The 121,896-nt window shown below is 42.8% G+C and overlaps 5 protein-coding genes across 6 annotated transcripts; 4 read left to right on the top strand and 1 right to left on the bottom strand.

Moving 5' to 3' along the window:
- Positions 1-2,322: 2,322 nt before the first annotated feature.
- Positions 2,323-3,389, top strand: LOC308132048 (immediate early response gene 5-like protein). Its single transcript, XM_080498990.1, has one exon. The coding sequence runs from the start codon at positions 2,438-2,440 to the stop codon at positions 3,314-3,316; it is 879 nt and encodes a 292-aa protein (XP_080355116.1). The 5' UTR covers positions 2,323-2,437; the 3' UTR covers positions 3,317-3,389.
- An 806-nt stretch (positions 3,390-4,195) lies between these two features.
- Positions 4,196-11,381, top strand: LOC308132277 (carnitine O-acetyltransferase). Its single transcript, XM_080499304.1, has 14 exons — positions 4,196-4,345; positions 5,656-5,928; positions 6,199-6,317; positions 7,920-7,973; positions 8,076-8,241; positions 8,343-8,517; positions 8,600-8,778; positions 8,875-8,975; positions 9,064-9,186; positions 9,279-9,401; positions 10,159-10,294; positions 10,379-10,441; positions 10,540-10,677; positions 10,783-11,381. The coding sequence occupies exons 1-14, from the start codon at positions 4,274-4,276 to the stop codon at positions 10,996-10,998; spliced, it is 1,938 nt and encodes a 645-aa protein (XP_080355430.1). The 5' UTR covers positions 4,196-4,273; the 3' UTR covers positions 10,999-11,381.
- Positions 11,382-11,510: 129 nt separating this feature from the next.
- adamts13 (ADAM metallopeptidase with thrombospondin type 1 motif, 13) lies at positions 11,511-22,192 on the bottom strand (the record flags this gene model as incomplete). Its single annotated transcript, XM_080499209.1, has 28 exons — positions 11,511-11,678; positions 11,788-11,963; positions 12,501-12,680; positions 12,755-12,898; positions 12,978-13,317; positions 13,448-13,652; positions 13,937-14,113; positions 14,253-14,382; positions 14,452-14,554; positions 14,631-14,829; positions 14,976-15,155; positions 15,256-15,385; positions 15,697-15,853; positions 15,927-16,108; positions 16,186-16,266; positions 17,226-17,346; positions 17,440-17,588; positions 17,680-17,806; positions 18,131-18,194; positions 18,273-18,424; positions 18,519-18,623; positions 18,744-18,894; positions 19,162-19,296; positions 20,537-20,683; positions 20,784-20,908; positions 21,540-21,623; positions 21,870-22,003; positions 22,186-22,192. The coding sequence occupies 28 exons, from the start codon at positions 22,190-22,192 to the stop codon at positions 11,529-11,531; spliced, it is 4,035 nt and encodes a 1,344-aa protein (XP_080355335.1). The 3' UTR covers positions 11,511-11,528.
- Positions 22,193-30,946: 8,754 nt separating this feature from the next.
- On the top strand, positions 30,947-46,821 carry ncs1b (neuronal calcium sensor 1b). Of its 2 annotated transcripts, none has more exons than XM_080500196.1 (10): positions 30,947-31,076; positions 31,680-31,800; positions 32,802-32,944; positions 35,876-35,900; positions 40,689-40,827; positions 43,230-43,308; positions 43,633-43,721; positions 43,810-43,887; positions 44,487-44,594; positions 45,051-46,821. In XM_080500196.1, exons 3-9 carry the CDS (start codon positions 32,881-32,883, stop codon positions 44,583-44,585), a joined length of 573 nt encoding a protein of 190 aa, XP_080356322.1. In that variant the 5' UTR covers positions 30,947-31,076; positions 31,680-31,800; positions 32,802-32,880; the 3' UTR covers positions 44,586-44,594; positions 45,051-46,821. The 2 variants fall into 2 exon arrangements, with proteins under 2 accessions (XP_080356322.1, XP_080356323.1); XM_080500197.1 differs by having other exon boundaries at positions 32,752-32,944.
- Positions 46,822-48,069: 1,248 nt separating this feature from the next.
- Positions 48,070-94,158, top strand: hmcn2 (hemicentin 2; the record flags this gene model as incomplete). The annotated part of the gene is made up of 81 exons (XM_080499208.1): positions 48,070-48,328; positions 49,886-49,956; positions 50,774-50,932; positions 51,405-51,527; positions 55,356-55,563; positions 55,618-55,724; positions 55,813-55,933; positions 56,029-56,292; positions 56,398-56,542; positions 56,982-57,103; positions 57,333-57,605; positions 57,999-58,140; positions 58,440-58,567; positions 59,136-59,249; positions 59,331-59,489; positions 59,591-59,785; positions 60,746-60,841; positions 60,943-61,070; positions 61,154-61,298; positions 61,744-61,856; positions 63,859-64,018; positions 64,195-64,354; positions 66,619-66,746; positions 68,125-68,376; positions 69,272-69,355; positions 71,296-71,487; positions 71,582-71,712; positions 71,881-72,025; positions 72,135-72,261; positions 72,366-72,523; positions 72,743-73,021; positions 73,120-73,262; positions 73,563-73,713; positions 73,813-74,031; positions 74,118-74,231; positions 74,335-74,522; positions 74,592-74,688; positions 75,207-75,368; positions 75,504-75,617; positions 75,813-76,009; positions 76,641-76,722; positions 76,980-77,111; positions 77,201-77,344; positions 77,437-77,596; positions 78,181-78,305; positions 78,390-78,573; positions 78,668-78,765; positions 78,854-79,132; positions 79,225-79,415; positions 79,643-79,724; positions 80,074-80,210; positions 80,297-80,438; positions 82,298-82,442; positions 83,277-83,404; positions 83,532-83,688; positions 83,784-83,905; positions 83,995-84,159; positions 84,293-84,400; positions 84,480-84,614; positions 84,727-84,861; positions 85,171-85,440; positions 85,523-85,713; positions 85,794-86,007; positions 86,091-86,225; positions 86,316-86,506; positions 87,173-87,254; positions 87,413-87,583; positions 88,179-88,331; positions 88,782-88,919; positions 89,233-89,354; positions 89,502-89,742; positions 89,818-89,877; positions 89,954-90,073; positions 90,190-90,324; positions 90,473-90,592; positions 90,813-90,938; positions 91,174-91,302; positions 91,391-91,684; positions 92,080-92,199; positions 92,514-92,640; positions 92,765-94,158. 81 exons carry the CDS (start codon positions 48,070-48,072, stop codon positions 93,141-93,143), a joined length of 12,642 nt encoding a protein of 4,213 aa, XP_080355334.1. The 3' UTR covers positions 93,144-94,158.
- Between the last annotated feature and the right edge of the window lie 27,738 nt (positions 94,159-121,896).

The following is a 121,896-nucleotide window of genomic DNA, read 5'->3' as shown; positions in this document are numbered from 1 at the left end:
CTTTTTAACCTCAGCTCCATATTTTTTTCTGTCTTTTTGTCATACTAATTTAATAAGCTCTTTTAATTGAATTCCAGTTGATTTCATTTGCATAAAAGTTTGGACAGCAACAATATTTCCAAAGCACCAAATGCAGTTTGTTTAAATGTCTGAGTAGAACACAATACATAATAAAGTGAGAATGAAAAAAAAGGTAAATCATTTGTGTTTGTGTGACTGTATGCATGTGTTTTATGTCTCTTCCATTGCTTTAATGTTGAGACTTGTTGTTATGTATTAAAACAGAAGAGCTGCTCAGTCTTCTTCTCATTGACGTTATCTTGTGATTTTATATTTATACATCTTACTCAGGTGAAAAGTATTATATTGCAACAGGGATATTAGATATGTAGTGAAATAATCACAATTGATTTTAGTTTTCATTCAATCTTCAAATCTCTCAATGAAAAAAAACTGGTTAAAAAACATAGAAAGAATAGATGTGTTCTAATCCTTTGTCATGTTATTATTTATTATATTGTTGTTGCTTATATATCCCTCTATTCTATTCTATTCTATTCTATTCTATTCTATTCTGTTCTGTTCTGTTCTGTTCTGTTCTGTTCTGTTCTGTTCTGTTCTGTTCTGTTCTGTTCTGTTCTGTTCTGTTCTATTCTGTTATTTTATGTTCAGCTAGACTTTTTCTCTTAATCATCATTATACTCTTCTTTTAAATCACACCTTCAAACCACTTCTGGATTACGCTCTTCATACACAATATTTCTTCCATATGTACTTTTATTTTATGATTTTCTCCTGCTCCTGTCATTTCCTATTGCTCGCCTTTAGATTCTTTAGATTTTCTTTTATTATCCTCACTACTCCGCTGTCTTCTGTTCCTTGCAACGCTGAACTGTTTCTTTTTATAACTTTTCCTTGTGCTCTTCGGATTATGGTTTTCTTTAAAGTTCTGTTCCTCACGCTGCTCTATTGTACTCATATTATTCCTCGGAATGTTGATTTCTAAACTATTCTATCGCTGGTATATTTTGCTCTTCTTTCCTCTCTAGTTTCTCATGTTATAGATTTTTTTTCTTGTATTCATCAATATACTACTCTACTCTACTCTACTCTACTCTACTCTACTCTACTCTACTCTACTCTAATCTACTCTATCGGGCATCAGTTCTATCACTATTTCCTCATATTACTTTGCCTCTTCTTCCTTTGAATATTCTCTTCAATTCTATTCTATTCTATTCTATTCTATTCTATTCTATTCTATTCTATTCTATTCTATTCTATTCTATTCTGTTCTGTTCTGTTCTGTTCTATTCTATTCTATTCTATTCTATTCTATTCTATTCTATTGCTGGTATATATTTATTTATATAACTCCCTTTTGCACTTACACATTTGTTCTATTCTACTATGTTCTGTTGTACTTTTCTTTTGTTACTTTGTATTGTATTGTAATGTATTCTATTCTATTCCTTCTCATCTTTCTGCTCTATTGTCTCATGCTGTGTCATATTTTCTCTCTTTCATTCTACTCGTGGTTTGTTGTCAATTCCACTTCTATTCCACTCTAAGCTTTCATGTTCTAGTCTTTTTCGTTTGACCTTCTATTCTATTCTATTCTATTCTAGTCTTGTCTAGTCCGTTTCTCAAATTCTAATTAATTTTTATTTTATTGCTAAGTACGCATCTTCTTACAACTACTGCTCCTTTCAAATACCGTTTTCTTTTGCATGCATTCTATTCTATTCTATTCTATTCTATTCTATTCTATTCTATCGAAAATCCTATCCCTTTTTACCATGACCCATCTTGTGTATGTTAACATGTGCTTTCGGTCCTTTCATGTCCTTATTCTCTATTGTCCTGTTACTTTTTCTTTTTCACTTTACATACTTGTGTGCTTTAGTTTCCTGGGTCTTTTCTGTACTGGTCTAGATCATACCTCATTTTTCTGAGGTACTTTTATTTCCATTATTTGTCATGTTGTTTTAACGGTTAAATGCGTCTCATGTCATATTCTGGCCCGTTGCAGTTGTTTCCCGCTTAGTTCTGTCCCCTGCTCTGTTTCCACTCTGTCCTGTTCCACATGGACAATAAAGTCTGCGTATTTTAGTGTGCACTGAGATTTAAAAGGATCAGAACACAGTTAGTGAAATGCAGCATGCCCGCTCCTACGTGCATTTTGAATGAGGCTCGTAGTGATATTTGCGAATAACAGGAGCACCGCCTCCCTCCCATTGGACGAGGCCGACGTGAGGGCGTGGCAAGGAAAGATGAGAGTTGCAAATCCATGCCCTTACTGGGAAGACATGGAGCGCTATGGACACAGTCCACACGAATCTAGTAGGATTCTCAACTGAAGACTCCAACATTTCTCCAGTCAGGAAACAAACGATTTTGAGAGACTGAGAGGAAAGAAAGGGTGGCCCGGTTGAGGATGGAGTGTGCATTTGACGCACAGAATCTGATCTCCATTTCTTTGAGGAAAATCCAGAGCTCCAGGACGCAGAGAGGAGGCATCAAGCTCCACAAGAACTTACTGGTAACGTACGTACTGAGAAACGCCAGGCAGTTTTACATGAGCAAAAACTTATCGCAGACGCAGAGGACGCACCCGTACGAGGATGTCGTTGCGGTCCGCGAGAGGCAAGAATACCTTGAATTGACGGGGAGCTTCACGGAGTTGGCCGATGACTTCTACTGCAACTTTACTGGGGTTGAGTCGGACACTTGGCACTGCGGAGCGCACCAGCCAAGCGGCCAGCCTGCAGAGGTGGCGCACCAAGACGCATCAGCCTGCGCAATGGTTTCACCAAGTGACTCTGACCTCATGGTTTCGGAAGCCTGTTGGAGCTGTGCGGAGAAATCCTCCTGGGACTTACCCATCCCGAACACACAAGCAAACCAAAAGACTGTCCTGGACTTGGACACTCATGTGGTGACTACTGTCACAAACGGATACTTCCATTCAGACTGTTGCGCGCAGCCCAAACAGCCGCAGGGCGCGCACTGCTACGCTAAAAAGCGAAGGATGGACACAAGTTATTATATTGTTGATCCAGAGTTTTATCTGCCAGACTTTGGGCCAGTGCCGTGTAAAAGGATGAGGACTGATGATGATTCACACGCGGACTCGGAGCAGCTGGACAGCACAAACATTTCCAACCTGATCTCGGTGTTGGGTTCAGGTGGACTATCTGAGTTTGTGAGTTGGCAGCAGACGGACCTTGAGCAAATATTCGCCACTCAAACAATTTCTTTAAAACACACACTGTTAACAGGCAGCGGTTGGACGAGAGCAATCGAAGCATTTTGATGTGTATGGCTGTTTTATCTTTGTATCTTTGTTTTATTTTATTGCTTTCAAATAAACCATGACACGACTGCAACCCTCTCCTTCTCTGTGCTCTGTTACTGAACATATTCCTGAACTGTGACAATAGATAATAATGTTTTCAATTCTTTGCATTGGGACACTTATATCTGTTATGCCCGTTCTCGTCGTTTCCTGACGGAGAATGAATTAACTGTGTTCATTTCAACCTTATTTCCATGAGATGCATTTGAGTGGGGGGACTGGAGTCTGTCTCTGGGTTGTATTTCCTGAAGAAACGAGTTAACACTGTTCCTCTGGAAAGATGTTGGACGAGCACCACCATGTGGCCACAAAATATTTGTGCAGGCTCATGCGCCAGTTTCATGCAGAATAACATTCTGTAAATGTATTATTTATACCAGGGCGTGCTTTGATTAATCAATAAAAGTAAAAAAAAAAAAAGAAAAATAAATCATTTGTATCTTTTTTTAAAAGGTGATGTATTAGATTGATATTGCGGTTTCTGCTGCAGCTAATATCACCAATTTTTGAGAGTGCAAATACGTTTTTAACTCCGGAAAAAACATATATGGTGTTTGATTTATTGTAACATGCATTTATCTCCTAATTGTGGTTATGTTCAACAATATTTTTTTAGTAATTTAGATTATTTAGGAATTGTGTCTCACTGAAATGGGGTCATATATCATTTTATTCCAGTATTTTTGCGATAAAACGGGCAGATTTTGCAATGATGGGGCTTTAACGCCGATATGTGTTGCGTAAATTATCATTAGGAGCACGATTGTCTCGTATACTAATCTCCAGCTATGATAAGAGGAGTTGTGGAGAGACGCGCTCAGTTGTGTTTACCCGGTGGGTCCGAGGGGGGGCGAACAGCTGAGAATAGACGGTGCGCTTGTCCTTGAGACATGACTGCCCCCGGGCTTCCCATCTATGTTCCCGGGACAGTCACTGACCTCAGCGCGTCTATCTGACAAGATGCTGGGTGTTTTGGTCAGAGCCGTGGTGAGTCTGCTGTTTAGGTTTGTTTTGGGTTTTTTTTCTTTTTAAACCTGTATGTTTTCCGTGCGTAACGACGGGAGCGGTGAGCTTTTAAACGCGATGTTAAAAGGGGGTGGGGCGCAATGCCGGACAGCAACAATGTGGAGTTATTATGATCCGATCGAACTCGCATGTTTTCAGTTAATATCTCCTCGATGCGCGCTGATTAAAAAAAAGTACTTGATGTATAGCTAGGTGATTATATTTGAGTGTCACTTCAGCACAATGTGATATCTTGTGATCTTGCATAATGTTAGCACGTTAGCATAACGCAGCAGTGCGCATGGTGCTGAAATGACATTAGACAGCGGTGCACGTGCACGTTTAGTCGGAACAGAGCCTCGATCTAGATATAAGAAGTTTGGTTGTGTAAGATCCTCGCTAATATGTAATGATAAAAAAGGAAATAGCGCAGCAAAGCACCGCGTCCATGTTGGTTTTATTTAGATAAGACCAACCGGAAACGCTCGAACGTGTTCTACCGTGGCTTGACGCACCTGGAACTTTATGTACATTTTAAGAGAATTATATGTACGACGTCCCCCGATCGCCATTCATTCATATGCATTTTCTTTCTTTCTTTTTTTTACTCTGCATATCATATCTGATAATAATCAATAATATAATCTGATAGCATTATCTGATTATCATTAAATCGGAGTGCAGCGTCATACTGATCAGCATGAGTGAAGATGAGGCCACGCACTTATTTCCTCCCTTTATTTCAGCTGCCTTCCCAAATGTTCAACTGTGTCACCTTTCTATTTATAAGCACCCAGAGCCAATACCACTGGGACCAAACAAACACCAGCCTGCCTCATCACTTGTTTTGGTGTCAGTTTCCATGAACCAAGTCATTTTAGACCTTAACATTATTAGATATCTTGTTCACAGTTTTTCAACCCGTCAACACTTTTAATATTTTTCACTTAACATTAGCTAATTCAGGCTTTGGTTAACTGCTTATATCTAAGTACTTGTTGAAACCCGAGCCTTGTATCTACTATCTGTAGGGGAATCAGTGTTGTGGTTTAACTCGTGAGATTGTTTGGAAAACTCGACATCAGTGTTTCAAATATATACACTACTTATTTCCTTTTTTTGCACAATTAGAGGAATAGGAAAAGAAATCTAAAAATCCAAAATAGTATTTAGTTTTAAACAACCAACAAACACAATAATGTGTGATTTGATTTTATTAATTGTAATACTAATAATACTGCTTGGGCAATCTATGACATGGGAGAATATATGTGCTCAACATGTTTTCGTAGCTGCGGCCAGGCTTGGTGAAGCCATGTCGCCTGGTCAGACCAGCAACACAGATCCAAGAGAGGACCCTGGGGCACCATCAAGAGGGTTTACCCAAGCTACCAGTACCCCCCTTGAAGCAAACATGCGAGCAGTACCTGGCTGCTCTGGAGCCCATCGTCAGCGAGGAGGAGCTGGAACACACCCGGGAGCTGGTGCAGGAGTTCCTCAAGGGTGGTGTGGGAGAGCGGCTTCAGAAGGGGCTGGAACGACGGGCACGCAAGACAGAAAACTGGGTATTTATTTGAATCTGACACACGTTCAGCAGGGTAGACATGCTGAGGGTTAAAACTCTTCTTTTGGTAGAGGGTAAATGTTGATTAATCCTGATTAAATAAACATTGGACCACTTGCTGTGCAGTCTGATCAAAGTCCTTTGTACTTTAATGCACCCTGAAATACTTTATGATTTGATTCGAGGCCCGTTAAGCAGTCTGGTCTTTTAAAGAGTGTAAAAGTTGAGATTTTGGTCCAAAACTATATTCAAATCATATTTATCCACACAGCTATCAGAATGGTGGATGCAGTCGGCCTATCTAGACTGTCGCATGCCTGTGGCGGTTTACACCAGCCCGGGGGTTGTCCTGCCCCGGATGCACTTTCAAGATCGCCAAGGACAAATGAGGTGAGAAACTACCAGAAATCCCACCTTTGCTTTCACCCAAAACAAGAGTGAGTGCTTCTGATGTGTGAGGGTAATAAGCCTGGCCCCCAGCCCTGTTACGCTGTTATGAACTTATTACGAGCACAGCCATTAAACTGTTTCCAAAGGTGATTTACTTTGCACTGAAGTACAGTATAAACAAGCTCGTATGAAGCTGGAGCTTCAAGCTGACCTTTGCAGAGGTGTCCCTCCTCATGCTTGCTATTTAAAGCTCTTTGGCTGCTCATACCATTGCTCAGCTGTTTTTGACGACTGTGCTCAAGGGGACATGAACTAAACATGGCGCTCCCAGTGAGACATAATGCATTAATTACAATATATCACTAATTATCTGGATGTTATTTGAATTATAGGGGGAAATAAACTATATAAACAGCCTCAATTCAGATCAGTTTCAATGCAGCTTTGCATAGAACCTACAGAAAGCTCACAATGAGAGACAGACACAACGCTGTTGTTCGTGTTTTGAGGTTAGTGATTGAGTGCTGTTCGAAACAACATAGCTGATTTGCAGTAACCTTTTTTTTCACTATGGACACAAGCAGACACAAATCATGTTAACAAAAGCTGCACAATATGTGGAACAGAGCCTCTGGACTAACTCTGTTGGAGTCGAACATTAGGAATGTCAGGAATACCTTGGAAGATTATTCATCTGACCATGTTGTTCTGTTCTGTCACATCTCTTTAAGTCAGTATCTGTAGTTTTTGAAGTAAAAATAAAAGGGTAGCTTGATACTAATACTCCTTATTTAGGTCGTTTCCAGCAGCCTGTCCTGGTGACACAATTCGATCACATCCTGCTGTGACACTTTGAGTTACCTGAAGAATCAGTGCAATAACACTACTGCACAAATATTTATGTGTCTGAACTGTTTACTAAATCTCTCCTTCTGATCTACAGCTATAAAAGCCAGTGTCACATTGGTCTGTGTATTATTTTAACATCAGTCTGTCCCACACAGTCTGAGGCTTCTTCCACTCATTCCTCTACTTCTATCCATTCAGCCAGTGTCAGAACTATTTTACCAAATTCAGAGTTGTGGTGTGCAGGAGTCAATTTAATCTCAGGATGATGCAGCGTTAACACTGGACAGGTCTCACACGCTCATATTCACACCCAGCGGCATTTCAGAGACAACAATCAGCCTCAAACGCATGTTTCTCGACTCTGGGAATAAACCGTAATACCTGGAAATAAGAATTAGAGCTGCTCATCAACCATAAAACTTTATATTGTCTTTGATATGTTTTGATACAAAATGTGAACCTACAGCATTCCATCAGCAAGTTTTTACATGCTATGCGCATGATCGCTAGACTGTCGCACAGTGTAGTGATGTAAAAACATCGCTACTCATTCTGCTTGAGACATTTGTACATTTATCTTTTAGAACATACAGTACTCTGATTAAGCCAAAGTTGCAGAGGGTTACTGTTTCATAATATGCAACCCTGTTGATGTTTGTATGTTTCCATTCCTTGTTATGTTATTCATGCAAAATGATTAACACAATCATTATGGTGTGATGGGATTGTTTTTGTTGTTGTTGTTTCTTTCAGGTTTGCTGCTAAACTGATTGCAGGTGTCTTGGACTTCAAAAAAATGATTGACACGTGAGTTTCATATGTCGCCTCATTGAAATTTAACGCTTGATGTTACAATTTGGTACAAGTTTCCAGATTATAATCTGAGTAACATATAGTGTTGTGCCACAGTGACACCCTGCCTGTGGAGTATTTGAGCGGGAAGCCACTGTGCATGGACCAGTATTACCAGGTCCTGTCCTCCTGTCGGATCCCCGGGAAGAAGAGGGACACTGTTGTGAATCACACCATCGGGAAGACACCTCCCACCCACATCACCGTGGTCCACAACTTCCAGGTACTCTAGATGGCACTGCTGTCCTTCCATCTGTCTTGCAGCAAACAACTTCATCAAACGGTGAGACTCTGTGTAAAACCAGCCTGGACTTTCCCTCCCAGTTCTTTGTCTTAGACGTGTACAACAGTGACGGCACTCCACTGACCGTGGATCAGATTTACATGCAGCTGGAGAAGATCTGGAATTCATCCTTGCAGACAAACAAGGAACCGATTGGCATCCTCACATCCCAGCACCGCAACACCTGGGGAAAAGCCTACAGTGACCTAATAAAGGGTAAGGGGAGACAACATCCTCAATCTGGTTTTTTCTAAATGTCTATTCCAGAGTTTTTATTTGTCTGTATGTGCCTCTTCAGATAAGACGAATAAGGAGTCGGTCCGTGCAATCCAGAAAAGTATCTTCACGGTGTGTTTGGATGCTCCGATGCCGCGGGTGTCAGACGAGCTGTACCCGAGCCGGGTGGCTGCGCAGGTGCTGCACGGAGGAGGAGCTCGCTGGAACAGCGGCAACCGCTGGTTCGATAAGACATTACAGGTTAGTTTGCTGGAAAATGACTTCACATTTATAATGATAATAATCACAACTCTATGTATGTTTGAGAATTTTAACGTGCCTTTGAACCATCTTCAGTTCATCATCGGTGAGGACGGTACTTGTGGGCTGGTGTATGAACACGCGCCTGCTGAGGGTCCTCCCATTGTCTTTCTCATTGATCACGTTGTTAAATACATGTAAGTGTATTTATTAAGTTTTTGAGTCTGTTTTCACTTGTTTTGTGAGTGTTCTGAAATGTCTCATTCATTTGCATTTGGTCGACAGGCAGTCGAGGACAGAGATCGTTCGTTCTCCGATGGTTCCTTTGTCCATGCCCCTGAAGCTGCGTTTTAACATCACACCCGAGGTCAAGAGGGACATCGAGAAAGCCAAACAAAATATGAACATGTGAGTAAAGTAAAGCAGGTGTGATTGAAATGACGGCTACAATTGTAATATCTGACACTTGGTTTGCCTCCTGCTTCTCCTCGGTTCCTTAGAATGGTACATGACTTGGATGTGAAGGTGCTCATGTTTGCTCACTTCGGGAAAAACGTGCCAAAGCAACATAAGCTGAGTCCGGACGGCTTCGTGCAGATGGCTCTTCAACTGGCCTACTTCAGGTACCAAACTCTTCCTGCACAGACAAACTATACCTAAACTCACGCATTAACTGTATAAATGTGTCTTCATGTCTTCCAATGTAGCAGTGTTCAGGCAATGAAATTAAAATAACACATACATACATTTCCATGCTTCACATTAGGTGGGTATGTGTAGGATTTCTATAATATATTATGTTTCTGCTTTTTTTCTTATCTTTCTTCATTCGGCTTAGAAACTAAAAGATAGAAGTATGATGACTCTATAACCATATGAAATGTCAGGTCTATTTTCAAACATGAGTCTAGTAAGTCACATTTTTCATTTTTGGAATTTTCACTTTCATTTTAGTATTTTAGCCACTTTCATTTCAGGTTAATCTCAAAATTTTTGCTATTTTTTATTAATTTATCTTTTTTAAGAAATACTGTTCCTGGTTGTTTCAGTTGTGTTTATCCTATTCTAAAAAGAATAGTGGTCACCACACAACACTTAACACAGCCATGAAGTGGACTGAGACATTGAGGATGCAGTATTTGAAACAATACTTTGGGAAAGTTTTGACTATAAAACTGGGGGACATGGATTCTACATTGCAAACTGCACTTGCTTGAGCAACCAATGTAAAAATAAATAAATACCGTAATAATAATGCTGTCATTAAAAAGTCACAAAAGTTGTAGCATTCAGTTTCCAGGGACAAAAGTTTAAAGTTAGAAAGGCTACCTTATAATTGGAAATTGTACCAACCTAAATATTGACTTGTTTTAATTGCAGGATGTATAACACTTGCTGTTCTACTTATGAGAGTGCATCGTTAAGAATGTTTCTATACGGGCGAACAGATGCGATTCGCTCAACGACTGTAGACTCATTTCAGTTTGTCAAGGCAATGCAAGACTCAGCTAAACAGGTACGGTCGGTCTACTTCGCTTTCACATCTGAATGAGCAGTGTGCTTCATGTGAGATGTCTGAGTAGTAAATGTTTCTCTACAGAACACGGAGAGGTTGGCGCTGCTGCAGAAAGCTGTACAGACTCATAAGGGAAACATGTACAATGTGAGAGATGGGAGTTTTTCTCTTTTTAAAAAGCATCCCATTTTTTTTCATGAACTCATTTGATCTAATTTATATACATTTATCTTTTATATATTCAGGCAATTCACGGTCAGGCTATAGATCGACACCTCCTGGGGCTGAAGAGGCAGAGTATTGAAGATCTGACTTCTATACCCGAGATATTCATGGACACCTCCTTTGCAGTAGCTCATCATTATAACCTCTCCACCAGCCAGGTGCGTGTTCATCTCGTAAAACCTACAGACTATTCTTCCTGATCAAACGACTATGTGTTGTCATGTTTGTTTATTTGCCCTCACGGCTCGCGCTTCTGCGTCCAGGTTGGCTCCAAAACAGACTGTGTGATGTGCTTTGGTCCAATGGAACCAGATGGCTATGGAGTGTGTTACAATCCCATGGATGAGCACATCAACATCGCCATCACAGCCTTCAACAGCTGCGAGGAGACTAACGCTGCCAAGTTTGCCCGGGCTGTGGAGGAAGCGCTGCTGGACATGAGAGCGCTCCTGGAAGACACAGCAACAGCCAAGCAGTGATCCCACACATGAGCCTGGCGTGGCGCTGGAGTCCCACAGGGCCGCACGGGAGCCGAAAGTGAAACGGAGTCGTTGCCTGAGTGGCTGGCGGAGCGCCACACTGGTGTAGGCGCGCGATGTACTGTGGGGGAGACATGTTACCAAAGTGGTTGTTGGAAGCGTAATGTGTGACTGTTATTGCACTGGCTTTGAAATAAGAAGCTATTCCTCATGAGGGAAATTCTCTATTTTACTATGTTGTGTTATCTACAGTGTATACAGATGCATTTTAAGAGAATATAATTTGCTAAGAGTTCAAACACATTTTTGTTTATACTCGAGCAGTTCCTGGTGCAATATGCAGAATGTCTTTGTTCTTGCTTGACTTAAAGATTTTGAGTGCTTTGGTTTGTAAGGTTTTATTATTTTTGGGTTAAAATAACGAGTACTCTTGTATAACAATCAAATGAAAATGGATCTTGCTTGAGTTGCCTTCATTAGCAAAAAAAAAAAAAAAAATTTCTCCAGGTAGGTAAAAACTAGTATCAAAGTCACATAAAGGAATATTCGGCTCTGAAGCTGCCTTCTGAATGCAGGTAGTCTCCATGAAACTCAATCTCAGCCATATTTCCAGAGGAGTGCCATAGAAACAGCTGCTGGCCTTTAAACACGTTGGTCTTTAAGACATCCATGTCTCGGATCTGAGCAAGAAACACAAGAATACCGCAGTAGTTACTCCCTTTGCATTCCTCTCCCATAATGTATGCAGCACATGGAAACAGCGGAACGTGTTTAAAAGCCTGTTTGCACCATAATGTATGTAGACTGGGAGTTAGTGGCGTTGAATACTAATCCTATGTGCAGCGCTTGGATCCTGATCTTCACTGAAGGAGGGGCATTGATGAGCACTCGACAGGTGTGGTTAGTGTTAGCCGTTATTGCATTCTCAAAGACACCGCTGGGGGAAAACAGCTGCATGTCACAATCTGTGGAGAAGATATCAGATATATTTTTATCATTGCGTGAAAAAAAAACGGCCACATGCAGTCAAATGCAGTTCAGGAATTGTGCACAGCAAAGAGAATTACAGCTGTGGAGCCTAAGATTGTTAAAATAATCTTCTTTCATCCAAAATGCAAATGTTGTGGTATCTTCAGCTGTGATTGTGAAGATAGAATAAGTAAAGAAATATCCAACACAAAAACATGTACTGATGAAAATCTTACTGAAATGAGTTAATCTTTGCATTGGGTTATGCAAATGTTTTTACGCCAATTGTTCCTAAGCTTTTTCCTTTTGAGGCCCTCAGTTGTCTCAAGTAAACGTTGATTCTGATTTGACATTAAATTACAGTGATGGCAAACACTCAGAGTCATTGTCAGCAACTTACAACATCAGAATTTGGCGAATCCAAAAATCCGCATTTGGTCTTTGTGGAGTTTTAGTGACATCCATTGTCATCATAATCTCATTAGTTCACACTTCTATCAGAAACGTATCCATGCCGACACATGCTGCCTCACCGTGATGATGACTCCTCTTGGTGTTTTTCTCTGAAGTGTAGGTGAACACAATCCCGTTGCCAGGACTGAGCAGAGTCTGACGCACCAGCAGGACGTTAGTCCTGGTGGTCAGTTCACTATTTTCCAACTGCACGCACTTTCTCACAAAGGCCAGTCGGTCAAAAAATGCCACATACTCCTCTGTAGGAACACACACATCCGGTTAGACATTAGCCCAAAGCATGAGTGTCATTTATACATTTAATAAAACATACTGTTCCTGCAGTTCAAGGAGCTGGAAACCACTTGGATGTGAATGACCTCATCAAGTGGTCGGCCTATAGACACTGTGCAGCGGCTGCGTACACCTCTCAGGTCAACTGTTCCTGACGCTTCCAAGAGGAGCTTTCCGCATGTAGCTAGGAGCAAAAGAAACACATTCTGTTCAGTGAACCATGCTCTCTCTTTTGCACTTAAAGAGTGTTTATATCTACTAACTGGATGCATTGGTTGGGGTGGTAGAAGTCTGTGGAATAGTTGTGGCTTCTGTCAGATTCGGGGGAAGACGGCCCATGCGGTAATGTCGAATGTCATCGTAGCTTGTGGTTGGAGACATAGGAGGCATCTCTGTGAGGTCGACCTTTGTGTTGGTATGAGTTGCGGTAGCCTTGTCAAAGGTTGGGTCAGAATTGTGGCTGCAGCTGCCCATGAAGCAGCCCTGGATGGTGATTGGTTTGGGCATGTGCATGCAAATCAGTGGACTGAGGGGCTCTGGCTTAGAGGGTCCCATGCAGGACACAGCTCTGGACTGGATACCGTATCCACAGGGTACAGAACACTTTGGTAAAGATGGAACACAGTGTCAGTAAGAACATGCAGAAACATATAATGCAATAAAGAGTGGACACAAATGTAAAGCAGTGGGAAAAAACAGGGTGCATCTTTTTATCAATGGCTGTAAAATGTACCTGGCTCCATGGTTTCACCTCCCATTTAAAGGTGCAGACTTGCACCAGGCAGGGCACTGTGGTGGCTGGTTTAACAGCCGAATGGCAGTTTTCCTCTGGCACCACTCTCTCCTTGCCATTCACAAACTGGACACATGACACAATCCTCTGAGCTACACCCAGGTCACAGGACACAGAGCAGGGCAACGTCTGAAATACCTTCCACCTGGACAAGTGACAGAGGGAGGATTTACCCTTTACAAAACGACAGCCTCAGGATGTGGGCGTGCTTTCATTGCTGTTGTTGGGATTAAAATCTTGCATGCACATGTTGTGGGCTAGTGTTAATAATGTATGGTAAGAACTCAGCAAGTAATAGTTATGGCTGCAAAAATGAATGGATATCAAGACATTGTCTCCACAATGAATGTGTGTGTGTGTGTGTGTGTGTGTGTGCGTGTGTGTGTGTATTCATACATTTATGTATTTGTGTGTATGAGCATGATTTACCTTGCAGGGCAGTTGAGTGTGTTACATGAAACCAGTGCTGTGGGTTTGGTTAAGTCTCTACACTGAGAATCTTCAACAACCTCCTCCTCTCCTTCTGCTCCACTAGCACAGTACAGCACCCTCTTGGCCACCCCTCCTCCACATGTAACACTGCAGACTCCTTGCTTGGAGCGCCACCTGGTGGTTATAAAGTCACACTGCTCTAATTTCCAAATCCTAATTTGCAACTGTGTATTTTCATAGAGCCACAGTACCCCACATAGATCATACAAGGCTAAAAATGTAAGTCATATGCATGGTAAATGCTTTTTCTCACACAGGAGGACAGGGAGAGGTGTTGCACATGTCCGACTTAGGATGGGGTTTAGTAGAAGCGTCACAGTGAAAATCAGGCACCCCCAGTCTGGTCTGGTGGTCCACGCAAGAGAACCACACCTGTAAAGTTCCTACCAAACATGGGGTAATTATTTAACATCCTTAAAGAGGATGTGTTGCTGTCGATTAATTCAACATACCGTTGCCACATGTCTTTGAGCACTGACTGATAACAGGGCTCCATACATACACAGGCTCCTGCCTGGAGCGTGGTAACAAACCCGTCTTTGGTATGGGATTTTCCTGCTCGAGAAGGGGAGAAGTTTAGTCATGATTTACACTGAGATGACTGCGACACTGTAGTCATTTTCCACTTCACCTCTCGTTTGGACTCCCACCCAATGGGACAAACATCCACAACACAGGGCACAGAATCAAGCGGTTGGATATGCCCCGCACAAAAGCTTTGATCCACTTCGACATCCTCTCCATTTTCTGGCCGAACACACGTCACAGCGCGTTTCGCTTCTCCTGGCCCACACACTGCCGAACAGTCCCCTGGCTCTGACACACGCCATCTGTGAACACACCAAAGTGGGTCTTCACATAAAAGCACAGATTTGGGGCAGCACAATGTGCATCCATCACAATCTGTGCAACCTACATAAGTGAAAGATGAATACCTTGACACACTTGTGATTAATTGTGCTGTGTGGTTAATTACCTTGCAGGGCAGTGTTGCAGGTGGCACTTTTCGACAGTGTGTGACGCTTTATCAGTTGGACATTGAGAATCTGGGACCATCACCACATCGGCTGCATCTTGCTGGACACATCTCACAGGACGCACTCTCTCTCCACCGCCACAGGAGGCACTGCAAGGCCCAAACGCCCCTACCTCCCACCTGTCAAATGGTAAATTATTCATGCGTGCTCATTTGTGCAGAGCTGTGTGTGCATGTCAGTGTAAAAGGAGAAAGAAACAGAGTCGGTGATGAGCCTAACCTCGGGGGACATGGTTGGAGCTGACAGGGACTGTGGGATTTTTCAGCCGGACGAGGCATTTTACAACTGTGTTCGTCCAAATGGTTGTTAGTATCTTTGTCAATACATACATATAAATGCGTCTGTGCACCTGGGAATAGGGGAAAAAAAGATGTAAGAATTAAACGCTGTAGCTGAAGGCAGCGTATAACCATTGAGAAATGGCTCAACTCTTCTTTTATGTATAACAGATGTTAAGTATGCGATAAACATTTTATCTGAATGGTCAGTATTGCTGTACACTAATATGCAAATGTCTGTGACTTTGTTATAGCCACTGGGCTTCAAAACAAGAAAGCCAATGTGTGAGTTTTCTAATTACACCGCCCATGAAACACAAAATGTTATGCTGGATGTTCTTTTTGTGACTTCCTTTATGACTAAATAGATTAAGTTACTTACCTGATCCACAAGAGACAGAGCAGGGAGTTGTAAAAACAGCCCATTTGCCTTTAACTTTTACGTCTGTCAAATCACTGTTAACGGTGGGAACATAAAACTGGTAGCTGACGTCTGGATTTGTTTTTTCTCCATATTCTTTCCCATATTTGCGATAGATCTGCAAACAGAAATGTATGATTGTTAAATAAATCTCTTGCTGTGTGTTTTGTTGTATGTCTTCTCGTTCCGACCTGTATATTTATCTCATGTTGCAGTGGCCCTGGAAGCAGCAGCTCCTCCGTCTCAGGCAGGAGGTCGGGGGTGAGGTGGAGACGGTACTCAAGTCGGTTATCATCCAGTGGGGAGGGATGGGTCATGTTCAGTGCAATGCTGCCCATTCCAGACACAATGTACTGATCCCCTACCTTCACGGCTGTGGGAGCAAAGGCCAATGAGAACTTAAGTTTTAAACATGGCGCTGAAATGTACATCTTAGATTGCAATACTCACCCATATGAGTGAAGAGAGGAGCTCGGTTGACAATATGAACCTGTGTAGCATTCACTGGCAGTGAGATAAATGTGGTGTACTCTGAAAATAGAAAGATCCAACTGTAACTCTTGAAGGAAAGTGCAGGGTATGGTAGTGCAGCGGTGGTGTGATCTCATGCTCCACGCCCAAGTTTGATTCTGGAACTCATAATGTTATGGCCGATCAGTATATGTGGAGTTTGCGTGTTTTCCTATTGTGTTCATGGTTTGCTACAGGTAACCTGATATCCTTCCACAATTCAAACTTAAAAGTGTTCAGTTAATCCCCACTGCTGTTAGACTGTACAACAAGACTGTAAAGTAACATGCAATACTATGTGCAATAACCCCTGCATCTATGCCACTTTATCTAAGTCACCTTATCTACGTCACTTAATCGACCACTTGCACTAGGACTGAACCTGCACTGCCAACACTGGTCTTATTTTTTACTATAGTATGTTTATTGTGCTTTTATTCTACACTTTGCCCCCCCCCCCCCATCATTGTTTAATTTCCTTGTATTTCATCTTATTGTATACTTTGCTCCCCTTAGAACTTATTATACTTTATTATAGTTTGTGATTTTTATCTTGGGGTTTTTTTGTCCTATTTTATTTTATTTTACTTATTATTACTTTCTACTGTAAATACTTTTGGCCCTTAGAGTTCTTGATAGTCATTGTATATAAGATACCTCTATTCTTATCTAACTGTTTGCATATTTCTTGTCTTTCCTACTCATGAGTGTCCTTCAGAGCAGAATGTAACAAGTAAAGTTCTCCTTTGTGAGATCAATAAAGGCTTATCTTATCTTATCTTATCTTATCTTATCTTATCTTATCTTATCTTATCTTATCTTATCTTATCTTAAGTAAGTCCGTGACAGTTAACTAAACTTTCCACCCAATGTCTCTAACTTGGTGCCAGTCCGTCGATAAGATTCACAGTAGTAGAGGAGAAAGGGTCATTTTTTTTAATGACCGATAGAATTTCACTGATCCTCCTCTTATTTGTTACCTTTGGCCTGACCACCGCTGTAGGAGCCAGATGTTAAACTACAGGATGATGCATCTCCACCACACACGCCACACACATCCCTCTCTTTCATCGAGTGCAGCACACCATCGCAGCCAAACAGCTGGCCAGAAACAAAAGACTAAGTGTTAAAATTAGGCCATCACAGCATCTTCTTTTCTTTTGCTATTTCCATTTTTTTAAAATCCAACTCTACCTGGCATTTCCCTCTTAGACATGCAGCGGTAATTCCGGGGGAAGGTCGGCTGTGTGACTCACAGCGAGTGCCATCCACGAACTGAGAGCCACGGCTCACAATGAAGTTTTCTCCTTCTGACTGGCACATGTATCTGCACTGCTCATCCCCTGGCGGTGGCAAGAAGACAGAAAGCATAAATGTAAACATTTGTGTCTTTCTAAATATGTGATCAAAGGATAAGAATATCTTCGGGGCTACCTTGTGCAAAGCCGAGGGCAGGGATCCAAGTGTAGAAGGAGGCAGAGTTTGGCAGCAGGTGGAGGGGTCGGGGGTTTGTTTGGGAACACTGCTCTGCCATAAAATCCAGCTGATTGTGCTCACAGGGCTACAATAACAACAGGGTAGTAAATAAAGAATCAGATTTCTTTGGTGAAGTTTGGATTTCATTCAAGCATTACTGCTAGTTTTGTGGTAATTGCCTCAAACTATTTTCCAAAGCTTTGAAGGTTGTTTTTGAAAGATGTTTGAAATACTGCTTTGCCTCTAATCCCAAATAATAATACCTATGTTTGGAGGGTTTGTGATGTGAATACAGTTTGTCAACACTAAATGCAAGATTGCTCAAGGATGGGACGAAATCATCGACTGAATGAGTAATATTGATCTACTGTATGGCGCCCCACTGTAAACACAGCTGATAAGGACTTACATGCTGGTGACAAAGTTCAGCCTCAATATCTGGACCATCACAGTCATTGCCTCCGAAAGCAGGTCTGGAAATCAGACATGAGATGCATGTTTTCTGCAAAAACACATTAGTTGTCGTTGTGTGTTTTTATGACATTAGTTACTTGGGGTTGTTGCATTGCCGTGTGCGGAAAGTGACCCCTCCACCACACGCCCTTGAGCAGGGGGACCGGTCAGACCATCTGGACCAGGAGCCATGCACCACTACTGAGGAGCTGAGATCATCCGGGGAAACGCACCGTCCCTTCAGACACCACTGCAACACAAGAGTGCATCTGATAAACTTTTTATATGTAAATAATGGCTATGTGGGTAAATGATTGCAACAAATTGACTGAGATCAGCAGTACTTGATGAGGCGCACACTCTGTCCCGTCCAGTAATGGGACCAGGAGGCGTTTGCAGGAGCTGTCATCATCAGGATTAATGTGACAGGACAAGACTCGACATGCTGGCTGGTGGAGAAAGACACCAATAAAGTAGACATGTTTTTTGCTTTTTTTTAAATGTCCCACGTTTGTTGTATGTGTTTGATGTGAAACGCCATCTTGTGGCATCAGTGTGATACGACATACCAGATCAGGATTGGTGAAGGAGCAGGCTCTTGCTGTGCTCCCAAAAGCTATTCGACACTGGTCATCAACTCCATAGTAAAGCCCTGGTTTCCAGTCCTGTAGGGAGCCTCCCAATGCAGGCAGATCTTTTACACATTCAGCTTTCCTTTCACTGGAGACAGCAAACAAGTGTCAACCCCCTCCCAATTTACTACTTGTATCACAGCACACTATAAAAACTTGACCTGACATTAGTATTTAAAACTTTTTTCAATGAAAACTTGATTGAAATCCGAAAAGACAATCAGCTCCCGGAGCCTCAGGCAAAGACATTAGTACATAATTAATCGATGAAATGTCCCTTCGACAGTGCCAAATCTGGATGATGAATGAAAGACATTTAATTTCCAGCACAGCTGCTCAGGACATTTTGGCTCACCTGAAGAATGTGAAAAGCTGCTGCCTGCTGCAGGGGGACCAGGTCAAATCCACACTGTTGTAGCCTCCATCAGAAGCCATCATGAACCCGCTTCTCCTGCATGCGTTTCCCACTCCGTCATGGTTGATTCCAAAGCTAAGAAAGTGAAATCAATTACACGTAGGTCTCTTTCCAATATAAACTTGTTCAAATGTCAGTGACCGGGGACTTTTTCTCTGCAGTCGTCGTACATTTCAGAGCTTTACGGTGTTCAAGTAGAATTATGAATGATTAGTTCAGGTCAAATTTGAATTTGTTACTGCAAACAAGGACTAACTGTTTACTCAAGAAAGTAACTTTTTATGCTACTTTTAACTGTATCCTTGCAATAGGCCTGTTTGACTGTGCACAGAGTGTGAAGGAGTAAGCCGACGTTGCATCTCATAGTTGAAGGGAGATGCAGTAAAATATATATGTTATCGGCTCTTGTGACATTTGATTTATCAACTAGTTCCAAAAATGAAGCAGCAACAGAACAGCTGAATCAAACAACATTTACGACACTTAATCACAGTAATGGACACAGGTCAGGTGACTTCCTGTTGGACATCTTCCATGTTGCTGTGCTATTTCAGGATTGATGTTGCTGTGCTATTTCAGGATTGATGAGGCACTGGAGTTCAGTGAAATAGTAACACAGTTGAGTATAAAACTAATGCCAAAGATAATAATTGACTAAGTTAGCCGCAAAGAGGGACAGAAGCTCTTCAATCATTTTGTAAGGTGATGAGCAACAAGCCCATTAAATCTGTAGTGATTGTGACTGTTCCTCATTGTGAATAATTTTACAACAGTAGTCAATTTCTAGCGTATTACTGCCAAAAAGTTACTTTTAAACACAATATTCTGTAGCTGTTATGTAAAAAAGAAAGGTCTTCCGCAAGTATCCAGTATTTTAATTGAGTATTGTGCGCTATATTAAATACCACTGACGTTTGGAAAGACTTTCTGGTCAATGTTTTGAATATTTTCTCAGAAACATGAAACATATGTATAAGTCAGACTCTAGTGATCTTGGTTTGAAAGCAGAGCAAAAGCCCACATATCTATTACAGTAAAACACTAGCACAGTCTATCGACATACACTTAACTGTAGGCCGCGTCATGTCTGCAGACCTGGACTTATTAAAAGGTCTGTCCAGGATACGGAAGCAGATAATTTGCATCAATTAAATCAAAGTGCACCAGTTAATCACCATCTCTGCTAATGGTGTAATTTTAAAATGACATCACCTTTGAAACCATCGAGAAGAAAGTCGACCTATATGAGGAGACGTATACAGGTATAACAATATAGAGGTACTGTGTGTTCGTCGTGTGTTTGTTTCAGTTTCACCTGTGGCCAATTTCATGAGCGATGGTGATCCCCAGGTCAAAGCCTGTATCCTCTGTGATCACGCAGCTCCATTCACTCGAGCAGGCGCCACCCAGCTGTGCCACTCCTCTGACCTGTTTATTCCCATCAGGCAACACCAGGTCATATCTGTTTGTGATGTGAGGCATAAAGTAGCGCATGTTGTTTTCATCCATAAAATATGAGGCACCTCCTTGTAAGGCCGCCACCTAACATGCGAATGACTTGCCTTGTGATGTACAGCAGGAGATCAGCATGCAGCGGGTCTGTGTCATTTGAGGGGTTGATCCTCCTGCCCCAGTCACAGACACTTCTGAGAGAAGACGTGATGTTGTCAGACATTTGGATCTCTGGCTGGAGGAAGGAGCAAATTACCAGGAGAGATGAAACACAAGCTTTTTCTATGACTGCATGCAAACAGCACAACAGCAACAGCTTAAGAAAAATAACAATAATAAACCATTCACAAAAAAAACCTTTTTAAATGAGGACTTATTGGATAAAACCTGACTCTTGACTGAGTATTAGTGGTAACATTAGGATAAGAGATAAGCTAAGATAAGCCTTTATTGATCTCCCAAAGGAGAAATGTACTTGTTACATTCAGCTCTTAAGGACACTCATGAGTAGGAAAGACAAGAGATGTGCAAACAGTTAGATAAGAATAGAGGTATCTTATATACAATGACTATCAAGAACTCTAAGGGCCAAAAGTATTTACAGTAGAAAGTAATAATAAGTAAAATAAAATAAAATAAAATAGGACTAAAAAAAAACAAGATAAAAATCACAAACTATAATAAAGTATAATAAGTTCTAAGGGGAGCAAAGTATACAGTAAGATGAAATACAAGGAAATTAAACTATGATGGGGGGGGGGGCAAAGTGTAGAATAAAAGTACAATAAACATACTATAGTAAAAAATAATACCAGTGTTGGCAGCGCAGGTTCAGTCCTAATTAGAGGTAACAGGGAGTCTTTTACCTCTGGCTCTGACAGGATGATCATGCGGACCAGGTGCACCCTCATGTTGGCACCCAGGGTCATGTCTCTCAACAGCTCTGAGGCCTGGGTGGAAATTAGAATAAGGCAGAAAATTACATTTCATCATGTTCACAGTGCAATGGGACTATAGTGTTACAGTGCACCCCTGAGCTGGTTCTGGAAACATTTCTAGGAAGTTTACACAACATCTGAGCAACTTCCTTTCTCTGACTGTGTGTCTTTTACCATTTAATAATAACAACACATAGCTCTCTATTCAAATCAGCTTTACTTTACCAATTTGCTTTGATGACAGTGTGTCTGACTCACTATGTTAAGGTTAGTGAGGACGTATCTTTCTGTGTCCTGTTTGTGGACCTGCTGGACATCTTGTCCTACCACCACCAGCAGCTCCAAATGGGTGATATCAGGCATCAGAGGGGAACGACGCAGTCGCCCACTGGCTGAAAGCAAAAAAAATGTATAAATACGACGGAGACACACACTAATAACCTGCCGATACACAGAAAAAGATTTGCAACAGTTTGTAATCATAGAAGGTATTTAGCTTCAAATGCTACACTTTATTATAGCATGAGAGGCAGGACATTATAAAGAATTTAATAAAACAAAACAAAAAACACACCTGACATATCAGGAGAGGCATCAGTGTAGGAAATTGTGTCTGCTTGACTGGTGAAGTGATGAAAAGGCTTCTGAAGAGGGCAAATAACAAAAAAGCCACATTTACGTTTCTTTTTTAAATATACAGCTTTAAGCCACTGTGTCCAAATTTAGAAGAAAAAAAAAACAAAAAACAAATACGGACTAAAAATAATAGTTTCAAGCCTTTCAGTGGTGATCATGTAAGCCAGTGACAAAAAAGAATTATTGTGGCTCTTTGCAATTTGTGGATTTTAACCGGATGATAAACAGCTTAAAGTTGAAGAGTTCAATGTACTTTGCAGAAGTGGAATCACTAACCGCAGTGCTCCTGTTCACCCGCAGCTTTCCACCTACCTCGCCCAATGGAGAAGTCATTAGAGCAGTGAAGCCAGGCCACGGGAGCAGCAGAGAAAAGAACAGAGCCATAAAATTCATGTTTTCCCCCTCTTCCTGTGTGTGTGTGTGTGTCTACCTACTCTGCTTTATCACTGGGACACTGTGTGACCCTCCTACTCAGGCCCCGGAGCCTGGGTGACTGTATGAGCAATGTGTGTTTATGTAAACAGTAGGGGCAAAGTTGATGAGTGGCATTTGTTGGCTCATTCTTGCATGTGGGGCCACGAGCTCTGATTGGTTGGTTTTTTTTAGTGTGTATTGTGACAGACCTGTGTAGTTTTTGTGCTTTTTGTCACACAGCCACAGAAACAAGTATGATTCATAAAGAGAGGACTTGAAATGTTTGGATTAGGTGACAAAATCTGTGACGGAAGCTGCAGTGCTTTATTTAGCAATAAAGGTCGACTATCAGAGCCTCACCCATTTATATTTAGACTTTAACAGCAGCATTTATAGCTAAATTAGTCCTGCAAATATCTTGAATATTCTTCCCTGCTGTTTCCTATTGCAGCCAGTAGAGAGCAGTAAAAACATAAAAAAAAACAACAACAACTAACTGGGTTCGAAAAATCAGTTTGCTGAAAGAAAACTAAAAGATTAGGTGTAGAAGTTAATATGATATATGACCTACTTAGAAGGAAAATATTTACAGTGAGAGAAATTAAAGAAAAAAATAAAGGAGTTATAGACAGATTTAAGTGGTTCATGGGCCAAATCTATAAGAGTATATTATTAGGACTTTCCACGGTCCAACACTTGCATTCGTGGCTTATGGGAAAATCCAAGAGTGAATATAAGTGTGTAATTGTGTGTTTGTCCTTTGAGGGATGGAGCCCTGTCCAGGTTTTATCTTTACCTCATTCTTTACCCCCCCCCCCCCAAATCCTGAGTTGGATTAAAGATGGATGGAGTCAGGTTTTAGTAAGACAGATCCAAAATTATAGCAGTTTTTGAATAACTTGGTGTGAGGAGAGTATTTTTAATGTGTGATGAGGTTTTATTACTTTCATTCCTTTGAGTGATGCCATTAAATTAAATAGGGGCCCCTTTATGTTTTAGCCTATAACAATCCCCCTTCTGCTAAGAAAGTGATGCAAATGTCCAGAACTAACCAGACTAGGATCTACAAAATAAATAAATAAATAAATAAATAAAATAAAAAATAAAACAACTAAAATGTTGTTTCACTATATACTGCAGATAAGAGCTAGACCCGTGCTTCCTCTCTTTCGGCTCCTCTTTTGGCTGAGGGGGTGTAGTTTATCTCCATAAAGCTAGGATTCAAGCCCCATCTGCCGTTAGTCTGCCAGATATCTGCCTGTTGTCGGTCTGAATTAACAGCTGGGAGATGCAGGCATTACACCAGCATCGCTGCTCAACTAAAACTTCAGTGCCACACAGGATTTACTGAGCACAACAGCCTCTGAAAAGTCTTCCCGGATCCTCAAACCCTGTTCTCTTGGAGGAGGGCAGACATTGTATATTTATGATCATTTAAATTATACATATCCAGCCATATGGGATACTCAAGTGGGCACAACAGACGATGCCTGGGGAAAGTGTAGTTGGTTGTAACCACTGAAGAAGGGGGGAGTTGTTTGGCAGGCTAAACACAGGAAACCGATCATCTCTGAGAAATACACTCACATATTTGTTCCCTTGTTTCTTCTAATTACATCATCAAAACTACAATTAAATCCCTCTAAATGGACGTCACTCGTTACAACCGCGTGAGTGCCGCCCGACCCCTCGGTGTTTCATTTTGTGATGCATTTAGTTAGAGTGGCTCTGGCTCACACATAAAAAGGATTTTGGTTCATCTGCTGCTCTTTGTCATTCTGTCCATCTGTCACACTGTTGCAGAGATTCATGTGGCCAAACAACCATAAACCTTCACCTGCCTCTTTAGGACAAAATTCAGTGTGGATTTGTTACTCGTATGGAGGACAAGCATTTATGGCAAAACTTTACTGTATTGTTTGGAGGGGGGAAACATATTACTGCACACCGAAGGACCAACTGATTAATAAAAGAACTACCTCTCTTGGCGAGAGAGGACTTTTTTCCTTTTTTTAATCTCGCAAATTATCAATTGTTACTATAACCAGAGGGGATAAATCGAGCACATCTTTCATGTCTCACTCACTGAAGTTGCACTCCCATTCGAAGTTGTGCTCACGGCTATTTATAAAGCTGCCACAGTGATGGAAGCGGATGTCGAATCAAAGCTCCAGCCAACACATAAAAAGCACCACCGAAATGGCCTCGCTTTCAAACATATGGACGCTACTCTCAGTTGCTGTGCTCTTTGTTTATGTCTGGCTGCCTCTCTGGCTTCACTTTGTATGGGAAAGTCTGTAAACACAAGAATATTTCTTCCAGGTGATGCAAGTTTCTACTCCCGCCGTCTCTTCTCCTCGAAATGTTGCGCTCACAATATGTTTTCATCCCTGAAATGTTGACTTTCCTGCGAGTAACGCAACCCCGAGAGTGCTGACACTGAGTGGCACAACAAAATCTAGGGAGAAGCACCAGCTCAGGGCTTCCTCCAGCTGTTTCAGCGTATGTCAGCACATCGCAGCGGTGTGAAGATGCTGCAGAGGCATTTCAATGCCACCCCTGTGTGGATGGTGATGACGATTTAATGATCGTGGTGTGTAGTTCCTGATAAATGGACAATTATCTGCAAGTAATCACGCGGGATTGTTTTCAGGGGAAGTGCTTTTTGTGATGTGTCGAAGATTGAAGAACAAGTAGCCGCGTTGGATGCGCTGCAGCAGAAAACTTGCCTCTTTGAATATGAATGAGTTACAATCAGGATGAGAATAATGGAGAATTAGATTAAGCACAGACATATTCGAGTGTGGATTGGAATCGAGCAGCACTGTTTTGTGATACATCAGTGTGGGATTTACTGAAAGCAGGCTGCATTTCCCCCTTGTGACTTTTGTCAGCTGTAAACAAAAAGGAATATAAATCATACCCCGAAGCCCTGACAATTCGGAAACAGTGATATGAAAGTAAAATACACGAGAAAACGGCTGTGCTGTGTGCTGTAGTTACCCAAATCATGAGTACTCTTTGCATTAGGCAGTTTAAATTTCGCCATCTCTCCTTTTCCAATCAGTCCATACAACTGAAGCTAAACTGGGTTAGAAAATCCAGCTTTTACTCAATTACCGACTGCATAAAAAGATCAGACATCTTCCATTAATTTACCCACTAAAGCCATGGCCTCTTTCTCCTGCACGCAGTCTTGTTCTCTCCGTTCCTGCGAGAATACTGTAACTGCCGTTGACTGCAATAAGAGACTGCAGGGAAGGGCACTGAATACTAAACTGGCCAAGGCAAACAGCCCACATTTTGATCCAGTCCACCCATGAACAGAGAGCAAACTCCTATTGGGCTAGAGAACGAACATGTAGCACTTGTTCATGGAAAAATCCTATACGTGAACATCTGTTTACTGCTGACGCGGGGAGAATTTTAATAAGCTGCGCTTGGAAAAGTCTGACAACAAAGTTTGGACCCGAGCATGAGTAACAAGCACGAGTGACAAATGTGCAAATGAGCCTCCTGGGAAAATGTCTTGTCTTTTACATCATTCATGTGGACTGATAAGCAATCAACACACATGGAGACGGCACAACATTAGTCTTTTCCTTTGAACTGATTTAAATGTCTTTCTTTGTGAAATATAATAAACTATCTTTTAATAAATCAAACTTGGATTTTGCTGGAATTCTTTTAATTTGATGTGACACACTTGAGCTTTTTTTTGTCCTAGCTTGGCAGTTCGGAACTCACATTGATGGCAAAGAGGTTTTGGATGTAGACTGAAGGCTGCAGAAAGCAACACTCCACATATGATTTGAAGCTACAATTTTATCTACATACACACACGGCAGTTGTCTTAAAATCAAAGGAGCTACTTATAAAAAAAATTTTTTTTTTTGAGGAATAACTTGAGCTACAGAGGTATCTAAAATAGAGCTTAAAACTACAAGTTTGATTTAAATATATTGTCTGTCATTCTGTGTTACTAGAATGAACCAACTGTATTTGATACTCCTGTCAGTATACATACAATAAGAATACGATGACTCACAGACGAGGTTCTACTAAAGTTGCATGCTAACCTCTCTGTCTGAACACAGTGTAATTCATGGATAAATCTCACGGTGCACAGTGGGACGACTGGATTGTTTAAATGTCTCACTCTTTATAATGATTGGCCGGCTGTCGATATCCTTCCTCATTGATTTGACTGTTTTAGTAGCGCCTTTAACCCAGTTTAATTGCTATACATGTCTCTGATAGTACTGGTAGTTTTGATCAACTTTCTTTTAATTAAGTTTCATTTAAAGTAAAAGCTACATATGGGATAGAAATATACATTTATCATTGCACATCTTGCTGGTGACAAAGTCCAGGAAGTTTTGCAAACTTATTTTCTGCATTATTTATTGTGATGAAGTAGGAAAAAAAAGGCACAGCACAATTTAACATAATCGCAAATGAATGGTTTATTTCATGTCTGGGGGTTGGGAGTATACGTACACTGGTGAATTACTGATGATTTACTCATGTAATTCTGCTCAGAAATTACTAAACATTCGGCAAAAACATCAACGTAAATAAGGAGGAACAAAAAAAGCAACACATATTTATGTAAGTGAATTAGATGATTGAGTTCAGAAGGTCAGAAAACTATAGGATGTGTACTTATCACAACTGAGTTATTTCTTTAAGTGTGTTCTGGTCAAACGTTCCGAAAAAACAGTTCATCAGCCTAATAGCAAAAACAATCCCTCAGCAAAACCAGTTTGCTACAACCGCCATGCTCACTCACTTACTCGTGTGTCTTTTGTGTTTCTGCTGTAGTGTTTGTGTTTGTGTTATGGCCAGTGCACTGTGGCGACTATGTGCATAGATACTGTACAGAGCAACCCAGATTCACCCACAAAGTCCTGGCCTCGGTTTTGTGGTTTTATGAGCTCCAGTGCAGACAGAAGGAAAATGTTTTCTGACTTACCGTTCGCACTACTATACACATGCTCTCGAGTTGCAACAGCTCAATCTGCAATTTAAAATACTTTTTATGTGTCTCCTATGGTGTGTAGATGATGTACCGTTAATGCGAGGAGCTGCAACCATTGGTAATAAAATAAGAATTTAGCAGAGGGAGGTATATTGGGACAATTTTCACTCCCTCAATATAACTATTTCTATCTTCTAGAATACAATAGCACCCCTGCTATATGATACAAAGGGGAAAATATGTGATTTTCAAGTATAAGAAGTAAAACCGACCACAGGGATTGGCTCCATATGCCCAAGACCCGGGACAGAAGATGAATGGATGTAAGTTTTTGAAAAGACTATTGATTAAAACTGGGAAAAGGGGGACTTATAAGGCTTTATAGAAAGACATATCTCACTAATCACAGTCAAAATCCTCTTGCGGGTTTATTGCAGTCATTTTTATTCTCTATGGATCATAAGAGTCGATAAAAACATCAGCATTCAGCCAAAAATTACTCGTTAATATGAGCTCAGCAAGTATGAGCCGTATGTGAGTCTGGACTGATTTAAGCCAATTTCACTATCGATGCAAGAGATCTGGCAGCCCTGGTTGACTTACATCTTGAAATGCTTATTATTTTTGTTTGTTTTCTTTTTTTAAATCAGGTCAGCTTGAATTACAGGGATGCATGATATATATTTTTTTATTTTACTACATGTAAAATGGTCTTCATTGTGTCTTTTTTGTTGTTGTTTTTAATGCACTATGATGTCCAAAGTCCAGTCCCAGGATCAATCATAGGCCAAGGTTCAATTTTATTTGGCCTCTGGCCCTCTGCGCTAAAAGGTTATATTTATAAATCAATTCAATTCAATTTGGTTTTGTTTATATAGTTCTAATTACAACTGAGCCTTCTGTGTATTTTTAACTACAAAAAAACAAAACAAAACTCTATTCCACATAAGCAAGAATTGGTGATTGTGGAAACAAGACTGAGTTAATCTACAGACTTAATGAAGGCTGTAGACAACTTGAATGATGCCGCCTGGTTGTTAAAACCTTCATAGGTTTCAAGAGAAATTTGGAATTGTATCCTAGATTTCACAGGAAGACACTAAAACTAAACCGTCACGTGAGGGTTTGTGAACCTCTCCTGCGAGTTTCTGCCAGACTTCTCACTGCAGCATTTTGATTCAATCGGAGACTTTTAAAGCAGTTATTCTGACACCCCGATAGTGCATGCATTAGTTTCTCAGCATCACTCTGGGTCAACGTGTTCCTGATTTTAGAGACATTACAGTTGAAAGACAGCAGTCCCGCAGACTTGTTTAATGTGGTAGTCATCTGGTAAACCCTGGTCAATAATATCTCAAGTTCCTCACAGTGGCATCAAAAGTCGAAGTGATCCCATCTGGTGTGATTGCAGATAACACGTCACTAAGATTTTTTTAGGCTAAATATAATATCTTCTGTTTTATCCAAATTCTCGAGCAGAAAAATACAGGTCATCCAAGTTTTATATCATTAAGAAGAACTTCTTGTTTAACCAGCTGATCAGTATCATCTGGTTTATTAGACAAATAGATTTGTATGTCATCTGCATAGGTATTGAATTTAATGGAATGTTTCTAAGTAATATTTCCTACAGGCAGCATGTATAATGTGAAAAAAATGGGTGCTAACACATAACTCCATGGGACGTCTTGGTAACGCCAGTCTAAGCTGAAGAGTCATCTTTAACATGAACAAAGAATAAAATATGAGTGAAACCAGGTTACTGCTGGTCATTTAACCACAATAAAAAAGTTATTTATTTTAGACATGAATTTTAACTTTAAATTTGCTCAGAATACTACAATCTTCTTTGGGTGATAAGTAATAAATGAGAAGAAAATGTTTGCATTTACACGGTAACAGCACATGCTGAAATTGATGTAGATAGTGTACCAGGCCATAGGATTGCGCAGTTGCTTGTTTTTGTAGTTAAGCCACACACACATGAATAAAGAGAACAATACACTAAAGCAGTTAACACAATCGCAGGTACCATGTATTTGTATGGTCAGGTGATGAATTGGATGCTAATATGGGTGAATCTCAACCATAAAACTACCAATACTGACGCTAAAACTAGAAGATGGACTGGGAGTCATGCCACTTCGCTTTGTTTGTTACTCACAGATGAGCAAAAGAGTTATTTACCACGGCGGTGGTGTGCATGCGCAGTAAAGGTCAATTCCTACTTTGCGCGTCCGCCATTGGTCCATGTGACGTAGCGAACAACAATGTTTACCTCCTCTGAGAAGCGCTTGTGAGAAGAGATACATCAACATCCTCATTTGTACAATCCCAGTTTAAAAGAATAAAATGATAGTCAGATGGCTCAGAACCCCTGGCGTGAAATAGAAAACATTTTAGTAAAAGAGGAGAACGACTGCCACCAGAAATGGAAATATAATGTTATGATTACATGATGTTATGCTATGAAACGCATACCAATGTAAACCCTGAAATGTAGAATGAACGGAACCTCTGGCGTATCTACGGTCTGTGTGCAAATCCAAAATGGTTTATGGACGTAATGTGAAAGATATGGAGTCTTAACATTGCTCCCCAGCCTCTGGCTGTCTCTGCAGCGGAGAATCATGAGCGTGGAAGAAAAGTTCTACCTTGGGAGGTGATTTGAAAAAGTGATGGTTGCAGTGGCTCCGTGCACCGTCGTCTTCTAAATGGATACCTTGAATGCAGCCCATTTTTTAAGGTTTCACTCATCCTTGTGTAAACCGGGCCCCAGTGTTGTGTTTTTTTTCTTTTACTCCTTAGAAATTTGCTTTAAAAAATTCTATATTTCCTTAGACATTTGGATTACTTGCTTGGTGGTCTGTTTTGGCCCACAGGCCTTATGTTTAACACTGGTATGAAAGTCTTTAAGTTGATTCTCAAAGGAAAAATGCTCTGCATTAATGTTAATCATGAGTCTTTACATGCCCTGAACCTTTCACTCTTAACTTGCTGTCAAATTAGGGGCTCCCAGTGCCCAGCCTGACTGTGGGCATTAAACAAATGCGAACGAGATTTATTTATTTATTTATTTGTTTATTTATGTATTTAAAGTCAACATTTCAGTGCAAACTGGACGTGTAAAAGAACCGTGAAGGCGAACAAAGAGCCAGTGTGTGACCGACCGACCGGCGGCACCGAGACGTCAGTGTCTGTGGCACGAAGCGGCGGAGCGGGTCGCGGCCGGTAGCGACGTCACAGTGACGGCGGCTCCACAGCAGCGGCGGCGGCAGACTGGCAGGCTTGGCAGGCTGGCAGCAGCAGCGGAAGGAGGCGGCAGCAGCAGCAGCAGCAGCAGCGGAGAGTCGCTCCGGAACTCGGCGGAGGGAAACAGCGAGTCCGACCAAGGAACTGCGTGGACGGTGACTTCTCCGCTCCAGCAGCGTCAGGTAAAAAAAAAAAAAAAAAAAAAAAGATACATATCTAACAAAAACCTTTAAGTGTTTTCACTCTGGGAATTCTTTAATCGTTTTCTTTTTTAAATAAGTCAACTAGCTTGTAGGAGCAGGGTGGCTACTAAAAAGGAAAAAAAAGAAAAAAGAAAAAAAAGCGTTTCGGGTGGAATGACTAGCAAGAAGCGGCTGTTGTCGCCATAAACTGAGTGTTGCTATGGCACTTCAGCCAACATCCCACCTGCTGCTGCTGCACCCCCCTCCCCTCCCCTCCTCCCTCTCCTCCTCCTGTCAAACTCTACATGGACACATGCATTAAAACGGCACTTTTAACTAGTATTAATATTTCTTTCCACCTCTCGGGCTTGACTTGAATCGATTATTTCCCATGACTGGGCCATTTAAAGTAAGTTGAAGCCCACTAATGCGAAGCCTTTCTGCCTGTTGGTTCCACTCAGCAGGCAGGATAAAGGTCGTCTGTTTTGAGTGTTTTTCCACTCGAGTGCACGTGTGTCTGTGGCTTTAGGTGACAACACAGCACCATTTGTATTCCCCTCTCCCTCCCTCTGTTAACAGCTGTCTGTCTATTTCCATCTAAAGTAATTCCAGGGACCACAGAGGAGGTTTGGGCCAGTCTCAGGATGATGATAACCAGCGTGGCATCCCCCAGAAGGACATCGTCGCCAGCCGTGGGCCCAGACGACAGATGTCCGCAGTGAAGGTGCCTATTGCTGTACAGTAGTTTTCTATTCTCCGCCACCAGTGCATGCCAACGCCGGGCCTGTGATACAGAGGAATTCCATTACCCCTATCTCTTGGCTGCTGTGACAGAGAGGAGGAAATCACCATGCCATGCTTCCCAGAAAGGAGCGAGAATTATGAGTCAGTATGGAGCAAAATAAGAAAACTGTCACTCTTCAAGTCCACCTATAAACTTTGTAGATGGCTCATATTCTTATTTTAGGAGCAGGACCAGACCTTTTTTTTTTTTTTTCCCATTTTGTTGGCATCTGAAAACTACGAAGACACCTGGCATCTTTTTGCTTTCCATAAATGATTGCTGAATCCTTTCACATACACTCTGATGTCTGTATAAATTTCAAGGATTCCACTTATGGCTTTAAGTGGGTGCAAAGTGCTGCAGGGTGCATCCAAGTCGAGCGCTGTTCATTGTATTTAAGTTTGTACACCTCCTTATCACAGCTGTCAAGAGGGAGGATTCTTTTCTACAGTAACTAACCCAGAGTCACAGAGATAGCGGTGGGAAAAGGAGGGGTGGGAGGAGTGAGAAGAACAGAGAATGACTGTAAGGGAGAGAGCGCGCTTAACCCAGCCACTGAGTGACTCTTGTATCCAAGGACGAAGGTAGCAACGCATCCAAACGCCACTCCTCGCCCACGGACTGCTGTGAAGAAATGAGGCGGACACATAGGCACTCAGCGGCGTTCATATAGGCTCAACAACCTGCTGGTTCTTCTTCACGGGGCCCTTGGGGATTGACTCGTTCGTCTGGAGTGCCAGGGCTGATGACTGAGACAGATCATGACCACAGATAGTGAAACACATACAATCTAGATTCATTTAGCTTGAATGGGAGTTTCTTGCTTTCTTTTTCTCTATTTTTTTCTCGTCGAGGAAAAACCAAAACAAAAGCGTCTCTTTCTAATTTCAGCGGTGTCCTCGCGCCTAAACCGGCCCACGTTTGTTGTATGTTTTCGGCAGAGGAGCCGACCGGAGAGGACGTAGTAACAGGTGCTGCGTGCCAGTGTGGAATTGGAGGTGTGGAAGAGAGCTGAAGATCATGGGGAAATCCAACAGCAAGCTCAAGCCAGAGGTGGTGGAGGAGCTGACGAGGAAAACCTACTGTGAGTTCCCTTCAGTCGTTTTCTTTGCTCATTTTCACAAAAGAATTTCCTCAACTCCTTTCATGCCTTTTTAAGAAATTCAAGAAAAGAAGCCAATGGGAATAGCGAAGATTGATTTTGTTATTGCTGCAGTCTTCTAATCATGTTTTCCACGCACTGTGCACCACCACTTGCTGCTGAAGGGCTTTTGCCTCCGAGGATGTATTGGGATTCTACATCTTTCTCATTATTGGCAGAACACAGCTACGTCTAAATGTCAGCTGAGAATAAGCTCCCCCGTTTGATTTAAATTTACATTTAAATGTTCTGTGGAAGATTGTGATCAGTTAAGGTCAGGACAAAAAGTTGTAATCAGCATCTTTAAATCAGGCTGTGGCGTGAATTATGAATATGGAGAAGCTTTGTTGGTGTCCACAATCAAGAATAGGCGTTTCTATAGACGGGGACGTGGTTTTCTATTCTATACATGGTACTTGTGTCTTAAAAATTCCACTTTTAACATGTTAGAAGTCAAAATTCTGGTTTTTCATAAGTTCATCGATGAAAGTATTTACATTTTGAATGCAGTATTACCCCTGAAAGTAATCTAGTTTATGTGTATGCCTCAGAATGGAGAGGAACAGTGGGCTGGCAAAGAGTTGAGTTGAAAACTGGAGTGAGATGCAGCTTCTGCTTAAAAACTTCTCCTGAACACAAACTAGATCTCCATTTTGTCCAGTCGAATGTGAGCGGGGATCACACCGAGGACTATGACCGGCGATGTCTCCTCTCATGACATCATTTCAGTGGTATTTCTGGAACTCTGCATTATTGTTATTATTATTATTATTATTATTTGAGCAGTGTAGTGCAGGTGTGGGTGGGAGTTGACATCCACTGGCTGCCTAATGACAGTGTTATTTGTGTGGTGGGTCTCTCCACAGCAGAGCCAAGGAACGCTGCTGTAGCAGGAAATTGCTGTGGAGGAAGATTAGGCTTCACGCTGGGCTGGCCTGCTTGCCGCTGTCCTTTTACTCTCTCTTGCTCTCGTTCCGTCCCACCCTTTCACCCTGCCTCTCTCGCTTCGCCCCTAATTGCCCTCTGTGAGCATAGGATGGAATGGTGTAATTAGGATCCTGTCTGGTTAACATCTCTGAGAGGTGCACCAAGCATTCTTTCCAGCATGATCCTTCTCCCTTCTTCTGTTGTGGCTTGACGGGAGAATCTGTCATTCCCCCTTTCCGTCATGGCACTGCTTCCTTTGCTCGCTCTCCCATGAGAAACTCGTCTGCTTTTGTCTGCCATTTTATTTGCTATTCAAAGCTTTCTTTTGGTTCTTGACAGATTGGGGACTTAGTAAATTTCTCTGTGTCTATGTGTCTTATTGTTTCAGTGGTATAAGAGCCTGGGTGGATTTCTCCGCTAATAATGTGAAATGTGAAAAGGCAGCAGACGAGGCCAGGCTAATAATACATGTTTGTTTTTTCAGGAAATTATTTGTGTAGATTTCTGTTTGAAGATGCAAAATTTGACGTGTACATTCTTCACCAAGACAGTTCAGGCCATCGAAAACAGGCTGGTGCAAAAGCTCGTGATTTTTCTGTTATTTGGCGAAAAATGTGGAGAATGTTATCAGCCTACTTCACAAACGCTTTTGCTGCCAGGGAAGCCTTTCTAAATGGCTTCTCGGGAATCCCATGGAGAGACTCAGGATCCTATTAAGAAGTCCACAGGATGTAGGCAAAGCCCGTGCAATATCATGATGATTTGGTTGGCTGTCAAAAGGGCGATGACACTGAAAGTGACAGAGTCACAAGCAGGATGTGTTCCCGTGGACCCTGCGGGGCTCTGGACTCCCCTGCAATTGAATGATTCCATCGTTGTCTATTGCGTCGGACCAAGTAATGTTTTTTTGGTTTTTTTGCTAACCAAATTGTATCTATGGTAAATTACCTCAGTTTTTAGCTGCATTGGCCATTGACGGCAGTTTGATGGTGGCTGACTGACATGAGATTGGCCGTGACATTTGTTGCCTGGGTTCAGGTCACATGATGAGCTTCTTGGTGAAACACTGAGCTGAACAAATTGAGATTGAAGTGATGTGACCCGTTCAACTGATCAATAACTTCTGTGTAATTATACTGTAACCCAGCGTGTAAAGTGTACATTTCATCTCCAAAAATCCTCTTTTGAGAGGAATGTGGTTTCAAAGATCTTATTTACTTACACTCTCTTGTTTCCTCAGAAATAACTATGGAGGCGCTGCTCAAGGTTAAACATTACAGCAGATTGAATCAGTGATTAACTGACTCGCTGTTTGTTGTGTTTCTAAGCTTCGCCTTAGGCCCAGGAGAAGTGGCAGAGGACACCGTCTTATTCTCAGACTCCAGCAGCAGCAGTAGGAGTTCAGAAGGCCTCTCTCAAAAGACCACCTGGTTAAACTAATGTTATCGATTTCCAGCTTTTGTTTTCATGAGTAACCCCCGAGGCCAAGGGGCCGACGATTGCTTTGGATACTTGAGAATGTAAAGGCACAAGGGAAAGCCGTATGGGATTTGTTGATTAGATACTGGCAGATAACGGTGCTTGTGTGGGCACGATAACACATCCTGCCACATGAACTACTCTCTTTTTTTAAATCTGCGGCTGACCTTCATTCTCTCTGGCTGGTTTTGTCTTTTGGTGGCTCCCTGGGGTTTCCTCCCACGTGTCTACTACAATACTGGCCTGAAGAGCTTACTCTTCCTCTCTTCTGATATTACTGCTCAACTCAAACAAAAAAAAGAACTTTCCTGCAGTTCCACGATGACAATGTGTGAATATTTTCTTTTTTTTCAAAAGAAGTGTGAGTGACAGGATTGAGCCAAAATTATTAAGGCTTAAATGTTGCATATTGTTTTCTGGGACAATCAACATTCTCCTCTCAGTTAATGTTTATTTTTCTCTTTACAGTTACAGAAAAAGAAGTGCAGCAGTGGTAAGTGCGTGCATTATTTTTTAATGATGTGTAGTCATATATTACCAGTCCTGTCCTTTCTGATGAAACTCAGTGAGATTAGAAGGTCTTACCTTGACTCAATTGCAAAGCCTTTCTTGATATTTTCCTGCCAGAATTGGGTTTCTTTAGTCCACGGAGAGTGTATTTACAGTTGGTTTGATGCCTGATTTGAAGCCATCTCCCTCACACTTCCCTCAAATCAGACACGTTCTGAAAATAGAAATGACTTTGAAGCCTTTACTGAGACCGAAGGACTTTGAAGGCTGATAATACTGGTACAAGCGTATCCATCAAGCACAGCTCCACAACCTTTCTGCTCTGTTTGCAAGGGGGATGTCTGATAACAGAAGAATGGTGGGGCCATAAGGTTGTTTCACTGCCAGACCCTCACGGCTGCACAGCCTCCAGAAGGTGGTCGATTAGTAATCCTTCCCTGTCAGACTCTGTTCCTATTAGTCAGTGTGACCTGGACCAGCATCATCCTATTGTTGACTGTGCTATCTGCTTTCACTGTGTTAAGGCACATATGGATATATAAATTCTTGAAATGTGGCTACTTTTGTCCAGGAGGATACGTTTTGAAGGAGAAGGAAAAAAAGAAAACACCTGAAATGAGAGTGAATATTTCTTCAAAGTGTGAATTTCCGGAGGTTTTTCAGCAGGAACAATTTGACAGCTCCTGGCACATGGATAAGAACAAATTCATTCTTCATCAGAGAGATGATTCAAGCGTGAGCATACTCAGTGCTTTTGTTTGCTCCATGCTGCTGCCAGGCTATTGTGTGTGTGAAAATAAAAAAAAAAAGAAAATAAAACAAAGAGCAGTGCATATCAGAGGAGGGAGCGCTGTAATAAAGTGATCACTCTTCCATGTTCACACTTCAGTTGTCCTGCTTTGGTTTTGCGTTTCACGACCTAATTTCACATGCATGAAGAGAGCTCTGTCTCGAGACCTAGCTAGCCGCTTCTCGCGTCCCCTGTTCGAGGTTGTAGAAGGGGGGGGGAAGGAGTCAGGGCACATTGACAGCCACTTAGCCACAGTAGCAGCAGCAGCAGCAGCAGCATTAGATATCACCGGACATTGGCAGGTCCTGATTCTTGGAGCTGGCCCGTCTCCGGGGAGGACCGAGTGCAGCGGGGTGGAATCGCCAGGCACCCCCCTGTAACCTCCTCCCCGCCGGCTGTGCAGCCAGCCAGCTCGCCATCGCGCTCACTGTCTTTCGCAAGGGGAAGTTTGCATGAATCCTCACTTGAAGATCAGTGGCAATCAACACGGCTGAGTGTGAGGGATGAGAGGGAATTTTACCAGGGGAAATGCCAGATGGCGTGTAATTAGAGCACAGGCACAGACACAGAAGAATTAGCAGGGTTAGATACATTCCTGCATTGTCCATTAAATTTGTTCCCCTCTCTGATTCCCCTCTGAGGGAGCATCATTAGTATGCCTGTGGCCTACCTGAAATCAATAAGAAAAATGCTATAGCTCAGTGATGTTAAGGCCAGCGAGTCCGGAGCACAGGAAAGATCCGGCACAGCACTTTAGCGACCCACCATGACGGATGCCAAAAAGAAGGAGACAGTGCCAGTAATAAATACTTTATCTTCATGCAGGCTCCCCAGTGTGGTCTGATGCACAATGTCACGTCTGCTATGTTCCTACAAGACCAAGACATAGTTGCATTATAACACGACTGCAAGAACAGGCTGACTGCGTATGTGTCTTAGCACCAGTGTCATCGAGTTAGATCTCTTCGACATGTGATGTTCTTGGCAAGTAAGAGTGCTTCTGACTATGAGTCTGATAAATGCCACAGTGAGATCATGTTTACGCAGTGCTACTGTATTTACTGTACAGTGTAACTGGAGTGATTTTAGTACCACAAATGAAGCAGGCAGCATCATGCTGCATGTGTTATTGATGCTACTTTTAACTGCCTGTCTCAGTGATACACCGTTTTATTTTGCGTAAAAGTTAACTTAAGGACATTAAACTTAAACAATATTAAACTACAACAAACATCAAATAGAAAAACAGTCGTGTGTTATGAGGGCAAGCCTGTGGAAATAACATTATAAATGTCTTTTTATCTGTATCATTGTTATTGTGGGCATGTATTTATTGATTTCAGGTTTAATCCAGAGTGCATGACAGTGCCTCCGGTTCTGCTGCATCATTTTAGATCTTTTTTTTTTTTTTTTTAACTCTTGCTTTTTTTTTTTTCTTCAAAAATAAACTCTTTTGAAATCTTACTATGTCATACAAGCGAAGCAGAATCAGCACTCATCCTATTCACTGCTCACTCATTTAAAATACAATAAGTCCTTAAGGAGCTCTTAAGATTATTTTTGTTAAAGAAAAGGGACCTTCATGCGGTAAGAACCTAAGACATACTCGAGGGATATAGAGTTGTTCATCCTTAAAACAGAGTGACTCACCAGAAACCGAACTTTAAGAAAAGAATCAGTCAAAGTTAGAGCAACAGGGCTCTTTTTAGATTTTTAGAGCCTACATATCCCGTAATTCCTCACACGCGCTTCCTTTAGACTGCCCTTGGCCCTCAGGCGCATTCTTTGTCATACACCATACCTCACACTGGCTTTGTGAAAGCACTTCAGACAACATCACTTTTATTTATTTATTTTTTTTCTCTTGAGCTTCGTGAAGTTCCTTCAAAGCGTCAGACGTTGTGTTTGGAGAAGCTAAAAAGCACTCTGCACGATGAGTAAACTGAGTTTCAGGTGTACAGTCAGAGGAGTGCCCTTTTAAAAGCTTTTATTTTGTTAGGCACGTTGACTAAAATCCAGACTCCAATCTTATACACCTTTTTTTTTTTTTTTTTTTTAACCTAGATCATATTGTTTCTCTGATTCATCTTCATGAATTAATGCATCCTGTTTTAATGACAAGAAAGAAAACAGAGCCTGGCTATGAATGTTATTCTAGTGGAAAACCTGTGCATTTCCCTTCAAACCCAAAGATCCTAGTGTGGCTTTGGATCTTTTGCTGGTTTGGATAATCAAAATCTGGACAAACAACACATATTGGCAATGTATCAATGGATTGATTCGACACACAGAAGCATCAGTGGGTTGTGGAAGAACGACACACGACCACAACAGCCTGACACCTCCTCCTCACCTTGTTCACGCACTGCGGTGAGAATCATCCCATTCCTTCACCAGCACTTGTTGCCAGTCAGCCAGTTATGCATGTGTTGTTGTGAACAGCGTGTTCAGGCTGATTGTACGCTGGGCTTGAGGTGATGGTGGGTACTGGAGGCTCAAAACACGAGTCAGTAGCAGCAGCAGGATAAGCTGTTTGGCATTGGCAGATCAAATTTAATGGTTCTTTTTTGAGCTCTGACGCTTATCCCAATAAATGTGCATTCCTTACAAATTGGGAATAATTTAAACAGGAATGAAACAGGTTTTCTAACAGTATTAGATTTATTGGCACAAAAAAAAATTATTTTCCAAACACAAATGTCCAAATTCCCCTACATTATGTATTGTATCGTCAAACAAAAACACATTACTGGACTCAAGTAACTTTAAATTAATGGAAAAAAAACATCCAAATGAACATTTCATATTCAGTCAAAGGAAATACGTGTTCTTTTTGTGTTTGCTCTACTGACCAAAGCACTTTTGCTCCAGTGTAGCTGTTGCTTACTATCCTACTGAGTTATGACACAGTTGGATATGAATATTTGTTTTCCCACAGTCGAGCTGTAAAAAGTGACTAAAGAATTCAGGTGGAATGGATTGGCTTTGGATTGCGATATGCATTGTGTTTTCTGTACTTTGAATACCAATTAGGTTACATTCTGTGCAGTAGCGAGCTCGTCTTTCATTTCCCTGCATATCTTCAGATAATTCAAATGTGAGAATTACATGGTTCTGTTCTCGTTTGGCATCTCTTCCTCGCTGAACTTTTTCCCAGCTGTTCTTCAGAGCGTCTCCCCATCTCTTTAACTATACTGTGCAGTGCCTTCATTATCTCCAAGGCAGATTAAAAGTAAAGAGTTTAGAAGGAATAAGCGAGCCGCAGCAAGTGGAAAGAAATCGGTCCTGGCCTTTATTCTTCATCAGAACACTCGAGCTGGCCTTTATTATAGCCTTAACTCAATCAGAGGCGAACACGCGGAGCTCCCTCGTGTGAACTTGCGTCATTTTTTGGTGTTGATCAAGAGAAAAAGCTTTTCACAGTGTCTCTGCTATTTTGGTCTTCTCCATCTATTCGTCGAGCATTTATTTGAGTGAAGGCTAACACTCTTCCTCTTTCCTCCCTGACCGGTGAGCATCTCGTTAGACCCTGCTCCTTGATGAAGATAAACCGACAAACTGCCTACCGTTGAGTGACTGCGCCTGAAATTGCATATGAAATATTTCTATATTTAGGTTTATAGAGATGTTAAGGCGCTCTCCAGATATGTCATTTCCAGGGGCAAGAGGAAGCTCTCACACTTATCTATCAGCTTCGCATATTATCAAAAGAGGAGCCGAGCATAATTTGATTAGAGTTAACCACCACGGGCCTGCTATTGGATTAAGGGGATCGTCTTATCAGTGAATGAGACAAATAGCTTTGCACTTTACCTTTTTGATCCAGCACTCTCTTTAAAAAGGAATCGCTAATGGCTGCTGTCGGAGTGAGGAGGTGGCTTCAATGTGGCGTCATCATCGCCGTCCAACCTTATCTTGATCGTTGCATTATTAATAATTTAGTACCTCTCAGATTATTTCTAACTGAGATTCATCTTTCAGGTACAAAGGCTTCATCAAAGATTGTCCAAGTGGGCAGCTGGATGCGGTGGGCTTCCAGAAGATCTACAAGCAGTTTTTTCCTTTTGGGGACCCCACAAAGTTTGCCTCCTTTGTCTTCAATGTTTTCGATGAAAATAAGGTTTGTCATCAACTTTATGTGGAAAAAAAGATACATAATAATATACCTTGTATATAACAGCCAATAAGGTCTTGCTTCTTTGGAAGAAAAGTTCAGTTAGAAGACACAGTGTCTGAGGACTGAGCTAATCTAAAAGCCTTTATTCAGTTGGAGTCACTTTGTGAGAACCACAGCTCCTTCGCGCCGGCCTGCCAGCAGCTGAACTGTACAAAAGGGCAGCATCGTATGGAAATCATCGTCATCATTATTCCAGTAACTTCTTTTTTTTCTGAGGTAGGCTCTCAGGTTTTATACATATTTATTCAGACTCCATGTGAATCAAGGTAATATAGTTTTGGCCATTGAAATATATTTAATTTCAAAACCACAATGTAATCAAAACATATTTTAAAAGCATTATTTCATCTAGAGTTGGACAGTCAATGTTCCGTGACAGTTTCTCCAAGTGTTATGTGTAGTAATTTTTTTAGATTTCTGCGGGTACTTGAATGTAGTTTCCATTCACTTGAAAAGACTGAGAAGAAAACGTATACAGTACATCCTAAATCATGTGAGGGGATGACGCCCCCCATATCAAACCACATTGCCCCCCTGAACTCCCATGCGACACATGCTTCGCTAATGTTTTTCTACCAGCGATTAGTGTGGACGGCTTATAGTGGATGCTTTTAGTTTGATTTGAAATATCCGGTAGGTCCAGTCTCCACACTGTGGAGCTGTCATCACTTAGTATTTAGCAGGTTATTGTCAAAGCTGTTTCTGATGAGCAATGAATTCAGTTTTTTTCCTGAACCTCAGATCTTTCTTGTTGCCCCCAGGAGCTCTGTGGCACTACACCCCCCAACCCCCCCCCCCCCCCCCCCCCCCCCCCCCACTACCCCCCACTCCCTGCTGGGGAAGCCTTCTCCATTCTTAAAAACTTTCTCATTGGCTGTTATGGTATTGTCTCAGGATTTAAACATCAGGATGCAAAAACATGCACCTTGATTTGACATAAAGATAAGTCATGGCTTCAGCTCTCACATATAATTGTACACCTTAGATTAAAAAAAAATACACCACAAATAGTTTTTGTGACAACCAGGTTTTCTGTGTGTATTTCTTTAATTTCAATTTTTTTCAATGAATCTTCCATCTCTGCTACGTGTTCCGTGTGTCTGCTCAGGATTTAAAGCTAGTTTAAACAGGGCCACGCTGTTCAGGCTCCATTTGTCTGAACAAATCCACATTATTGCAACTACGCTAGGATTATTCAAATCGTGTTTAGGAAGACAAACTGTGGACGAACTGCTCTCGGGATGTTGGTGAGCCCCACGAGGTTTATTGACTGAGTTAAGAGGCTTTGTGTCAGGAAGATCTGAAAACCCCCTCGTCTGATGTTTATCTGTGGCCTTCATTAGCGCCGGGCACCCTGGAGTTCAAGAATGCGTTGATCTTTACAGTTTTTATGACTTACGTAATCACCAATGCATGACTTCAGCGTTTTCTGCCGAGTCAGATGTCTGATGGGGATAAAGTTAGCTGACCCCGAGGGCCAATGCGTGCACCTGGCTTTTTTTTTTTTCTTTTCTTTTCTTTTTTTGTTTTCTCAAAGAAGACCCAGTAGTTAAACCTGTGTTGAGGTCAGAGATAGCAGCTCTCGCAGTATAAACATCTTGTGAAGCAACAAGGTCTTTTCATATCTGTTGATACTGTGGATTAACCAAGTCTTTTAACGCCGCGCTAACAGGCAGTTGATTTATAGGTTCTGCTTGTGTTGTATAAGCTGTTTTCACACAGAATGTCAGTTACATTCCTTTGACTGCACTTCACTTTGATTTGACCCATCACATCTCTTAAGATTGCATGTGAGTAACTCAGCTTTAATTTTTAATTTGATGATCATTCATGTCAGCAGGCATCTCTTTCTGCCTTAAAAGGAATGCTGAAGGTCATCATTTCTGGCGGGTAATTTGACATTCTTGGCTTCATTGGGGAAGATTTGACGTATGAAATTCTACTGAAGCTAAGGGGATAAGAGTCGGAGTGAAGAGAAGACGATTTGTCTGTCACACCCGTTTATGACGTGAAATGATAAAGGGAAAGGCAGAGATGCGGGTTGTTTGTTTGTGTACTGTAACTTTTAGACTACAGACCAGTGGCATCTATCTTCCTAATGACCAGAGGTGACACATTTCTGCCTCCGGAGAGAGCCAGGTGCAGTGCAAAAAATAGCACCTGACTTGGAGCAAATGTCTGGCCCCGTTTTCAGCAGAATACAGCGAAGGACGTCACGAAACGAGAGCGATGAGCTCATGAGAGTACCTCTAAAGCAAATGTGAAGTGAGGCACTGGTATTGTCTCTCCGACACTCCCGCTCACTCTCTCCCACTCTCTCCCACTCTCCGCTTGTCACTCTGCAGGACGGACGCATCGAGTTCTCAGAGTTCATCCAGGCCTTGTCAGTGACTTCCCGAGGGACTCTGGATGAGAAGCTGCGATGTATGAAGATGCTCCCTCCTCCCCTTTGCTTTTACACATTTACATGACTGCCATGCATTGCATATGAAAGAGGCCTGAGAACACTGACTGTAAGATTATTCTAAAGATATGGTCGTCTTTTCAAAGCGGGGTTTGTTCCCACACCTCTTGTTGCCTTTGTTTTGAAATCTGAAACAAAGTGAGATTTTACATTACAATTGGAATTGCATATTCAATTCTAAAAGCTCTTGTTTCAATAGAAAGCTAGAGACCTTTATATTCTCCCGTTATCCTTCAGTATTTGGTATTTTAACAAATGTTTTTATTTTTATTTTTTTTATTTAGGGGCTTTTAAATTATACGACCTGGACAACGATGGCTACATAACCCGTGACGAGATGTTGAACATAGTGGACGCCATATATCAGATGGTGGTGAGTGTTGCCAAATATGAAACACAAACTCCGGGATTGTCTTAAACGATGTATTGTAATGTAAGAGTGTAATGTTTGGATATCTTAGGGAAACACTGTGGAGCTGCCAGAGGAAGAAAACACACCAGAAAAGCGAGTGGATCGCATTTTTGCAATGATGGACAAGGTCAGTATTGAAATACTCAAAGCTTAGAGAATATAATGTTAAAGTCGATGTCCCATTTACTTTCTATGGTTCGACATCAAACTTTGCCTGCCATCGATACAAGTCCTGCAATTGTGATCAGTTTACTCTAAAGGGGGCCGACTCTGCCGTTGTTGCCACCCTCAGGGGTTTGCTATGGACACTGTTAAGTTTAGAGCTGTTAGCTGCAGTCATCACAGCGTCACTAACACTGCCCGCAGTCTATAAACATCCTATATAGTATCCTCCACCTCCAGCCCTCAGTGCTAATGCCCCCTCTACCAGCTCCAAGAACCTCCTCAGCTTTAGTGAAAGACGAGCTGCAGCCTGCAATGGCCGTGTTTTTTCAGCCCGCTGTGGACGAGAGCGGCTCGCAGGACGGGCGGTGCAGCACAGGGCCACTCAATGATTTGTATTGGCAGAAAGTGGCGACTGTCCAAGTGCACTGAACCAAACCATCAGTCCAACCGCAAGGACCATGAGGAACATAATTTAGCCCGAGAAGCTCTTTTGCCCCCTGCTGGCATCTCCGTGCAAAAGCAATGCAAGGCTTCAGTTTCACTCTGTTTCACATTTTGCAGAATGCAGACGGGAAGCTGACTCTGCAGGAGTTTCAGGAAGGTTCAAAGGCAGACCCCTCTATTGTTCAGGCACTGTCTCTCTATGATGGACTCGTGTAGGAATGTAAGGTGAGTGGAGCTTTAATGAGCTCATACCTGCATACATCTCTGCTTGAAGGATTTTTAATCCCAGGTCATGCTTCGGCTCTCCAATAATACTGTGGGGAAGAAAATTCACTCCGTGGGCTGAATCCAAAGTGAAGAAGCCACTTTCTGCTCTCAGTTTGTTCTTATGAATTATTCAAATGGCCCACTTGTTTACTGGCAATCAACTGGTCTCGCAGTGCTGAATGAAGAGCGAGACAGCCCTCTCCTCTCACTGCCTAATGTAATGCACTGACGGCTGCCAATTGTTGCTGACATCCTGCTCTGCGTTTTGTCAACTGTGAAGTGAGCTTGTGAAGACATATTTTAGTGATGTAGCCGCTCTGTCTAGTGAGCCTCCAGCATGCCCTCGACACACCCAGATATCACCACACACTGCTCACCTTTTTCAAATGGTAATCCCTTTTCACAACTTCCCAGATGGACCCGATTCAGCCTCCTCCAGCCCGCCACACACCAACAGCACCATCGCACCTGTAACGAGAGGAAGTCTCATTTAGCACCATTACCCAGAAGCGGACTACAAACTTTTGTTGCACGGCCACATGGCATCTGTATCCAGTCGCTGTCCGTCCACACTTTCAATAAGGATCCTGTCCAATATATCAGATGTAAACGGACCAATCCAACGTGTCAGAAACATTTCCGGCATCCCTACAGCTACATGGTGCCACGTAGACCCCCCCCCCCCCCCCCCCCCCCCCCATGGAGTGTCGTGGACCGTGCATGGACATATCGCCAAGCCTGATTTCGTGGTTTCCCCGTGGATAGTCCGATGAACTGAATCCTCCTTGTTCACATGCTGTAAAGTGCTGGAGGTGCATGAACTGCTCCGAGAGAACTGTCGCTGCTTCACCGCCACATGGAGAGCCTCTTAAGCCGGGAGAATCTGGAAAAAATGTGTTCCTTGGTGATAACTTGAACAGTCAACTTCAAACAAGCAGTATAGTGTATATTATAATGTGTAAATATAATGGTAATTTATTTTCGGCTTTGCTGCATTTATGGGAATTTCCCCATAAATCTGGAATGAAGTTTTAATTTTTTATCGAAGCTGTTGAAATGTGCACTGTACTTTTCATCCTCATTGTTGGGTCATTGCTTTCCTCTCGCATCTCGTCAGGGTTCCCGGTCTGAGCAGACTAGTATTTTTATTTAAACTGGAATGCTGGAAGTAGCACACCAGAGTTTTACAAGGATTATTTTACTATGTTTGCAGTCTGTGCATCCTTTTGTGTTTCCATTTCCCCGTTAGCACGAGTGTCTGGTGTCCGCGCTGCTGCAAAGCCACATCCTGAACGACACGACCGGGCAACGCCGCCACTTCCCACAGCTTACATCTGAATTGAGGCTCAGCATTTCCTTTGAGAGCATCGTCCTCCACCCTCAGCAACACAAAGCCCCGGTCATTGCGAGGCACAAACAGACATCAATTCTGGTTGTAAAGCTTTTTGTGAGCTGTGTGGTTGTAGTTGTCCACTCGGTATTTGTCCTGTGTGAGGCCGGAGCATGTGATGGTGTCTTGCTCCATCCTTAAGGCAATAAGAGGTTTCATCAGCTTCATTCAGTTTATGCGTTATGCAAATTATATTTTACTGAATTATAAATGTCATTTACCTGTTGACTGACTGTATAAGAGCACAGAATAAAAATGCATTTAAGTGGCTACATTTTCTGTTAAGTTGCCGCTCCACTGATGGCTGATGCTCATTTGTCTATTTTCCCAATTTTTCATTTTCCAATCACGTCTCAAGTAAATAATCGCGAATTGCACAGACCCCAATTCATTGTATTACTAATGGAATCAGTATTGCACTGTGCGTACGCCCCTGCTGATTAAGAAATCATCAGTGCCTGTTGTGGTTTGAATAGAAAATCCAACCTGCCAACTTGCTCTGTGCTGTCAGCCTGCATTGTGTGGCTGTGTAATCAACACTGACTTGCATAAAACTGATGTCTGGGCTTTGATTAATGAGGTTCAGTGGTCCTACTCAGACCTACTTTTTTTCCCCTGTTTTCTTCTCATCCGGGACAGGCGCAAGTGTTGTAAACAGAAGTGAGGCTTCGGGACTTTTATTGGTTGCTGTTCTGTGCTTTGGGTACATCTTTGATTCATTTTGTATTCCACAATAACTTTCAAATGTAGCATGTGTAACTAAGTGCAGTAAAACACAAGTGGATTTTGAAGTGAGCTTCTTGTCTCAAAATATTCTGAGTTTCTGCTACTTACGTTGGGGGCGGGGGCATTGAGTTATTTACATTCATAGGGTCAGGGCAGGCTCTGATCTCCTCAGATAAGATGTGTCTCATAGTAGGGGTGTCAAACATACGGCCTGGGGGATGAAAACCGGCGTGTCACAGGATCCAATATGGCCCAAAATTCAAGACTATTCATAATTTGTCCACACTGATGTTGACAAAATGTCTTGTAATTAAGGAAAGTGGATTAAAAATGTAGTTGTACTTCTTTGCACTAAAACAAATGTAAATTTCTTAATGGGTGATGATGATTATTATTATTATTATTATTATTATTATTATTGTTATTATCACATCACTGATTTGGCTCCATTCAAATTAAAGGGTCAATGTGGCTCCTGAACTAATATGAGTTTGACACCCCCGAAATACGCACGGACATAAAAAGTGCATTAAGGTTAAACATTAAACAGCATTTCAACTCATATCAGCACAAAAGCACATTGACATTTTGGAGTGGCACGTCAAGCTATTCCGCCTATTCATATGCCAGGAGGATATTTCTAAGGGTGGGCTGTGTACAAAATTAGATTGGTGTCAGCTGAATATAAACGATGGCTATTTATAAAAAAAAAAAACGAGGCTGTCACCAAGACAATGTTCTCGGCCTGACTAGAAATACAGACCCGGGCCGATAACATTGAAAACCGCGTCTCCAGGGGGACATCCAGCGCATGCTGGATGGGGTTGATACTCCCCAAGTCACGGTGGGGTCGAGTTACACACACACACACACACACGATCGGGGTGGGGGGTGTTGGCGATGGGGAGGTGGGGGGGGGATTGGGGAGTTAAAAAAACAGGTTGGGTCTCGGGAACCTTTTAATACCCATCTCCGCCCCCGTTTGAAGCGTCAGAGCGCCATCTCTCCAGGGGCTCCCCAGCGCGCACAGACCGTCAGTCCACGCGCTCCTTCAAACTTTACGCACGGATGTACTCCTCCTCTGGAAGTATTCAACACTGGATTCTGATGCGTTTCAACTGACACGCGTTGCTCCAATTACTTTGCTTATCTACTGGAGGCTCTCTTGCACTTGTTTGAGTGTCTTTTGAAAAGAAAAAAAAAAATCAAAAATCGAAACTTTTTTTTTTCTTCCCGACTTTCAATTTTCTTTGCATGATTCCGCTCATTCTAACAGACAGATGCAGTTAATGTAAGAAAACAAAAAAGGTGATTAAAATGAGGGATTGCTTAGCTGCGTGCCTGCTCCTGGCGCTCTGTGTGAGCGCGCGCAGGCTGCTGGCAGACCCCCGGGTGGAGGAAGCTGATGAATCCGCTGACAGCGCCTCGACCCTGGCCTTTGTGTTCGATGTTACCGGCTCCATGTACGACGATCTCAAACAGGTGATCGATGGCGCCTCGCGGATCCTGGAGAAGACCCTCAGCCGGAGGATCAGACCCATCAAAAACTTTGCCCTGGTCCCTTTCCACGACCCAGGTACTGTCTGCATGAAACGTGGTCTTGAATTGAGATTTTCAACATAATATAAATTAACCTAAACACTTTAACTTGTGACTTTTAGTGTTGCAAACCTTTCAGTAGAATTAAATATGTCTAGGCTGTGATGTACATAATTTCACTCAACAAAATTATGGAAAAAACACATTTGAACATATCCCAGAGCTTGTAACTTGGTACCACACAAGTTCCACTTCCATAAAGCAGCACTTAAAGCTCAAACAGATGCAAGACATCATGCAGGGTTATGCGAGCTTAGAGACTGAGCAGTGTGTATGATAGGTAAGACTCTTCCCTGCCTGCATCTGTTCTTGTATATAGGAAAACTACAGCTTGAAAATAAGAGTGCCCTAATGGGGGGGAGGGTGTTTGTGCTCTGATGAGAAGCATATGCTGTCTGCTTGTGTGTAATTACCCCAATCACCCCCTCCACCCCACCAACACACAGCACACAGTGAACCCACCTCACTCCTCCTCCTTCATCCAATTCTCCGGAAAAGACCCCAGTTAAGCCTGCCTGGGGTGGGTGGGAGGGGGTTCACTACCACTCATTTTGTCTGTGTTTAATGTGCCCTGCCCTTGGGGACCTTGTAAACTTCCAGGATTGCAAAGAAGCCGCCATGGCTGGCGTGACAGCACTGTCAGTATTATACAGGGCTCTCATGAAGAGCAGACAGGGACTTAAAAGCCTCCACTGTTGGGGAAAAAAAAAAAAAAAAGATTGAAAGTGAGTAAGAAATGTCATCAGCCCGACACATGTCTTGGGGCCTGTATCATTAGTCTCCCGGTTTGTGTCGGTGGGAATAACAAGCACTGACACAGTGAAATGATGAGACTCCTCCCTACCTGATGAGGGTCTTCATTGTAATCACTGTAATGAGCAGCTCAAATTTATGTGTCACGGTGTTCTACTGCCAAAACGATGCATTCTCAGAGAAGTGGTTAATGTTCACCATTCTATTGATTGGCTCCAGCAGGCGTGTGAGGAGGTGTCGGGCCCCGGCAGCACCTTATCCGTCATCCTGGGTTTTGCCACTGTGGACTTGAGGAAATCACCCGGCTGAAAATGCTGAGTGCGGCTGAACAAAACGATTATTCTGTCATCATCTACACTTTGGCCAGATTTCAGCGATTTGTCTAAAACTTTGTAAATTTGTCAGAACACCTCTCTTGTGCTGAGCTTTGATATGTATAACTGATTTGCAGGGAAACTACAAGGCATCATTCTGGTCCTTATGAACTGGGTTGTGATTCAGAAGGGATGTTGATGTGGTCGATGCATTGTCTTTGTTCAGGGAGACAAGGCTGCTGAGTGAGAACAACCAAATCCTTTGTTCTGATTTGTATTTGTTTTTTTTGTTTTTTTCAATTTGAGGAAAAATCCAGACCTGTGTCCTCATTTGGCTGAGATGAGATTTAAGACATACATGCTTGTATAGCAGGGGAACTGGAACTCATTAAGTTGCCTTGATTTGATTTTCCTCCTTGAAACGCTTCATCTGTGACCTTTTGTGATGTACATGTTTAACCTCACAGATATTGGCCCGGTGTCCATTACCACTGACCCAACCAAGTTCCAGCAGGATCTGCAGGAGCTGTTTGTCCAGGTGGGAAGCAGAACACACTCATGTGCGCTCCAACTGCAGTATATGGCCTGCCATTGTTTGGCGTGATTTATTCAGAGCGACAACCACCGTGGCCACGTGAAGAAGCGAAGTCAAAACGGTACATTTTGTAATAGCTCCATGGTAGTGGAATGGTCAGGACGCTCTCTATCGCGAAAACCAAGTAAGCCCCCTTTCTGTGTGGAGTTTGCCAGATCTGGGTTTTCTCTGAGTACTTCAGTTTGGCTGAAAAATCATTGCATCTGAAGCTGATTGGTGTCTCTTTCGGTGGTTTGTCTCTCAGTGTTTGTCCTGTGATGAAGTGTCCAGGTTGTACCTGCTTTACTCGCAGTCAGGTGGGATTGGATGGATGGATGGATGGATGGATGGATGGATGGATGGATGACTTTAGTTGCAGCAACAATCAACGTTAACAATTTAGTAATGCCAGCAAACATTAGTCATTGCCACGGATATTGCCAGAAACAAGGCTGCAAGTAATGTAGTGAAATTATTTATTATGCGTGTGTGTGTGTGTGTGTGTGTGTGTGTGTGTGTGTGTGTGTGTGTGTGTGTGTGTGTGAACTCTGCGTTGTTTTAATTCTTCCTTCTTTCTGAACGTTGGCTAACCTTTCTAAATAAGTATTATTATTGTTTAAATAATGACGTGGAGAAAATAATTTATACCATGTATGTTTTCTTTTGCTACACAATGGCAGAGTTATTCAGGTATGAACTAAAGCTGAATAAAAACAGAAACATTTAGCTCTTTTTCTGTTTCCCTCAGCCAGATTTCATCATGTGAGCTTTTATCTGACAGGGTGGGGGCGACTGCCCTGAAATGAGTATTGGAGCCATAAAGAAAGCCCTGGAGGTTTCCCTGCCTGGATCCTTCATCTATGTCTTTACTGATGCCAGAGCCAAAGACTACCGCCTGAAAAGAGACGTTCTGCAACTGGTGCAACTCCGCCAGTCACAGGTAAAGTTTTGACAGGACTGTACAGGCTCATATACTACACATACAGTCGATGCTTCAGCAGCCTTTTCCTCTCGAGACTTGCCAAATATTGTTGTAATTCATCAGATCTGATTGTGGTCAAATGCAGACTTCAAACAGTACAAAAAACATTTTCATTCAAAATAAGCAAATGTTTTTTTAAGCAGAATTTACCTGGTAACTGATCAAATCTAAAGGTATAAATATGAGCTTAAGCTCACAGAATTTTGACTTTCATGCCTTCACTGTCGGACAAAAACGTACAATAACACACTGTGAAAGCCGTACAACCAGCAGGAGTTCCTGGTGCTTAACTGAGCAGGGAAAAGGTATTCGCTCTTGGCCCCTTCTTGAGGCGTGACAATGAGCGTTAGTGTCACTTTGGAGGCTATTGAAAACGGGTCAGTCGAAAGCAAACACCACAAAGTAGTAATCCTCTTAAACTCTGCTGCAGGTAGTGTTTGTTTTGACCGGGGACTGCGGGGACCGCTCACAGCCGGGTTACAGGGCGTACGAGGAGATCGCTGCCACCTCGTCCGGACAGATTTTTCACCTGGACAAGCAGCAGGTCAATGAGGTGAGAACATGATGGTCTATACCACAAAAACCTGTCAGAACCTTTCTTGATGTTTAATTCATTACATCTCATATTCACAATGAGGAGGACAAAAAAACCCTACAAAACCTGTGTTATTCTCTGATGTAATAATAGCAGTTTCATTAAAGATACAAAATGATACCAACGCTGATAATAAACGTCCTGGTCTTATGATACGGGCGAGTAATTCTTTACTATGGGAAGCAGCATGTAACCGAATCGTCGGCTCAAATGCCAAAGACAGCAGGCCTCACTTCCCTGGCAGACGTAAAAGAAGCCAGAGTTTCCTCCAGAAGAGACACTGGTATCCGGCATGTCAACACAGGAGATGGCTGGGCAGCGCTGAGCTGGAGCCAAGTGCTCTGTGCATTGGTGGCCCACTGAACCTCTGAACTCAAATGTGTTTGTGTGTGTGTGTGGGTCTGTTTCCCATCAAGTCATGCATACATGTAACTAAACATGCATTGCCTGTGTGTGTGGCGTAGCTCGGTTCATTATCACTCCATAATCCTGCCAGCTGTTTTTCGGAGTGTTTGAATGTTATTTTCGTTTTGCAATATTAAAGAAATAGGAGACCAGAACCAGTATAGCTCGCACACTTCAACCCCAGATGGCTTTGGACTATTATGGCCAAATGTGTTTTGACATATTTGTAGTGTGTAGTAGCATATAAACATGTGCACACAAATTTTTAATTTTTTAATTTTTATGGATTTACATTGAATTACTGTCAGTTGGCTTTTTGGACCTGTGCGATTATAGCTCTTGGGTGGCATGCTTTTACTAAATTAATGCAAATCCCCTAATCCTTAAAAACCTCAGAAGTAGTACAAATGCAACCAAAATATTCTCCCTTAATAACAGTTTAATAAAGTGCATCCAAATGAAATATACAAAGTCTTTTTGTGGTCTCCAGGGAGAGAGGGGAGAAAAAAAACAGACTGCTTGTTTTACTCTCTAATCCCAGGATATGATCTGTCATGGCTTCCCTGCTTCCAGCGCAGCTGCCCAGTGAACTTGGCTCCAGGTCCTCAAACAACAGCTCATTGTCAACTCGACGTAACACACTCTTTACACTCCTTAGTCTTGACTGGTTGTTGGTTTACGAGTAAAACTGCTAATAGAGAACATGCACAAGGAAAACCACACTAATGCACTGTCATACTGGGACCACGATCTGTACTCTCTGCGTTAACGCCACCTGTAGAGCCTAAAGCCACGGTTGAGAGTCAGTGTTGTGATAGTCCAGATTTTGACTGGTGTGATGTCAGACGAATACAGGATGTGATGAGTAATTAGATAGCCCAGTATGAGGTAATCCCACAACTAACAATGGTGCCCTGAAGTCAATGATCGGTGGAATCAATATGAAGACTGAAGTCATGCCACTTCAAGCTCAGACTTTAACAGTTAACTATGCTACAACACATTGTGAGATACAGTGGCTTTTGACACTGAATGAATTAAGAGTAAACACATATCTTACTAACTTAAGTGGCTATCTAATAGGGTACACTACATAAACAACTCTAAAGTGGTTTCAGGACTTTTGTTTCCTCTCTGTTGATCATTTTATGTTATTTTTTAATGTCTGTTGAAAAGAAAACACATTTTACCTTTGGCTGAACAGTGAATCAGCTAATCTTCACAGATTTAGAAAGATCTGGCCAGTTGTTTGTGTATTTCTGTCTCGCAAGGTGCAAAATCACTCAACTCAAGTGCCTTGAAGAGTCATTTCCAACAGTGTTGGTATGGTTTTCTCATTATGCGGATACAGTAGTGAGCTAAGGGGGATAGTAATGATTGCCAGACATAAAAAATGAAACCCAGGTAACGTTTATCCTCAGCCGTCCTCATGAGTGGGCTCAACAAAGGCATTGCCTATGGCTAAGCTGCCTCCCCCAAAATACAAGCAACTTAGGGCAGACAGAAAGGGCTCTGTGTCAAAACCCCCACCCAGAGGAAGCAGGGGGCCAGCTATAACTACTTCATTGTAATAATCATGATTTGTAATGGGACTTCTTAATTCAAATGTCAACGGTTACAGTGTTTAATCCTGGTTAAAGAGTGAGCCGACCTTTCCCAATAGGGAGGTCTGGAGTCAAGCTGTTCTACTTAACCATAGCATGATTATGTATTTGGTGTTCAGGTACTGTCTCATGAATGAGTGATGGGAACCCGGCATCACCGTGGCCGGAGCGAGCATTTCCTCTCTGGCTCATCTGTCATGCTTCTATGAATAGCAGGGGGTGGGGGGGGGGGGGGGGGGGTCCTTCCAGTAACAGCCCCTTAAGCTTGTTCAACTGAGACACGCTGGATGAAATTTCACAGGACTTTAGATCCTCCGCATTCCCAGTGGTTTAGCGAGGGAGTGGCAGAAGAGCTCAGCGTGCTCCTCCAGACCTACAGTGCCCCGGACAGCAAGTCATCCCATCTCTACTCCCTACTCGCTTTCATCTCCGGTCTGAGGGCAGGGTAATGCCTACTCCGCTCCCTTGCATAAGAAATGGACACTATCCTGGGGCAGATGTAGGTCACTTATTTGCTGTTTCCTGCTCTGCTGGTGATGGCTGCACATGTGGCAGACATTACAGCTGTTTCCAGTTGTAAAACGGGGAGAGCAACCAGCTGCTGTCAGCACCCAGTGGACCCGATAGACGAAAAAAAAAAAAAAAAAAAGCAGAGGCCTGATAATTAAATTATCAAAGGCCTTCCTTGTTTCGTTCTTAGTAAGCATCTTGAAATATGTTGCCGTTGGCCGCCTCTCCAAAGGACCTGCTGGAGAAATGTTTTCAGTTTGTTTCATTGCGGACAGAGTTTCGCTACAAGGCCTCTTACTTCTGTGGTCAAAACAACAACGAGAGATCAGTTGCTGGCTAAGAATGTGGAAGATGGAGAATATTTAGTCTTCTGTGGCCACCGATACTCTGAATTGCCCATCGTCTTTGCTGCTTCTGTTTTCAATTTGGAGGAAACAGAAATAGAGCACTTCTAATCAATACCATGATAACGATCACACCCAAGTGGTAAAGCACCTGTCAAAACTGAAATTCTATAGTACAGGTCATGTCTACGAGGGGCCGCGCTGAGACATATTCTAAGCTGTGACTGTTTTAACCATTAAAAATATTGAACCTGTTCTTAATGTTATTTTAGTCTCAGCGTAATCTTTGCTCAGAGTGAAACTCCTTCACGTCCGTCACGCTGCCATTCAACCACAACTGGCCTCTCAATCTGATCCCATTGAAACGTGAAGTGGGGAAACAGCCAGACATTTCTGTCCACAAATTACCTTTACTTTTCATTCGGCTGACACTGGTGGTCATACATTTTAGGCTAAATATTTCTTCTTTTTAAACCCTACCACCTCCTCATCCACGAATGGTTTTTGTTCCGAGGAACAAGCTTTATGATTCATGAAAGCTGTGCTGGGGAAGGGGGGGGGGCTTCTGCCTGACACACTTCCACAGTGAGAGACTCTTCTGGGAATACACGCTCGGGAGTGCAGAAAACTGTATGTTATCAGTTTGACAGCCGAGTTGTTTCACTTTTCCTTTGTTTAAGCAAAATCCCTCAGAAGCATACTTTTGTGATGAAAGAACACGCCAGAGACAAAGACCAAGCAAGGGCTTGGTGGGAGTATTCTGGAGAAAGGCCACAGTTGCGGGCTTCCTGTCCCCTTCCTGTCTTTCTGAATGAAGAAGAAACCCCTGACAGTTGGCCTTGTATGCTGACGAATGCGTCTCCACTGGCGCGACATGGTGCTTTGGTTGTGATTATGTAACGCCATTTTGTTCCTCCTGCCAGGTTTTGAAGTGGGTAGAAGAGACAGTTCAGGCCATGAAAGTCCACCTGCTTTCTTCCAACCACGACAGTGCGCAGGAAAACAAATGGGAAGTACCCTTTGACCCCAGCCTCCGAGAGGTCACTGTGTCCCTCAGCGGACCGGCACCACAAATCGAGCTCAGCGACCCGTTCGGTAGAAAACCTTTGTACCCTTTACATTTATACTTATGTATAAGTGATGGAATACTGTACATTTTGATAATGTTTTTTCCTCTCTTTCAAGGTCGGGTCGTGGGGGTCGAGCAGGGCCTCCAAGAGCTGTTAAATATTCCCAATTCTGCTCGTGTCATAAACCTTAAGTTTCCACGACCTGGAGCTTGGAAACTGAAGGTACTTTTCTGGTGCTAAGCCATATCTACGTTTATCATATTGTTTTATTACAGCAAACTAATTCTATACTGTTGCTTCTGTTTTGAAGGTTAGCTGCAGCGGGCGTCATACTCTGAGGGTTACAGGTGTCAGTAATCTGGACTTCCGGGCTGGTTTTTCCCAAGTACCTGTTTTAGAGTTCAACCAAACCAGAGAGAGACCAGTAAAAGGTGCCGGGGATGTTTCTGACAGTTTCTTGAGTCTGTTTTAAATGAGAATATCAGCAGGAGAAGGGCTTCATGATAAATCTTTCTTTGTGTCTCAGGACTTCCATCGCATGTGTTGTTAAAATGTACTGGCCTGAAGCCGCCGGGTCAACTGAGCCATGTGGAGCTCATGTCGGGGTCGGGCCGTTCTTTACGCACAATCCCCATTCCTTTGCCCTCTGACCTCGGCCAACAAGGGCTGTGGAGTCTTCCAGAAATCCGCACCCCTCCCCAGAGCTTCTTCATCAGGGTGACGGGCAAAGACGAGGAGGGCTACCGTTTCCAAAGGCTTTCCAGTGTCTCTTTCACCAACATCATTCCAGGCAAGATACCCCCAACCACTGCCGCACAAAAACCACTCTGCAGTGTCTTTAACACCTCATCAGTCTCTTCGGTGACCTTTGACTCTTGCTTCCTCCCTTGCGTAGATCCCCCGGCTGTAAAGATGGCCGAAGTGGTGAATGGCTACTACATGCAGCCAGCTGCCATAAGCTGTTTGGTGGAGAGTGCAATTCCCTACAGGCTACGCTTCACTAGGAGCGGGATTACGCTCGGAGAAGAGAAGTTATTTCAGTGAGTCTTTCTTCTATTAGCTCATCACTCTGTAAGATTTGGCTCAATTTTATTTTGGATTCCTTCAGATGCCATAGGTTCATGATGTGCTCATTACCTACTCTAAACACGCTAAATGAGTCTCTAACTAATGAGCAGGTCTGTGAAGAATTACTGCTGCCTGACTCCTTCATTTTATTGGGTCATCTGTTAAGAAAGAAGTATACACAGTGAATTTTGGGAACATTACTTATTCAATTGTGTCATGTTGAAAAATTACAAATGCCTGTTTTTCACTCGTGTTGATGTTCTGCTTGGAATTACTTTCATAAATGGAATCTGACTTTTGGTGAAAACTATTCCCAGTGTGTGTGCCTGAGATAATTGAATTTGACTTAAAGTAGGATCTTGTTGCTATTCTTACGTTCTGGCCAACAAACCAAATGAGTCTTTGTTAAAGGAACTCTGCCATCGCGTCTTGGGAGATTGTTGCTGCGTCAGCACAGGATGAAGGCTTGTATGAATGCATAGCACAGAGCAGCGCGGGACAAGGACTGGCCTTAACAAAGTTCACGGTTAGAGGTATGTGAAACACATAATGACACAAGTGCATGCATTTCCTCAGTCATGAATTCAGCACCATTAAGGTCAGTTTTTTTTTTGGTGGTTTTTTTGCTTTAGTTTTAAAAGTCAATGTGATCCAGAAAGTTCCAGCATAAACATTTGCTTTAAAAAGTAAACTGTATATGTACTGTTTGTTCACCGCTGATAACACCAGTTTGATGTTTTGGTTGCGTTTCCTCCAACACAGAGCCTCCTCCGGTCTTGAAGCCCGCGCTGAATGTGACTTCCTCTGTGGGGGGCGTAGCTGTGCTGTCCTGCCAGGTGAAGGGCTCCATGCGCCACAACCTGACCTGGCATCGAGCGGGCCGTGCCATCCGGGCCCGTGCGGGGAGGGTGAGGCTGCTGCCGGACTCCTCGCTGCAGATCAGTGGGGTGCAGGCTCAGGATGCTGGGGAGTACCGCTGCGTGGCCTCCAACACCCAAGGAGACGCCAGAGTCACCGTGTGGCTCCTCGTCCCAGGTATGGTCGGACGGTGCCCCGCGGGTCATCTGCTCAAACACTTAACACGCCGGGGCCTCACGGCTCCTCTCGGGCTCCCGTCATCTGTTTCCCATTATTGCCCCGCCTCCTTGTCATCAGATGAAGCCACTTCCTCAACAGAAAACAATTTGCGTCAGCCCAAATGGATGCACGTTTGAGCAGTGTGGCTGCTATGGTGGGCAAGCACTCACATGTTTGTAATGAAGTAGAAAATGTTTCTACGAGTCATGATGTCAGACGTGGAGCACTTGTTAATTACATTGCAGCCCACAGCTTTTGGTTTACTGTTGTTCAACTTATGATTTGGAAGTTGTAAATGACATCATGCAGCCATGACAGGGCCCTGAGTCATCAGTCTTCTTCCATTTGTAGAGGCTCCTTCTGTGGTCGTTCGCCCTCAGACCCAGGTCTTCTCCCGAGGGGATGAGATCCGCCTGGTCTGTTCAGCGTCCGGCTCCCCCCCTCCCCAACTCTTCTGGAGCCACGGAAACATGTTTCTAACTAATCGGCCGAGGTAAGGAACTCTCAGCCCACTCAGCACCTCCGGCGCAGTGGGCTCATAGTCTCACTACATTCCACTTTAACTGCAAGAACAATTGTCAAATCTTGTTTGGGAATTTACATCCTCTGATGTGAAATCTCTCTCCCCAAACCACAAATATTTTATGTGCCATCATAAAATAAATATTTTTTGAAATACGTCTCTCATGACATCTAGCAATGGCAGAAAGATTTAGAGATGGAAGTTCCGCTTTTCATCTGCACTTGTAATCACAAAGTGTTAACATGAATTCTGCTGATGCTATAATGCAGGTTGAGTCTAAACCACCAAGGAGTCCTGACCATTAGAGGCGCCCTTCCAGAGGATGCTGGGAACTACACATGTCTGGCAACCAATGAAGCTGGGACTGCTTCTCAATCTGCATTACTCACTTATGCTGGTAAGCCAACACTTGGAAAGTCCTTTTAATTTCTGAAATTGAGTTGGAATTTGCTCCAAATGATAGGAGCACAATATCTGTTGGAGCTACATATTTAAGTGCTTTTGTTTTGACTCCATGTTGGGGTTGAAGTGAAGCAAGTCGAGCTCCATACAGCTCCCTCTTACACAATACAATATTTCTTTCATTGTTTTCTGGGTGCTGACAGCTGTAGGCCTGAAGTTTCAGTCGAGTCTGTCAGTTAGTGCTTGACAGACACCTCAACACTAATGGACTGTGGCGGCCTCTTCCTGGGGCGCGTTGGCATTATACACACTTTTGTCTGTGAATGTCATTTTTAACAACACTGATCTGTCAAAGCAGCGAGAGCTGTGCATGAAAGATCATCTCATCCTCTCTGCTCTGCAGTCTGTGAGAAATGTAAGCAGTGTTTTTTCTCCCGTCTGCTGTTTCAAGCCAACGTTAGATTGTTACTGGTTTTTTTTTTTTTTCTTTCTACGTATAGTAGTGCCGCATTAAAAAGTTGTAAAATATAAATCTTCACCAAGCCTTTTCCCTTTTCCACCAGAGGTGCCAAGAATAACAGTGGTGCAGCAGGTTGTACTTGTATCTGTTGGTGGAGATGCAAGTTTAGAGTGCCAAGCCACAGGCATTCCTCCTCCCCTTGTCCACTGGTTCAAAGGTAAGTCGAGGCCAAACGCCGCGCACACACAAAAACATTTGTGGAAATGTATAAACAGACTGATTTGGTTTGTGTTTCCAGGTGAGCTTGAGGTGGGCTCCGCTCCTTTCGTCCAGCAGGATGTACACCGCGGTTCCCTGCACATTCGAGGAGTGCAGGAGGTGGACGCCGGTCAGTACCGCTGTGTGGCGAGCAGCTCGGCTGGAACCTCCGCTGGCTCCGTCAGTCTGGAGGTTGGAGGTGAGACCACACTCCAGAGTTCCTCATAAAACATATTTTCTATCTCAAATTTAAAAGGAGGGGGAGGAAAAAAGCATCTTGTACCACTTTGGCGTCCACAGCGGGGCCATTGTTCTCCGAGGCGCCGGTTGACACGACAGCCAACGTAGGAGAGAACATCACCCTTCCTTGTGTCGTGCGAGGTTTCCCGCAGCCGACGGTGACCTGGCGCAGGCAGGACGGCCGACAGCTTCTCACGAGCGGGGACAGCCAGAGTCGAACAATGCAGCTGGAGAATGGACATCTTATGATCCAGAGTGAGTTATTCATGAAACACTATGAGCGCAGTGAGCCCCCGGGCTGCGGAGCAGGCCAACGCAGCTTCACGGTTTCCTTACACCCGACTGGCACGACTGAAAGCGTGTGTACAGACACGGTTCAGACCTTCATATCAAATTTAGCTAATATTTTCATAAAAGCAGAGTGCAACATGATGTCATTTTCATTGGTAGAGTACCAACACACAGATACCTCTCAATTTAGCACAACTTCTGGTCTGTAAAAGCACTTGAATGCTCTTCGTTGTTCTACAAGTGTGGGTGTTCATGTTTAGGAAACTTCTCATTGGGGCAGAGGAACTTTAAGTTTTGGATTCTTAAGACCTTACAGCCTGAAATATGCCTGATCCTGGCTCCTATGTTGATCTTTTGTGCTCCTGAGACTAAATATTTATAGCACGTAATATAATATCTCACCGCAGTATATTTGCAGTGGCTGCATCTGTCATTTTTTTCCATTTGTGGCTGCCACCTGACCTAATCAGCATTGTCTGTTACTGATGACTTAATTTTTTTTACCTGCCATTGTTTCTCTGCCCAGCTGTCTCTTACCTTTCCCATACTGCCTCTATTTTTTTCTCATGACTTCAATCTTCCGTCATCATTTGAATGCCAGCTCTGCTATGTGAAGTCAGAAATGTAATCATATGTTCATTTAGCAGCTTGTGCTCTTCAGGGAATTTACTGAGTCGGTCATATGTGTCAACAGGCAGGCAGCTGAGCCAAACCCATTTATCCTGTTATTTTCTATTTTTAACTCTTAATAATAGCGCAGTCAAACCAATAATACCACTTGGTATTGAGTGGAGGTCTTAACTGCTATTATCATGGGGTTATCTGAGTAGATAAACTGTTTTCTTTGTCGGTGAATGTGGGGATGCAGCTCATTTCAGATGAAGAGAGTGTGACATGTTTCTGATGATGACTTTTTGACTCTAGGTGTCTGGCTGGATGATGAAGGTCTATACATCTGCGAGGCCAAGAACCAATTTGGAACTATTACAACTGAGGCCAGAGTTAGTGTCACTGGACTGGGTAGGCTTGTGTTTCTATGTGTATATTTGAGAAATATCTCCAAATCCAACAATATTTTGGTATTTTCTGACTCATTCTCTGACATGTATAATCTCCTGCAGAGCCTCCTCTCCTGGCCCATGCTGCTCCAGTCGTCACCACTGGCATTGGTCAGTCCCTCAGTCTTCCCTGCATGCTTCTGGATGGAATACCTCTTCCAGAAAGACACTGGTCTCGAGATGGAAAACCCGTAAGCCTCACTAGCTTTCAACTGAGCCATGACTCTTGCATATATTAAGCCTGTGTTGCCAATTTATTTTTTCGTCTCTAAAGGTTCGGCTCAATGGGAGGATGTTCCTGAGGAGCGATGGAAGTTTGTACATTGAGAGAGCCACCCCAGAAGACACTGGGAGGTATGTCTGCACTGCGATGAATGTGGCCGGCTCCATGAACATCACAGTCAACTTGGAGGTCCAAGGTAGGAGGCCAAAGGCAGAACCGTCTCATAGCTAATCTTTGCTCAGAAAGAATGGATTTAAACCTTATTCAGTGTTATTCATTGTGTAAAATGTTCTGTTAGTTGTTGAACAGTTTCGCAGTGCAGGAGACACCAGCTGGTCTCATGTGCTATGATTTGAACCGTCAGGCCAACAATGTGCTGACTCAGCGTGGAGAACAACAATAAGTCAATGGCTTGACCACCTGCTGTCATCGTAGTGAGAGGGTTCATTTACTGCAAGCTTTGATGAATGGGGTCACTTTGTTTATGGGCTGGTAATGACAGACGGGCCAGATTACGGTTCATCATCAGTTTGTAATGAAGAAATGCCTCGAACGCCGATGCTAAGGCCGGCGATAATTCTGTGGCCCGTTTCTTCACGGTCAGTCGGACAGCTGTGTTTTATGACCTACTTGTTCCACAGTGCCCCCAGAGATCAATGCTGGTCCGTACCACTACATAGCCAATGAGGGCGTTGCGATCGAACTGTCATGTGAGGCCAGTGGAGTTCCCAAGCCAGATGTCGTCTGGTCCAAGGTAGGATAACCAACTCGCCGCCTGGATCGACTTGTCTTAATGATTGCTTTGGCCGCATCTCACAAACGCAGGCATGACTAATAGGCGTGTTCAGAATCCCACAGCAATATCCAGTGAGGGTCACACTTGGTGTTCATTAAACTTGAAAGTAATCATCATTAATACACTGGAAATTGCTGCAGTTTTCAATATATCAATCTGATTACAATCAAACAAAAGGAAGCATCAATATCTAATAGTGATGAGATCTCAATTGTTCTCAGGAAAGCTAAGTGATTATTGTTACGAGCCAATCTTTCCCTCAGAGGGCTTCTCATATAATTCCCATAATATTATTAAGTATTCATGATCTTAATCGCTTAAGATTAGAATTCTTGATTGATTTGCTTTAATCATTCTTTTATTTCTTTGTAATACACTGTGAATTATCTTGTGCCTGAACAGTAGTCTATCAATAAATTTCCCTTGCCTAAAGACAACAGCAAACCATCTATCATCAATACTGATTCATCCAATTTAAACAGGAAAGCTTCATCCCTACATCCCAACAGCAGTTCAAGCAATTATCTTTTTAACACCAAAAAGATATATGCATGCTTTTTAAGCTATATATATATATATATATATATATATATATATATATATATTTGTGTCTTTAGACAGTGGTGTATTGTTGAGCACTTTCACGCAGCTGCAAAGTCCTTGATTTACAGTCTGGTTGAGCACGGGAGCCTTTTTGCGTGGAGTTTGCATGTTATATCTGTTTGAATCTCATTTTGTTCTCCCTGTGATGAGCTGGTGGCCTGACCAGGGACTATCCTGCCTTCTCTTATACTCGGCAGGAGTAACCTGGTATAGAAAATAGATATCTGCAATATTGCAATATATTAATGCAAGTATTGTAAATTACATATATTCATTTCTTTAAGTTGTGTGATCTCCCTTAGAAGAGTCCAATAATGAAAGTGTCTGTAAGAGCCTTAGTAAAGCATAATGAGTTATTCAGGGAAACATTAGATTTTCCATAAAGCTTACATTTTCCTTTAGTTGTTGTGATTACATTTGCATAAACACAATTTTTAATATTCTCCCACTGGAGTATTCACGCGGTCTTCTTCTGGCCTTTTCTTTGATTTCTTACAATACTCTAAAAACACCATCAAAAGCAAACCGTGTGCGCTGCAATTAAGGTTTGATTAAGTATGTCTAGAGAGGATGTAACCATGGCAACATCACCACATTACTGTGTGACGGTGAGAAATTGCTCAGTATTTTCATGTACCTCAGAAATCTATTTAAAACCTTCCCTCCCTCTAATTCCTGTACAATCCTGTATTATATCATGAGAAGGCAACCCAAAAGGCCACATGGATTCATGGTGAGCCGGTGCGATTCCAACACACTGTCCCCTCCCGAATGCAAAGTGTGAACCTAATTATCTGATGCTATCACTGCGTGTGCTTTTCAGTGCTACAGCGCCAACTTTCTGCCTTTGAAATAACCGCCAACCAATTAAATGTTTTGTCTGCAAGGTAATGTTATCCCAAATGGTCATTTGAGGAGAGCAACTCGAACACAATTCATTAAATGCAGTGATTGGATTGAAACATGCAGAAAGAAGTGCTTCACCCTGTAGCATATTGAGCATTTCTGAGTCAGGTCGGTATGCTGTTGCTTCATACATTTTTGTGACCTGAGCCAGAGTTGTATTTCTTTCTTTTTCCTTTCAATGGTACTCCAGAGTCAAATAATTTCATTTTCAGATGAAAGTACTGCTGTAAAAGCAATTTGATTTCAAAGCAAGAGGATGTACCCCCGGATTGTATTTGCGTGTGTATATTGCAGACTGAAGCCTGTTCAAGACGTGGCCTGTAATTACAGCAAAAGCCCAACATCAAAAGTTGGGATGTAAATCTCAAACAAAAACTAAGCATCTGTGAGCTTCTCTTCACTCGGCTTTCGCAGTGTAGTCTGTCCTGTCTTACACGTCTGTTCGTTCCAGGGGAGGCAGCCGGTTCCCAGGGGTCACTCGTCCCTTCATTCCGAACCTGACGGATACCTCCACATCCCCCAGCCCACTGCTGACGACGCAGGGATATACATCTGCACCGCCACCAGTCCTGTGGGCTACGCCAGCCGAGAGATCCAGCTCAGTGTCAACAGTGAGGCAAACAAACGTTTGACAACGGCCAATCAACCATGTGTTTCAAGTGTTTGAAGTAACATCGTCTGATCTCAGTCTGCAGATGATTCTCAGAGTCGGACCGTTTCCTCTCGCATAACAGGGTGAGGACACAGCCCACACGGGCTTCTGATGACTTCTTTCTTTTCACCCCAGCGATGCCAAAGATAATGGGCGTGAGTGGCCACGACAACGCGGTGAAGATGGCGGCAGAGGTGGGGACAGAGGTTGTTCTCCCATGTGAGACCGAGGGAAGTCCTTCCCCACTCGTCACATGGAGCAGAAACGGGCATCCCATCCCCCCCGTCACAGCTGGGTAAGAGGCAGCCTTACCTCGCGCTGGCAATAAAATTAGTTAAACATCTCGTTACTGAAGACAAGAGTTCTCACCCCGCCTTCCTTCTGACTCTGCTAACATCCGACTCGGCTTTTTACAAGCGGCTCGGGTTAAATCTGGCTGCCATTCAAAGCCGCTGCTGGTGCTTGGTGCCCCTTTGGTGCTGCTTTTTGAAAGGCAGCGAGGCGGAGGCAGCGGCCGGCTGCCGCTGCAGAGCTTTGTGCAAGCTTCGCTCGCCAGCGGTACTGAAGACTAACATCTGGTCCCACATGGTTCTTTGACTCCTGGCTTTCATGTGTGGTCACTCTGGGTGCAGACAGGCCGGCTGACTTTAGACGCAGACTGAATGGATGACGGGCAGACTCGCTGCGCCAGACACCACAGACCTTGGTCCAGGGCTGATAGAGGAATGACAGTGGGGGCTGAAACCTGCAGTGACTCAGATACAGTGTGACTTGTGTGGGGCCAAAGAAGAAGGAAGCGGTGGGGGTGGAGTGGGAGGGATGCCAGGAAGAGGGGAGGAAACCGAACTGACAGAGGAAGAGATACAAGCCCTGTCTGCCTGATGTTCAGGTTCCCCGGAGTGCCTGAGCAGTAAAACAACTTGCTGACTCTTTGCTGTTGCCGTCTGATGAGAATAACACAGCTCCGTGAACAACCCCCACATTAGCCAATCCCATGCATAACCAGGACCCGTGGAAACGGGTGTAAAGGGAGATCCATTTTCCCGAGCTTCACTAGGCGGGTCAGAGAAAATGACGAGGTGGCGTTGATTGTTGAAATAACTTAAACCAGTGGGCGGCTAAGATTCCGTCAGTATCCTCGTATTTAGATATTCAACACTGGCTCAGTGTGGATTTCTTCTTTTACACCTAATCCTGATGAGGCCAATTTGTCCCAGTTAGCCTTTTGTGCCAGACTGTGTGCACAGATGCCTTGACACCGAGGTGGGGAGTGATGAACGAGCGAGAGGGTGTGTGTGTGCTTGGAGCCGGTGTCATTCTTCACCGTAGCAGTGCCGAACAGTAGCGCTGCCGTCTGAGCACAGCTCGACCACTGCAGGGGCAGCAGTCATTCGCTTCTCCTGCTGGATGCTGCTTCCTCTCCGGTGGCTGTTTGAGGAGGTGGGGGAGTGACATTACACCATATGTGCGGCAGAAAGAGAGAGCTCTTTGTGCTTCCAGCTCGTTTCAGCTTTCACGAACATGTTATTGTTATAATTCAGTTGCTTAGCATTCACACTTATCAAAGAGAGACCACAGGGTGGTGTTTATATTGCTTTATATTATGCATCTGTACAGCTGAATAGCTTCCGATACAATTCAAGTCACTACACAATCCTTTTAAGATGCTGGCCCACATGTATCTGCTTGAACCTACATTTAACAGCTTTCTTAGTTTCAACAAAGCATATTTTAGGGATTGGGGGATTGTGTGTGCGTGTGATTGCAACAATCTGTAAAAACATTTGTCTGTTAAAAACATCTATGAAGCTAATGATGTGTTGCTTTCCACACTGTTGTTAGAAAGATGAAACATTGATTAGAGAATCCAGCGTGACCTTGTTTAATAGCCCAAGCACTCGCAAATGATCAGTATTCGGTGACCTCCTCATGATAAACACACAGTAGCTGCTGCACATTATTGTTTCCAACAGGAAGAAATGCATTGATCTTTTGAGTCTGTGACCTTTCCCACAGTGATACTGTCAGGTCAAACTCGGCGCGCTCCTTTAAACTGTAATTAGCCGAGACGACTGCAATGAGGAGAGAGAGTCATGGGAGTATCACCAGGTCCTTGGCTTGAGACACGACTTCTTTTAAGACTTTTTTTTTTTTGGTCACATTCTCTTGTGTTTGGTTTCTTTAGATTCCATAAAAATATTGTAAAAGATGCTCTTTTACATCTGCAATTCAAAACCATATGAAGGTTAATATATAAATGTATACCAGGAGCAATAAACTGTGTGATTGCTTTTTCCACTAAAATAAACACCAGAATTCCAAGCTTCTGTTATAAAGACACTGATGGCATTTCCATAATAGTGTCTGCATGTTCCATAAGGTATATACGTATGTCACTGAAGAAAGTTTCCTAACTGGAACTCCTCATGTTGCACGCACGCGCACACACACACACACACACACACACACACACACACACACTGGCCGTAGATCTTCAGTGGCTCATAAAGTGTTGTGTTTTCTCCATCTCTTTACCCTTCACCCCGAACCTCTTCACAGGTTCACTGTTTTGCCCTCAGGCTCTCTGAAGATCACCGATGTGCGTCTGATTGATAGTAAACTGTACACCTGCACCGCGGAAAACCCAGCAGGCAACGTGTCTCTGAGCTACAATTTACACATTCAAGGTAACTCCGTGAGGCTTCCTTAGAAGGTGGAACTTCTTAGAAATCCCAACATCTGAGCAAAGCTTCAGTTCTGTTTTCTGAATGTGTCACTCTACAAAAGTTTGTAGAAGTTGTAGATAAGTACAAAAAACTGATCCTTCACTCAAGTAAAAGTAAAACATTTAAAAAAAAAAATGCACCTTCTGAAATGTAGTCAAGTACAAAAGTAAAAAGCTGAAATTAACCTTTAAGTTTTCCAAAAGAAAAAATCCTTTTTAGAGCATCTTGAATTATAGTTTTGCTGGTAGGGATGTTCTAACGTATGCACTCACATATACACTTATTGTTACTGTTTGTCAGCATGAATACACTAATAATCTAATAATTATTAGCCATGGATAAATGAACTTCTAACTTAGTTCTGAGTCACAACCCTTTTTTCTCATTAAACCAGAAAGGATGCAGTTATAAACCTGGCCAGACTTTACATAAAACACTGGGAATTCAGTTTAAAAAGGTGGTTTTTTTTCTTCTTTTAAATGGAAACAGAAAACCATTATTGAAGGAAGTTGATCACTTTTAATTATCATCAGCTGCTCTGAATCGTCCTTATTGAGATAAAAACAAGGAATGGGCCAATTGGAAGAATCTAAGACGGAGAAAGTACTGATGTTTGTGCTGAAATATAAGGAGGAAACCTAAAACACTCAAGTAGGGATATCGAAAAGCACCTACTTGTTTGCTACATTAAGGGAAACTAGCAACTAAAACTAGATGTCAAACAGTCCTCAGCTATAGTTAGAAGTAACTTGCATTAAGCAGTGGGAACATATTCCTACTTTCTACTTGCTGATTTTGGATTTATTTAATTTCTTTCCACTTTTCTATGAAAATGTTGATGGCTTCAGGTTGAGTGTGATGTGAATAGTACTTTGAAATAAAAAAATTTTTTAAATGGTATTGAATATTGTTAGTAGTTGCAAAAACTATACAGTTGGTAGAGCCACATTTAATATTATCAGCAGAAAACTAGATATTCTTTTGTCTTTTATTAATATAGTTGACAAAACTGGAGGATGTATTGTAATCACGACAGAAACCCTAACACCACTGCAGAGGGGGTATCTGGTAATTACCAACTCTCGACCAACCCTAGAGACTTCTTAATATCTCATAACTTTAATGACATTTGAGGCTCAGTATAGTATCTCTTTTAAGGTTTAGTGTCCTCACTTGTACATCGAGAACCAGAAAAGTCTCTAAATTGGCTTTACTAGACTTTGAAGATTGTGTTTTATAAATATGTTGCACTTCTTTTGTGTGAAAACATTTAAATAAACAAATACTAAGTTGTTAATGTTACTCAAATTCTTTTTTTTTCATTTTATTTTTCATCCAGCTAAGCCCAGAATTCAACCAGCACCCGTGCTCCTCAAAGCCCTGATCGGCCAAACCGTGACTCTGCCCTGTGTGGTCCAGGGTGAGCCGAGCCCTCAGATCAGCTGGTTTCACAACGGACGACCTGTTGGGGTCAAGAACACGACGCCCTTGAGGATCCAGGAGGCCGGCCCGACGGACCAGGGTACCTATCGATGTGTGGCCAAGAACGACGCCGGGGAAGAGACTTTGGAGATCAAGCTGGAGATTCTAGGTGACGATCAACAGATTCATTATTAAGAACTCAATTGTTTACTTTTTTAAGTAGGAGAAATGAACAGTGCACTGTTGATTATGCTTGCTTTCCTTTTAAGTGATAAATTCATTGGCCACAAGAAAATGCAACAGTTTCAAACTTTCCCAAACTTTTGAATTAGACATGAGACATATAAAACTGGGGGGAAAAATGATTCCAACGTTGTCAGAATGTGAGTGTTCGTTAAGTTTGGTTTTTTTAAAGCCACAAATGAAAATAGTGTCTAAAAATGTCTGTTGTAACGTGCTCCCCGAACACGACCGATCCCCAAAGAGCAGCATTCAAACTTTTCTCCTAAACCTCTGGACAGCTGGATAATCACAATGTCAAGATAATGTGCTTTTCAGACTGTTTGCGACTTTTTCCTGTAACTTCCCCAAACAGCCCGTCACACCCAGCTTTGGACGTACAAAGTGAAGACATAACCACCGTTATTTAAGTGAAAATGCTTTGACCGAGATAAATGTTCTTTTAGGTAGTTCTGCCTGTAACAGCTTGTGGATGTTGACAGATGTTTGCAAACAGTTCTGTTGAATTAAGCCTCTTTTACCATTACAGATTAGTAACCATTGGGACCTATTATTTAGTATTAAAGTATATTGCAATTAAAGCATGAATTAGGTTCAAATATAGTTAAAATATCTTACCTGCACGCATAACCTTCAAAGCTGGCAATATCTTAATTTTTGGAAGCTGGCAGAGGTGGAGGCTGCCAGTTGTCCATGTCTGCTGAAAATACTTCTATTTTCTTCTTTGTTTCCTCACTTAAAGCCTTGAATCTCTGTTAATCTTAGATTTACACCAAATCTTTGCACACTAAATCACCACTCTGCACACTGTCCCGTCCACACAGAGGCCCCATCCTTTGCAGAACCTGGAGACGCCATCATGGAGAAAGTAGCAACCAGCAAGGTCACCATCCCCTGCCCAGCCGAAGGTACGAAATAATTTATACGAGTCTGTCCTGAACACATGTCAAGTTCTAACTGTTAAAAGCGAATGTGTCTTATTTCAGGTTTGTGTTTTTTTTGGTGTTTTTTTTTAGATATAACAAGATATCCGTTTGTTTTTTTTTTTGTCAAATATTTTTATTGGTTTTTACATTGGGAGGTACAGACACATGTAAAAACATACCAGATGTACAACAATGGTCATCTCTCAATGTAATTAAACTCGCTACAGTAAAACGTAATATAAAACCAAGGTGCATTAGAGAGCGATTCTCCCTTCCCGAACAAAATAAATCATTCACTCGCAGCATTCACACCACAATACAAGACAAGACAAGGAATCAAGGGTTAAGATATCCGTTTTAAATTTAGATTACAACTGTGTATCTGTGCACCATCAACGTAGTTTTCAAAAATGGGGGGGGGCGGGGGGGATCTGTGCTCTCCTAAACAGTAGCTTTATTTTATGACAGCACTCAGAGACATGCTGCTGTTTTTATAATCCAACATTTCAGTGAGAACAAGATGGGGACGTGAGGACTCGCTTGTTTGTCAAAACACAATAAGTGTACGTCTCTGGACGAACTGATGGATACTTACTCTGTGACCTCCCATGCAAACAAGCATTGTTTGTGTGGAGCTGTGCCATGGTAACCAGCTCGCTGAGAGAAGGTGAGAACTGCTTCTAATGTGGAGCAACAGCTGGAACATCAGTCTGCCTGCTGCCTCAGTGAGCTACATCTGCTTTCCTCTGCGCCGGGGCCTGCTGGGAGAGGAATCCTAATTACAGGCTGCTGCTGGCACATAAAGGACAGAGATGTCTGAGATGCACGGTGGAGCACGGGAAGAGGGTGATGAAGCCACGCTCACCCTCCTTCCATCCAAGTGACAAAGGCGGGCGGCACCATTCCTCAGATTGCTCGTACAGAAATAAATGCCTGACGCTCTTGACACCCTGCAGAAGCAGCCGTCGGCGAAAAACAAGGATCTCCTCATTGTTCTCCTGAGATCAATTTGTATGAGAGAGATAAAGCCGAGCCTCTGCCAGAAGGATATTATTAATTCACCAACGAGCACATTGCTTTTGATAGAGGTAATCATTTGGGAAACACATGGAAGAGCTAATCTCTTGACTTCGTCGGCCCCGGCAAATAAATTCAAAGTCTGCTAATGAGATCTGTTAACATCTAAAACCAAACAGCTGTTTGCATTTCCTCCCAGCAATGAGATAATGAATTTGCCTCAGATCCCCTTAACTGTAAACATGTGTTGAGAGAGGAGACTGACAATAACACTAACTTCGGTTGTATTGCTTCTCCTGGAGTTAATATATTTGGGGTTGGAAAACGGAGCCACACTCGATTTTCTACTTTGTCTGTGGTGTTTATATACATGACACCTCTGTAAAGGCATGAGCGTGTGCCACCCTCACTCTGTGACTCACGGGTCTGTCTTTGCCCAGGAAATCCATCTTTTTTTCTCCAGTCCTCTTTTCCAACCAGTGATCCACAGAAGACATCTGTTTCAGGCTCCTGAGTCAACACACCATTACCTTTGAACTGCTCACTCAACCACTCCTATTTCTGCTGTTCAGTACTCTCATTTCAGTGTTTTGCAATAAATCTTGATGTCTGCATTATATCTTACCCTGTCTGAATACAGTGTTTTACTTTTTATGTGAGCCTGACCTTGAAATCTTAAACCTGCAGGCTACATGGACTCCTAACTATTTTGGCATAGTCTCCCCTGCTGTCCTGCAGATAAATGTAGAGCTTGCTTTTTTTCTTTCTGCTTTGGGCTGCTTGCCCGTCAAGTACTCCTGTAGAGAAGCGAAGAGATGGAAGTAACTTTTCTTTTCTGTCAGACATAATCAATAAAGCTCATTTTATAGTCACTCAGAATTCTTGTCTCGCCGCTGCACCTGCAGGTTCACCGCGTCCAAAGATACGCTGGTTCAAGAATGGCCTGGAGGTATACCCCGAACAATCAGTGTTCTCTGTGGCGAGGGATGGAGCGCTTGTAATTAGCACAGCATCTGCCAGCCACAGTGGGGACTTCAAGTGTGTTGCAACCAATGAGGCGGGCTCTGTTGAGAGGGAGACCAGGTTAAAAGTGAACGGTGAGAATTTCAGTTATATCTGCACTTATCTCCTCTGTTGACTTCATTTATCATGAATAATGATAGAAATCGTGTGTGTCCGGTGCTCATTTAGTTCCCCCAGAGATCCAAGATGATGGTCAGCCCCTGAACCTCACTGTCACCCTGAAGCAGCCTCTCACTCTGGGCTGCGATGCCTTTGGGATCCCCTCTCCAGTCATCACCTGGACAAAAGATGGCCATCATGTGAGTGTGTCATCTTTGGTTTTCTAATCACAGAATAAGCAAAAGCCTAAGTAAATGTGGTTTACAGTATGTTGTGGCCCTGCAGCATTACTGTGCCACCAAGTGGTTATAATACCAATGGCAGTTGAGTGCCAACGATGCGCTGAGACAGTTTATTTGTGTGACCAGGTGGACAGCCATAGGGTGTATCTGCAGAATGGAAACCGGCTGCTGAGAATCTACAGAGTTCAGCCTGAACATGCAGGACAGTTTTCCTGTATGGCTCAAAACTCAGCTGGAGAAGCCAGAAGAGAATACAACATAGTGGTACAAGGTGAGATCACTAACCCACTTTTACACCTTTTAGCTACAAGTCCTTAAATGTAAGAATTTCAGTAATGATATTCCAATAACTTCCTTTGCATATCTGATGTGCTTACCAGCTCCACCAGTGATCTCTGGAGCGTCTCGACTGCAGGAGTTAACAGTGGTACTGGGACAGGAGGTGGAGTTTCCGTGTCGAGTGAGCGGGAGACCGGCCCCCAGGGTGGAGTGGAGCCGTGACGGAGAGTAAGAGTCACTCCAACAGTTTATTGATGTGACATTCAGCGATATGTGCAGGATGCTCCACCGTCCCGCAATTGATTTGATCATCTCTCCCTTAATCTCTGCAGGGTCCTGTCCCGTGACGGGGACCCTCATGTGGAGTTCTTGGAAGATGGCCAGGTGTTGAAGGTGAAGTCAGTAAGACTGAGGGACCAAGGCCTCTACCAGTGTCTGGCCAGTAACAACGCGGGAACTCAGATACGGCAGTTCAGGCTCACTGTGCAAGGTTTCTGCTTTTCCTCTGACCTGATTCTCCTTATTGACAATATTACAGATATACAGACATCTTTTAATGAAGCGCTCATCAATACATGCACAGCGATTATTCCAAAGTACTGCACAGTGCATTTTTCACGCACATCAAGGCATGCGATATACAAACACATATAGATACATACAAGCATGAACCATTTCAATGTTGATTTTTTTTTTTCTCCCCCTTCAGCTCCTCCTAACATTAAAGGGCCGAGTGACACCTCAGAAGTGTCAGTGGTGCTCGGTTTCCCCACAGTTCTCTCCTGTGATGTTGAGGGCTCACCCACACCCGCTATCACCTGGCTGAAGGACAACCAGCCACTTGTGTCCACCCCCCAGCTGACGTACACCCGTGGCGGGCAGGCTTTGCAGTTGGGCTCATCACGAGGAGACAGCAGTGGACTTTACACCTGCAGAGCCACCAACCCCGCCGGCACCGCTGTCAAGCAGTACTCCCTGAGAGTTCTGGGTAAAAGATGTCAATATTTCTTATATACTGAAATGTCTCAGAGAGATCTTTAAAATAAATTAGTTTTCTTTCTTTTCTTTTTTTTTTTCCCTTATCAGTCCCACCACAGATAGAAAGGGAATCTACGTCTCTGACATTCGGTGGTCAGGAAGAGAAAGTGCGGATCAATGAGAGTTTGACTCTATCCTGCCTGGCCAAAGGTTTCCCAGAGCCCAAGGTTCAGTGGTTCAAAGATGGACAGGTTGGTGCCATAATTCACAGCTGTACATCTCTTAAACCAACTTCTGAGTTCCTAACTTTATCAGCCTCTACTGGCATCCAGTGTGAACTGCAACCACTTAAGAAAAATGTATATATATTTTTAATTGAAAAACTTTCTAACATTTGGACCATCAAGCCTCACATTGATATAGTATAATCTTTAAAAAGACTCAGACATGATGCATTGGAATCAGACATATCATGTCTCTTCATTCCCAGCATTCATTTTCCTACAAAACTTGTCCAAGACTCTAATCTTGTGTATTTTCTTTAATTCTAGTTGCTGAGTGGAAACCTCCATGCTGGCATCAAGGAGGACGTACATCTCCTCCAGATAAATAATGCTGCAATGTCCCATGAGGGTCAATACACCTGCGTTGTGACCAACTCTGCAGGAGAAGACAAGAGAGACTTCCACGTCACCATCCAAGGTGTGCTCAGTCGGTCAGACTTGTCTTTATCGTAACATTATTTTTACATCGAGGAAGTAAATCCTGAAATGAATAAAGAGGGACCTGCTTCCTGTCTAGTTCCTCCAGTCTTCCATCGGGTGACAAACAGGGAAGCTGCCTGGGGTTTGGGCCACGATGGTGATGACAACCATGAGGACATGGTGGATAAGCGGGAGGTTGTGTTAGGCCATTCGGTCAGCCTGTCCTGTGAGAGTAATGCCATACCCCCACCCAAGCTCAGCTGGTACAGGGACGGAAGAAAACTCACCTCTGCTGACGGAGTGGTACTGCTCCCAGGTCTGTACACGTGACCTGAAACCGTCAGTATTTTTACGACGGACGGACGAGGGATAAATTCTGCGTGTGTCTGTTGGCCCGTTCAGGTGGGCAGGTGCTGCAAATTTCTCGTGTGCAGAAGGAGGATGCAGGAAAATACACATGCGAGGCTGTGAACGAGGCCGGCGAGGACCACATGCACTTTGAACTGGAAATTCTCAGTAAGCAAACATTTGCTCTCCGCTTATTAAGATACCAGTTGTGAAATGTGTTTATGTTGAACTGCTGCACAATAAATTTTTTGGTTATGTTTCAATTCATTAGTCCCTCCTGTCATTATGGGAGTGTCGGAGGAGTTTATGGAGGAAATGGGCGCCGTGGTGAACAGTACTGTGGTCCTACATTGTGACGTGAGTGGGCATCCAGCTCCAGTTGTTTCCTGGCTGAGAGATGGGCAGCCGGTTCACTCTGACTCACAGCACCACATCAGCGAAGATGGGAGTCAACTCAAGGTTAGCCGTGGCCCAGATCACTTGGGGAAAGTTTTTCCTGAGATGTAACTGTCCCGTTCTCCCTTTCAGCTGCTCGATGTCCAGGTGTCGGACATGGCGGGCTACCTGTGTGTAGCAGAGAATAAGGTTGGAACCGTGGAGAAGCTCTTCAGCCTGATGGTGCAAGGTAAGTTCACAAGCTAGAAGCTTTACACTTCCATGTTCACTTTGCTTCAGGTCTTTTATACCAGAGATTAAATTATAATCATTTCATATCATTTCATATTTTTTGTCATCGTATAAATTAAAGGGAGAGTCGATGAAATGTATCCCACTCGACCGAAAACAAATAATTCACATAATAGAAAAACACACAAGTAGCTCATCTTAAAACAACCTGAAACTAAAAGTACTTATAAGTGTGACTGTTTAGTCATCTAAGAAGGGGGATGAAAGCTGCCCTTGGGTTGGTTGCTGTATGTTCTGATGCTTTGAACGGATGTATGGAGTCCTGTAGGATACACAAAGCCTTCTCCTCCATGTAAGATGGGTGTAGATGTGTGATATCTGCAGTAGTGGTGATGTAATGATTTTTGAAGCAGTTGTTACTTTCCATGTTAAAGGTTTGTGACCCTGATGGATGCTAAAAAAAATAGAGCTTTGGTTGTCATTTTACTACAGTTAAACCTCTATGCTGTCTTTCAGTGCCTCCGAAAGTCACTGGCCTTAAGGAGGAGAGCGTTAGTGTGATCGAGGGCCACATGGTATCACTGCTGTGTGACGTTCAAGCTTACCCTCCTCCGGAGATCACCTGGACCAGAGACGGGCAGATCCTCCACTTCAGTACAAGCGTTCACATTCTGCCGGGTCAGACAACTTTCAATACTCCAAAAAGTGCTGAACGGGAATATTTCCAGTGTTGGAATGTAATTGTGGCCATGATACTAGATTTTTTTTAGGCTTTGATATGTGTTTTTTTTTTTTTTTTCTTTTTCTCATCAGGCGGTCAGATGCTGCAGTTACCCCGAGCAAGACTGGACGATGCTGGACAATATGTGTGCACAGCCACCAACTCAGCAGGCCAGGATCAGAAGAGTATCATCCTCAAAGTTTATGGTGAGCTAATACACGGTGAATCATTTGCGCCGATAGGCTACATACACAGATGGTCAAATCTCAAAACACTGTCCAGACATCAGAAATGTTTACTTCAAACCAGCTGTGACCAGAGCAGTTCATAAATCATGTCAATTCCAAATAAATCAAACTGAGATCATGTCCTTTCTGTGTGTTTGTGTACAAATCCAACAGTCCTGCCCACCCTGAAGCCCCGGCATAATGCTGAGTCCGACTCTGTGACCCCTCAGGTTGGCTCCTCAGTCACATTGAGATGTGAAGCCCATGGCGTTCCCGAGCCTGAGGTCACATGGTACAAAAATGGGCTGCAACTGGCTGCTGGAAATGGGGTGAAGATAGATCGCCACCAGCTGGAGATCCTGGGTGTTCAGGTCAGGAAAAAAAAAATGTTTGGCCGTCGCACACGTCCAAGGCTGCAGACAAAGTGGAGGGCAAAAGTTAAGCATTTTAAGTGGGTTTCGGTCGTACTAACAGTGAGTCTACAGTTTAACATGTTGATATCTATAAATATTTAGCTTTCAGTACATGTATGATTCCACAGAACACTCAATCTTTCTGTGACTGTTTCAATCTTATGTAATCAAGTACATGTACAGGGGTCACACATTACATCACCAATTTATTAACATGACATCAACGTCTGTAATATACTGTATATATGGCAAAAGACAGACTGAAGTGTAATCAATTATCTTTCCATGCACTATGCAATGCATGCTCTACAAATTCAAAATGACATCATTCTAAATAGAGAAGAAAAGTGTAACTAATAGTAACAATAATAATACTTCATAAAGATTGTATGAATGAAGGATTTTAATCCATTTAATCAGGTCTGCTATTTGAAAGAGCAACTATTAAAGCAAAAGCATATTAACATGATCAGCTTTTGTTGTTTGTGTTTATTACATTGCAAAATATTATCGCACGTTCACCTCGTATCGTGCACCCCTGCTTCTACAATCCTTTTTGTCTGACCTCAGACTCTTCTTGATTTGTAAGATGGCGGATGGTGGCACCTACACCTGCAAAGTGTCCAATGTGGCTGGTCAGGTGGATCGGACATTCAGGATTGCAGTTCATGGTAAGAACTCCTCGACACCATATTCAGAAGGAAGTGGTCAGACTTTTGAAATACTATATAGTATACATTTGTACCCAAATCAGCGAAGTTAGGATCGCAGGTGAAGGAGCATTTATCAGACGAATCAGCACTGAGCAGGACCAGGAAGACATGCACCATGAGCAACAACCCGACAATCATGTCGAGAGAAAGCTGCAGTGCACAGAGAAAACCACTAACACCACTGTTCCACTCTGTTTTTCCAAATGTTTCCACAGTTCCACCCGTACTGGAAGGGCCTCTTCAAGAGTCATTAAATTACACCCTGGGCTCCCATGTGGCCCTGCTGTGTGAAGCCACAGGAGTGCCGGTCCCCAGCATCACTTGGCTCAAAGACGGGACCCCAATCGGTAAGTAGGATGCAGGAGCGTTTGAAGATGGAAAATACCAACATTGGCTGGCGTGACGGCTCAAGAGTGTGGATGTGTTTGCTGTGCAGAGAGCAGCCTGCAGTGGCAGTGGTCCATTCGGGGGAACCGGCTGGAGCTCAGCCCTCTCAGCCTGTCTCACGCTGGAACGTACACCTGCGTGGCAAAGAACAGCGAGGGGCAAACACAGAAGGACTACACAGTCACCGTGCAGGGTAAAAGGTTTTTCTTTCTCCACGGTTGGATTTTCACATCATCTGGTAAAAATGAGAGCAGCATTTATTGATTGATGTTTTGTCATATTCAGTGTCGCCCACTATCCTGGACTCTGACCGCCCATCTGATGTGAGTGCACCCATGGGAGAGGAACTCACCCTGGAGTGCAGAGTGAATGGAGTACCAACACCTCAACTCAGCTGGTTGAAGGATGGAGTGACTGTAAAGGGATCAGACACCCGTCACATTGCGTAAGTCACTCACAGTTCCCACTGAAAGCATAAGGTAATAATAATACCAAAAGTAATACTTTTCTATCAGTATATATTTTCCTAATGAAAGTAGCACAGTTTTTCTTACATGCAACAAAAGAATCAATCAGTTCTGCTCCCTAAAGTTTTGAGGAAGAACAATATAAATCTTCATCATAGGAGATAATGTGTATAAATGGAGACTGTGTGGACAGATAAATGGTTTTATGGCTTCTTGCCCAATTGCATCATGAAGACGAGCAAGAGAGCAGCTGTTTTACAGCTGTCCACCAGATTATGGACATCACATCATCTTGAGACGGCAAATAAGTGTGTGTGTGTGTGTGTGTGTGTGTGTGTGTGTGTGTGTGTGTGTGTGTGTGTGTGTGTGTGTGTGTGTGTGTGTGTGTGTGTGTGTGTGTGTGTGTGTGTGTGTGTGTAGATCTGTGGTTGACTGTGAGAAACTGGTGGGAAGATGATCATGATGATGACGATGAGGAAATGTGGTTACAAGATGAGGCGCACCAACAATAGAAGCCTGTTTAGAACACAGTGAATATACATGTATATATGTATCCCCGCAGCATCACCCCCGACGGCAGCATGCTGACCTTACTGAGGCTGAGTCCGGAGGACTCTGGGACGTACACCTGCTTGGCCGTGAGTCCGGCGGGCCAGGAGAGCAAGCTTTACACCCTCTTTGTACTCGGTAAGTGTCATCAGTCAGTGTTGGGCGCATGGCGCAATTCATGCTGCTGAGTAACCCAATTACACGTGATTTGGTTATCCGCAGTCCCTCCCTCTATTTCTGGTGAGACGACCGTCCCCAGAGAGGTGCAGGTCACTCAGGATACCGCGGTGACGCTGGAGTGCCAGGCGGTGGGAAACCCTCCGCCACAGATCAGCTGGCTGAGGAACGGACGCCCACTGCTCCTGTCCCCCCGCGCACGCCTGCTCTCTGGCGACACCAAGCTGCGGTCAGTTTAGATCATTGTAATATCCTCCACACACACTGACGCTGATCAGACTGGTGAAGGTTTCCTAAATGTTCTCCTCTCCTTCGTGAAAAAGGATTTCTCCCGTGCAGCTGTCGGACTCCGGAGTTTACACGTGCGTGGCACGCAGTCGAGCCGGTCTTGCTGAGCTAAGCTACGACGTCCAAGTCCAGGGTGAAAATCACAACATGCCACCAAAGATGATTCATAACATGTGGCTGTGTCGGTTGAACATGGCTTTGTGTGTGTTTGTGGTCCACAGTGCCCCCTGGAGTGGATCACGTTGAACCGGTGGAGCCAGTCACAGTAGTACAGGGATCCTTGGTGACGTTAACCTGTGAAGCGCGGGGCGTTCCCCCTCCCACGCTGACCTGGCTGAAGGACGGCCAGCCGCTGTCTCTCCACCGCAACCTACTGCTGGACGGGCAGGAGACGCGGCTGCAGCTGCCAGACGTGGCTCCCTCTGATGCGGGCCTCTACAGCTGCGTGGCAAGCAACCAGGCTGGCAGCAGCACAAAGAGCTTTAACCTCACTGTGCTCGGTAAAGCCAAAATAACCTGAATTTATTATGTTTTCACAAAGTAGTTATGATACATGAAAACTGGGCCAAAATATTCTCTTTTTCAAACCCAGAGCCTCCAAAGATAGCCACCTCCAGCTCTCCAGACGAGCTGACCATCGCGGTGGACAGTCCTCTGGAGTTGGAGTGCTCCGCTGTGGGGGTCCCGCCTCCCACCCTCAGCTGGCTCAAAGATGGCCGCCCACTGGAAGGAGTTGGCATCGTTGACCAGGACGGTCACTTTGTCCGGATCAGTAAAGTTCAGGTAAATTACACATCAACTGACGTGACATGGAAGAAGTCCACCAGTTTTTTTGTTGTTGGTTTTTTTTATTATTTTTATGCTCCCTCATGATGATAATACATTTATAAATTTTTTCTCTGAATGCACATTACCAATTGGAAGTCTAATTTTTGACAAGCTTCATTCTAAGAAAATACATCATTGTTATGCGAGCAGCACTTATACTGATTAACGCTGTGTCTTTAAAGGTTGAGGATGCAGGTCTGTACACCTGCTTGGCCAGCAGCCTCGCCGGAGAGGATGGAAAAAACCACTGGGTCCGAGTCCAAGGTGACACAAGCTGTTCTTGCAAATTGTTCAGCATGGAAGAAACAGATCACGTCAACCTGCTTCTACCACTTTCCTCATCTCGTAGTCGCAGCTGGAATTTGAATAATGATTGGACAAAGCGAGGAGTGAAAATTGTTTTTTTTTTTGTTCTGTTGTTTTACTTACAGATGCTCCCAAAAATATATGTATTTACAGACGAGGCATTAAAAACCCTTTATACTTAAAAATGCCCCAAATTATTGAATTATCTCCTCCTTTACATTATCATGGTATAAACTGATCCCATGGTCAGAATGTCAACACTGGATGTTGGTTTGATGCATTGCTTATTATTCTGGATGTTTTTCAGCCCCACCGACGCTGCTCGGCTCCGGTGACGTGAGGACACTGACGGTGCCAGTTAATGGACATCTGACCTTGGAGTGCCTGGCCGACAGTGACCCTCCTCCTGACATTGAGTGGTACAGGGACGACACCAAACTGCAGGTACAGGATCCGCAATAACAAACGGCACCGAACCAATATGTCGTACCAGACTCACACTTTGTCTTTCCGACTTTCTGTCACAACAGCTGGGTGGTCGAGTCCAGCGGCTGGCAGGGGGTCAGTACCTGGAGATACAGGAAGTCCAGCCTGAGGACAGTGGCCAGTACAGCTGTGTGGTTACCAACCTTGCTGGAAGCACCAGTCTGTTTTTCAGTGTGGAAATTATCTGTAAGTTTATATTCTTTTTTCATCAGCACTATTATATTGAAATTATTATCTTTTTTTTTTCATACTCACTTAACTAAATGAAAAATAAAACATTCCAAAATCCTACAACTGGTAAAAATGGAATCTTAGTTTAAAAAAAAAAAACGACAGCACAGACAGAGAACAATTTTTCACTGTGAAAACTAAAACAATGTCGCTTACGTTGATTCTGAAAAAGACCATCTATCTGGATCTGCATGATGAGCCTAAATTAATCAACACGCTGAATCAGAGAAAGCGCGCTTGCGGGTGCAGATCCCCTGGGTGCTGATTGTTTCTGGCAAGTGTTGTGCTATTTTACGCTTTGTAAGCCTGTAGTTAGTTGTGCCGTCAAAAATCTGTTGCCGGCAGGTATTCTCTGGCGCTCACAGAATCAAAACACACCTGGGAAAAAAAAAACATGTGAGGACAAACCCCAAGTTATTCATTAGTTTTTATCTATTTCCATCTTCCAAAATAATTTAACTTTTAGTAAAAGAGGGCCATGTGTACCTCAAGTTTATGCTTTTATTTTGAATGGAGGGGGCTTATTAGAGCAGTGAGCTTGTGACTGAAAGATGGAGTCAGAAACCCTTTGACAGTTGCGTCAAGAAGGTCGAAAGTATGGCGACCCCGGAAGAGAACAGCCGACAGTAAATCTCCTCTGAATTCACCGGGGTTGTTTTTTCTGAACATCAGCCTTGTACATGTTCATTAAAATGGCGGCAGCAGCTCCCTCTACTGATCATTCCTGCAACTGTAGAGAACAGCTTTTCTACATTCAAGTGAATACTCCTCAAAGCAAAGCCCCGGTCTTCAACTAGTTTCAAATGTTTCACATTCACTTTGAAGGGGGTCTTTTTTACAATATCTTTTTTGACTTGTAATAATGGACTTTAAACATTGAGGAAGAGCTAAACAGTGTTTAAAGCCAGTGAAACAACCAAAGCTCTTCTCACATTATTTTTCTTTTGCCATTTGGTTCAACTCAGCAGAGACACAGATTTAGAGGTGGACTCACATGGAAATGCGTTTTAGGGGTATTAGATTTTTAACACCGAGAGTTCAGAAATAATAAAGGATGTCAGTGCAGTTCATCAATGTGACACATTCAAACCATATGTGAAAAGTCTCAGCTAACAATGATGGAATAAACACACAGTGCCTTTAAAAGGATGATTAAATGTGCACGGGACGCGGGTTTCATGTTTAGCTGGATGTTGGGGGCTGCAAATTAACACCGTCAGGAAAAATGATTCAGGGGAAACTGTGTGTATTTAGATGGTGACATCATGTTCCACTTCATGTCACATCATGAAGTTTGTACTTCCCCCAAAGAAATGAGCAACATAATCCGAATAAGCCATTGTTCAATAATTCAGAAAGCAGGAGAGCTTAAACGGTCCAATCTTTAACATTTGGTGAGAAGTGAAATAGGAGCAGGCCCCTGTGCTATTAACAACTGAAATCACTTTTACAGAAAGATCCGATATGAAAGTCTCTAAATGAGACGAGAAAAACCGAGTCCCATTCATCTCAAGTTCTTGGTCCCAACTGAGACAAAACTCTATCGAACAAAGTTGGAGTACAAATACCGACTAGCAATAACTTTGAATTAAATACAGTGTTAATCAGTGGTTTCATGAAAAGCAATGAATGAAAAGAAAATCTAAATATCTTATATAATTTGTCTCTGTTCCTATATGGAATAATAACTTTATTTACACTTGCCTCTTTTTGCTTTCTACAGAATTATGAGGATTTCTGACATATTGTTGATAATTAAACCATATTCATGCCAAACTCAAATCAGATTGTGAATTTGTCATCTTTCCCTTCAGTGGCGCCGGTAATAAAGGAGAGTGGTGCTGTGGTGACTGTGCATATCGGCCAGGATGCAGTTTTACCTTGTGAAGTGGAAGCCGGCTCCTCGCCTACGGTCATGTGGCGCAAAGACGGATTCCCCTTACCTAAAGACAACAAGAAGTACGTCCTGACAAGACCACAGGCTTTGTTTTTAATGAATGAAGTTATGCATTACTGTAAAATCACATCTGTTCTGCTCACTGAGACAACTGCTCGCAATATTTAAAGCTTCAGTTAAAAGCCCATTATTTCTCCAAACTCCTTTTTACTGGAGGACGGAAACCGCCTTGATCCTGAATGATGTTTTCTGTTTGCCTGGGAATGTTCAGAATTCCTGTAACACTCTTCAGAAGCAACCATTTTATCACATTGCATGTGAGACACAGTATCAATGTGTCCAGTGAAAGTTTTCTTGTGGCTCTTTTACATTATACGTTCAAAAATATTACACCATATGTAATCTACAGGAACAGTGTAACTTCATATAGACAGGAAAAGCTGTACGGAGCTGCAATTACGAGCCATCAGAACATGATAGAGCCTTTCCATGGTGTGAAAGTAACATATTGGCGGGTATTTTATTTTATAAATAGGTCAAATTTACAACTTTACAAAGCTGCATGCCTCTTTCCACCTTAAATAAAGCAAAGCTTATCTCTTTTTGTTGCTGCTACTTTTATTGTGTTGCTGCTACTTTTATTGCCATGAGTCCACAAAGCCATATCTTTTAGTAATCACTAGCAGATTATCAAGCATTTTCCCCAGAATGGCTGATGTGGTTTTAGTGAAGCGGGTCACCTATACACTCAGCAAATGACACCATGAGATACGTCTTTGAGAAAATTTGTAACATATATATTTGAGGGGAAAAATTAAAAGTTAAGGTGTTGTAATCAGTTTTTAATGAACTAAAATGTGTAACGAGTGCATTCTATACGTCGTTACACCCTGCAGGTACACTCTGCGGTCAGAGGGCTCTCTGGGTATCGCCGGCGCTCAGCTGAGTGACGCTGGTCGCTACTACTGCACAGTGTCCAACCAGGCTGGCTCAGATCACAGGGGGATGGATCTTCGTGTGTTTGGCAAGTTTATAACCCTGTTCCGATCAAATCTGCTCTTTGTCCTCGTTTTCACTTTTGTGTGATATTTGATGCTTCCTCTGGGTTGAGCACGTGTGTTAAGCACAAGCTGTTTGTGTCTCTTTGTCAGTGGGTCCTTCCATCAGTCCGGGCCCATTCAATGTGACAGTAACCACGGGGATTAGATCTGTGCTGAGCTGCGAGACGACGGGTATACCCCCACCTAAGGTATCCTGGAAGAGGAACGGCGCTCCGCTTGACGTAAGCCTGCAGCCTGTTGCATACAGGTAAGCTGTGGTTGTACTGGCTTTCAATACATAACATGAATGCAGCACCGATTGCATGGCGATGTAAACTGATGCAATGTTGTTCATCTGTCCAGGCTACTGTCCTCTGGGTCCCTGGTTCTTCTGTCCCCAGCCAATGAGGACGAAGGTTATTTTGAGTGCACTGCAGTCAACGATGTTGGAGAGGAGCGCAGGGTCATCGAGGTCATCCTGCAAGGTATTGATTTGGAGTTTTGCCCAATAATAAGACTGCAGAATGTAATTTCACGTGAATTAACTCGTGATTCCGACTATTTCCCCGTACAGTGCCGCCGTCTATTGAAGATGACGTTACAGCGGTTAAAGCGGTCAAACTGTCTCCCGTGGTGTTGCCTTGTCACGTACAAGGACGCCCTCAGCCCACTGTCACCTGGACGAAGGGAGGAGCCAAGCTGAGCTCCAGAGGGGGAAGTTACCGTGTCCTTCCCACGGGTGAGACAACACTCTGAAGAAGTTACACTTGTTTTATGCCTCTGTGCGATATGATACATTATGGCTCATTGGAAGAACAAGGCCTATTCAAATTTGACACTGTTTATGTATCTTGGCTCTCATTTTTATTCAGGAGAGTTGGAGATAACCGCTGCCGTGCCGAGTCATGCTGGCAGGTACACATGCTCGGCCCGCAACCCAGCCGGAGTGGCACACAAACACATCGCCCTCACAGTGCAAGGTCTGATTGACACTGCGGCACAACGGCCAAACGCTCGCAGCGTCGTCGTCCCGATTGACACTGTCTTCATTGTGTTCAGAGCCACCGGAGATCAAGCCGACGGCAGAGGAAGTGCAAGTGATGTTGCATCACGCCACCGTGCTTCCCTGCGAGGTCCGAGGCTTCCCCAGACCATCAATCACCTGGCAGAGAGAGGGGGTTCCAATAGCAGCAGGTGAAAAACACTAGCACAGCACGCTTTATACAGCGTTATTGTTTTAAATAAATTAAAATCAATGAGTTTATGAGCATGCTCTATGGTCTTCATTCCGGTGTGTCTATTACAGGTCACCGGCTGGCTGTGCTCTCAAACGGCGCTCTGAAGTTCTCTCGCGTGACACTCGGCGATGCCGGGACCTACCAGTGTCTGGCGAAGAATGAAGCTGGTGTAGCTGTGGCCAGGACTAAGTTAATCCTTCAAGGTACGGCTGCTCTTACAAACGGCAGAAAAAAAATTGTGGTAAATCTTTGCAGACGCTTTGTGAATTTCAATTCTGTCCTCAGATACACACCGCATGGCTAACCTCTGTATTTAGTGGTTTATGACTGAATGAATGAATGAATAGCCCTGTGAGGGGCTGGCGACATGTCCATGCGCTACCCTGTCATTAATCCATTGTCAGCTGGGCATAGGCTCCAGCTCTTGAAGGCTTTAGTTTGGACTAGAGCCGGCATAGACGTTGGGCAAATGTATCATTAAATCAATATTTACCCTCGTCTTGCTTCTGCAGTTCCACCAGTGTTGAGTGTCCCTCGTGTTGAGTACACCGTGGTCTTGGGCCGGCCCGTCAGCCTGGAGTGTGTCGCTGACGGACAGCCTCAGCCTGAAGTGACTTGGCAAAAAGAGAGGAGGCCTGTGGTTGATAGCGCTCATGTACACGTCTTTGCCAATGGAACCCTGGCAATTACGTCCTCTCAGCGCAGTGACGCAGGACTCTATACATGCACGGCCAAAAACCTGGCTGGTCGAGCCAGCCACGACATGAGGCTGCTCATTCAAGGTGTGAAGACTTATAGCAATTCTATCATGTGTTGCATGGAGGCTATACCATAAAGATGCTAAATGCTTTTGTTGCCTTTCAGTGCCGCCCATGATTCCTCCTTCGCAGACTGAGCTGTCAGTTGTTCAGGGGTTTCAGGCCTTGCTGCCCTGTGCTGCCCAGGGCTCGCCAGAACCCAGGGTATTCTGGGAGAAAGATGGAGCCCCTGTGCCCAAGCTTCCCGGTAAATTCACTGTCCTGCGATCAGGAGAGCTGATCATCGAGCGGGCTGAGGTCAGTGTAATCTGCACTTTACTGCCGCAACATGTGTTGTGGTCATAACAATCAAGCCTGACAGCTGCTCCTTTGCACAGCCCGGAGATGCCGGCGTGTTCACATGTGTGGCCACCAACGCTGCAGGCTCTGCGAGGCAGGACCTCCACCTGTCAATCAACATGAGGCCGGCCTTCAAGGAGCTGCCAGGCGACGTCACCCTGAACAAAGGGCAGAGTCTGGCCTTATCCTGTCAGGCTCAGGGAACACCCTCTCCCGTCATCTCCTGGACGACCAACAACAGAGCCTATGCAGGTACTGAACTCTTCTTTTTTATTTAAATATGACACAGATCAGGGTTGTGGCAGTGCTAAGAGTTAAATATAACAATGTTCCAGGTGCGACTGTGGACGAGGCAGGCAGGAGCTCCATCGTCATCGAGAATGTGACCGTGAGTGACGCAGGGACCTACGTGTGCATCGCGGAGAACAGTGTGGGCTCCATTCGCTCGCTCTCATTTGTCCGAATCAGAGGTGAGCTTCTTTTTTCGGCGTTTGCACTTCATTACATTTTCCACAGATAACATGACTTTTGATATGCGAACTGTGTGTGTGTGTCTCCAGAGCCTCCTGTGTTGAAGGGTGACGCCCGCATGTCTCAGACGGTCATCCAGGGCGCCTCTGCTGTTCTCGACTGTCCAGTGCGCGGCGACCCGAGTCCCATCCTGCGCTGGCTCCGGAACGGAAAACTTCTGCTCCGCTCCATGCGGATGCAAGCGCTCCACAACGGCTCATTAGTCATTTACAGCATCACTGTGAGTTCAAGTTTCCATTTCCACACTGAAGCAGTGACTGCTCGGGTCGAAGTGGCTTGACAGTCCCTGCCCCTTCGGGTTGTATAATTCGGTCTCCTTTTGCAAACTACATTAACCGACGTTTCATGTCGGGGCAAACAGTGGAGCAGTATTCAACCTCTCCATGCTTCATCTGCAGTCCCCTTGGGTTGAGGAACAGTGTGTGACTCTCCTGCTGTGTCCTGCTTTCTCTAAAATCACATTCAGTCCAGTCAGAGAGGCTAACAGTATTAGCAACAAAGTGAAGAGGCGAACAGAAAGCTGGATGTTCCCAGGCTCCGCTTCTCTTTCCACAGCCTGTAACCTTGTTACGGTCTCTAACTGCTGCTATAATTGCACAGCCTGCAGCTGAGACTTTCTCACAGACGGATGACTGTCCTTTTCAGAGATCGCTCTAATGTGAAATCTCCTCTCGCTGGCACAATAATATCCATTATGGCCAAAAATGTGATGGTGCAAAGTCAAGTGTCCCATTGGAAAATGTCACCTTTTTTTTCCAGTAATGTTAGTTTCTCCTCAGTGTGAAAACTGTTTGTAATTCAATAACACAGGCTTGTGATTCCATCAAAGCATAATTGTTCCTCGGAGTGTGAATCAAGCCCAAATCTCCTTCTTCTGGATTCACAGGCAGCAGATGAAGGGGAGTATCAGTGTGTGGCGGAGAGTGAGGCTGGAACAGCGGAGAGGACAATCACTCTCAAGGTTCAGGGTACGTTCAGAACATGCCCTTCGATACACTTCTATAGCTTAACAACTAAGTAAAATTATAAAAATTCTTTTCAAACTTCCCCCCAAAAAAACAAGTGCTCAAGTGTTCCTTTCCAGCCTGAGGTCCTTGTTTTACTTTCATCTCCTTCTTTGTGTCAGTGAACGGGGGCTACTCTAACTGGGAAGAGTGGGGTCCCTGCAGCAGCTCCTGTGGGCAAGGCTTCCAAGAACGAATCAGATTATGCAACAACCCAGAACCAGCCAATGGTGGACGATCGTGCAGCGGCCCCAGTATTGACTCCAGGAAATGTCAGACTGGTCTTTGTCCAGGTACAACTGACGCATATTCCTTCCGAGATGACATTTCATGTGCTTCGTTGCACTTTATGAAATAATCTGACATCCATCCTGTATTATCTGCTCAGTCAAGGCACTATTATCCACACATAGACTTTAGAACGGGTATAAATTAATCTCTAAATCAATCCTTGGACCTCCGCCGGCCTATATCTCCTCCTGTACGTCACAAAGTCACTGCAGTTACAGTCAGCACCCGAGGGCCTGTGCTACCTACATTTATTACATGTATTTACTCTGCCCCTTAAACCTGGAACATTTCACATTAGGACGTTGGAAAGTTTGATTCTATTGAGGTATTTTAAACAATTATGAAAATCCCCTGCAACTTTTTACTGGATTGATCTTATACTTTACAGAAACTCTATGTTTGTCAGCCTTTTATATTGCATATTTGTCTATAGCTGCTCTTTAAAAAAAAAAAAAAAAAAATTGGCTCTAAATGAGAATAACTGAAAATAATCATAGGACTTTCAAGATGTGTTATCACTGTGTTTAGTAATGACAGTGTGTAAAATGTAATTATGTTGTGCAAGAAATTAAACATATTGCTGTTTGGTGGTGAAAGGCGACGTTCCACGTAGAACCAGAGGCAGTCTGATAGGGATGGTGAACGAGAGGGAGTTTGGTGTGTCTTTCCTGGAGGCAAACATTACAGACAACACGGAAGACGGGAGCAGCACCCTGCAGGCACGCCTGGACAACATTCCTCCCACTGTGGGTGAGTGATCGCACATGAGACACTCAGTCTCAGAAACGTGTGGATTATTTACTCTCTGCTTCGAAGGCACCGCAAATGTACTTATTGCAGTCAGCACAATTAAAACATAAGAGTAAGATGTTTTTTCAGTGTTGGTGTTGTAGAGTGCATCAAAGTGTTGTGTATGTTGCATCGTGTTACATGTTGCTGTAAAGTTTCTACAGGGCAGAGAGACTTCTGGGATTAAAAGGATGGTTGCAATGTGCCTGCTCGCCTTGTATGCCCTAATAGTGCAACTCTGCATTATTTATTTATGTTTATTTTAGTATGTTTATCTCATTGAACTGATATAAATTAAAATTTCAGTGTGTAATTTTAATGAAAGCTTGACAGTATTAATATTACATTTCCATTGCAGTGGTCTTTTTTTTTTTTTTTAAGTGGCTACGACCTGCTGCCGTTTGTTTGCAGGTCCTTTGCTGCGTGTGCTGGTGTCGGTGTTCACTCCGGTCTATTGGACCACTGTGCTGCAGAGCGGAGCAGCCAGGAACGGTTACTCCTTCACTCAGGGCCAGTTCAGACAGGAGTCTCAGCTGGAGTTTGAGACTGGTGTGTTTTACCCTTCATCCATTTTTCTCCATTTCTCCAGTTGTATTCTAAATGTATTTAACATAGAGTATATTAAAAAAAAAAAAAAAAAAGAAACCTGAAAAGTTGCCCAATGGACTTATTAATGGACTGAATTATTATTTTGTTTTTTAATGCAAAATATGGGGTATGACTGTTGGGCGCTTTGCTGTGAAACAACCAGCAGGTGGCACCACTGAGATGCACACAGGCTTACACATTAGGGTCATTACCTCTGAATTGTTTCAGCATGATCCCCTGTGGCTGTGAACAATTTTACTGTTTGTCTCATCAGGAGAGGTCCTGCGTTTGACCCACGTTGCCAGAGGTGTGGATTCTGAGGGAGTTTTACTCATCGACATAGTGATTAACGGATTTGTTCCCCCCTCACTGTCGTCCTCACATCTGAGCTTACAGGTGGGTTCACTGCCGTTACTACTGCAGCTATGTAAAAGACCTCAGACGTGTCCTGTTTTCAAGACGCACGCACTCTGGAGAATTTGATGCTCTCATCTCCCGGATCCCCTCGACTTTCTCTGATCTGATGTTGTTTCCATCCTGCAGGAGTTTGATGAGTCATATGTGCAGACGGGCCAAGGGCAGCTGTACTCCTGGTCGTCCCAAGCCCACCAGAGAGGAGGAAACCCCATGGTGCTTCGCTGTAATCACACCATTATTTACGAGGACCAGGAGGAGCGCCAGGGCCCTCTGCTCCAGCTGCTCAAAGTCTCCGGTGTGAACAGCGTCTACAACATGTTGACTCTCACTCTGGACTTCCATGTCACTGCCAGCCTCATCATACCAGGTCTGAGAGAGACAACTGCAGATTTGAAGTTTTGATTAGATGTTGCAGCATCTGACAGCGCCTCTCTGTTTGCAGATGGTTATGAGCACACATGCCCTAAAGGGTTCCTACTTGACACAGCCTCCTACTGTGCTGGTATGCTGTCCCACTTTATTTGAACATTTGCCACTGTACCCATTTTCTTATCCTAATTAAATAATGTTCTTAATAGATGAAGATGAGTGTGCGCTGCAGTCTCCCTGCTCTCACTCATGTAACAACATCATGGGGGGCTTTTCCTGTTCTTGCCCCTCTGGCTTCACCGTTTCTGCGGAGAGCAACACATGCCAGGGTGAGACAGAAAATAATTATTCGCAAAATGTGCTGTAGGTTAAGAAAAAAAGGTTTCTCATGTTTAAAAACATCTGCTTCGGCATCTATCCTTGTGCTTCAATCCTCACCCTACAGACATCGACGAGTGCTCGCAAGGCTCACACATGTGCCACTACAACCAGCAGTGTGTCAATACATTGGGGACATATCGCTGCCAGGCCAAGTGTGGACCAGGATTCAAGCCCAGCATCACAGGAACCAGCTGCGAAGGCAAGTCATCAACAACATTTTCTTAATATTTCTTATATAAGTGTCCTTGGCTGACCTCCACGTTTACAACTTTTGAAGAAGGATTCTGCACTTGCTTTACAGTATCTCATAGATAAATCATAATAGAACTGCGTCTCTGTTCTTGCAGATGTGGATGAGTGCCAGGAGTCTATTCTCTCCCCGTGCCAACATCAGTGCCTCAATACTCTGGGTTCCTTTCGCTGTATCTGCCACCCCGGTTACCAGCTGTCAGGGCAACGCTGCGTCGGTCAGTCAAACTTCAGAGATTTCCAGGAAGTACAGATAACGCAATGCTTACCTTATGGGAGGAAGTACCTGCAGCACCGCTGTTTTCTAGACTTTGTGGATTCACTGTGGTGTCATGTTCTCCCTGCGTTTCTGTTGGTTTTTCCTTTTGTTTCACAGCTTTGGACGGATTAATGGATTGAGTGATCGTCACTTTGATATTAATGGCTGCTCTTTTACAGACGTCAATGAGTGCATGAGGAACGTCTGCCCCGCCCACCAGCAGTGCCGCAACACAGACGGAGGGTACCAGTGTTTTGACAGTTGCCCTGCTGGGATGACCCTAGCAGAGAATGGAGCCTGCTTGGGTTAGTGCCTGCCATCCACTATAAATATATATATATATATATATATATACAGTATATGCAGTGAGTTGAGCAAGTCAAGTGTATAATGCTATATATAAAACAGACTGAGCTGTGACAAACTTACCATCAGACAAACTGAGCCTTTTTCTTTTTTTAATACATCTGTCATTTTGGGGAATAAATGGAGCGGCTTCTGTAAAATGCTGTGAAACAACATCTTCTGAATATTTTCCAGACATTGACGAGTGCCAGGATGGGAGCCACATGTGTCGCTACACTCAGATTTGTCAGAACACCATCGGAGGTTATGGCTGCGTGTGTCCCAGAGGTTACAGATCTCAGGGAGTTGGGCTCCCATGTTTAGGTGGGACATCGCTTCAATAACAAACATCAGCACCTCTCGGACAGCAGCACATGTTAGAACCACCTTAAGCTTTCTTTCGTCCTTCCAGACGTTGATGAATGCCAACAGACGCCAAACCCTTGCGCCTTCCAGTGCCGGAACGTGCCCGGCAGCTTCAGGTGCATGTGTCCTCCGGGGACGGTGCTGCTTGGGGACGGACGCTCCTGCGCGGGGCTGGAGAGGGGGCAGATCTTCGCCAACGGCACCAGGGTCAGAGCCAGACTCCGCCCCCAGCTTGTCTCGTCCCTCGGCAGGCCGATCCTGTCCAGGGCTCAGGGAGTGTCCCGCATCACCAGACAGAGCTGCCCCGCCGGGTACACCAACCGGGATGGCACGTGTGTTGGTAAGTGTGGCGCCAGAGGTAGCGAGAACAAAACATTTTACACTGAATAAATAGTTTTAACATTGATGCAAAAGTTTGAACCATCAAACCATACACTTACTTTTTTCATTGTCTTTTTTTAAATGTCCGTCTCTACATTCCTCAATGCTAACAAAAAAATGATGCACATTCTGGTTATATTTCATGTTAAGTTTCATCTAAATAATGTGAAACGTTTTACACTGCAGCATTTCACATGATAGTGTTTGAATTTATTGGGATAATATTCTACTATGTAGGTTTATGGCTGGACAAACTCTGTTAAACATTAAAAACACATTTGAGATCACATGATATTGTGTCTCCAAACTTTTTGAATCTCTCACTGACTTGGGTTTGGATCATTTCCTGCACAGATGTGGACGAGTGTCTGCTCAGGAAGCCGTGCCAACACGAGTGTCGAAACACCATTGGCAGCTTCCAGTGTTTGTGTCCTCCAGGATACCAGCTGCTGCCCAACGGCAGGAGCTGCAAAGGTAATCATCTCCACCCAATGAACCGCTTTTCCTCTTGGTTTAAGAGTACACTCTGTAATATTTTGTGATGAAGTAACAGGCAGGATGACATCCTCAGAATGATCTATACTAAAGAACCTTTAGGAAGTGGCCAAGCCTCATATTGTGTATTAAATCTTTTAGTAGATTATGATTAGAAAATGACAATTAAAGTAGTCATGAACTGTAAAACTAAAAAAAACACACAAAACAACTGTACTCTATAGGACTTGACCACTAATGCCAGAAAGTCATATTGCTTATATGCTCATTACTGCTCTGCTCCACCGTTGTAGACATTGATGAGTGTACAGAACAAGGCGTGCAGTGTGGACACAATCAGATGTGTTTCAACACTCGTGGAGGATACCAGTGTCTGGACACACCCTGTCCTGCATCCTACCAGAGTGGAGGAAGACCTGGGTAATTTGCACAGCTAATGAATACTTCACTTTGAGTAAAGACAGTGGTTAGGCTGCACATTCATGTTGAAACAATTTCTTGCGGGGTCAGTGACACCTTCCTTCTTCCCTACTGACTTTTAAAGGACCTGCTACAGGCCCTGCTCTCTGGACTGCTCCACAGGAGGCTCTCCTCTGATCCTGCAGTACAAGCTGCTCACGCTGCCCTCCGGCATACCGGCCAATCACAACGTGGTGCGCCTCTCAGCCTTCTCGGAGTCCGGCGTCCTGCAGGAGCGCACCTCCTTCCTAATACTGGAGCAGGAGTCGGTGGCGGGCGGGACGGGTCGGGCGTTCGGCATCAAGGACGAAGCCGGCAGGGGGATCATCTTCACCCTGCGGCTTCTGGACAGAGCGGGACTGGTGCGGCTCAAGGTGCAGGCCACCACTATCTCGCTGCAGGGACGCATTACCTACCAGAGCATCTTCATCATCTACATCTCCATCTCAGCGTACCCCTACTGATCACACACAGGCAGCTGCCCCTCAGTGGCCTTTATAAGCCTCCACACCCACGCTGTGCCTTGGACACTATGCAAAGAAAATCCACCGTACAAGATGAGGTGGGCTGCGTTACCGGCTGTGTTTCATGACGACACAAAGCCAGGTTTTAAATGTCGCTTTCAGTGGGATCCATTTTAACGATTGCTGAGCAGAACATTTAGTGTCGAAGATTTACGGATGAACACAATCTGCTGTTCAAGTTTTTAAAGTCTTTACCCCAGATAGACTGAAATCATCATTGTCATTCATAAAATACAGAAGTGAACAAGCACTGATTTGTTTTTTTTGAACACCGGTCAAGATTTACCAGACCTTTTTTTATTGTTCTGCTTTGCATCATTTTCTAAGTTAGATTCAAAGGTTGAATTTCTATTTTTGTCATTGGTATATCCTCATATAAAAATACGTGTCCCCCACTGTTGGAAATAGAAGCCCACCACAAATATTTCCACAGCGATGAGATTTGTACCATGTCCCACCCCCATTTTTATTACTTTAATTTATTGAAGTTGTTTGAACGCACCACCGGTCACAGTTTGTGACATTGTAACATCACACACTTGTGCTTTGTCTATTTTGTTTTTTATGCTCGTTTTTAACAGTTTTTCTGTCTCATCACATGTGAAGCTGCTACTCAGAAAGCACTTCCGTGTTTTTGTTTGGATTCCATTTCCACAATGGCGGTGTTAGAAAAAACCCCCGCTATTAGTTATTAAGGAATATGAAGCATAGCCGGCGTTACCAGATTCTTCACTGTGGTTTTAACAAAACAGCTCGTCCGCCCTGCATTCATCAACGCTTCAGCATCCTCGTGTCAACATTCACAGTTGGTGCTCCAACATGTGACGTCAGTGTTGAAATCGGCGAGCGCGACGTTTACCTTCTCTCCCGCACATGAAACCATCATGTCCCTGTTGTTGTAAATGAGTGATAAATGTTTGTAGAAATAAAATAGACAACACTTTTTCTTACTGCCGTTTTGTTCCATTTGACTTTAATTAGACTCACATTTTCATGACTTATTCTACATCTTTATTGGTCCAAGGGTGATTGTTAAGAGGCAATGCACACTGAAGACAAGCAACAGACAATCGCATGTGGACAATTCAAATAAAAAAAATTAATTCAAACCCCGACAAGCATGACTTTGGATTTTTCATTTAAGAACACCTTTCCACTATAGTGAGTCCCATGTTTTCCAGACTATAAGCCACTTTTTTGTTGTTTGGGTGGTCATGTGACTAGTAGAAAGCAGAAACAACAACAGAAATAGAGCCCAGAGCAGAGAAACTTTTACTTTGAAGAAAAAAAGGAAGGCTTAAAAGCACAATGGCTGATGGTGCATTATATGATAAAGGCGACTCCGAGACCAAAACAACATGTTACATACAAAACACATGAGCCACGACAGTAATGTGTTACATTGCCTGTCTTTGGTTGGTGTCTTCCTCTGTGTTCCAGGTCCCAGCCAGATGTGTCATGTTGCTGTGTGTGTGTGTGTGTGTGTGTGTGTGTGTGTGTGTGTGTGTGTGTGTGTGTGTGTGTGTGTGTGTGTGTGTGTGTGTGTGTGTGTGTGTGTGTGTGTGTGTGTGTGTGTGTGTGTGTGTGTGTGTAGATCTGTGGTTGACTGTGAGAAACTGGTGGGAAGATGATCATGATGATGACGATGAGGAAATGTGTGTGTGTGTCCCTCAGGTTTGTTCTCGTCAGTCCAGTAGAGTCCACTCTGCTTGTACTCTTCATGTGTGTCCCTGATGTTTCTCTGCATCCTTTTTTCTTCTCTCCAGGATTTGGACTTCATTTTTTTGTTTTTTCTTTTTGGTGAAAAGAGTTTCACGTTTACATTTTCCCTTCCAATAAAGAGTCTCTTTGAGTCCCTCCTGAAGTCTGCCTGTGGGTCCGCTCTGTCTTCACAACATGAAACTTGTGTAGAAGCAAAACAAGTGCATTAAATAAGAAATCAACACAGAATAAATATCCTTGCAGTCACGGCTTGTCATGCGCTGGTCATTCAAGGAACATATAGAGATACAGTTTACAGTGTACACTTTCAATAAAAAAAAAAAAATCACATCAGCACACTGACTGTACTTGTGAGTCCAGTCTGTGTGTTGAAGACAGATAGGAAAGTGTGTGTGTGTGTGTGTGTGTGTGTGTGTGTGTGTGTGTGTGTGTGTGTGTGTGTGTGTGTGTGTGTGTGTGTGTGTGTGTGTGTGTGTGTGTGTGTGTGTGTGTGTGTGACATGCAACAAAGAGCCTGAGTTGCACTTGAACCCCGGCTGTTGTTGGAAGGACTTGGCCTTCAGTACTTGAGGTGCACAGTTGAACTGCCAGGACAAGTCAAATGGAATTGTCATGAGCTATTTACAACCATAATGTATTGACAGAATGTGTGTTAACTTGTTATATATCCTAGAAAGCCTGTCGGAAAAACTCTAGTATTTTAATTCACAACAAACAAGCATAGACTAGTATGTCATGGTAAACTATGACATGTGACAATTCCACAACATACCTGCATCCCTCCACTGCTGGCTGGAAGGCGGCTGTTATTTCCTGCATTACGGCGTGGGAATCCCAGTCACACACAATTTCCACGGCAGACTTGATGTGGCCGTATTCAGAAAGCCAGGCTTTTTTGGCACATCTTGGCACTTGTGAAGTTTTGTGGTCTGGCAGAAGAATCACCTCTTTGAAAAAAGGACTGAGCCACAGAACGTGAACTGCATTGTACCTGAAACCTAGAAACATTAAACAAAATAAATAACTATGTATAGAAACAAGTAGTGATGGTGAATTTACTTTGCATTGTATTCAATCACATTTAATCTGTTGTTGAGAGACAACATTTATGTCCTATATACTATTGAATGTTGTTACAGTTATTAATGAAGCAGCAATACAAATTTTTGATCGTCAGGCATGAATGCATTACTTTATACTATATATATATATATATATATATATATATATATATATATATATATATATATATATATATATATATATATATATATATATATATCAGTGGGGCTGTCAGGGCCTTCAAGGCTTCTCTGCATGCCTAAGAAATAGTTCTGATGTTGATTATAATTTGTCCATGAATACTTATTAAATAATTCCAAATGGTCTGTCCGCTTCTTATCGCTCATCGTAAAACTAGTGTCGGTCAAGCTGCTGCTTCAACCAGTCACATTTTGATATTAGTGACCCAAGGCCTTCTAGAAGTCCTAGCGTGATGTCAGTGTATTCAAGCCCTCTGATTGGATCGTCAGAGATCATTCTCCGCTAGCTGGCTGCATCTGTAGCGAGCTGCGCGAACAAAAATATAGTTGTTTATTTGATAGCGGTTTTGTCAACCTACAATGACTAAAGGGGAAGATAAAGACATTTGGTTGCAGATTTATTGTCAAAACAATTTTGAAATTGAACTTTTCCAAGAGGTCTTTGAACGCACCACAGCACTCAGTGCACAGAGGTCAGTTGCAATTTACTTGAGCTACAAACTCCATGGCAGGATTCAGGATTATATTATTTACCATCACATTACTTTCAAGACCATGAAAAGCTTGACGTTTGTCACCCTCCTCGACCCCCAGAGATTTTGGGAAAAGGAGCTGCAGCAGAAAGTGAGATGTGAATTTAAGATTTATTTTCATTCAAGGTATTTATTCTGGCTACATGAGTATGTATCTGCGATGCAAATGCTTTTTATACAGCATTTCTGCTTTGTAACATGGTTTCAGTAGCCATAAAAAAGTTATTGAGGGGTGGATTGACTCAGACCAGCACTAGTGAAGGCCTGAGGTTGAAATGCATGGCCAGCCACTGATATATATATATATATATATATGTGTGTGTGTGTGTGGAAGGGATCCCTGTGTGAAGGGATGAGACGGGAGACCGTGTCTTACCACTGGAGAGGAATTTATTGGAAAAGTTTTTAGTGCAAAATAAAATGAAATCAGTACATTGAAACCTCTGGTTTTTCACATGCACATCTGTAAGAGAAAGAGGGAGCTCCAGCAGATTAAAAAAAAAATGTGCAGGTGCTCCACACCTAGCTCAAATTGACCTCTCCAACATGTGACATTCCTCACTGTACAAAACATAAAACACCCCAAAAAGTCCACACAAGGTACCGTAATGTTCGCATAATGTCTGTGAGCTTAAAAGTACGAGTTTGAACTCCTATAGACTGTTTTGAACTGTGGTTTAGCTCTCAGACCCGGAGCAACTTTTAGCAGATTACCTCCAATCAGCGGAGTCTGGCGGCATTCGAGGACACTCGCGAACCGGAAGTTTGGTCCAAAAAGGAAGTGACCAAAATAAAACGTCAAGTTTCAAAACAAGATACAAATATAAATCAATTAAATAATTGTAAATAAATAAACAATGAAAGGTTTTTTTTTTAATGTATATAAATATTTAGATATACTCTAAATATATTAATTTGCGAAAATGTAAGACCTTAGTTTATTTTGCTTTTTTTTTTTTTTTAATTTCTTTAGGCCCCGCCCACAATGCGCTGTTGCCTGACAACGGTTGCGTTCATCCGGGAAAGAAACGCGAACTTGGCAGTCAAACATTTTGACAGCTCCATATATTTGGCAGTTCTGGTGATTTGGCAGTTCCAGTTCTACGGCGTTTCAGAACAGAAGATCCGGCAACAAAGCAGGTAATTAACCTCTTTCCTTTCAAAAAATATGGAATTCTCTGTAATGTCGTGTTTATGTTTTCCTTTTTTTTGTCTTGATTTGGTTGTAATGTGTGGTTTCTTTAACTGTACAATGTCAATTTCATGTTTTGTTTTCCATTTTTGAAATTAATTGTGCTTTTATAGTGTTTTGGTCAGTTGTTAGCCATTTATTCTTGTGCCTTTGAGGTGTGAGGCGCAAATATTACTATCCTAGGACACCAAAAGCCCATCAAAACGTGCAGAACATTTGGGAATAGGCTGATACAATTTTTATTAATGGTTCGGCTAACAGTTTCAGAAAAAAAATCCTCATACAAAGCAGGTAGCAGAGGCACCTCATTGAGGAGATGAACGGTTGTACAGATCTCTGTTTGAGCCTCACTTGAATTGTTGTCACTTTATCTTGTACAATACATACTCTACTTACACTGCAAAACTTCTGACAGGACAAAAGACAGGCCATTTTATATGCCTCTGTGGTAATTTTGTCTTTTTTTGCAGTTGTTCATCTGTTGCATGTCTTTAATCATGTTGTGCCCATTCACAGGTCACACTTACGTTGCGATCAAACCTGAGATGCGCAGAATGGCTCTGAAAAGAAAGATCGGTCAGGAGCTGGAGACGCCTGATGGTAAAAGGAGGCGAGTTGAAGAAGCTGAAAGACTTCAATCTAAAGGTATGGAAAATGGTTTGAGTGCATATGAGCTGGAATAAGTGTAATCATGTATTGTCAATGACCTTGAACATAAACACCAGCATGTATTTCCTGACCTGGTGTCCTGGTTTGTCTGGTCATGTTTGAACATCTCAGCTTCTCCTTGATGATGCTCATGTTTTTGTGTTTTTATCACCTGCAGAAAGCAGCAGCGGTGTTTTCACAATCACCAGCGGCAGCGCCAGAAAGACCAGAAGCGCCAGCTGCAGAAATACCATCATTACCATCAGCAGCACCAGTGTCACCAGTGTCACCAGCAGCACCAGCAGCACCAGCAGCACCAGCAGCACCAGCAGCACCTTACCTGGGGCAACTTTTGAAGCCAAATACAAACAGGACAAGGTGCTGAAAAGTGGAGGCTTTGGACAGGTGTTTGCTGGAACACGCCGGGCAGATGATCTTCCTGTAAGTATCAAAGTTACTTTTTTATCCAGTTTTACTTGTGGTCATTTCAAAATGTGCACACACATTCATGTATTAGTTTTCAGCAACGTCTGTCACTTAATCTGAGGTGTCTTGAAGTTTTGAGGAAAACATGGCTGATGTGTGAAACAACAAAGTGCAATTTTAGATTTTCAGTCAGGAAAAGTCTGAAAGCTGAAAAAACAAACAAACAAACTGACATTTCATTTGTGTGTTGCAGGTCGCCATCAAACACATACACAGAGAAGACATGTATTATACAAAGATCGTAAGTGTGCATTATTTATAAATGTGCACTGACCTGCAGACTCTGTATATATCACTCCTCACTCCAAGCTTTTCATCCCTCTCTTGCTGCTCTCAGGACCTGAAACAGCCAGAGATACCAACAGAAGTGGCCATTATGCAGAAGCTCATGGCTGGTCGTGCTGGGTCACAGGCTGCATCTGCGCCTGTGGCCCTCCTTGACTGGTATGACCTGGAGGATGAGCTCGTCCTCGTCCTGGAGCGACCCGTCCCCTGTATGGACATGGTGGACTACCTTCAGGAAAATGACGACTCACTGACAGAGGAGCAAGCTCAGGTAGATATCCAGAGAATTGCTTCTTCAAGCTCTCAACATTCTATTGAACCTTTAGGAACAGCAACAGTTTAGTCACAACTTGAGGAATTTGCTTGTGTAAATCAAAGTCAATCAAATTGTACTTTTAAAGCACTTCACAATGTCTCCTAGTTAGCTTCTCCAAAGAAAGTTGGGCGGAGAAGGTTTCTTTTTCGTCTGTGTATGCATGTGTGTGTGTATGTGTGTGTGTGTGTGTGTGTGTGTGTGTGTGTGTATTTTACTTTACTTTACTAATAAACAATGGTCTCTTCTCCCAGGTCGTCATCAAACAGCTGCTGGCTGCTCTCCTTGAATTGGAGCGTCAGAACGTCTTCCATCGAGACATAAAGCTGGAGAATATTCTCATTGAGACTGGAGGAGACGTCCCCCGAGTTCGGATCATCGACTTCGGTCTGAGCATGATCGCGGGGCGATGGAGAGGCTTCCGCACCTTCGGTGGTGAGTTGATTTTCCCCTTTTTCATTGTCAACAGGTGGTGAGTCTGACCTGTGGCCCGTCACCAGAGCAGAAGTTACTCAGTATGAAGGTGCATCAAGCCGTTCTCCATCTCCTTCTTGTGTTCTCTTCAGGTACGAAGCGTCACGTCCCTCCAGAGTTTGAAACCTACGGCATGTACGCACCAGCATGTTCAACGGTGTGGCAGCTGGGGGCCGTCCTGTACGACACCCTCCACGAATTCACCAGGTTCCATTCGAAGCTGTTCACAACCGAGAGACAGAGAATCCGCACGGGGCTGTCTGAAGGTAGGAGAGCCGCGGACGCCTCATTTAGCTTTAGTTTAGTTTTTAAAAGCCTCACCACTTAAGCTCATGACTCTGTGGATGCATTCATACATGTATCTAAACGCTTTCATTTAGTTTCATGATACTTTATTCTCCCAAAATCTTTATTTTTATTATCTTAACATAATTTCCTGGATTCATTTTGGTCTTCTTTTCCTCCAGACTGTCGATCTTTCTTGGACGGGTGTTTAGAAGTTAACCCCATGAAGAGATCCACACTGGAGCAGCTTCTTCAGCACCCGTGGATGACGTAGCTCCCCAAGAACGGAGGATTTCTCCCATTGCTGCTGTCATTTGACACCTTTGACTGCCACACTTTAAAATCACAATAAAACCAGTGATTCACTTCAACTCGATCTCCTGGATGTTCCCTCTATAGATCAGCTGCCCCTGAACAGAGATCGTGTACATAGAAGCATTTGACCTTGTTCCAAAAACCCAAGTGTCTAAAGTTGAGGTGGCCGAGCCTTTTTTGTGGCTCCTCCCCGTCTGTGGAATCGTTTGCCTCTCCACGTTAGAACTTCTGTCTTTTGAGTCCTTCAAGTGTCAACTGAAGACTCACATGTACTCGTTGGCCTTTAACAGTAATTGAGCACTGTGATACTGTGGCCTTGTTTTTACCCTGTTTTTAAGTCACTGTTTACTGACCGTTTACTGTGAATTTTACTCACCGTTTCCCCGTTTTTTTTTACTCATTTGGATTTTAATTTATACTACATTTCCGGGTTCACCTCGGTTCGCGTTCCATGACGGAGTCAACCTTTCTTTGACGTAAGGTTCCATTTGACAGCTGCTCCAGCTGTGAGCTGCAGCTCTTTGAGATACATTTATTTCCCCGTGACGGTTCTGTGTGCTGTAGTCTACATCCTCCAAAGTTTAACAATGATTGTTATCCAGAACTTTGCTGATTTTGTGGCAGAGGTTGTTTTGAAATATGACAGGTTTTTAATCGTTGGTGTTTTTAATATTCATGTGTGCTGTGAGTCTAGACCCCTGGTAAAAGAGTTTCTGAGTCTAATTGATTCTTTTAATCTCACTCAGTCGGTCACTGGTCCGACTCATGAAAAAGGTCACACACTGGACCTGGTGTTGTCTTACGGACTTACGAACATTTAGTGTTGAAGATTTACGGATGAACACAATCTGCTGTTCAAGTTTTTAAAGTCTTTACCCAAGATAAACTGAAATCATCATTGTCATTCATAAAATACAGAAGTGAACAAGCACTGATTTGATTTTTTTGAACACCTGTCAAGATTTACCAGACCTTTTTTTATTGCTCTGCTTTGCATCATTTTCTAAGTTAGATTCAAAGGTTGAATTTCTATTTTTGTCATTGGTATATCCTCATATAAAAATACGTGTCCCCCACTGTTGGAAATAGAAGCCCACCACAAATATTTCCACAGCGATGAGATTTGTACCATGTCCCACCCCCATTTTTATTACTTTAATTTATTGAAGTTGTTTGAACGCACCGCCGGTCACAGTTTGTGACATTGTAACATCACACACTTGTGCTTTGTCTATTTTGTTTTTTATGCTCGTTTTTAACAGTTTTTCTGTCTCATCACATGTGAAGCTGCTACTCAGAACGCACTTCCGTGTTTTTGTTTGGATTCCATTTCCACAATGGCGGTGTTAGAAAAAACCCCCGCTATTAGTTATTAAGGAATATGAAGCACAGCCGGCGTTAGCAGATTCTTCACTGTGGTTTAAACAAAACAGCTCGTCCGCCCTGCATTCATCAACGCTTCAGCATCCTCGTGTCAACATTCACAGTTGGTGCTCCAACATGTGACGTCAGTGTTGAAATCGGCGAGCGCGACGTTTACCTTCTCTCCCGCACATGAAACCATCATGTCCCTGTTGTTGTAAATGAGTGATAAATGTTTGTAGAAATAAAATAGACAACACTTTTTTTTATTGCCGTTTTGCTCCATTTGACTTTAATTAGACTCACATTTTCATGACTTATTCTACATCTTTATTGGTCCAAGGGTGATTGTTAAGAGGCAATGCACACTGCAGACAAGCAACAGACAATCGCATGTGGGCAATTCAAAGTAAAAAAACAAAAAATTCAAACCCCGACAAGCATGACTTTGGATTTTTCATTTAAGAACACCTTTCCACTATAGTGAGTCCCATGTTTTCCAGACTATAAGCCACTTTTTTGTTGTTTGGGTGGTCATGTGACTAGTAGGAAGCAGAAACAACAACAGAAATAGAGCCCAGAGCAGAGAAACTTTTACTTTGAAGAAAAAAAGGAAGGCTTAAAAGCACAATGGCTGATGGTGCATTATATGATAAAGGCGACTCCGAGACCAAAACAACATGTTACATACAAAACACATGAGCCACGACAGTAATGTGTTACATTGCCTGTCTTTGGTTGGTGTCTTCCTCTGTGTTCCAGGTCCCAGCCAGATGTGTCATGTTGCTGTGTGTGTGTGTGTGTGTGTGTGTGTGTGTCTGTGTGTGTGTGTGTGTGCGTGTGTGTGTGTGTGTGTGTGTGTGTGTGTGTGTGTGTGTCCCTCAGGTTTGTTCTCGTCAGTCCAGCAGAGTCCACTCTGCTTGTTCTCTTCATGTGTGTCCCTGATGTTTCTCTGCATCCTTTTTTCTTCTCTCCAGGATTTGGACTTTGTTTTTTGTTTTTTCTTTTTGGTGAAAAGAGTTTCACGTTTACATTTTCCCTTCCAATAAAGAGTCTCTTTGAGTCCCTCCTGAAGTCTGCCTGTGGGTCCGCTCTGTCTTCACAACATGAAACTTGTGTAGAAGCAAAACAAGTGCATTAAATAAGAAATCAACAGAATAAATATCCTTGCAGTCACGGCTTGTCATGCGCTGGTCATTCAAGGAACATATAGAGATACAGTTTACAGTGTACACTTTCAATAAAAAAAAAAAAATCGAAGACAGATAGGAAAGTGTGTGTGTGTGTGTGTGTGTGTGTGTGTGTGTGTGTGTGTGTGTGTGTGTGTGTGTGTGTGTGTGTGTGTGTGTGTGTGTGTGTGTGTGTGTGTGTGTGTGACATGCAACAAAGAGCCTGAGTTGCACTTGAACCCCGGCTGTTGTTGGAAGGACTTGGCCTTCAGTACTTGAGGTGCACAGGTGAACTGCCAGGACAAGTCAAATGGAATTGTCATGAGCTATTTACAACCATAATGTATTGACAGAATGTGTGTTAACTTGTTATATATCCTAGAAAGCCTGTCGGAAAAACTCTAGTATTTTAATTCACAACACAGAATCATAGACTAGTATGTCATGGTAAACTATGACATGTGACAATTCCACAACATACCTGCATGCCTCCACTGCTGGCTGGAAGGCGGCTGTTATTTCCTGCATTACGGTGTGGGAATCCCAGTCACACACAATTTCCACGGCAGACTTGATGTGGCCGTTTTCAGAAAGCCAGGCTTTTTTGGCACATCTTGGCACTTGTGAAGTTTTGTGGTCTGGCAGAAGAATCACCTCTTTGAAAAAAGGACTGAGCCACAGAATGTGAACTGCATTGTACCTGAAACCTAGAAACATTAAACAAAATAAATAACTATGTATAGAAACAAGTAGTGATGGTGAATTTACTTTGCATTGTATTTAATCACATTTAATCTGTTGTTGAGAGACAATATTTATGTCCTATATACTACCCTATAATGCCAAATGCATCAAATTTGATACAACCATTTCTGAGGCCTATTGCATCACCCTATGGTAGAAACTTCACTCAAAACCCTCTTGTAGCCAATCTGATACTTGTCTTCTACCCCCTGGTGGATACCTTTATCACTACAACAATTCAGACACAGCACAGTGGACAATCCAAGATGGCCACTTTCAGATGGTCCCCAACTCACTGGATCAGGGTCAAGAAAATTGGAATTTTTCTGATTTTCCAGTGACATTTTCTATGAAATGTTTAATAATATTCTAACATGAGTACTTAATCTGTTGAAGCAAGTTATAATTACTTACTTTTTTGCATTTTAGTATATAGTAAAATCGTGCATAAAATTTGTGTTCAAATTTGATACTACAGGTAAAAAATGGAATTTAGTAGTAAATCCCCCAATTGTTATTATCTTTTATTTCTTGGTGCAATATGCATTATATTGATCATTGTGTGTCACAAAAATGTTTTGATCAATCAATTACACATAATACAGATTGAAATGTGATATTTACAACAAATAATTGCACTCAAAAATGGATAAACCTATATTTCTTTATATGGCTAAACGGTACAGCGTTTAAGATGTCCTATGCTTACTTAATGGCAATTCAAGTGACGTAGAGGAGTTGATGTCAGAAGATGATAAGGTTTTGGATAAAGATTGGGCCCCTAATGCAGGCTTTGAATGAGAGAACTCTAGTACTAGTAGTAGCAGCAATGAGGAAGATAAAACTCTTGATGATGGGTTGGAAGAGGAGGGTCTAACAAGGTCACGGGCAACAAAACAGTTCTGGTAGAAGGGTACAGCATGAAGGATGAAAAAGACCTGAGGAAACAGGGAAGAGGGTCCATGGATGACAGAGTCAACCAACCCAACGTAATAGTTGTAAGGTGGTGTGACAACAAACCCGTCAACCTGGTGTCCTCTTTTGTGGGCATCACTCCCCAAGACCACTTGAAACACTGGGAAGATCAATAAATATGTCTTGGTTCCCAGACCATCCATCGTGGAAACACACAACAGATTCATGGGGGGTGTGGATCTTATGGCTATGCAGTCTGCCCTGTACAAATATAGTTTCAAAACCAGAAGATGGTACTTGTACATCTGGTGTCATAGTGCCACAGTGGCACTCACCAATACTTGGTCCCTGTACCAAAGAGACCTGAAGGCCAAGAGAAAAATGTCCTGCCCCTGAGAAGATTTCAGGCATGGGTTAGCATTTCCCTGGTAAGTGCAGTAAAAGCAAAAGTCAGGGTTGGTGGACCATGGTCCTGGTGGTCCTCTCCACCACAGTCACCAACATCACCACCACCACCACAGAGGAGGTGGCGATCCACCAGTGTGCCTCCAGATGTGAGGAGAGATATGGTTAACCACTTCTCATCCTGGGAAAAGCGACAAAGGTGCAAGAACTGCACAGGACACTTTTCCCATATGCGCTGTGGAAAATGCAACATCCATCTCTGCCTGAACAAGGATAGAAACTGTTTCCATGATTACCACATGGCATCATAAAAGAAATGTCTTGGGAAACAGTCACAGTTTTAAAAAATGAAGAGGCAGATATTCTTGTTGTATTGCCTGAACTGCTATTTTCATGCTTACTACTGTTCATAATACAAGAAAAAGTTACGGGAAAAGGTAGCATTTTGAAAAAATAAGAGGCTATTGTTCTAGTTAAATAGCCTTAACTGATGTTTTCATGCTTACCACTGTTCATAATAAAAGAAAAAGAAAGAGGCCTAAAGAGGCTGACATTTTTGTTGTATTGCCAGAACTGCTTGTAATGCCCAATGTATCATTTACGATACAAAATGAAAAACATATTTGCAAATAATTTTTTGGAATTTTTTTTTGAGATTATGTGTAAGGGCCTAATATAGGTTCCAGATTCAAAAAATCTGAATTTTCTGACCATTATTTCTGGGGTCAGGCATTACAGGGTTAAACAATGTTACAGTTATTAGTAAAGCAGCAATACAAATTTTGAATCTTCAGGCATACATGCATTACTTTATACTATATATATAATTCCACAACATACCTGCATCCCTCCACTGCTGGCTGGAAGGCGGCTGTTATTTCCTGCATTACGGCGTGGGAATCCCAGTCACACACAATTTCCACGGCAGACTTGATGTGGCCGTTTTCAGAAAGCCAGGCTTTTTTGGCACATCTTGGCACTTGTGAAGTTTTGTGGTCTGGCAGAAGAATCACCTCTTTGAAAAAAGGACTGAGCCACAGAATGTGAACTGCATTGTACCTGAAACCTAGAAACATTAAACAAAATAAATAACTATGTATAGAAACAAGTAGTGATGGTGAATTTACTTTGCATTGTATTCAATCACATTTAATCTGTTGTTGAGAGACAACATTTATGTCCTATATACTATTAAATGTTGTTACAGTTATTAATGAAGCAGCAATACAAATTTTTGATCGTCAGGCATGAATGCATTACTTTATACTATATATATATATATATATATATATATATATATATATATATATATATATATATATATATATATATATATATATATATATCAGTGGGGCTGTCAGGGCCTTCAAGGCTTCTCTGCATGCCTAAGAAATAGTTCTGATGTTGATTATAATTTGTCCATGAATACTTATTAAATAATTCCAAATGGTCTGTCCGCTTCTTATCGCTCATCGTAAAACTAGTGTCGGTCAAGCTGCTGCTTCAACCAGTCACATTTTGATATTAGTGACCCAAGGCCTTCTAGAAGTCCTAGCGTGATGTCAGTGTATTCAAGCCCTCTGATTGGATCGTCAGAGATCATTCTCCGCTAGCTGGCTGCATCTGTAGCGAGCTGCGCGAACAAAAATATAGTTGTTTATTTGATAGCGGTTTTGTCAACCTACAATGACTAAAGGGGAAGATAAAGACATTTGGTTGCAGATTTATTGTCAAAACAATTTTGAAATTGAACTTTTCCAAGAGGTCTTTGAACGCACCACAGCACTCAGTGCACAGAGGTCAGTTGCAATTTACTTGAGCTACAAACTCCATGGCAGGATTCAGGATTATATTATTTACCATCACATTACTTTCAAGACTACGGAAAGCTTGACGTTTGTCACCCTCCTCGACCCCCAGAGATTTTGGGAAAAGGAGCTGCAGCAGAAAGTGAGATGTGAATTTAAGATTTATTTTCATTCAAGGTATTTATTCTGGCTACATGAGTATGTATCTGCGATGCAAATGCTTTTTATACAGCATTTCTGCTTTGTAACATGGTTTCAGTAGCCATAAAAAAGTTATTGAGGGGTGGATTGACTCAGACCAGCACTAGTGAAGGCCTGAGGTTGAAATGCATGGCCAGCCACTGATATATATATATATATATATATATATATGTGTGTGTGTGTGTGTGTGGAAGGGATCCCTGTGTGAAGGGATGAGACGGGAGACCGTGTCTTACCACTGGAGAGGAATTTATTGGAAAAGTTTTTAGTGCAAAATAAAATGAAATCAGTACATTGAAACCTCTGGTTTTTCACATGCACATCTGTAAGAGAAAGAGGGAGCTCCAGCAGATAAAAAAAAAAATGTGCAGGTGCTCCACACCTAGCTCAAATTGACCTCTCCAACATGTGACATTCCTCACTGTACAAAACATAAAACACCCCAAAAAGTCCACACAAGGCACCGTAATGTTCGCATAATGTCTGTGAGCTTAAAAGTACGAGTTTGAACTCCTATAGACTGTTTTGAACTGTGGTTTAGCTCTCAGACCCGGAGCAACTTTTAGCAGATTACCTCCAATCAGCGGAGTCTGGCGGCATTCGAGGACACTCGCGAACCGGAAGTTTGGTCCAAAAAGGAAGTGACCAAAATAAAACGTCAAGTTTCAAAACAAGATACAAATATAAATCAATTAAATAATTGTAAATAAATAAACAATGAAAGTTTTTTTTTAATGTATATAAATATTTATATATACTCATATGTATTAATTTGCGAAAATATAAGACCTTACAAAAGCATAGTTTATTTTGCACTTTTTATTTTTATTTTTTTAGGCCCCGCCCACAATGCGCTGTTGCCTGACAACGGTTGCCTTTCATCCGGGAAAGAAACGCGAACTTGGCCGTTATCGTTCTTTGGCAGTCCAAACATTTTGACAGCTCCATATTCAGAGTCAACTGACAGCAGTTCTGGTGATCTGGAAGGTCCATTTGTTTGGCAGTTCTGGTGATTTGGCAGTTCCAGTTCTACGGCGTTTCAGAGCAGAAGATCCAGCAACATAGCAGGTAATTAACATCTTTGTTTTCAAAACATTTTAATTCTCTGTAATGTCGTGTTTAATGTTTTCCTTTTTTTTGTCTTGATTTGGTTGTAATGTGTGGTTTCTTTAACTGTACAATGTCAATTTCATGTTTTGTTTTCCATTTTTGAAATTAATTGTGCTTTTATAGTGTTTTGGTCAGTTGTTAGCCATTTATTCTTGTACCTTTGAGGTGTGAGGCGCAAATATTACTGTCCTAGGACACCAAAAGCCCATCAAAACGTGCAGAACATTTGGAAATAGGCTAATACAATTTTTATTAATGGTTCAGCTAACAGTTTCAGAAAGAAAATCCTCATACAAAGCAGGTGGCAGAGGCACCTCATTGAGGAGATGAACAGTTGCTGTACAGATCTCTGTTGGAGCCTCACTTGAATTGTTGTCACTTTATCTTGTACAATACATACTCTACTTAAACTGCAAAACTTCTGACACGACAAAAGACAGGCCATTTTATATGCCTCTGTGGTAATTTTGTCTTTTTTTGCAGTTGTTCATCTGTTGCATGTCTTTAATCATGTTGTGCCCATTCACAGGTCACACTTACGTTGCGATCAAACCTGAGATGCGCAGAATGGCTCTGAAAAGAAAGATCGGTCAGGAGCTGGAGACGCCTGATGGTAAAAGGAGGCGAGTTGAAGAAGCTGAAAGACTTCAATCTAAAGGTATGGAAAATGGTTTGAGTGCATATGAGCTGGAATAAGTGTAATCATGTATTGTCAATGACCTTGAACATAAACACCAGCATGTATTTCCTGACCTGGTGTCCTGGTTTGTCTGGTCATGTTTGAACATCTCAGCTTCTCCTTGATGATGCTCATGTTTTTGTGTTTTTATCACCTGCAGAAAGCAGCAGCGGTGTTTTCACAATCACCAGCGGCAGCGCCAGAAAGACCAGAAGCGCCAGCTGCAGAAATACCATCATTACCATCAGCAGCACCAGTGTCACCAGTGTCACCAGCAGCACCAGCAGCACCAGCAGCACCTTACCTGGGGCAACTTTTGAAGCCAAATACAAACAGGACAAGGTGCTGAAAAGTGGAGGCTTTGGACAGGTGTTTGCTGGAACACGCCGGGCAGATGATCTTCCTGTAAGTATCAAAGTTACTTTTTTATCCAGTTTTACTTGTGGTCATTTCAAAATGTGCACACACATTCATGTATTAGTTTTCAGCAACGTCTGTCACTTAATCTGAGGTGTCTTGAAGTTTTGAGGAAAACATGGCTGATGTGTGAAACAACAAAGTGCAATTTTAGATTTTCAGTCAGGAAAAGTCTGAAAGCTGAAAAAACAAACAAACAAACTGACATTTCATTTGTGTGTTGCAGGTCGCCATCAAACACATACACAGAGAAGACGTGTATTATACAAAGATCGTAAGTGTGCATTATTTATAAATGTGCACTGACCTGCAGACTCTGTATATATCACTCCTCACTCCAAGCTTTTCATCCCTCTCTTGCTGCTCTCAGGACCTGAAACAGCCAGAGATACCAACAGAAGTGGCCATTATGCAGAAGCTCATGGCTGGTCGTGCTGGGTCACAGGCCGCATCTGCGCCTGTGACCCTCCTTGACTGGTATGACCTGGAGGATGAGCTCGTCCTCGTCCTGGAGCGACCCGTCCCCTGTATGGACATGGTGGACTACCTTCAGGAAAATGACGACTCACTGACAGAGGAGGAAGCTCAGGTAGATATCCAGAGAATTGCTTCTTCAAGCTCTCAACATTCTGTTGAACCTTTAGGAACAGCAACAGTTTAGTCACAACTTGAGGAATTTGCTTGTGTAAATCAAAGTCAATCAAATTGTACTTTTAAAGCACTTCACAATATCTCCTAGTTAGCTTCTCCAAAGAAAGTTGGGCGGAGAAGGTTTCTTTTTCGTCTGTGTATGCATGTGTGTGTGTGTGTGTGTGTGTGTGTGTGTGTGTGTGTGTGTGTGTGTGTGTGTGTGTGTGTGTGTGTGTGTGTGTGTGTGTGTGTGTATTTTACTTTACTTTACTAATAAACAATGGTCTCTTCTCCCAGGTCGTCATCAAACAGCTGCTGGCTGCTCTCCTCGAATTGGAGCGTCAGAACGTCTTCCATCGAGACATAAAGCTGGAGAATATTCTCATTGAGACTGGAGGAGACGTCCCCCGAGTTCGGATCATCGACTTCGGTCTGAGCATGATCGCGGGGCGATGGAGAGGCTTCCGCACCTTCGGTGGTGAGTTGATTTTCCCCTTTTTCATTGTCAACAGGTGGTGAGTCTGACCTGTGGCCCGTCACCAGAGCAGAAGTTACTCAGTATGAAGGTGCATCAAGCCGTTCTCCATCTCCTTCTTGTGTTCTCTTCAGGTACGAAGCGTCACGTCCCTCCAGAGTTTGAAACCTACGGCATGTACGCACCAGCATGTTCAACGGTGTGGCAGCTGGGGGCCGTCCTGTACGACACCCTCCACGAATTCACCAGGTTCCATTCGAAGCTGTTCACAACCGAGAGACAGAGAATCCGCACGGGGCTGTCTGAAGGTAGGAGAGCCGCGGACGCCTCATTTAGCTTTAGTTTAGTTTTTAAAAGCCTCACCACTTAAGCTCATGACTCTGTGGATGCATTCATACATGTATCTAAACGCTTTCATTTAGTTTCATGATACTTTATTCTCCCAAAATCTTTATTTTTATTATCTTAACATAATTTCCTGGATTCATTTTGGTCTTCTTTTCCTCCAGACTGTCGATCTTTCTTGGACGGGTGTTTAGAAGTTAACCCCATGAAGAGATCCACACTAGAGCAGCTTCTTCAGCACCCGTGGATGACGTAGCTCCCCAAGAACGGAGGATTTCTCCCATTGCTGCTGTCATTTGACACCTTTGACTGCCACACTTTAAAATCACAATAAAACCAGTGATTCACTTCAACTCGATCTCCTGGATGTTCCCTCTATAGATCAGCTGCCCCTGAACAGAGATCGTGTACATAGAAGCATTTGACCTTGTTCCAAAAACCCAAGTGTCTAAAGTTGAGGTGGCCGAGCCTTTTTTGTGGCTCCTCCCCGTCTGTGGAATCGTTTGCCTCTCCACGTTAGAACTTCTGTCTTTTGAGTCCTTCAAGTGTCAACTGAAGACTCACATGTACTCGTTGGCCTTTAACAGTAATTGAGCACTGTGATACTGTGGCCTTGTTTTTACCCTGTTTTTAAGTCACTGTTTACTGACCGTTTACTGTGAATTTTACTCACCGTTTCCCCGTTTTTTTTACTCATTTGGATTTTAATTTATACTACATTTCTGGGTTCACCTCGGTTCGCGTTCCATGACGGAGTCAACCTTTCTTTGACGTAAGGTTCCATTTGACAGCTGCTCCAGCTGTGAGCTGCAGCTCTTTGAGATACATTTATTTCCCCGTGACGGTTCTGTGTGCTGTAGTCTACGTCCTCCAAAGTTTAACAATGATTGTTATCCAGAACTTTGCTGATTTTGTGGCAGAGGTTGTTTAGAAATATGACAGGTTTTTAATCGTTGGTGTTTTTAATATTCATGTGTGCTGTGAGTCTAGACCCCTGGTAAAAGAGTTTCTGAGTCTAATTGATTCTTTTAATCTCACTCAGTCGGTCACTGGTCCGACTCATGAAAAAGGTCACACACTGGACCTGGTGTTGTCTTACGGGTTGTCTGTTGAAATCATTGAAATATGTGATGCATATGTCTGTTTTCCGTGGGGCTCTATGAGGTGGTCGGATCTGTGAAAGTATCACAGAGCGTCCAGCAGAGGGACCTGCGGTTAAAAGCGGCAAAATTGTTCTCTATCTTTCTTGGAGGAGTGTTTGGAAGTAAACCCCATGAAGAGATCCACACTGGAGCAGCTTCTTCAGCACCCGTGGATGACGTAGCTCCCCAAGAACAGAGGATTTCTTACCGGCTGTGTTTCATGATGACACAAAGCCAGTTTTTAAATGTTGCTTTCAGTGGGATCCATTTTTACGATTGCTGAGCAGAACATTTAGTGTTGAAGATTTACGGATGAACACAATCTGCTGTTCAAGTTTTTAAAGTCTTTACCCCAGATAGCCTGAAATCATCACTGTCATTAATAAAATACAGAAGTGAACAAGCACTGATTTTATTGGTTTTTTTGAACACCGGTCAAGATTTACCAGACCTTTTTGTTTTTGTTTGGATTCCATTTCCACAATGGCGGTGTTAGAAAAAAAACCTATTAGTTATTAAGGAATATGAAGCACAGCCGGCGTTAGCAGATTCTTCACTGTGGTTTAAACAAAACAGCTCGTCCGCCCTGCATTCATCAACGCTTCAGCATCCTCGTGTCAACATTCACAGTTGGTGCTCCAACATGTGACGTCAGTGTTGAAATCGGCGAGCGCGACGTTTACCTTCTCTCCCGCACATGAAACCATCATGTCCCTGTTGTTGTAAATGACTGATGAATGTTTGTAGAAATAAAATAGACAACACTTTTTCTTACTGCCGTTTTGTTCCATTTGACTTTAATTAGACTCACATTTTCATGACTTATTCTACATCTGTATTGGTCCAAGGGTGATTGTTAAGAGGCAATGCACACTGAAGACAAGCAACAGACAATCGCATGTGGACAATTCAAAGTAAAAAAAAAGATTCAAGCCCCGACAAGCATGACTTTGGATTTTTCATTTAAGAACACCTTTCCACTATAGTGAGTCCCATGTTTTCCAGACTATAAGCCACTTTTTTGTTGTTTGGGTGGTCATGTGACTAGTAGAAAGCAGAAACAACAACAGAAATAGAGCCCAGAGCAGAGAAACTTTTACTTTGAAGGAAATAAGGAAGGCTTAAAAGCAGAATGGCTGATGGTGCATTATATGATAAAGGCGACTCCGAGACCAAAACAACATGTTACATACAAAACACATGAGCCACGACAGTAATGTGTTACATTGCCTGTCTTTGGTTGGTGTCTTCCTCTGTGTTCCAGGTCCCAGCCAGATGTGTCATGTTGCTGTGTGTGTGTGTGTGTGTGTGTGTGTGTGTGTGTGTGTGTGTGTGTGTGTGTGTGTGTGTGTGTGTGTGTGTGTGTGTGTGTGTGTCCCTCAGGTTTGTTCTCGTCAGTCCAGTAGAGTCCACTCTGCTTGTACTCTTCATGTGTGTCCCTGATGTTTCTCTGCACCCTTTTTTCTTCTCTCCAGGATTTGGACTTTGGTTTTTTTTGTTTCTCTTTGGTGAAAAGAGTTTCACGTTTACATTTTCCCTTCCAATAAAGAGTCTCTTTGAGTCCCTCCTGAAGTCTGCCTGTGGGCCCGCTCTGTCTTCACAACATGAAACTTGTGTAGAAGCGAAACAAGTGCATTAAATAAGAAATCAACAGAATAAATATCCTTCCAGTCACGGCTTGTCATGCGCTGGTCATTCGAGGAACATATAGAGATACAGTTTGCAGTGTACACTTTCAATAAAAAAAAAAAAATCACTTCAACACACAGACTGTACTTGTGAGTCCAGTCTGTGTGTTGAAGACAGATAGGAAAGTGTGTGTGTGTGTGTGTGTGTGTGTGTGTGTGTGTGTGTGTGTGTGTGTGTGTGTGTGTGTGTGTGTGTGTGTGTGTGTGTGTGTGTGTGTGTGTGTGTGTGTGTGTGTGTGTGTGTGACATGCAACAAAGAGCCTGAGTTGCACTTGAACCCCGGCTGTTGTTGGAAGGACTTGGCCTTCAGTACTTGAGGTGCACAGGTGAACTGCCAGGACAAGTCAAATGGAATTGTCATGAGCTATTTACAACCATAATGTATTGACAGAATGTGTGTTAACTTGTTATATATCCTAGAAAGCCTGTCGGAAAAACTCTAGTATTTTAATTCACAACACACAAGCATAGACTAGTATGTCATGGTAAACTATGACATGTGACAATTCCACAACATACCTGCATGCCTCCACTGCTGGCTGGAAGGCGGCTGTTATTTCCTGCATTACGGCGTGGGAATCCCAGTCACACACAATTTCCACGGCAGACTTGATGTGGCCGTTTTCAGAAAGCCAGGCTTTTTTTGGCACATCTTGGCACTTGTGAAGTTTTGTGGTCTGGCAGAAGAATCACCTCTTTGAAAAAAGGACTGAGCCACAGAACGTGAACTGCATTGTACCTGAAACCTAGAAACATTTGTCGGGATTTATTACCTCATATGGATCACTATTTATGTTATGGTTGGCTATCGATATTGATTAATAATTATCAAAGATAGTTATTAATAATGTTATTGAAATTTAATCTGATCTGTATCAAATACCTCGGAGCTCCACCTGTCTTCACAGGAAATGATAGCCAATTCAGTTATATTAGTCTCATTAGATATACTAAACAGTTAATCGGGAATTTGAATTAATAGTCAAATGAATTACAATTACCAGAATTAACAGTCAAGATTGAAGGATTTTGGAGTTCTTGACACAGAAGAGGTCGACATTTCATTCACCGTTGTGCACATTAATAAAACAGCAAGTATGATTTCAAAAAATATATTTATTTAAAATGAAAACAAATAAAACACAGATTCTAACTACCTATATACAGCTCGGTGTGTGTAGGTGTGCGTGTGTGTGTGGAGAGAGAAAGAGAGCGAGAGGTGGAGGGAGTGTGTGTGTGTGAGACGTGTGATGGAACTACAAAACAAGATGGCGGATCACAAGAAGCTACATTCAAATGGAGGTTATCAGAGAGCAGGAGGTCTGTCCTGAGTCTCCACCATGTGTTGGGAAGCAATGGAAGCTCCTGTGTGTCTCTGCTAAAGGACCATTTCTAGAATGAGTTGATGTGAATGTGATTTGTCTTGTAAAACATCAGGAGTCATCAGATGGTGTTCGGTTACGGTGTGATGTTGTCTTTGATGTGATATGTGTAGGATTGTGAGTTAACAAGTTAGTAAAGCAAAGATTAGCATGCAGACCCTGTGTCTGTGGCAGAGCTAACGGTGGTTTACAGGTTGATAACAGCTCCTATTATCATTATCAAAAGAACACAATCACTGTAACAGAATCAACACATCTTCATAAAGTTAAACAGTTCTATCATAGCATCAGGTTTAGCTAATCTCAGGTAATGCCCAGTTGTTACCACTTCCTTGAAGGACTTTGGTTGTTGTCCTTGCTGGAGGGAAGCTGGTGTCTTCTCCTGTAGTTAGCACCTCCTGCTAACTGTGGTTGCTCGTGCTGCAGGCTGAGGAGAAGAAGATGGAGTTGATGTTTCAGGAGTCCTTCTTTGCAGCTCCTGGTTGTCCCTTTTGTCCAGACTGAGGAGCTGGTCGCTCAGGTCTGTGATGGTTTTCCTGCTATTTGAGGAAAACACAAAGAAGTTCTGTGAGGCATCGTTTCCCTGGTCCCGTCCTGGAGGAACCGGTTGGTTTCCCTGGAGAGCAGACTCTGGGCGCTGGTCTCCGTTCCTGGGAAGGTCTGACCCTCGTGGTCGGGTCAGCAGAGGAGTTGAGGAGTGAAGGCCCCTGGTTGCAGGCCTCTGGTGTTAGCTGTGTGCTAACGCTGGGGAGCTGCTCCCCAGCAACTCACCTCCTCGGAGTCTTTGTTGCAAGAGAGCTAGTGGAGGCTGGCTGAATGCCTTTTGTTCCACGTGTGGATTCGGAGGTGTCAAAACCTGGGAGCTTCACCCAATCAGTGACTGGCTGAATGCCTGGGGGGAAGAGTCTTGTGAGCAGAAAGGGGGGAGGAAGGTCCTGCAGAATGTCCCCCGCCCCCCACTAGGTGTGAAAGACAATCACATTCCTGGGTCACAATTCATGTGTCATGACTGCGTATCAGGACAAATGAATATTGTCTTTCCCCAGAAATGAACAAACTTTCTGTGGTCCTGTGAGATCCCAACACATTAAACAAAATAAATAACTATGTATAGAAACAAGCAGTGATGGTGAATTTACTTTGCATTGTATTTAATCACATTCACAGACAACATTTATGTCCTATATACTATTAAACGATACAAATTTTGAATCTTCAGGCATAAATGGGATTCATCTGTCTGCAGTCCACTGTGTGCGTAACGTGACCAAGGCTGACAACTTGTCCATGTCTTGACAATCACCAAGTACGTTCAATACGAAATACCAGACTCTGGAATATACTGTACTGAATGAACTTTGATTACACTGAATGATACCTTGAATATTTAGAATGAAAACTCAAATATATTGAATGAAACCCGACTGTCGCCATCTTGTCATTTGCAATGTGTGGATGCAGCTGCAACAGGACGAGGCAATAAGTCAGTCAATACGGGACGTCGGTGCTGCAATTTAAAGCAATGAGTTCATGATAAACTAAATATCAAATGCTGACAACAATCTACTACCCCACCAAACTTTGAAAAAGTTGTGGTTGGGGGCGGGGGTTCGGTGTGCACGTCATGGATGGACGACAGCATTTATTCACTCTGTCAGACTATTGTCTAACAATACTCGCGTATTGATGTCCAATAAAAATACACGTTGAGCAAATGATATACTACAGATACATAAGGCAACATTTTACAACAGGTGGGAGTAGTGTGAGTGTTGCTCTGTGGACAGAGATGTGTGGAAAGAAGCTCTGATCCCTGTAACAGCGCGTCTTCTGAATAAAACAGCAGAGCTATTAACACAACACTGTTGTGTGTGCAGGTCTGTACGGTTATACACAACCAGCTTAGGATCATTTTCAGGTGACTTGTTGGAGGTAAAATACAATGGATGGCCGTGCGTCATGGCGCTGCGCTCTGACTCTCACTTCTCCGGGACTGTGGTACAGAAAGAAAAACCCACAGTCATAGGCCAATGCAGCCTAAAGTTTTTCTAATTGAGCGTATTTGATGATCGGCGACACGTTGTCGTCAGCCTTGGACACGTTCCGCACAGCGAACTGCAGGCGGACAAATGTCATTGATGCACGACGGAGATAATTACCAGAAGACTAAAAACGTGTTTTACTGCTGTATTAAACACTGGACATCATTTAATTGTATATAAGACATGTTGTCTCTCAACTATAAATAAGTGAAGAGTGTAAAATAAATGCACGGTTATCACAGCCTGTGCCATGACGCACGGCAACACACAACGCACAAGTTGTGTTGTAGATTAGGTTGAAAGTATAAATAAAGGCTTCAGGTCGTCCATGACAGTCTGCCATGATTAAAGAGTGACCGAACTCCCTCGTCAGAAATAATTGTTTGGTAGTTAGATTGTGTTTGAAGCATTTGCTATTGAGTTTATCATGTCGTCACTAATTAAAATGAAAGCTATAGTGCTTTGTTGACGTCAGGAAGGACTTAAAGTTCATTCCATATATTCAAGTTTCATTAGAAATATTCAAGTTTCATTAGATATATTCAAGTTTCATTAGATATATTCAAGTTTCATTCAATATATTCAAGTTTCATTAGATATATTCAAGTTTCATTCAATATATTCAAGTTTCATTCAATATATTCAAGTTTCATTCAATATATTCAAGTTTCATTAGATATATTCAAGTTTCATTAGATATATTCAAGTTTCATTCAATATATTCAAGTTTCATTCAATATATTCCAGTTTTATTCAATATATTCCAGGTTTCAGTCAATATATCAAGGTTTCATTCAACAAGGTAATACTGCACATGTCTCCTGGTGGCCATGGCCTCCCCCACAGGTCCATGTTCATCCTGCTAATCCTGGCATCTTCTCTCCAGCAGATCCAGCAGCATCCTGTTCAGGCTTGTTCTCCACTAAGAACAGTCTCCTGTAAAAATATTGACAAGCATCTATTAAAGATATTTTGATCCTTCAATGTCTTCCTATCATTGTGAAGCAGAATTCACCGAGCCAGTTAGTTAGTTTCACCCTGCTGATGACGTGTTGTTGCAACAGTAATCCTGCTCACAAGAGTTTACAAAAATGTTTTTCCAGAAAAGATGAAAACAGCCAAAGTGATCCCAATTTATTAAAATGGATATAGGCAATGTGCCTCAGTTTTCAAAAATTCTTGAAAAAATATATCCACAAAAATAAACTGGATGCTTTTATTGAGAAATATGAATGAGCATCAGTGTGGGTTTATAAAAGGAATCACTCAACATCATTAGCATTGATGGAATTTGTAGAAAACATTGCAACAACTCTGGATAACAAGATGTATGGAGTTGGCGTATTCCTTGATTTACAGAAAGTGTTTGGTACAATTGATCATTCATTAGTTCTAAAGAAATGTGAACGTTCCGGTGTAAGAGGTGTAGCACAGATTTAGTTAAGAAGTTATTTGAATAACAGGTTTCAATATGTGAGCATTAATCATGTGAAATATTGTGTAAAAGAGTAACCTGTGGAGTTCCACAAGGTTCAGTATGGGGACCTAAGTTATTTTTACTTTATATTAATGATATTTGCACAGTAAGTGATGCATTACGATTTACAATATTTGCTGATGACAATAATTTATTTTGTTCTGGAGGAAACCTTAAGGAACTGTTGAAAAGAATAGAAATAGAATACGTTAAATACATGATTTGCATTAAATAAGTTATCATTAAACGCAAGATGCTGAGGTAAAACTTTATTTAAATAATGTTGAAATTGAAAGGATTTATTAAATTACATTTTTAGGAGTAATAACAAATGACAAACTTTGTTGGAAGCCTCACATACAACACGTAAAATGAAAATTGTCAAAGTCTATTTCTGATCTTTATAAAACTAGAGACTTACTCGATAATAAATGTCTACATTTATGGTCCTGTTCACTGCCTTATATGACATACCGGGTGGAAATATGGGGAAATACATATAAAACTAACTTAGACCCAATAGTCAAATTGCAGAAAAGAGTGATTAGAACCATAAATAGAGTTGGATATCAGAACTCCACGAATCAACTTTTATAACAATCATCCACATTAAAATTCTTGGATATTATGTATTAATAAACATTAGAAATTATGTTGCCTGTGTGTGTGTGTGTGTGTGTGTGTGTGGGGGGGGGGGGGGGGGGGGGGGTCAAGCCCTTTTCCAGCTAAAATGAAGAAGCATAACACGCACGCATTACTTTATACTATATATATCAGTGGGGCTGTCGGGGCCTTCAAGGCTTCTCTGCAGGCCTAAGAAAAAGTTCTGATGTTGATTATAATTTGTCATGAATACTCATTAAATAATTCCAAATGGTCTGTTCGCATAGTGTCTGTGAACTTAAAAATACGAGTTTGAACTCCAATCGACTGTTTTGAACTGTGGTTTAGCTCTCAGACCCGGAGCAACTTTTAGCAGATTACCTCCAATCAGCGGAGTCTGGCGGCATGCGAGGACACTCGCGAACAGGAAGTTGGGTCCAAAAAGGAAGTGACCAAAATAAAACGTCAAGTTTGAAAATAAGATACAAATATAAATCAATTAAATAATTGCAAATAAATAAACGGTGAAAGTTTTGTTAATGTACATAAATATTTAGATATACTCATATGTATTAATTTGCGAAAATATAAGAGCTTAAAAAAGCATAGTTTATTTTGCACTTTAAAATTTTTTTTTTTATTTCTTTAGGCCCCGCCCACAATGCGCTGTTGCCTGACAACGGTTGCCTTTCATCCGGGAAAGAAACGCGAACTTGGCCGTTATCGTTCTTTGGCAGTCCAAACATTTTGACAGCTCCATATTCAGAGTCAACTGACAGCAGTTCTGGTGATCTGGAAGGTCCATTTGTTTGGCAGTTCTGGTGATTTGGCAGTTCCAGTTCTACGGCGTTTCAGAGCAGAAGATCCAGCAACATAGCAGGTAATTAACATCTTTGTTTTCAAAACATTTTAATTCTCTGTAATGTCGTGTTTAATGTTTTCCTTTTTTTTGTCTTGATTTGGTTGTAATGTGTGGTTTCTTTAACTGTACAATGTCAATTTCATGTTTTGTTTTCCATTTTTGAAATTAATTGTGCTTTTATAGTGTTTTGGTCAGTTGTTAGCCATTTATTCTTGTGCCTTTGATGACTTTGAGGTGTGAGGCGCAAATATTACTATCCTAGGACACCAAAAGCCCATCAAAACGTGCAGAACATTTGGGAATAGGCTAATACAATTTTTATAAATGGTTCAGCTAACAGTTTCAGAAAGAAAATCCTCATACAAAGCAGGTGGCAGAGGCACCTCATTGAGGAGATGAACAGTTGCTGTACAGATCTCTGTTGGAGTCTCACTTGAATTGTTGTCACTTTATCTTGTACAATACATACTCTACTTAAACTGCAAAACTTCTGACAGGACAAAAGACAGGCCATTTTATATGCCTCTGTGGTAATTTTGTCTTTTTTTTGCAGTTGTTCATCTGTTGCATGTCTTTAATCATGTTGTGCCCATTCACAGGTCACACTTACGTTGCGATCAAACCTGAGATGCGCAGAATGGCTCTGAAAAGAAAGATCGGTCAGGAGCTGGAGACGCCTGATGGTAAAAGGAGGCGGGTTGAAGAAGCTGAAAGACTTCAATCTAAAGGTATGGAAAATGGTTTGAGTGCATATGAGCTGGAATAAGTGTAATCATGTATTGTCAATGACCTTGAACATAAACAACAGCATGTATTTCCTGACCTGGTGTCCTGGTTTGTCTGGTCATGTTTGAACATCTCAGCTTCTCCTTGATGATGCTCATGTTTTTGTGTTTTTATCACCTGCAGAAAGCAGCAGCGGTGTTTTCACAATCACCAGCGGCAGCGCCAGAAAGACCAGAAGCGCCAGCTGCAGAAATACCATCATTACCATCAGCAGCACCAGTGTCACCAGTGTCACCAGCAGCACCAGCAGCACCAGCAGCACCAGCAGCACCAGCAGCACCTTACCTGGGGCAACTTTTGAAGCCAAGTACAAACAGGACAAGGTGCTGAAAAGTGGAGGCTTTGGACAGGTGTTTGCTGGAACACGCCGGGCAGATGATCTTCCTGTAAGTATCAAAGTTACTTTTTTATCCAGTTTTACTTGTGGTCATTTCAAAATGTGCACACACATTCATGTATTAGTTTTCAGCAACGTCTGTCACTTAATCTGAGGTGTCTTGAAGTTTTGAGGAAAACATGGCTGATGTGTGAAACAACAAAGTGCAATTTTAGATTTTCAGTCAGGAAAAGTCTGAAAGCTGAAAAAACAAACAAACAAACTGACATTTCATTTGTGTGTTGCAGGTCGCCATCAAACACATACACAGAGAAGACGTGTATTATACAAAGATCGTAAGTGTGCATTATTTATAAATGTGCACTGACCTGCAGACTCTGTATATATCACTCCTCACTCCAAGCTTTTCATCCCTCTCTTGCTGCTCTCAGGACCTGAAACAGCCAGAGATACCAACAGAAGTGGCCATTATGCAGAAGCTCATGGCTGGTCGTGCTGGGTCACAGGCCGCATCTGCGCCTGTGACCCTCCTTGACTGGTATGACCTGGAGGATGAGCTCGTCCTCGTCCTGGAGCGACCCGTCCCCTGTATGGACATGG

The sequence above is a fragment of the Blennius ocellaris genome, assembly GCF_963422515.1.
Source record: "Blennius ocellaris genome assembly, chromosome: 7".
NCBI classification, from domain to species: Eukaryota; Metazoa; Chordata; class Actinopteri; order Blenniiformes; family Blenniidae; genus Blennius; species Blennius ocellaris.
The sequence above is the reverse complement of the archived record's forward strand: the minus strand, read 5'-3'. Positions and strand labels throughout refer to the sequence as shown.

What these genes read in the sequence shown, in the direction of transcription:
- LOC308132048 (XM_080498990.1), top strand. Translation starts at nt 2,438, where the DNA reads ATGGAGTGTGCATTTGACGCACAGAATCTGATCTCCATTTCTTTGAGG.
- LOC308132277 (XM_080499304.1), top strand. Translation starts at nt 4,274, where the DNA reads ATGTTCCCGGGACAGTCACTGACCTCAGCGCGTCTATCTGACAAGATG. An exon ending in CCGTGGTCCACAACTTCCAG is followed by an intron (nt 8,242 to 8,342) that starts GTACTCTAGATG and finishes TTTCCCTCCCAG; the next exon opens with TTCTTTGTCTTAGACGTGTA. An exon ending in ATAAGGGAAACATGTACAAT is followed by an intron (nt 10,442 to 10,539) that starts GTGAGAGATGGG and finishes TTATATATTCAG; the next exon opens with GCAATTCACGGTCAGGCTAT.
- ncs1b (XM_080500196.1), top strand. Translation starts at nt 32,881, where the DNA reads ATGGGGAAATCCAACAGCAAGCTCAAGCCAGAGGTGGTGGAGGAGCTG. An exon ending in GAAAAAGAAGTGCAGCAGTG is followed by an intron (nt 35,901 to 40,688) that starts GTAAGTGCGTGC and finishes TTCATCTTTCAG; the next exon opens with GTACAAAGGCTTCATCAAAG. An exon ending in ACGCCATATATCAGATGGTG is followed by an intron (nt 43,722 to 43,809) that starts GTGAGTGTTGCC and finishes TGGATATCTTAG; the next exon opens with GGAAACACTGTGGAGCTGCC.